At 46.5% G+C, this 136,694-nt stretch overlaps 1 protein-coding gene and 1 long non-coding RNA gene across 5 annotated transcripts; both read right to left on the reverse strand.

Annotated features, from left to right (window-relative positions):
- Positions 1–35,788: 35,788 nt before the first annotated feature.
- Positions 35,789–43,513, reverse strand: LOC115652789. The gene is made up of 3 exons (XR_004000742.1): positions 43,239–43,513; positions 38,210–38,369; positions 35,789–36,018 (listed from the first exon to the last, which is right to left on the reverse strand). It is a non-coding gene; the product is annotated as an uncharacterized LOC115652789 (long non-coding RNA).
- Positions 43,514–70,910: 27,397 nt separating this feature from the next.
- On the reverse strand, positions 70,911–102,433 carry BTC (betacellulin). Of its 4 annotated transcripts, none has more exons than XM_030565238.1 (7): positions 102,311–102,378; positions 99,609–99,614; positions 92,577–92,672; positions 81,626–81,743; positions 75,027–75,173; positions 73,485–73,592; positions 70,911–72,123 (listed from the first exon to the last, which is right to left on the reverse strand). In XM_030565238.1, exons 1-6 carry the CDS (start codon positions 102,357–102,359, stop codon positions 73,487–73,489), a joined length of 522 nt encoding a protein of 173 aa, XP_030421098.1. In that variant the 5' UTR covers positions 102,360–102,378; the 3' UTR covers positions 70,911–72,123; positions 73,485–73,486. The 4 variants fall into 4 exon arrangements, with proteins under 4 accessions (XP_030421098.1, XP_030421097.1, XP_030421099.1 ...); XM_030565237.1 differs by lacking the exon at positions 99,609–99,614 and adding an exon at positions 99,067–99,080 and having other exon boundaries at positions 102,313–102,372; XM_030565239.1 differs by lacking the exon at positions 99,609–99,614 and having other exon boundaries at positions 102,311–102,433.
- Between the last annotated feature and the right edge of the window lie 34,261 nt (positions 102,434–136,694).

Consider the following 136,694-nt stretch of genomic DNA (forward strand, 5'->3'; position numbering starts at 1 on the left):
CACCTCAAAAATGGTCAGAACCCAAGATCACAAACACTGACTTTTTTTAATATTAAGGCAAATATTTTTAGGCATATATTATATTTATACTCACTTTAAGAGCCCTTTACATGGCCAGAGAGGTATGCAGAGGCCACAGTGTAATTGCAAATTAGGCCCTTAGTATTCTTTCTCAATATTAATCTTATTTTTCTCTCAGTTTTTGAACAGGTGCCACAGCAAGCTGGAAACCCCCCATGCTGCTCATGTCACTTTCTTGGCAATGTTTCCTCTGCCAGCAGTGTGCTCCCAAGTGCCAAATGTAATTAAAACCTATTTGCAAATCCATTTTGCCGTGGTTTACACTAGGTGAACCTTTCAGAGAAAACTGGGCAGAGCTCAACTGATATGTTATGGAAAATCCATCTTCAGACTGAGCTGTCTAATAAATCAAAGAACAAGCCTGAGATGCTGCCTGAAGGGGAAATTTTCAAAAGCTCTTAAGTCCCATTTTTCAAAAAGAATTTAAGGAGTTAGGAGCGTAAATCTCATTGAAAGTCAGTGAGGCCTAAGCTCCTACAGGTCCAGATTTTTATAGCTATTTAGATGCCTAAAGATGTAGACAGACGTTTAATGGGATTTTCATAAACACCTTGGTGTCTAATGCCAATTGAAATCAATGGGAGATAGGCATCTAAATACCTTTGAGGATCCAGGTATTTAGGCACTTGTGAAGATTTTTTCCCCCAACACTTTTTCTCAGCAGTTTTGTTTGATAGTCTATACCCTTCTGCATAACAAGTCAGCATGCCAGCGACTTGGTGGCTACAGAGGGCTATTGGTCACACGCTTCAGTTGATATAAATGTAGACTATTGTGAAGCACTGTGACTGGTCTTTCTGGGATACTGTTCCTAGGCCCAAGTTCAGCAAAGTACTTAAACACATGCTTCACGTTAACCTCGTGAATAGCTCTGTTGATGTGACTGAGTCTACTTATATGCTTCAAGATAGGCAGCTGCCTCAATTCCTTGCTTCATCAGGCTTCTCATGCAATATGGGACTATCCCTGCAGGTCAGTGCATGATGGTCTAATTCTCCTTTGTGTCACACCACAGCCAACAGCAAGGAGTAACTCCAGAGGCACAGATTGTACATTTTAGAAGTTTGAATCATGAAGGTCAATGTTCCAACACTACATGATGATAAATTATCTTCTAATCCTCGGTCTTTGATGATAGCATCTCAAATGCATGCACAGCGGCTGGTTGTGACCACAGGCTGGGTTTCAGAGCTCACCGTGATGACTACAGCAAGGTGGCTATTAGCCGTGTGTAGTTTAAAAAGACCTCTGATACATCAGAATACTTCCGTGGTCACCTTTCATCCCCAGATCTTTGTGTGCTTTACAAACAATTAAACAAACCTCATGGCACTCCTGGGAATGCAACCAAATTAATCTCCCATAACAAGCAGTGAAACCTAGCTAACTTATGTGGCTTGGGAAATTAGACAGGCGGTTCAAGGTGTCATTCCCCCTCCCCTCCTCCAGCATAGTAACTGTTACAGATACTGTTGCCAGCTTTCTTGCTGAGGGACCTTCGTTTATATTTACAGGTTGGGGTGGGGCGTGTCACATCTAAAGTGAATACAGAGATAGAACCCTGTGCTTTGAAAGGAAAACCACCAGTGAAGGAAATGAAGAGCCCAAAAACATTCAGGTGGCATCTGCAGATCCCCTGGCCTCCCATTACACATGGATTTCAATGTCAAACTCTTTTCCCTATAGGCCATCAGGAATGGCTCTCTGGATCGCTAATGGTTCACAGGGCAGAGTGCGAGAGCTGATCAGGTAGCTGGTTTTCCTCATTCCCCTGTTTTCTAAAATATGCAACAAACGACACCTACTTCACCCGAGGCAGCCAATGATTAAACACTTTCTTAAACCTCAGACTGGGAATTTGTTACCCACATGAACTGAAGACATGCTCCAGCTCAACCACAAGGCATGAGTAGGATGCAATAAGTACTGTGTCTACAGGCCGTATTATGCAGTGAGTCAGACTAGATGATCATAATGGTCCCTTCTGGCTTTAACATCTGTGGATTATTTCCTACCATTCTTTACAGTGCAGCTAGAAGCATTAAATTGCAAAATAAATGGTCCCTCTTCAGTGCCTATTAAGGATCTGGCCTCTTGGGACCTGGTGAGAGAGTACAGCTGAGTCACCCTTCGGCCTCAGCCTCAGTGCTCTCCAGAAGGTGTTCCGCTGACCAAGGTGAAAGGATTTCCACCCTGGGTATGTGAGAGTTCAGATTTAAAATTATGCCAGTGCTAGCACCGGTGTGGTTCATATGAGATTCCATCCAAGGGTTACCCCCTGTATCCATGCTCTCCACCCCTGTTGAATCACCATGAAAGCAAACACCGACCTCAACATCAGGAATCCTTTGAAAAACCCACCTGTGCCAAGGGCGAGCCATGCTGACTGTCACATCAGACCACAGCAGCACCACTGAGTGCAGAGCACACCTGACCCCCACAGGATAATCTGGGGGAATTCAGGGTTGGGGGAGGGACCTCAGATCATAAAGGTAGGTATATGCAGAGACCAGTGGTGGATGCCTACAGATTCAGAGGGTCCCAGGGCAAGTTAATGATGACTGTCACACATCTTTAAAAAAGAGACACAAAGAGCTCCAACTCAAACCGTCTTGTGTTACATTTACCATATATCTATGCAGCCAAATCACTCACAAACATGCCTGGGTCTTAATTCATCCATTTGCTACCGTTATCCAACAGACAGTTCATTCGAGAAAGCAGATCTCACACTGTGGCTTGTGCACCTAACAGGGACTGAACCATTGTGGCTTCAAGCCCTGCTAGTACCTCGGTTTCCCCCTTTCTTCCTTAGTTAAGAAAACTTTGCCATGTAGGTGTTTCGTCAAACTCTGCCCTTTTGGGAGTCTAATGGACAGAGTCTAAACTAACACTCTAAACCTTCCAGCCATCTTTCCCAGGCTAAATTAGTTCTTTGCTGCTTATAATGACTCAGAGGTGTGTAAAGAAGCCATCATGAAAATGGGAATCAGGCCCTAGAGATCCCTTTACACACAGCAGAGATATTTTCAGTGTTTATCTGAATCCCATCTCTGCAACCTTTTGAAGTTCTCCCATCACTGTAGGGCTTGGTCTACCATGTCAGAAGAGTGCACGCACATGGAATTACTCCAGAATAGCTATTCTGATTTAAATTCACACCCTACCTTTCATACGTAGACAAGCCCTAAGTAAGCAGAGGTTCCATTCTGCCTGTTGCTTTACAATCAGTTTCCCACCTCAGCTTGTAGGTTCGTCATAGGAACTTCCGTTCCATGCTCTCTCTTTGTGCAGAAAAAATGTCCCGTGGCTGCAGGACATGATGTGTGCTCATTTCCTTGGCTGCTACCTGCTGGCACGTGATGCTACATGAGTCCAGAGAACAAATTCCTGCTGTGGGAGGAGGGGATGGAGATTTATGAGAATCGAAGATCACTGAAACAAGGGTGCTACATTGAGCATGCTGCTGCTCTTCTCAATATCCCACACCTAGGGACTGGGATGAAGGCAGCACTAGGTGTTGTTTTGTTTTTTAGCTTTCATGAACGACATCTATGCAGGGCAAAGGGCCTTTGTCAAAAGAAGCCACTCATATTGCTGGCATGTTGTAACAATGGAGGGGGGGAATTATAATGAGATTTAATTGACTCAACCCAGCCTTATTAACAGAAGACCTTAGGGAGATCCTCAGCTGGTTTAAATTTGAAATCACTGCAGCATCATTGACTTCAGCGGCGCTATGACAACTTATATACCAGCTGGGGATCCAGTGTGTGGTCTAATTATATTGCTGTAGCCTTTGCAGAAGTGTGGGGCATTGGGGTCTGTCCCATAAAGAACATCTTCAACTTTCTTCCTATGTGGGATGGATCTAGGATTTCTCTTAGCAAAAGAGAGATGGACTATGTGTATGTTTCTATTTTCTGATGATGACTGTGGCCTTTTGGGACCTTCCTTGGGTAGAACTATCTCCAAGCCTGTCCTCTGCTTCTGCTCAATGCCTTGGTCTTGCAAGTCATCTGTCCTCTCCCAGGATAGTGATACTGTTCCCCAGCACTTCAGAATGAGAGTTTCTTGGCTCCCCCAATGCTGAATGAATCCACCAATCTTGTAGCCAGATCTGTGTCTCTCGTCAACTGTTGTAGGACCCATGCTCAATACAGCTTTCAAACTACATCATGCCACAAGCCTAGGGAGAGTAATCATCAGTCTGGGAGTCCAAAAGGCACTACGGATGTGCGCTTTCGTTTTCTGAGCATATGTGAGCTCTTAAACTTGTGTTCCTAAAAGGAGGGGACATGTTCAGGTCTGGATTCTTCATTAAGCTCCTGTGTTCACAGTCAGGCACCTAAAAATGGCAGCCTGACTTTCAAAGGTGTTCAGTATCTGTAGCCTCCATTGCCTGGAATTGAACACTACCTCCTGAGCCCGTGAACGGGAGTCTAGTGTTAGAAACGCAGGTTTGGAAAGGTTGACCTTATTTTTAGATCTCAATCCTCAGTGAACAGAAAAGAAGCATAAACAACAAGCCAGTGTCGAACCTCTCTCCTTTAAGTGCTACAGCCCCTTCCAAAACCCAAGTTTTCCCCAGCTCTCCCTTAGCTGTTGCCTTGGAATTTAATAGCAACGTCTTCTGTGCATCAGCCAGCAAAAGATGTTTGCGGAACGAAGAGCTCTCATGCAACTCATTCTTCTGCCTTGCTCCCATCACTGACAAAGCGCCTCATGTGGTAACTAGCTTGAGCTGTTTATTCTTCATGCTTTGCAGGAGTGTGTCAAACCCATCTGTGCTGTTCTTAGCTTGGGGATGGAGGGGGAAAGAGAAGGGACTGGTAATATCATGAGGTAAGGGGAACGTGAGTCACTTTGACTCATTCACCCAGAAGCTTGTTTACAAACATCATTTCTGTCCTCAGAATTCCCACACTCGGGCAACAGAAAAATAGATCTTTCCTGTGGAAGACTACGTATCCGTTTCCAAGATGAGACTGCAGCCATGTGGTTCGCTCTGGATGAGATAACTAAAACAAAAACCCCTCCTGCAGATCATATGGTCAACAAGGAGTTTGTGCGTGAGTGTGAAACCAAGAGGTAGACACTACTAACAGACAAATATGGGGAAGGTAGAAACAGATCTGAATGCCAAGCACAAAGAACTGGCATCAGAGTTTCAAAAAAAAATAAAATACAACAACCTCTGAAACAGGAAACAATTCAGCTTATAGGTAGAGACAGCTGGGTTCTAACTCCTTTGGTACGTGACTCCACTACAGAGAGGCCCAGCGGGGTTTAGGCATGGAGGCTGATATCTCATGACTCCCACATAATAACCTCATGACCCCCTGAGGGGTCACGACCTCCGGTTTGAGAATCTGTAAGGTCTATAAAATCTAAAAAATATGACTGCTGTAGAGAAAGTGAATAAGAAAGTATTATTTACCCTGTCACATGACATGTGAACCCGGGGTCACCCAATGAAATTAACAGGCAGCCGGTTTAAAACAAACATAAAGAGTTATTTCTTCACACAATGCACAGTCAACCCATGGAACACATTGCCAGGGGATGTTGTGAAGGCCAATGGTATAACTGGATTAAAAAAAAGAATTAGATACATTCAGGGAGAATCAGTCCATCAATGGCTATTAGTGAACATGGTCAGGGACTGAACTCTATAATTGCCCTGTTCTGTTCATTCCCTATGAAGCATCTGGCACATACCACTATCAGAAGACAGAGTCCTGGGCTAGATGGACCATCAGTCTAACCTAGTATGGCCATTCTTATGGCCTAATCTCCGGCCTGGAGAACTCTATTTATCCCATTTTTTTTTTCAGGATGAGGAGGAAGGAGAACAGACATCAATGTCTTTATGTTTATTTATCTCCGCAGGGGGGTTGTCCACCCATTGTATACTCAGATTAACCTTCATTCTACACAAACCAGCTGCTTTTTCCCCTCTTTGTGCCCGTAAAGTTAATGGTGCCAGAAATCTAGAGTCATAAAACAGAAACAGAGTTAGGCATCACAGCGCTATCTCAAACTCTGCCCTCTTTATAGAAAATTTTAACTCTTTTTAAGGTCTTTGTGACACATTTTAAAGGCCATTGGCACAAACGTAGCCCTCAGCAAGTTAGGAGGAGAACGGTTGTTTCGGTTGATCGAGCCATATTAGCAGTTTACATTCCCTCTTCCTTTGTCTTTGTTTACGACACAGTGTGGATTGACTCAGGGGTAGCTACAGTCATGGTAAATTCCACCACAAAAATAGCTGTTACGTGATTTGATGCAGTTCAATAACGCAACAGAGAAGCACACAGGAAGTGAGAGGGAAGCATTATTTATGGAAAATGTCATTTTGGAGAAGTTAGGCCACTTAGTGAGGGTCTGTTAAAGAGCCACTTAGGCCATAGGGAAAATGTTACACATAAGCTGTGTGGAAGCTCTATCACTATTCCAGGGCAGGGGAATTTCACTGAGCTGGCATACTTTGAAATGTACATTTGTTTGAATGAAGCTAGAAAGGGACCCAAAGTGGAACATGAAATCTGAACAATCCAGGATTTCCAGGAGAGTTTGAGATTCACAATCCAAGCCCAGCCCTGACGTTTTGAGGCTTATTTAGACTGCAAAACAGACATGTCATGTTTTCAGGTTTCTGCCAGTTTGAGCCAAAATCTTACTAGATCCCCTCACAAAAAAAAAAAAAAATCACAGCACCAGAAAACCTGCAATAAGCCCTAACCCTGGGGTAGCTTGAATCTGACCAAGAAAGTCCAACCTAACCTCGATCCAGATCTGCATCTCAACCCTGCCTCCTCCACATACAGCTAACGAAAGTGGAGATTTATTTCTTAAATAGGTTCTGGGGCTTGTTCCCCATTAGAATTCACACATCTCAGTGAAGATGCCAGGTGGAAAAAAAGCTCCGAGAACAGGTGAACCCCAATGATCCTTTTATTAAAATGTAAATTGTTCCTAATTGTTCCATAAGGAAGGAAAATCTACCCACAGCCTGCATTCACCAACCCCAGCAGCTGACTCCCACTCTACTCCCACATGCTAAAAACCCTCCTGACCACACCACCTCTCTTGACTGTAGTGATCCTTCCAATTTCTCCTGCTCCACTTCATGCCCTGCCCACGCCCCATCACCACTGCCTCCCAGACACCAGAAATGGAAACTTCTCTCTGCCATGCGGTAATGGTAAAGAATCATAGAAAGAGCAAGGTTCCTCTAACCCTGAACAAGGAACTCTGTTAGAATCATGAAAACAGCATAATTCTAACTCTACCTTCGCTGTCTTTTTCCTTCGCTGTAGAGCTTCTGTCTTCTCAAGTCCCTCTTACTGACCATCTGGCTACTGATTTAAAGAGACAGCACACATATCTTTACAGACCATACTGATTCCCTCCCTGCAATCAAGATATCCCACTGAACTTCAGCCTCTCTCCCATTGCTCTCATTCATGTTACCAGAGGCCCTCCCAATGGGCCAGTTCTGCCCCTTCTCCCTCTTGGAGGAAATGGAAAACCTCAGATTCTCCTTTCCAGCCAAGTACACAGAGATGGACTATAGACTCAAACCAATATTTTCTGAACACAGAAGTCATGCACACATGTATTTGCATTTGGCTTTGGATTCCAACTCAGCAGCCTTCTACTGTGCAGAGCTGAGTATGAATCCAAACCCAAGTGCAAGTGTGCGTGCTTATTTTATATCCCATGGAGCATGTATGCCCTCTAGGGGAAAACACACACACATATATCTTATAGAGTAAAAATAATTCTACCAGTGGGATCCAGAAAGGGACATCCGAATGCTTGAAGTGTAGCAAAGGGGCAGATAATAGGGCTGTACCATGGTATTATTTCTTCCCTGCATCATCAAGTAAATGTGGAACTGTGACCGAGTGGAACTGTTCTTAATGTTTCCTCTGAATACTGTGTGGGTGCCTCAGTTTCCCCAATGCATTTCTTAAGTCTCCAGTGTGCATAAATGGTCGACACTTTGTATCCTGGCAACAAATGGCTGGGGCCCATCCCCCCTGCAAGGGGATGGCTAAAGGTGAAGAGAGAGGTCAGGTAACCTCCTGGCCTGGGAAAGAGACAAAGGCCAGAAAGGAGGGGCTGGAGGGAGTTTCAGTTTGGAGCTGGCTGGGGACAGGAAGTGAAGGCAGATGTGGGTGTCTGCCTCACTGGGCCCCAGAATGAACCAGTTCTCAGTACCTACAAGCTCTGTTTTAGACCGTGTTCCTGTCATCTAATAAACCTCTGTTTTACTGGCTGACTAAGAGTCACGTCTGACTACTAAGTGGGGGTTCAGGACCCTTTGGCTTCCCCAGGACCCCGCCTGGGTGGACTCGCTGTGAGAAGCGCACGGAGGGTTATATGCTGAATGCTCCAAGGAGAGACCCAGGAAGGTGAAGCCATGTGAGCTTCTTGCCCTGAAGACAGTCTGCTCCAAGGAGAGGAGGTTCCCCAAAGTCCAGACTGGCTTTGTGGGGAACAGTTCCAGAGCATCGCCCGGAGACTCCGTTACTGGAATATATGCAACAAACTGCAACTGCTTGCGTCTCTCCCCGCTTTCCATCCAACAGAAAAATCAGGCCTGTTCAAGAAGTGGTGATGATCTTCCCTTCAAATGCCTGTTGATACAGGGCCAAATCCTCAGCCGGCATGAATCAACAATGCTTAATTGCTGTTGCAGGAACTCTGCTGACTCACAGAAGCTGAGGATCTGGCCCACGTGCTACTAATAATACTAGTGACCAGTATGTGTGATGAAGTATTCATTGCAATTTTTTTTTTAAATACCTTGTTAAAAAATATGTCAATGCATCATTGACCCATTCACTCAGGCTAGTGTGAGAGGAATAGAAGGAGGAGCCACACCCAGCAACCTACAGTAAAGGAGGAAATGAGCATGCCATACACCAGTGACCCCACTCAGGGTCCTCCTTAATAGGCAGTTAACATCAAATAGATACTCTGGGAGTTAGAGGGTCTGTCTCAGGCTCTTTTGGGGAAGGACCATGTATGAGGAGAACAGGAGCATTGGTGGCACCTTAGAGACTAAAATTTATTTGAGCATAAGTTTTCATGGGCTACAGCCCACTTCTTCAGATACACAGAATGGAACATATAGTAAGAAGATATATCTACACACAAAGAACATGAAAAGATCAAAGTTGCCCTGCCAACTCTAGGAGGCTAATTAATTAAGATGAGCTATTATCATCAGCAGCAGAAAAAAAAACTTTTGTAGCGATAATCAAGAAGGCCCATTTCAGACAGTTGACAAGAAAGTGTGAGGATACTTAACATGGGGAAATATAGTTACAGATTAACATGGCTGCTACTCTGAAACATGGCTTAGGAGGATGTGTTGGCCTTAATGGAGCCCTACAGGGACTGGGAAAGCTTGAGTGAGCATCCCTCGTTGGCTCTGGCCAGCGTTCAAGCTGGCTTACTCTGTGTTTTTGTATGCTTTGCTAGAGCCAGGCAGCTTTGCTGCACACTATATCAATATGCAGTAGGGAGCTCTGAATGCGCACCAGCAGGGCTTACACATAACAGCTGGTGTGCCACACAGTGGTGCCCTTTAGAATTCACACCCTCTGCAGTGCACATTGCAGCGCGGACAAGCTCTTTGTGGCTTGAAGGTGTTGATGCAGAGATCAAATCCCGTTCAATGCCTGCTTGGACTCAGCCCTCTTCACGTGGGATTTTAGGGAACACACTTTGATTATTGCCATTCTGCAGAGGGGCCAAACTCCCGCTGCAAGCACAAGGCCTGTAGGAGGGCTCTTTTACCCAAGATCCTGTGAGCATCCCACATGTTCCAGGGGCAAGTGAACTCCGCAGCTTGCTTACCAGTTGATGTTACACCTCTTCCCCCACCGTGATCATGCTGGGGCAAAGTGTCTGACTCTTCAAATCAACATGGCCTCACCCCAATAATTCAACCATCCCTTAATGCAACCGAAGCCCTCCTACAGCAATGCATGCCTGACACCCCGACGGAGGCAGCAGTTGGCATCACTACAGAGGATACTGTAGTTTCATTTTTTATTGCTCCAACCAGCACGTGGAAGAGGGAAAACCAATCACAATATTAGCCACAACAGCCAATGCAGGGGCATCAGTAAGGGGATGTGGGTGGCTCTGTCTGATCTCTAGAAATGGTCTCGCCACATTTTGATTTTTTGGTAAATATTTTGTAGCGGTATGGACAAACTGTTTCACAAAAATATATGGGAAAAGTGTTCCCACTATTCAACCAGCTCTGCTGATTCCTAATGCAATCCAGTGAATGTGTATTGTATACACCATTCCTGTTCAATGGCAGGCATTTTAGGGGAGGCAGCAGCATCTGCGATCCCCTCAAGCCCCAAAAAATGAGTAGAGCCATCACACATTATTTTCATTGACATGCGTTAGCATCCAGACAGTCCTCTAAGGCACAAAGCCACTGAAGACACCCTGACTTATGATTCCAGAATAAACAACGAGGAGTACTTGTGGCACTATAGAAACTAACACATTTATTTGGACATAAGCTTTCGTGGGCTAGAACCCACTTCATCAGATGCATGGAGTGGAAAATACAGTAGGCAGAATATATATACACAGTACATGAAAAGATGGGAGTTGCTTTACCAAGTTGGGGTCAGTTCTAACTAGACAATTCAATTAAAGTGGAAGTGAGCTATTATCAACAAAAGGGAAAAAAAATCACTTTTGTAGTGGTAATCAGGGTGGCCCATTTCAAACGGTTGACAAGAAGTGAGTAACAGTAGGGGGAAATAAGCATGGGGAAATTGGTTTTTAGGTTTTGTAGTGACCCATCCCCTCCCAGTCTTTATTCAGGCCTAATTTGATGGTGTCCAGTTTGCAAATTAATTCCAGTTCCGCGGTTTCTCGTTGGAGTCTGGTTTTGAAGTCTTTTTATTGAAGAATGGCAACTTTTATATCTGTTATTGAGTGACACATAGGCTGGGCGGTACTGTGGAGTGATGGATGGCGAGGGGAAGTACTGGTTGGCTACAGAGAGGGACGTGAGGGAGACAGAACTACAGAAGAGTTACAGAGAGGGAGCCTCCAAAAGTTGAGACAAGCATCCCTACTTGTCCCTGGTTATCCCAACTCCTCACTGACTCAGACCAGGACCCTGGCAATCATGCTGGTTGTCCTCCCCTCCCTACCAGTGGGATCTAATAGACCCCGGTTTAAATCAAACACTGCACTGCCTTCTCAGTGATATGGCAAAGGACACTTCAAATAGGGCAACCCTGCAGAGCAAATATCTCACCAACAGTCGCCCTGTCCAGTGGAAAAAAACAAAGACTTTTTCTGGCTAAGATATGGCTATATCCGGTACTTTCCATTTAATTCAATTCCCTATTTTTATATATTTTTAGATGTGAGCTAGTAAAATAAGAAACTGGCACAAGGTCTAGAGCAGACAAATGCTGCACAATCTGCCCAGGTAACTCCATAAACGCACAGCTGAGCTGCCATAAGCCAAGGACTCCAGTGCAGGGTCTCTGACAAGCCCAGACTAGCAAATGTGCAGTGGCTTTGTAATGGAGATGAACAATTTCTAGCAATGACTCTATGCTACGACCAACAAGAGGCTAACAAGTCTCCAGGGGTGAACAGCTCGTACATTAGTCACACACTAGCCACCTAGTCCTAGAAAATACTGAGTCCTGTAGAATCTCAAGGGGTGAATTTCACCCCTCTGTAGAAAGTCAGCACAAAGCCTATATACCACTTAAGTCCTCAAGGTAGGGTTTGAGTGGCGACCGAGCCTCATGATGCTCTCTGGGCCCAAATGAATTCCACCCTAACTAATCTACAAACCAGAAAAAGGCAGAGCAAAGCGGAGCTGCTACTTTCCAAAAGCCTTAAAATTCTTCTTTCAAATGGATGCTAGCTGGGGTCTGAGAGACAACCGAGCCAAGGAATTTCAAAGATGTGAGGAAACAAAGTGACAAGCACAGTCTGCATGAGGATATGACTCTCTGCTCTGTCAGTGTAAGGCATCAGTGAATGCATTGACCTGCCTTTAGTCATTTATAAATGGGGTTGTGTCATTCCTTGGCCAATGACCTCTTCTCCTTTCAGCTTCCAGCTTGCTTAGGCCACCCTCTTCTCCCCCCCCCCCCCGCAACCCAGCTGGGCGGGGTTCCGGGGAGGAATGTAGCACAGCAGTTGCTTAAGAAATGTGGTGACACAATGCTGAACCACGGTGATGCCAGATCTGCCAAAAACTGACCTGCCTGCACCTAGTTCACTGGATTCAAACACACTGTTCTGCAACTTGTGGACTCTGCTCATCAGGCTGACTAATCACGAGGCTAACTGCTTCCCTTGCAGAGCTCCCCCAGCTGGTAAGAACACTCCATCCAGCAAAGAGAAAGCCTAGATCATGCTTCCATCCAGCAAAGAGAAAGCCTAGATCAAGCCTCCATCCAGCAAAGAGAAAGCCTGGATTGGACTGAACAATTGTTACAACAATCTGACTTGGCTTGAGTTTTTGCTTCCCTGCTTACAACGGGGCAGCCTGTGACAACTACAGCCCTCAGCCGGAGCAGACCTCCAAATACCCAGAGTAAGCAGAGATTCCAGCAAAGTCAACAAGGGTACATCAGTGTGAGCCCAGAGGATAAGATCAGAGATTTAGTCCCGATATGTGTACTCCCATCTCAATCTCCTCTTTGAAATGTGTACATGGAAGTGAAAACAGTTTTCTTCCAATTCTGAAATTATGATTTGCATTGTATTAATGTAATGCCAGCAGACCCTGGTTGTCAGCAGGCAGGATTGAACCGGGGGCCTCTGGAGCTACCGCATGAGCTAAAAGCCAATGGGCTGTTAGCTAAGGCTGTAGAGCAGGCTCATTTTTCTCTCTAAGTGGTCCAGGGGCCACTAGATGGTACAGGGTTACATTAGCACCTAAAGGACCCAACTGAAATTGGGGTCCCATTGTGCTAGGTGCTGTACAAACAGCTGGTAAGAAACAGGTTCTTCCCCTACTGCTTTTGGGCAGGGGACTTTAGGTCACACAGCAGGTCAGTGGCAGGGCTGGGGACAGAAACTACCTCCAGAGTCCCACTTTAGTGCCACTATTCACTGGAGGCTCCAGAGTCTACGAAGATCACTGAGTTATGGGATACCCTGACTGCAGTGAGTAGCAGTCATTTATGATTGGAATGGACATAGCCTTGGAGAACATAATGCTGAGACTTACCCTGCAGGGGGAAGGGATGCACAAGGTAACATAAGGGGTCTTTTCTGTTTGATTGCTATGATATTCCCTAGTTTTTCTCTGCAGTTATAAGGGATAATACATGTCCAGGGAGGTTCAAACTGTGTGCCACTGTCTCTCAGGGCACTAAAAGTACACAATTTCTTTTCTCTCTCTCTTTTCCTTAAGGGAAAAAAAAACCACTTTGAACAGGCATTTCAGCTCATTCCTACCAAAAGAGTTGACTGGATCACCCAATCCATGGCCTGGGCTACACTAGTGGGGGGTGGGTTCGAACTAAGATACGCAACTTCAGCTACGCTATTCACATAGCTGAAGTCGAAGTATCTTAGTTCAACTTACCTGGCCGTCCTCACAGTGGCAAGTAAACTGCCGCAGCTCCCCCGTCAACACCACTTACTCCTCCTACTGAGATGGAGTATGGGCATCGATTAGCGGATCAATTTATTGCATCTAGACAAGACGCGATAAATCGATCCCCAATACATCGAACACTACCCGCCGATCCGAAGGGTAGTATAGATGTACCCCAGTACTTTCTAAAAAAACCCACAGATTTATTGTATTCACATCATCGACCAGGGGATGACAGGACAGAACTGTGACTGTCATTAGCAAGCTTGAGGGCCTAAATCCAGATACCTAACTCCATAAGCAGGCACACAAACAGGGATCCCCAGTAGTTGCCATTGCAATAAGTGAAAATCAGGCAGTTTATTGAGACGTCTATACATGGATTATGGGGGCATATTCTCACTTACTTTGAAGCCCCTTCATGTTGTCAGAGAGGTGTACAGGGGCATGAGTGTAAACAAGAATCAGGAACGGGATGTCTGACTAGAGGCACTTGGGTTAGGAAATGTTGGCCCATGTTTAAGGTGACTGGGACCCCGATGCAATGGTCAAGTACAGTTGTTTCTATGTAATTTGCCCCCATTAAAGCAAAAGTAACTACTAGAACAGAAACCTACAATAACAATGATAATAACCAGCTAACACCAAACAGAGATGATAGCCTAGTGGTTGAAGCTTGGATTGTAAATATATAGGACCTAATCCATAGGGTCTCTTAGATTTTACCAGTTTTATTCAGTTTTCACTGAGGTAAACTCCTAATGAAGCTGATAAGAGTCTGCCTGAGTTACAACTTAGTGAGGCCCTCACTGTTTGGTACACAGAATCACAGGTTCAAATCCTCAAGGCCAGTTCAGTCCATCTGAAGCCGACTGATTCTACTTAATTTAGCGTGAGCAAATTGCAAAGGGAGAGTAGCTTTTGGATCAGACGTTCCAGACCAGACTTTCCAGACTTTCATTGCCTTACGAAAGTGCTCAAAGTGACTCTGGTTCTGTATGCATGCCGAACCTATATCTGTGCCAGCAGATGTGCAGCTTCATATTCAAGTAGCGCTATGCGCCTTTCAAACCAATCTGCACAGGCAGTTACTAATTTGTGCATGCAAGTTGAGCAGTTAGATGAGTAGCTACAAGATCTGCACGTTCAACTCTCAGCTCTCATGCACCGCACTGATGATCCTGTTTCCCTTAAACCAGTCCTAAGTTTGCAAGCACTGTCATTTGAGAAAAAAAAAATCTTGTTGTTGGTCATTATTCTCCTCAACCTACTTATGAACCTTTTACAAAATGGTGTCAGAAAAACAAACCTGGATGAATTATATGTATTTTTTTCTTACAGAGTAAAGTCTTAGGGTGAGATTTTCAAAAGCACTCAGCATTAGCCTAAATCTGCAAATTCCACCCAAATACAATGATAGATGGTGTGTGAAAAGGGATCTTTCAGACAAAGCAAAGGCATGGTCAGCACCCAGAGAGCTTTTGCTAGAAATATATTTCTATAGGGATAATACACCCCACAAGCCAACATTTGCCTTTGTTGAGTTTTAGGGTTGCCATCCAACGCACACAGCCTGTGGAACAGATTTTATGAGTTCTTTCACATGAACTGTACATGTCCGAGAAACGGGGGCAGATGTGTTTTAGCTGGGAATAAGAGAGAATATAGAAATCTGAGCCCCATGGGCAAAAAAAGTTAGAGAAAGTCACATCTCCTTTCTGCTCCTTCACCAAAAAGATATAAGCAGCTAGTTTGGAACGTGGGGCAGGACTTTGAGATGCCAGCTGGAGACATCATAAAAGGCCCAATTTTCAGAGTAGGGTGCTCAGCACTTTCTGAATGTCTTAAATTGAGAGCCCAAAAATTAATACACCCAAAATCACCCGTCACTTATGAAAATCTTGGCCCAGGGCTCAGGCTGAGGGTGAAGGAGTTTCATGAGGTTATATGTGGTTTTCCTGCCCCGCCCCATCAATGTCTACACAGAACAGCTGACAAACTGGAATATTAGCCTTCCAACATTCCAATCCTATCTTGCTTAGGGGGCCAGGTCAATGGTACATACCCCACCAAACCTGGGTGTCTAAGGTTAGAGGCCTGGCTCCATATTTAGGCATCTAAATGACTGGCTTGATTTTCAGAGGGGCTGAGCCCCCTGGCATAATATTTTATATTATTGGTACAATCAGCTCACTGTTGCTGTAGAGATGGAATTACCTTCTCACCCTTCCAAGTGTTTTAACATCAACAGGGAGGTATGTTGGCAGCTTGCTGTTTCCTTGTTCCAGAATAATCATGCCAGGCCATGAAGTTTGAGGACGAAATTGACAAATCTTACAGGGTCCTTGGTAAGGGCTTGATAGCTTTCTTCACCCTTACAGAGAAGCTTGCAGTGAGCAGAACTGGTCACAGTCCAATCAGAGAAGATTTTACATATTACCAGCCCACTGGCCCCCTGCCCCTTCTTCCCACATTCCTGCCATCATGGACAATCCAGCCCATAACACAACAGTCCTGTCTGGGAAGCACCACCCACCCACTCCCTGCCCAAGTCCTTCACGGAGAGAAACATTTGACTCTGTAACCAAGAGAAGACAGTTATCAGATTAGCCAAGCTGTCTCCTTCCAGAATCAGTTCTGCTGAAGGGCACTTCCTCACTGACTCTGTGGCAGAGGGAAAATACTTTCTTTCATTGCCATAACAGGCACAGCAGGGGTGGGGGGCATGGATTAGTGTTCATGTCGCACTCCCCCTCAGTGCGCAGCAAGCTAATGATCCAACCAGCCGACCAAATTCAGTGATGATGAATCCCGGTCACATGCCCCCTGAAGCACGTTGTACATATGCTAAGAAGAAGACAGCCACAGCAAACAACTTCCAAAAAAAATTCCTTATGTGGTGAGTAGGGCTGGTCAGTGTGTTCAAAATTTGCCATGTTGGTGAAAATTTTAGTCCGAATTTCAATTTAAGAAAGGGGCAATGCTCGCACAAAAGTTTTGTCTCGTATTTTGCCCCGTTCTAATCATGAGCGGTCAAGTTCAGAGCATGATTCTATTATTGGCACACTCTCAACTCCTTCCTTTTCCTTTTCTCTATTGGGGGCTCACATATCTACCAAGGTGATGTGTGAGGATGCCATGAGAGCATGGCATTTAAGAGCTGCCTTATGAATAACTAATGCCCCCTGCAGCATAGATCAGAGTAATTGACCTAAGGTGAACCAAACCCACTTATCTTTCTCAGGAGTAGGCAACTTCCACCTACTGGAAGGGTGGATGGTTTCCTGTCTGTGTGTAGTTTGTACCTGTTCCAGTGCTTGTGGTTTGCAGGGTGGTTTGCACCGTCTGTTATCACCTGGTGCACAGTTAATGATAGCATTGATTTCGCAATTGGAGAGATGACTCCTGCATTCATCAACTGGAAAAATAGGAAGCTGTCATTTTGGCAGCTAATTTTTTCTTTTCTTTTCCTCTTTGACTCTCATATTCAGCAAGTCAGGTCAAGCTGAACTTACACACTGAACAACACCTGTTAGTCTGCCTCTGAAGGTTTGTACATGCAAATCATTTGGGGATCTACTATGGAAATATAAAAAGGAAAAGCAACACAAAAGGAGATGGAACCACACCAGGAAAAAAAAAGGAGTATACTGTACAAAATCGACATGGATTCCTGGCTTCACTGGGGGATTATGCAAAGAGGTGCATTATCTCCAAGGGCTGTAAAAGCTCAGCCATACACAGGAATGAGATATCTTAAATCTTCCCAATAGCCATCTGAACCTGCCTGAGCCAGAATAAACTCCCCCATACTAAAAATGTATCCAGAGCAGATAGAACAAACCAAAACTTACCCCTTGCCACATGTGACCCAGCTGCCAGCCCCTGTGAGTAGACTGTAGCCAAGCAGAATCATTCTGAATCCATCCAGAGACACATTTAACGGCAAACAAACAAAACAAAAAACCCATCACACAAGACTAAAGGGGAACCTTTGCAAAATGATGACTTTGGTTGGCTGAAAATTTTTCACCTGAACTGTTTTATGACAGATGATTGGGTTTTTGACTAAATGCATTTTTTTTTGTGGAAAACATCTGTCTTTCCATAGAAAAATTTGACTGTTAATCAAAAAACTGAAAACCCCAAAACTGAAAGTTGAATTTTTCAGTGGGAAGTTTTAATCGAAACTCCCTCTCCCTCCCTGCCCCATTCTCTTCTGAACTTTCCAAGGAAAAATAAACCCTTTTCCAACCAGCTCTGTTGTTGACATTGTTAGAGACCTTATTCCTTCACTCTCACCCTTCCCTGGTCCTTCTCGCATGAACAGAGAGCAACAATACCTGAAGTCCGAAGGTGCAAACAATTCGATGTTTATTAGGGTGAACTTCCAGCAAGCTTAAATTCGAGTTCCTTTTCCTTATTTTCGAATCCCAACTTACTTCCTTGATTTATATAGTAATATTTTCAGCTATACCTTAACCAATCATTCTACTAAAATGTACCTAACCAATCCTAACGTATTGTAACATGATTAGCTAACTAATTATATCCCACCACCTTAATTAGTTTACCCCTAGCAAAATTAATTATACAGCAGACAGAAACAATCACAGAACCAGACAGACAGAGACCATGCAAATAAACATACAAAACAATACAGAAGTGAGGATTTCACAACTACATCTATACAGACATAAGGATTCTCTAGCTGTGTCTATTGATAAGTGAGTTCTTACCAGACAGAAAACTATCAAACTAAATTTCTAGGCTCTTCCCTTTCTCTGGAGGTGATAGAGCGAATCACCTTCCTAACAGCCCCAGATTGCCCTTATTTTAATATGACTAGTTTGGAATGTGAGGACATGACCATACATTTCCCAGTTTATGGCTGCTAAAGAACCAGGCCTCAGACCGTCAGAGTAAGAGAAGGCCTCTACACAGACAGTGATTTTTGATTCTCTCTTTTGTACCTCTATAACTAGCTAAGTGATAAGAATACACCTAAATTCTTAAAGTGTAGGCCTTTGCAGACAGGCTTGAATATCTATATCCTAACACTCCACTCCCTTTTTTTCCCCCCCTTTTGGGATCCTCCTGCCCAGATATCCTTGGAAAAGCATAAGACATATGGTGACACATTTCCCAATAGGGCTAGGCATCGATATTCCATTTGTCCCACTGCCCCTTTGTAGTACCGTGCCCTGCACCTTCTCTCGTACGGGCATACCACACCTAGTCCAATTAGTGTTCCACACTTTCCATTATAGTGGGCCCGAGAAGGTTGGGTCCGGGTTGTCTAGTGCACTGAGGGGGAGGGCTTACTACATTACGAATAGGTTATAATTAGTGGCCGTTTACTAGGGGGTTGTGCCCCCCTTAATTGTTTCCATATACAATGTAACATAAATACAGTTAACAATACACCAGCTGCTATGATAATCCACAGCAATGCAGAGTCCTGACCACAGCAGTATGGTCCAACATCCTGGCCACCACCAAAAACACTGCTTCTCCTCCTTTGATAGGGTTAAAATTTTCTCAGCACCATCCTGTACTGTGTATTGTAAGTGTGTCCAAGTGTTGGCCCTTGCAGCAAGTTGCTCTTGTAATCTCTGTGTACTTTTGTCCATATTGTGTGTCCACTGAATATCCACAGTGAAATTTGGTATTGTCCAAACCAGTTCAACTACTTGGTACGGCATGGGGTGGTAGGTGCTGGTTTGATTGTTTGCAACGATTAAGTCCACTGATCCATTGGTGCACCATAGTCCAGGTGGCAGTGTATAGAAGTTCATAATTTGATCATATACTAATAGGATTTTGCCTCGTAGTGTTATATTGCAGGATTGCATACATTCCCAACAGAATACATCACAGTCCATATACATTACTCCTAAATGCCCTCCCTTTCCAATAGGCCATTGATCCTGCTCCTCCATAGTCATAGGAGAGGGGCACATCCATAGTCCTCCTCTGGATATACAACTGCTTAATGTGATGACAGTCCAATTTACCCCATTCCACCCCCCCACCTATTTCCTAATGGCTCCCAACATGCTCCCCCTTCCCTAGTTACTCCCATAGGGTTCAAGGGCACCACCCTATTTGCATTTCCTTCCCATGGTATCATAGTGACAATTACACAAGAACTCTCCCCGCAGGTGGGGGATGTTATTTTCCAGGAAGATGGGTATGTTTTTGCAATTGTGGATAAATGTGGGCTAGCCTCACTATTCAATACAGAAGGCCACTGTTCCGACCAAGCATCTCTCATAATATCCATTAACATTATCAACTGAGCATTTTGAATACCCATACATGCTTCTCCGCATGTTAATCTTCTGACAGCATCCCCAACCCATGTCACCAGGTCCCCAGTCCAATGAGTTAACTGCAAGTTTACCTCTACTGCTGTCCTCCACCCTGTGGCAACTGCCGATAGTTGCTGTGCCATTAATTCGTTGTTGAAATTTTACATTTTGGCCTACTAATTGTTTGGTTACCCACTCGTACCCCAGATTCCATGTACCCAGCATAGTGTTCCCCGCTTCCCACAGTCCCCTTTTCGGACGACAATTCCAGGTGTGTCCCCTCACCCACCAATTAAATTGTTCTTTCAACCCTTTTATGTACATACTACAGTTAGGATGAATTTGGTCCACCCACCATTCCTTGGGGCGTACCATCCATGTAACAGAGTGAAAGGACACATTAAAAAGTGCTGGTTGCACCTGCTCCCACAATGGTTCCCATACATTTGCTCGTCCGGGAATATTTTCAGCTCCAGGCTGTGGCCACTTTAAATTTGGATTCTTCCAACTTGGCATCCATATCACCTGTAGGGTTACATTCTGTAAAACGGTTAACTCATCATACACCCAGCGTCCCAAAGGGGATTTTATGCCCAATGTAGTATGTACATAACAATCACATCTTTGGGATTATCTTCCATGGAAGTAACATTGTGGTTACATATGGTAACATCACACCCTAAACGTGGGGCCCTATTTTCCCCAGAGGGTTCATTTGCTCCAGGAGACCAGAGGGTTATATTCTTTGGACCTCGGTAACAAACCACATAGCTGGGTAACTGTGTTTCCCACTATCATTGATCATGGCAGCACCCAGGGAGTACCATGCAATATTCCCTGATAAATTTGATATTCTCCACTGGGTTGGAATTCCCCTATCTAATCCATAAACCATGTACCGACACTGCCAAATTCCTGTTGGAGTACTAGTGGCACATCTTTCTCTGGGGAGATTCTCATAGTCTTTCATTAGCTTTATTACCCCAGGTTGCATGTGTCACTGTCCATGTGTTTCCTCCTTTTGACACTTCACATCGCGGGATCTGAATAGAATTTGTAAATGTGACAATTGTGATTAGCACTAGTGATTGTTCCATCCAGGACCAGGGAATTTTCATCCTTTTTGAATTAACCTGTAACACACACACAGAATTTACAGATCCCCTTTTCCAATGCCCTGTTTATACCTTTTTATTTGCGTGCAGTGAACCCACTCCCGTCCTCCATTCTCTATACCCAATAATAGCAGACTGGGCCCTAGTTGGTCAAGGACAAGATAGGCACCCTTTCATGTAGGAGCTGGGAATGGATGGTGTTGACCTGGAATTTTGTACATCACAAGGTCTCCCACCATGGGTAAATTATGCTCCCCGGGCAGGTCATACCATGCTTTGACTTTTGCTGCTCCTTGCTCGTCTCGGCAGGCCACTGCCTGCTCTACCTGTTTTACACTGTCAATTACAGTTAAAATCCATTCTTGCATTAAGCCATGTGTAGTGACTTCCCCAGGTACTGGGGTATGTAGATTTTTCCACCGTTCCATGGGCCTTCCCATGAGAGCCTTGTATGGAGAAAATCCTGTGCCTTTTGATTCTCAGGCCCTTATTCTTATTAAGACAAAGGGCAGTAACTGTGACCAGTTTTTTCCTCCCATTTCCACTTCCTTTCTTAGCTCACTTTTAATGGTGCGATTCATGCTCTCCACCTGCCCCGCAGCCTGTGGGTGATAAACAATATGGAACAATTGTGTGATTCCAGTGTGGGCTGAGAGCTCCCCTAACAGATCTGACCTGAAAGCAGCTCCTTGGTCTGAGTCAATCACCTTTGGGACCCCTCAGAGAGTGAATACCTCATTTACCAGTATTGCAGCAGTTACCGGGCAGTTTGATACTTTGTGGGGAAAGCTTCCACCCACCTGCTGAAAGCATCCACTACCACCAACATGAACCAGTTTTTTCTGTGATCTGGTGGTAGAGATCCTGTGTAATCAATTTGTATCCTTTCCCAAGGGCTTGTCTCATTAATTTTCCCCTTAGCACCTTGTGAGGTGGTTGTGCCTGGCACAATCCAAACAACGTTCTAGATGTTATTTTAAATCAGCTGCCATTCCTGGCCACCAGCACAACCTTTTTAAAGTTCCTAGTGCTTCCTCAAACCCGGGGTGTCTCCCTGCCAAGCTTCCATGCACCCAGCTTAAGAAAGCCGTCCGGCTTCCCTGGGGGCACAGCATTACTGGTCCCTCAGCTGTCAAGACACACCGAATCCCTTCCATTAGTTCCAACTTTGGCATATGTCTGTCCCCAAGTTTTATGATGCCAGCCAGTCCTGGGTCAGATTCTTGCAACTCCCGAATTCGCCCTTCCCAATCTGTATCCACCCCACTTCTTGTTATCACTGCTACAGGCACACTCCCTTCTGGCTTCCAGGGCCATGGGTGTGCCTCTGTTGCAGCCCGGTTGGCCTCTGCATTGGCCAGATTATTCCCTTTGCTTAGGGGTCCTGTTTTCTTGTGTGCCTTTACCTTCACGACATTGATCCGTGTAAAACGGTGACTGAGCTCTTCCACTCGCTTCCACCAGTTAGCATGCTGGATTGTGGAGCCATCTGTTGCCCTGAAATGATTATCTGCCCATCATCTCAGCATTAATGTGGCCTCATGAAATACATAATCTGAATCTACCACCACCCAACATTCTGGCTCAAATTTGGGATCCACTTCATTTAAAGCTGTTAGCAAGGCTGCCAGTTCTGCCTCACCTTGCTTCCAGTGAGAAACCAATGGTACTGATTGTCTCATTTCCTCTGATTCCCACAACAGCTAAACCTGCAGTTTTTTGTCCCCCCCCGATACCTACAACATCCATCTAAAAACCATACCAGTGTCCCCTCCTTTACCTGATTGGGGTTAGCTGCCCGAAACACCTGATGTTGGGTTTTACCTGGGCTGGCTTCACATTGGTGTGGGGTGCCAGCCAGATGGAATCCGGCTACCCAGACTATGGGTTCCTTTAACACTTCTGCTTTAATGTTTTCTGTCTGTAGAGCCAGCCACCATTTGGCAATACGCTGCCCACTCACTTGTCCCTGTAAGATAGTATGCATGTTTAACAGCTGCAGGGGGTCATGATGAGATCGGACTATTAGTTTCTGCATCCCTGTGAGGTATTTGAATTTCCCTACCCCCCAGTAGGGGCACAACAGCACCTTTTCACACCATCCATACTTCAGTTCCACAGCACTCAAAAGTCGAGAGGCAAAGGCCACAGGTCAGTCCTTTGCTCCATACTCCTATGTTAATGCACAACCAATGGTATTGTCAGATACCAAAGGGTACAAATAAAAGAGTTTCTCCCCATCCGGGGAGGCCAGCACTCGAGCACTGGCCAGATTTTCCTTTAGTACTCTCACCGCCTCAGTTCCCTCTTCTGACCGTTCCCAAGTTGAGGCTCGGGTTAGGTCAAATAGAGGCTGGGCTATTTCTGCATAATTGGCCACAAAATCCCTGCAAAATCCAGTTAGACCCAGAAAACTCTGCAAGCTTTTAACATCCGTAGGCAGTGGGAGGGACTGGATCAGTTGCACCCATCTCTTATCGATTTCCCTTCCCATTTGGGACACTTCCACTTCTAAGTAGGTCACTCTTGTCTGTCCCATCTGAGCCTTTTCCCCCATTGACCTTTAACCCTGCTCTTGCCAAAGTTTGCAGGACCTGCTCAGTTAGTTCCCTGTCTTCCTCCTCTGTCTTTGAGATTAGCAACAGGTCATCTGCATATTGTATGCACCTTGCTGAATCCATCCCCTCCAGAATCTGTCTCATGCATCTGTGAAAAATTGCAGGGGATTCCCAATATCCCTGGAGTAGGACTGTCCAGCAGAATTGTCTGCCCTCCCATGTGAATGCAGTTTTATACTGACATGAGGTTGCTAGTGGCGGAGACCAAAACCCATTCGCTATGTCCAACACCGTGAAAATTCGGAATTGGGGTCCAATGCGGGCTAGCATTTCAGGGTACGCTGCCACTACTGAGGCTGGTGAATTGGCCAGAGTATTTAGTGCCCTGTAATCCACAGTGAGGCGCCAGGTGCCATTTGGCTTTCTCACTGGCCACACAGCAGCATTACGAGGGGATGCAACTGCTCTAATCAGTCCCCTCTGTTCCAATTCCCCAGTAGTTGCCCCCACCTCTGCCAATGCCTCCCAAGGAATAGGATATTGTTTCTGCGGGGGAGGGTCCCCTCCCTTTAGCAGTACCTCCATGCTGCCCCTACCACAATCCAGGTTATCCGTGGCCCACACAGGGATGTGTTCCCACCCAGCCGGAGGTGGTGGGAGGGCATGTGCTGTTTTCATGGTCATAGTGGCTATCCCCATAGGAATGGTATAGCCCTGACCGTCCTGCGTCTGCCCCAGTAAACACACCCAATTGGCTAAGTCCAGTACAAGTCCTAATTTGTGTAAATCTCCTGCCCCCAACAGATTTAGCACATCTCCCCTTCCCCCCCAGACTCCTTTGATCTGTCCCTACCTCAGGGTTAATTGTGTCTCCCCTCCCGTTGCCCCTACAATTGTCACAGTTCCTTCTGAGGGCCTCCCCTGCCCCCATGTGGTTAAGCTGATGGCTGCTCCAGTGTCTATCAAAAAATCCCTCATGGGACTCCCTTCAATCGCTCCCTGGAGCGTGGGGCAACCAGATGCATCCAGTCCTAAACTGAGAATATGGACAGGATGCCTCCCAGGGCACCCCTACATCACAGCACCCACCTCAGTCCCTCCCACTGGTTCACGGGGGGGCAGGGGTCCTGGCACTGAAGACATTCCTATCTCCAGTCAAAATTGTGTGTCTGGCATTTCAGGCAGTCCCAGTCCCCTGGCCTCCGGGGCCACATTCCCCCTGATCTGGTAAGATCCTGGGTAGTCAGTCTAGCCTGTAGTCTCTGGATCTGTTGCTCTATAGCTGCCCGCTCGTTCCTGATTACCCCCCTAAAGCCATGACCTGATCCTCTACCTCCTCCCCTCCAGGCTGACCCACCCCTTTCCACCTTGTACTGATCCCCTTCAGTAATAACATGGACCAGCTCTCCCCCCGATGCATCTCCCTCCACACATCTGCCTGTTCCAGAAACTGGGGTAGCTGATTGGGAGCAAGTTTGCAACCTTAAATGTCCCACAAACTGAGGATCGCTCAGCTCCAGCCATTTTTCCAGCAATTCCACACCCCTACCATGCTCCACACCCCCACCAGGCCCTGGTGCCCCTGTCTGGGGTATCACCCATGGACCACCTAGGGATCCACCCAGCACCGTGCCCATGCCTGTATGCGATTAAGTGCATCTCACTCTGTTTCCCCAGGGATTCGCTTCATCTTATTCATCCCCGCAGTACGAGAGTACACCCCAAACAACTGTTTTGCCACCTGTCCAGGGATTAGAAATGGGTGTGCCACTCCTGCCATATCAATTCCTAAGGTGCTCCGTCCCAAAAGACTACGCCATATGATCATCTGGTCTTCACGAGTTAGACCCTCCATCTCCCTGCCCACCTCCACTAGCCACAGCTCAAACTGATCCCAATCCTCCCGGGGTACCTTTCCCAAACAGCCCAGTACTGCCTTCTGGTCCTTCAGGGACAAGGGGCGGATTTCTGCCTGTTCTACTACTTGTGGGGCATGATCCCCTCATCCTGCAACTGGGGCCACTATTCCTCCCTCCTGTAGTTCCTCCCGGGTAGCCTCTCTCGCAGGGCCTGTAACAGTGGATAGCCGGCTTACAACGTCCACTGGCAGTGGTGGGTACAGTGTTTTTTCAAGATAGGATGGTGGAGGTGTCTCTTTCAGCCCCATTAGTGGGGCAGATGGTCTGGGTTCCCCAAGTCCATTGCCCCCCATGTTTACATTGATACAATTCCTGCTCTAAGTCTCCTACTCTCCTCAGCAGTTCATCCCTCTCTCTCCAGATTGCCTCACAAGACTCCTCTGTCCATGCAGCATCCCGTGCCTTCAAATCTGCCACCTCTACTGCTAGCACAGATTTTTCTGTTAAAATTCGCTGCTGTTTCCAATACCCTCCAAGTCCTTAATGTGTTGGAGGAGATAGGCTTCCCTTTTTACCCAGTATGCCATCCCAGCACACAAACCTTGTAATACCATTCCCTTTTTCCTACATTCCTTTCCCTTGGGGTCTCCCAAAACCTCCCCCATCTCCTTCTCAATCTCATCCCAGGTGGATCCCTGAACCTGGTATGGGCCCTGGTTCTTCCTTATCCATTTGTTCAAAAAAAAAATCTGTTACCCCAGCTTGCCAGAACCCGCAACTACCATCACGAGAGTTCGCCATACCCCCTCCAAGCAGCTGCGTGGACTGTTGGAGAGGGGGCTCATGGGCTGCCGCTCACCTATCCAATGCGATGCATCCGGGTCACAGGCACCAAGGTGTTAGAGAGCTTATTCCTTCACTCTCACCCTTCCCTGGTCCTTCTCGCATGAACAGAGAGCAACAATACCCGAAGTCCGAAGGTGCAAAAAAATTCAACGTTTATTGGGGTGAACTTCCAGCAAGCTTAAATTCCTTTTCCTTATTTTCGAATCCCAACTTACTTCCTGTTTGCCCCTAATTTATATAGTAATATTTTCAGCTATACTTTAACCAATCATTCTACTAAAATTTACCTAACCAATCCTAACGTATTGTAACATGATTAGCTAACTAATTATATCCCACCACCTTAATTAGTTTACACCTAGCAAAATTAATTATACAGCAGACAGAAACAATCACAGAACCAGACAGACCCCGTGCAAATAAACATACAAAACAATACAGAAGTGAGGATTTCACAGCTACATCTATATAGACATAAGGGTTTTACAGCTACATCTGTACAGACATAAGGGTTCTCCAGCTGTGTCTATTGATAAGTGAGCTCTTACCAGACAGAAAACTATCAAACTAAATTTCTAGGCTCTTCCCTTTCTCTGGAGATGATAGATCGAATCATCTTCCTAACAGCCCCAGATTGCCTTATTTCAATATGACTAGTTTGGAATGTGAGGACGTGACCATACATTTCCCAGTTTATGGCTGCTAAAGAACCAGGCCTCAGACTGTCACAGTAAGAGAAGGCCTCTACACAGACAGTGATTTTTGATTCTCTCTTTTGTACCTCTATAACTAGCTAAGTGATAAGAATACACCTAAATTCTTAAAGTATAGGCCTTTGCAGACAGGCCTGAATATCTATATCCTAACAGACATGACCCAGAACTATCTTCAATCAGCTGGAACCAAAATTTAGCCTGAACCACCCAATGCCACCTTTAATACATTCATTAATAAAACTGAGCCGGGATGTACTACTGCACCATCATATGGCTCTGATTATGTCTAGCTTGGTTAGACGTGATGCTATCCTATATGCTCTGGATCAAGCTAGAGCTAAAATTCTGTGCCAAGGTTCCTGGATTCTGTGGTACTCCCAGAAATTCTGTGGCAGCTTCATTTAAATTAAAAATGGAGGTGGTCTACTGAGGTAATGATTAATACTCTCAGGACAATTGTTCCTCTGATCTGTTGATGTTAAATCCATTTATTTTAAGCTGGCTCCACTTCTTCCACTTTTGAGGTGTCAAAGGCTTGTCTGTGGACAGCATGTCACTGCCCCCTAGACTGTCAGCAGGAAGTTTTAGCAGCTGTGTACATCTGTTTCAAACGGTCTACAGATGCAAGAAAGCAGCTGTCTGCATCAGGTACACTTGGTTCATGCTTGCAAGGGTTTCTTTATAAGCAGAAGGACTAGAAACATTTTTTTAAATGAAAGTTTAGCTTCATTATGTGGTATTGTGTGGATTCTGGGTCATGCTCAGTGGTCAGAAAGTCTTGGAGCACCAGGGGTCCTTCCTGAATATGATAGATCCTACAGAGTAACTCTCCACTGGCTTGTACCTTATGTAGTCACTTACACCTTGTTTGCCCATGTGCGAACAACTGCAGAGGGAGCAAGGGAAGGTTGCATCAGGTCTGATGCTCCTATGTAGAGGAAGAGATGATGAAATGTTCAAGCATGAGATGTTCACCTTGTCACACAGTAAGAGTCCGACCCAACACCCATTCAAGTCAATAGACAGGCTCCATTTGAACTTTGGTGGGAATTGGATTGGGTTCAGTAGGAACTGGACATGTTCAGTACCATACTGGGCCACGAGCAGGCAGCCCAACATTGCTAAAAATCAGTTTTTTAAAAAAGAGTGAATAGTTATTAAAGCTCTGGAAGTTCATAGACAAGGAAATCAAATCGGCGCCTTGCCCAAACTGTGGGATTTGCTTCGTTCCCTGGAACGTGCACTTTAGTGGTGCTTTTTGCATTCTAATTGTCACTAAGAGCCTTCCCTGTGTCAGCAAGCACACCACTGAGTCCCAGTCAGCAGGCTTCATGGAAAACTAACGGCCTCACTAACACTAGGATAAAAGTCACTTCTCAGCTCGGGGTCTCTGGAGCAACAGTTACATCTATAAAGGTGGTGGAGCCCAGGAAATGTTTCCACTTTGGAAGAAATGCCTCTTTGGCCCTTGATTCTGTACTTCCCAGGCAACATATGGCTGGTGTTCAGTTTGGTTACGAACATGAAACTCAACCCTCATATTTTTAGAAGCTTATAAGCCCTCCAATTAGGGTGACCAGATGGCCTGATTTTATAGGGACAGTCCTGATTTTGAGGGGACTTTGTCTTATATAGGTGCCTATTACCCCATCCCCATCCCAATTTTTCACACTTGCTGACTGGTCACCCTACCTCCAAGAGACCGTGGGCTTGTTTTTGAGAAAAATCTAGGTCAATTCATGTTTCCCATTGCTGCCAGGTGTAACTCAGTAATTTGGGCTGACAATGAGCTTCTGGGTTCATTCAACCCCCAGAGTCAAAGACTAATTCAGAGACTGCAACGCAAACCCTAAGGAAAGGATTCCATGGACTAAAGCCACCGCATTTCTTGGAACTCTGGAGTAGCTGTCTTTTCAGAGAAAGCAATTCCTGTAGGTTCTTAACACCTTGGAGAGGACAACTGCCATGATACGACAGACAAGGCAAATACCTCATACTCATCCTGCTCTATTCTTCTCATTGCACAGGAATTAATAGTGTTAGCAATTACAATCTAGAAGGCTTTGCTTTACAAAGAACAGATAATATATGATGGTGGTAAGTGCTTTGTACAGACCTAGAGAGACATCATCTCCATTTTATAGATGGGGCGGTTGGAGCACAGATGTTGCAGACCTAACTTCCTAGCGCTGAGCACTCCCAGTTCCAGCTGAAGTTGGTGAACTGAGGCACACAGCTCCCCTGCAGACTGGGCCTAAGTGGCTTTGCCCAAAGCCAGATAAAAAGTCAGAGGAAGAGCTGGCAGCTAGGAACAGAAGCTGGGTCTCCTGACTTCCAGTGCTGTCCCTGTGCACCAGACCACACTGCCCCCCTCAATTCTCCCATCCTATATATAAAATCTAGTCCAATGCAGAAAAATCTTAAACCCTAGCTTCATAACTCAAACAGTGATTTCATCTCAGGCATCCGATTGCCAGGATATTGCAATACGTTATGTTCTGTTTACCCAGGGCAAGGAGCTTTATTGTCCCACTTGGTCTGGAGCCAGCTACACCAAAGCTCTGTTTATAACGGCTGCTAATTGTTTCTGTTCGACATGTCTGTGTGCTGACTGGTGCCATATCTCCTGCAGGAAAATTGATTGTCTCTGGGCCAATGCCTTCTAATAATTAACTGTGTGATTGCTGCTGCTGCTGAGCATGCCAGACATTTCAGATTGCAGACGCCTGTGAAGGTGTGGTGGGACCTGCCAAGACACCTCTCTCACTGATCCTATGTACCTGCAACCCCCTTTACACATCTGAGGCTCTGTGGCTACTTCCCCCATTGAGTAGGGGAAGGCAGTAAGGAATCTAGTGTTTGAGGTCACTGATTCACACGGTACCCAGACAGAGCGATGGAGGGGGAGTCTGGGATGCTGCAGAGAGACACCTGCAGGTGGTGCACGGCTCTTGGAAGAGCAAGACCTCCAAAGATCACAGTCTTAAGGCTGCCACTGGAACCATTGTATTCTGCAAGAGACACCAGAGATGGAGAAGACCCACCAGATCATTGGGTCCATCTTCAGGTTATAGCGGCTGGAGGAAAATGCAGCAGCAAGCCGTAGTGGCTTGGGGTCACTCCTAGGCTAAGTCCCTTCTAAGACAGTGCCCCCAAAGTCATGGACCTCTTGGCTTGTATGGCGCCGTCTTAACAGCCAGTGCAGTAGTAGGGAATTGAAGGCCCATGGAAGACTTGACTCCTGAATCCTTTTCAAAATGTTCCATCAAAGATAGGCAGGAAAGGCAGGAGCCTCAGTCAGAGGTGACAAAAGCCACTAGAACAGCTCCATGGTGTGGACTCCACAGGAGAAGGGAAGCAGAGATGGTAAAAGGCCACCATTCCCAGAGAAGTACATGAGACAACTTCCTCAGTTTTAATGATAAAAGCAGATGCGGCCTAGGGATTCTGTCTTCTCTCACTCTGTCCCTTCTGCTGCGTCCCAAGGTCAGTGAGCGGTTTTCCAAACCAAAGTTCAGAAGTGATGCAATGAAAGGTTTATACCCCACGAAGCACTTAAGCCAAACTACCACGGGGCCTAGAGCAATCATCTTGCTACACTAGATGACAGCACGGGGCCCAGTGAGTGACCTTGGCTTAGACAATCATTTACCCTTCGCTTGCACGGGAATAGCACCACTTCCTCTATGTCTGAATAATGATTTTCACAGGTGATGCAACAGGCCAACGGCATATCTCATGGTTTATCTTTGAACCCTTTCATAAGCAACCTGGTGTCTGGCATATGTTTGTCATAAGACCATCTGCTTTAGGTGACATCACACATTTACAGCATAAACTGTGGATATAGCGTACTTGGTCTTTCCTTTGACACAGTCTCTCACCAAAGTAAGTTGTCATGAGATAAGAGGGAAGGACCTCTCATGGATCAGTAACTGGGAAAAGGGGTAAACAGTGAGATGCAAAGTTTGCACATGATACAATATTACTCGAGATATTTAAATCCAAAGTAGACTGCAAAGAGTCACAGAGGGATCTCATAAAACTGGTCAAAGGGGCAACAAAATGGTAGTTGAAGTTCAATGTTGATAAATGCAAAGTAATGCTCTTTGGAAAACCACCTCAACGAAACATACAAAATGATGGCCTCTAAATTAGCTGTTGCCACTCAAGAAAGAGATCTTAGAGTTCTCTGAAAACATCCACTTAATTTGCATCAGCAGTCAAAAAAGCTAAGAATGTTAGGAACTATGGGAAAAGGGATAGATAATAAGGCAATAAATATCATAATGCCACTATATAAATCCATGGCATGCCCATGCCTTGAAAAGTGCATGCAGTTCTGGTCACCCAATCTCAAAATATATATATATATATTAGAATGCAGAGAAGGGTAACAAAAAATGATTACAGCTATGGAACAGCTTCTATATGAGGAGAGATGAAAAAGACTGGGCCTGTTCAACTTGGAAAAGAGATGACTGAAAAGGGATATGATATCTATAAAAAAATCATGAATGGTGTGGAAAGTGCTATTTACCCGTTCACATAACACAAGAACCAGGGGTCACCCAACGAAATTAATAGGCAGCAGGTTTAAAAACAAACAAAAGGAAGTATTTCTTCTCACTACACACAGCCAACTTATGCAACTTGTTGCCAGGAGATGTTGTGAAGGCAAAAAGTATAACTGGGTTCAAAAAAGAATTAGCTAAGTTCATGGAGGCTAACTGGCTATTAGCCAAGATGGTCAGGGATGCAACCCCATGCTCTGGGTGTCCCTAAGCCTCTGGCTGCCGGATACTGGGACTGGACCACAGGAGATGGACCATTTGATAACTGCCTTGTTCATTCCCTCTGAAGCTGCTGGCTCTGGCCACAGTTGGCAGACAGGATGCTGGGCTAGATGGACCATTGCTCTGACCCAGTCTGGCCGTTCTTATCAGCCATATGGAATGTGACCAGTCATACAGCTGCAGGACCCAGCCAAGCCACTTCTATCAATGGTATAGCAATTCAAGGCCACCGCTCAACTCTAGCCTGATAATCCCAGAATCAGTGGCAGGATCCGTCAACACCACCCAGGCAGCCAGGGGAAGATTGAGGCAAGATCCTTTGAGCCAGGTAGAGCAATGAGTCAGTGATCAGCAGCTGGTGCGGCATGTACCTGATTGTTATTGGCCGGCCACCAGCTGCTGGTGCAGGACTTAGGGGAAAGAATAGCAGCATAGGCGAAGAATGGTTTCAAAGCAGTTACAGCAGCACACAATCAGAATCTTGCCAAGATGAATCAGGTCTTTTATAGCACATGAGTGGGGCTGAGTTACAACAGGCCTGATGGTCAGTAACCTCTAACTCCAGTGGCTACTGGTACCCCCGCCCACAGCTTGGACTGGTTGAGTACAGCGAGGCATGGTGGCCTGGCATCTCTCTCAATCTGCTATCTTTTTCTCCAACATCTCAGTTTCCCTTTAAAAAGGGACAATTTCCAAGTGTAACAGTTGTGGAGGAAAACCTGAAAAGCATGACCCGAGTGTGTGCAGAGAGCCAGGAGCAATAGCTCTGAAGGGTGAGAAATGCCCCATTTGTCTCAGTGAGGAGGTTCGCTCACATGCTCATGGATGTTCATTTAAATAGCAACATTGCTGGCTATTCGTCCCTCCTGTGAAAAAGGAGAGGGAGGGTCACAGATATGCATGCTAAATTGTGCAGGAGACATCGTTCTGTGACCCAAGTAGGAGGCAGTTAGGAGAGACCACTTATTCCCCACCCCCTCAAGACGGCGCTTAATGACACGTCAACATATAATGAATGTCAGCACAATCTACTGTGAGATGCATCTCATTTTGGTGACTCACATGGGTGGAGCCTATTTTGTGGGTGGAACTTGGAAGAGTATCACCACCTCCCTCTCCCCACTGCCTTTTTGACTCCTGTATCCGTGTAACTGAACGCTGACTCAGCAGCACGGTGGGTCCTGCTCTTTCCAGCCTCAGAGCACCTCCTGCTGGTTGGGGTCTCTCCCTTGGTTACTGGTCCTGTTGTCTCCACCACCTCTGGCCCCATGTATCTCCTGAACCCAGTGTCCCTTACCTTGGGATGCTGCTCCAAGGCAGTGCCCCCACACTCTGGGTCTCCCAGTTCTGGGGGAACCTCTCCCCCCTAGGCCCACCTTGCCTCAGTGGTGAATGCTAGTTGTCATCTATCCCCCTTTCCCTGGGGCAAACTGCAGTCTGTAATGGTCACTCATCATTGGCTAGGGGGTTGGAGCAGCTGCCTTTCCCTGCAGCCCCAGTACCTCCTTAGGCCTTCCTGCCAGGCCTGAGCTCCCCAGCCCCTCTCTTTCAAAGGTACCCTGTCTCTCCCAGGCAGCTAGATCCTTCTGACTTCAGCCCAGGAGTGAGACTCTCTTGGCTCCTTACTCACAGGCTCTTATCAGGGCCAGCTGTGGCCCGCTACTCCCTTGGCTTCTCTCACTCCTTTTATCCCAGGGGTGGGGTAACAGCCCCGCTATACCCCTTCATTGAAAACAACCAACCAACCGCCCATCTTTGGAATAGAACATGGCAGCCATTCTGTGGGAGGCTATTCACCTGCATGCACCCATGGTGGATGTTAGGAAGAGGTTAGACATTGTTGGGAACTGGAGTGGGTGGATTTAGGCAAGCCCAGAATGATTTGTTATCTTCCAGTTGCCCTGTCATCTCTCACAGATACTCTGGGAGGAGGCTGCCTGTCTTTGATCTGCCCACTGCTCAATAAAGTTCAGACATTCCTCTGTTCAATGCCAATCTCTCTGCCCTTTGTTACACCCGGTTCAAGGGATGCCATCCAGAACATGAGTGGGATAGCTGAGAAGGCCATTGCAGAGAATATAAGGCAATACTTTATGGCAGTGCTATGAATGCGATATAGTAGCATCTATTTTTTGACCTATCATCCTAAAGCTACAGATGTATAGTAAATGTTCTAAGTCAGTGACCATTGTTTATAAAACTAGTCTGGGGTTTTACTCTAGATGTAGATTTTTGGGTCAAACGTCAGTTGCTAGATTGCATGCACAAGAACCATGCGCAATTATCACAATTAGGAATTCTGTTCTTATCGAACTGTTGGTCTGAATCCCTCTGAAAGCGTGCAGTGACTCTGCATCTCAGAGGACTGTACACTCCTGCCAGGCCACACATACAATATATTAGGTCACAGATAAATGATTGATTGTTGCATCAAGCGTCTCCCCCATCTGCCACCAATTTATTTCCCTTCCTTTTCATATTAAAGGCTAAGAAGGAGAATTTTTAGCTGTGGTAGCAATGCCCAGCACTCCACCTCAATGCCATAGGATTTAGGAAAGGATTTGTGACTTAAGTTCCTTCTCTACCTTGGTAGGTCTTGCGCTTATTGGTAGATTTTCTCACCTCAGTGATCTTCCCCACAGCCTGGATCAACTCCTCCTGTGTCTGATCAGGAGCTGAGAGGTGGGGGTGGGGGTGGAACCCAGGCCCACCTTCTACTCCAGGTTCCAGCCCAGGACCCTGTGGATTGCAGCTGTCTATAGTACCTCCTGTAACAACTGCATGACAGCTACACCTCCCTGGGCTACTTCCCCATGGCCTCCTCCAAACACCTTCTTTATCCTCACCACAGGACCTTCCTCCTGGTGTCTGATAATGCTTGTACTTGTTAGTCCTCCAGCAGCACACCTTCTCCCTCTCAGCTCCTTGTGCCTCTTGCTCCCAGCTCCTCACACACACTTCCTCTCCTCTAACTCCTCCCTGCCTGACTGGAATGAGCTCCTTTTTAAACCCAGGTGCCCTGATTAGCCTGCCCTGATTAGCTGCAGGTGATCTAATCAGCCGGTCTGCCTTAATTGGTTCTAGCAGGTTCCTGCTTACTCTAGTGAAGCCCTTGCTCTGGTCACTCAGGGAACAGAAAACTACTCATCCAGTGACCAGTATATTTGCCCCCTACCAGACTCCTGTACCCCACTGGTCTGGGTCTGTCACAGATTATGCTGGCTGGAAATGGAGAAACAATGGGGCCTGAAAGATTTATGTCTCTTCATCTGATTCAGAGCTTGTCCATACCCATTCCTCACCTTAGGGCCCGGAAATCAAACCACATCCAGACCTTGGCGTGTTGGGACTTTGCTTTTATACGTTATGTAAATGAGTGTTCTGCTTCCTAGTATTGGCACATCAAGAGAATATTCCTTGACTCATTGGACTCACATGTGCCCTGGCTCCATCTGCACAGGATGCTGGGGCAGGTGCTTCCCTGCCCCCAGAAGCAGTGTCACAATTAGAGCTGGGTGAACTTTCCTTTGTCAAATGAAAAATGCATTTCTCTGTGCTCCAAGCTACTCATCAATTTGGGTCAAAGTCAATTAATAGTTTCAGCTGAGAATTTTTCAAAAATGTTAAAGTATTTCTGTGTTACTGGCAGATTACGTGTCAGCTCATGCCAAAGCCCCAGGCCAAGTCACTTACGTATTAATACAGATCAAAGTGATTGCTAAATGTATACAAGTGTATTTGGTGTTTAAACATCCTGAAAACTACTGGGATGTTACTGGCATTGTTTCATTTATCTTTACCCCGTTATAATGTAATAGCAAACATTTACATAGTGTGCACCCCTGTAACTAAATAACCCAATCAAGTGAGAAAGAAGCCTTGTGGAATGAAAATGAAGAACTTTACCAGAAAAGTGCTAATTTCAAAGCAAGTGGGCATTGTCTGTGATGATCAGAGGTCAAAGATGCTAAATGTACTCCTCACTCTCCATCATCACAGGGTAGTGATCCCGTCCGCTTGTTTTCTGAGAGAAGAAACTCAATATGGATTTAGGGAAATGTTCTTTCTTTCTGGACTGATTGGACTCTTGCAAGGTGAAACAACTGAAAAAGAAGACAAGAGATCCCCAGTGTTATTCTGGGTAACCCTGAGAGACTTTTGGGAAACTGGCAGATTACTACATCTCTGCTACCATTTGGAATTATGGATTGTGTCTCACCTGTACATATATTTTGCCTGTCAAGAACTCTCTTTTCCTTTTCTTGGCTAATAAACCTTTAGTTTACTATAGAACTGGGTTCTAGAATTACTCTTGGTGTAAAATCTAAGGTACCAGTCAATCTGGGGCGAGTCTCCTGGGACTGGAAGGAACATAAATATGATGTGATTTTTGGTGTAAATGACCTTTTATCACAAATTCTAGTTTGTTTGGGTGGCTAAAGAGTCTAAGGGGACTGTCTGTGACTGGTACAGTGATCCAGGAGTTCACATTTGTCACTGGTGTGGTGAAATCTAATTATAGATCACACCATCAGTTTCGGGTCTCTGCCCTGGTTTCTGGCAGTCTGCCCTGAAGGAGGCACCCGTGGTCGTGAGCCACTCCACACAGCGTGACAATTTCATTTTGAAACTTTTTTCCTCAAATTGTTTCAAAATGTTGTTTTGAATGCAAATATGGCCACTTTTTTTAAACACCATGAAAAGGGGAGGGGTTTAAAACACCCAAAAAGGACAAATGAAGACAAAAATCTTTTAAAAAACCAATAATTTTAGTTGAGTCAAAGCAACTTTCAGTTCATTTTGTTTTTTGATTCAATTATTTTAATTGGTTTCTGTTCATGCAAACAGGATTCCCCCCTCCCCCCCCAGATTCTGCAGTTTGGTCCCCAAACTGCAAACTTCATTATTCAGTCAGCTGTATTCAGTCAGCAGACAATATTGAAAGCCGATATCCAGTTGCCCACCTTTGCCAGGGATGCAGTCCTGATGAGCATAGAGATCACATCACCCTGGCCCCAACTCAACAGGGTTCTTAACCACATGAGCAGTCTTAAAGAAGACTGATGAGAGTGCCCATGGGCTTAAAGTTAGGCACCTCACTGAACCAGGGCTGCTAATGGCATGTGACATCCCAGATGAATACAACAGTCTGTACAGTGTGAAACAAAAGCCTAGACCCAAATGAATATCACAAACTGGGAGAAAATCAGGATCTGGAATGGATTTTTGTACCTCAGGCCTATCGCTACTTTGGATCCAAGATAGTCTAACAAAGCACAGTCAGAGCCGTCCGGGGGGGGCAAATGGGGCAATTTTCCCCAGGTCCCGAGCCCCTTAGGGGCTCCGCAAGCCCTAGCCCTGTGGCGGTCCGGGTCTTCGGCAGCATTTCAGTGGTGGGGTGCCCCTTCAGTGCTGCTGAAGAAGCGGAGCAACTGAAGGGCCCCCAGCCGCCGAAATGCCGTAGAAGACCTGGACCGTCACCAGGTGAGTACAAGGGCCGCAGCTCCCCCAATTTGCCCCAGGCCCCCTGAATCCTCTGGGCGGCCCTGAGCACAGTGACCCTTTATATCCATCTGGCAGGAAAGGAAGAATTTCAGTGAAGAACTCACGCTGAAATGTACCATTTGTAATTGAAGGAAGAGTCCATTCTGAGAGGGGAGAGGTGGTCATCTGCATTGAGGAACATATTGCAACAACAAGCCAGTTTTTCAGAATGCTGCATGAGCAAATGCATCATCAAATGCATGTGTTGTAGGCTGCCTAATTGACGTGCATTCACTGCAAACACACACGGGACCAGTACTGCAGATGTAATTTGTCTGTGCAGTTACAATGACTACACAGGTGGAGCAGACACAATTTGCTCTGGCAACACAAGCCAATATGTAAAACCCACAGGAAATGCTCCAGGTACATTTCTCATGTGGCTTTATAGTTCATAAAAGGAGCTACTTTCACAGACGGTGAGCGTGATCACCACAGAACAGGTTCAGCATGAATAGCTGTAAAACTTTTACATCAAGCCACGCTAATGTGTCTCACCCCAGTAGGGTAGGGTCAGAATTGAGTTCAATCCTTGGTGTCTCCTGAGACTACACAATCAAGGCACCATTAGTGCCAAAATGTGGCAGCTTATCTGCTGCGGCCACACATGCATGGGTATCCGGACAGGGACAATCTAGCTCATGATGACTCTCACATTTACTGGATGAGGCTTAAAAGATGCTTTGGCATTTCAAATCATTGAAAGGCCCGGTCAAGTTTGTCTTCAGCAAATGCCTGTTCCCCACCTACCACAGTGCAGAGCTGTCCTGATAGGTTCAGAGGGTACAATCGACATACGTCTCCCCTGGCACATGCAAAAGAGGAATTTAAAAGAGACACTCCCTCGTGAAAGCAGGTGGCTTTCTATGGGACCTTGCCATCGGTGCCAACAGGCTCGGGGCTGTAATTTCTGGAAGATAAAAAGACATCATGAAGGAGGTTGACACAATCTTACTTCACAGAAACGATATGAAAACATCAGTGATATTGTTCACTCCTCCAGTAGCTTTGATCTAATGATCTCCAAGTGTTTTACAAACGTCCGTAACTAAGCAGCACAACACCCCTCTCAGCTACGGAAGGAAGGAAGAGGCTGAAGTAAGACTCACTTAACTAACCACTATAATGCATCCATGAACATGTCAATTAGTAGTAAATTACACAAAGAAAGACACTGAGTCTACATATCTGTCCATCTTATAGTTCTGTACAGAGCCAGTGATGGTAGCATCTAAGTGTATCCTAAATGAAACTAAAGAACAATGACTATTGCCAGTAAAATACAGGTCTTAAAATTAGGTTAAAAACAAAAAGAGGACTATGTAAATGTGTTCTTTTACATCTAAAAAAGAGAAAGTCCATTGCACCGCTAACGGTGCAACATGGGAACCAGGATCGATAACGTAAGCCTATAGCTTGCCCTGGATAAACTTGTGATCTGCTAGGGTCATTCTGACATCCCTTTGTTTCTGTCCTCTTTCTAATTTTAGTAACGTGTCATCCTGTAGATCATTTCGGTAGCTGGTGCTTTAGGAGCTTTGTGTTTGCCGTTCTAGTTGCTAGCTACATAGCAGTTGAAGGATGGTGGAAAAAAAATCTTTGGGTCCTGGGACAGGTGGTACTCTGCGCTGGGCCTGGAGGGACTATCATAATACAAATACCAGTGCTGGCACTATTAGGAAGAGAAGCAGCACGTTCAGACAGAAGCCACAAATAGGATGTTGCAGCCCAACCCAGTACTGCTTGGGGGCACAGCGCATTCAGGCTAAAAAAAGGGGGCAAGATCTATCTCTGGAGATAAGACACACAAACAAGGAACTGGAGTTGTGGGGAAGACTATAACAAATGAGCTGTAACTTTGCTGTTTGTCAAAGAGGAATTTGTCTACCTATGTGTGTCGCTTCCTCTCACTTTGCAAATGGCACCAACACGCAGAGCATCTATTTAAGTTTCTAGGACTGTGGGAGCAAAAAATCAAATTTACAAGGCAGGGACAATGCTGAAGTGGAGTTTATATATCTCTAGTTTGGGATTAGCCTACAAGTGTCAAAGTGAAAAACTTTTACTCTTCCCCTGCATCAGCCACACTGCTTAGAGCTGGATAAAAACACTTGGGGGGAGAAATTTATTTGCTAAAAAAACAAAAAAAAATGCACTTGCTGTTGACCTGAAACAAGTCATGAATTTGACATACGTTCACAGAATAGTTTCCGACCCCAAAGTTCTCTTGGCCTAGATTCACAAGGGGACTTTAGCACCATTCACAAAGCTACAAGAGGTAAGGGTGTAGCAGTATCAGCTTCCCACTGTCAGGGCACTCATGTGCGAGATACGGGTTCAGTTCCTCCTTCTGTTGATACGGAGCAGGGATCTGAAATTGAGTCTTCTTCCCAGGAAGATGCCTTACCCAGTGGATTGCAGAGTCATTATTCTCACCTGCCATCCCCCTGCCTTTGTGACTATTCGGGTATTTTATACAAAAAGTGGAATCACTTCAGCAGGAGAGACTTGCCCCTGTAGTCAAATGGTTGAGGCATGGTCCTGGAAGAATTCAATGCTCATCTCCACATAAGGCACAGGAGGGAACTGAACTCAGCTCTTCCACATCCTGTGTGTGTCTTCATAATGTCTAACCTAGTGGTTAAGACAGAGCACATTATCCCCTCCCTCCCGATCCACAAAGAAATTAGCCCTTTCAAAGTGCCCAGGAACAAAGCATTTCTGATTAAATTAAACTTTGTTCTACCCAAAACAGACCTTGTCAATTCTGCAAAGGTTTCAGAGTTTTTTAGTTCAGTTTGACTTGAACTAATTTTTTCTCCAAATTCCCCCCACCCCTAGGCACTGCCCAAAACTAGGGAGAAAAAAGTCAGTTATTTGCCCATCGCTACTGCTTGTGCCCATTGACATGGCACTGAAATTGGGTGCAAGATACAAATGTCCATCATTTAATCAAGTGGCACAGTCAAGTGTGCGCCACCTTGCTGGACTGGGAACACCTAGGAACAATAGTGCCACTTAATGAATTCTTCTCAGGGAGTTGAGAGCGGGCATGTACTTCCTCACTGCTGGGTTCAGCGCACAGGCAAGCTTTCAAATCCGTGTATGGTAGATGAGTCCTGATTTGAGGTCAGATCCGATACGCCATTTTGAAAATGGCCCTCTCTGGTTATAGCCAGTGCAGCACTTGAAGGCTCTCACAATGACTGGAGATGAAGTACTCTGTCCGTCTGCAGAGTAGCTCTAACAACCTCCCCGGCAATAGGACTACAGCATGACCTTAGAGCAGGGGCGGGCAAACTTTTTGGCCTGAGGGCCGCATCGGGTTTTGTAAATTGTATTTAGGGGAGGGGGCCGTGGCCCGGCCCAGCCCTATCTGCCCCCCCAGGACTCCTGCCCCATCCAACACCCCCCCCCCACGTTCCCTGACAGTCCCTCTGAGGCCCCTGCTCCATCCATACACCCCTGCTTCCTGTCCCCTGACTGCCCCCAGACTCCTGCCACCCTATCCAACCCCTCCTCTCATTCCTGACTAGGGTGACCAGACAGCAAGTGTGAAAAATTGGGATGGGGGTGGGGGAGATAATAGAATCCTATATAAGAAAAAGACCCAAAAATTGGGACTGTCCCTATAAAATCAGGACATCTGGTCACCCTATTCCTGACATGCCCCCACCGGGACCCCTGTTGCCCCATCCAACCCCTCATCTCATTCCTGACGGCCCCCCTCACGACCCCTGCCCCATCCAACCACCCCTTCTCCCTGTCCCCTGACTGCCCTCCACTGCCCCATCCAACCCCCCTCCTTCCTGACTGCCCCCAGGATCCCTGCCCCCATTCAACCCTGTTTCTGCCCCAACCACCATCTACGCCCTCACCCCCTGACCACCACGCCAAACTCCCCTGTCCTGTGTCCAACCCCCCTGCTCCCTGTCCCCTTACCACGCTGCCTGGAGCACCGGTGGCTGGTGGTGCTCCAGACACACTGCCCAGCTGGAGCTGGGCCATGCCACCACCACTGCGCAAGCACAGACACTTGGTCAGGCCGGGCTTTGCAGCCCCGCTGCCCACAGCATTGTACTGGTGGTGGAGCCAGCGAGCTGAGACTGCAGGGGAGGGGGCACAGCAAGGGAGGGGCTGGGGATAGCCTCCCGGGCCAGGAGCTCAGGGGCCGGGCAGGATGGTCCTGCAGGCCGGATGTGGCTCGTAGTTTGTCCACCTCTGCCCTAGAGACAAGGTTACTTCATTCTCTGATAAGATAATATTGGCTTGCATTTAACCATGGGTAGGGCCCTACCAAATTCATGGTCCATTTTGGTCAATTTTATGGTCATAGGATTTTTAAAACTGTGAATTTCATTATTTCAACTATTTAAACCTGAAATTTCACAGTGTGGGGGGTTATAAGGTTATTGCGGGGGAGGGCAGGGGTTGCCTTACTGCTACCCTTACTTCTACACTGTTGCTGGGGGCAGCGCTGCCTTCAGAGCTGGGCACGAGGCCAACAGCTGCCACTCTCCAGCCACCCAGCTCTAAAGGCAGCACAGAAGGGTGACAATACCATGAACCCCCTAAAATAAACTTGTGGACCCCGCTCCGCAACTCCCTTTTGGGTCAGGATCCCCAATTTGAGAAAGGCTGGTCTCCTCATGAAGTCTGTACAGTATAAGGTAAAAGCACACACAAGACAAGATTTCAAGTGGGAGACTGGATTTCATGGTCCATGACACGTTTTTCCACGGCCACAAATTTGGTAGGCCCCTAATCAGGTGTCATTGACTACCAGACAGGAACCATTTTTGGCCAGTATCAACATGGGGCCAGCTACAGCAGCCCTTAGCAAAGACTCTCTGGAGTAAAGGAACCATGCCTGGAGGCTGCATGTGAGCTGGTGACCTAGAGATGACTCGGAATCTTATAATTAGGCCCAGGAGCTATTCAGTTCCTTCCGAAGGGAGGGAAGACAAGCACCTACATTGAGAAGAACCAAAGCTGAAGAACTCCAGTATTCTATAGTGTATGGTTTTGAGTTCTTTAAAGTTGGCCACAGGACTAGAAATACCTTCATCTCTGAGCACACCTCCCATACGGTGTTGAAAATGTAACCCGACGGAGCCACAATAGGAAGCTAGAAGTGCTGGTATTTCTACTGCATGCAAACAGCCTCAGTGAGTGGGGTTCTGACTCAGACCCCCATTCAAGCCCCAGTAGATATAGATTTGGCTTTGCAGTTGGTTGTTCTTAGTGACAACTGCTCACACTCACAAATTCCTGCTAAAAGTCGGTTGTATGTGCCCTGGCACGAATAGAGGAATGTGTCAGCTATCTGAAGCAGAGGTTGCTCAGATGGCAAGTCTCTTTACGTCAGTGTCTCAACCCTTAACTTTTCCATCCCTTGAAGTGTGCAGCTGGTAAGAAGAGTCCTGATAAGATCAGTTCCAGGCAGACTATGACAAAAGTGGAGTGTAGGTGTCTGGAAGATAACAGATATGTTCACACATCCATGGAGTTCTTAGAGCAGTGGGTGAAATCAACCTGCTGCCACATTCACTGCAGTATTTGCCCATGCAATCAGGGCTTGCTGGGACAAGTCTCGTTTCCTCTTGCAAAGAATGGGTAATTTGCTTGTACACGTTAATCTGCTGAAAGATACAGAGTCAAAATGTCTATTGAATTATTCACCTATTTGTGCAATTGCTTATGTGAGTATAATAAAGATCATCCCTACCGAGACTTGGGGCAGAGGGACAATATTTACTTGTACAAACAATTCTCTTACCACCACCGCTCCCTGCTTATCTCCTCCAAGTACAGCCGCAGCGCTCCTTCCTCTGGGCCAAAGTCTGCTGCCTCCTATTGCTGACAGCTCACAAAGCAACCGCCACTTCCCCTCTCAAGTGCTGACTCATCCCCCTTGGCTTCCACAGCAGCCCTTGGCAAATTCAGGAAGCGATGAGTCACCCGGGCAGAGACATGGAGCTGATCCAGGGGTGTAAGGAAAACATCAGACAGACACCGGGCAATAAGAGATGTGGGGGACCAGAAGAAGGTAGCTAGAGAAGAATACTTAACTCTTCCTTGACGCTTCTCATCCATAGCATCCTGATCCCCATCTTAAGGAAGACGAAAATAGGCAGAGTGGTGTAGTGACCCCAGGTCAGTGGCAGAACTGGAGCCAATCCAATCACTCATAAGGGTGAAGATAGTAGCTAGGCTCACTCGGGAGGTGTGTTCCTTCACCAACAGAAAAACTCCTGTCAGCATAGTGTGTGTCTATGCTATGGGTTTCTTTCACCATAGCGTATACATAGCCGAAGAGTAGAGCTGGGCCAATAAACTGATTTTTCAGTTCACTCACATTTACAAATAGAAAAAAAAATATTTGGGGTCAAATTAACCATTTCATTTGATCCGAAATAAAATGTTCCATTTTGGTTTTGAGCTATTGTTCTTTTAAACTTCTATTTTTTAAATAAATCGCAGGAAATTTCTAAATGAAATGGAAGGGTTTGTTTGTTTTAATTTTGATTGTTTTCAGTGTTTGGGGATTTTATTTTTGAACAAACAATTCAGGAAAGTCAACAGGAATTCGTGAAATGTTTCTGTGCACTGGAATTTGCATTTTTTTGCAGAGAAAAAGTTTCAGATGAAATTTTTTTTGCCCAGCTCTAATTAAGAGACCCTGGTCCTGCTCCGCTCTGCGAATTGCTTCTGTAGGGCTCTGGTGTGTGTCTAAGGCCTCTAGAAAGGCAAAGGATAAGATTACATCATGGAATCAAGGAGCAGTGAGTGACACTTGCCACCTAACCCAATAAGGTTCCTGCATCAACAGCGATGTGTGTTCCTCTTTTTACAAACAGGATTTTAAAAATCAAAGTTAAAAAAAAAAGTCACTCTCTTTTTGTTTTGGCACAAGAGACGAGATGCAGAGTCAATGTTAAAGATAGGTCTGGCAAAAAAAAAACCAGACCCTCAAACTTTTGGGATGTGCCTAAGATCTCTGTGGCTCAGACCTGCTTCCATAAGCTGGATTTTTATTGGGATGCCCAATCCAAATCTCTTTGGAAACATTCACATTCAGATCCCAACTTTGTGGTCTGAGTGCCACCATTAGTCAGCATAGCTGGGATCTTATTAACGGGAACCTCAAACATTCCCCTCTTGGGACCTCAGGGCAGTGTTCTACAATATTTCCCAGCTGTGGAGTGATTTATTAGTACATGCATTGCAGTAATACCAGGAGGCTTCAGCCAGGAGAAGTGCGCTAGGTGCTGTACAGAACCTAGTGAGACATACACCTCAGAAGCTTCCAATCTACATGCCAAGAAGGAGCCAGGGTGGGAGGTGAAGCAGAGAGTGGCAGTGACTTTCCTGGGGCCAAACAGCAGGTCAGTGGCAAATCCAGGGCTAGATCCCATGCCTTACCCACCTGACCCTACTCTTCCCCTTCCATAAAGGGATTTGTAAGCAGCCTTCCTTACTGTTTCGCTGGCCACCACCAGCTGCTTCCCTTTCCTCTGGAGCTTGCTAGTGCTACGCGTGTCTCCCTCCAACCCTGCCTTAAACCCAAAGGGGAGGTCCAATGTATGAGGCTCTTGGGGCCAGGAGAACCACATGGCAGAGTATGATCTGTTTAACCCAAATACACAAAGATTGCAGCACTTGCTCAATATGGAATTTGGTAAGAAACTAAACAGGATTCTATTTATTCGGGCTAAAGCCCAATGGACCTGCTAACCTGAGGTTGTAAGCAAATGGCCACTCACGTTACTGCCTGGGCATCTTGTGTTTACCAGAGGAATCAGCAAAAAGGTTGTACTTGTAGATTAGCAAGCATGGGAAAGGAAATCCAGGATGTTTGTGTGGACATACCAAATGCACTTTTAGCCCATGGCTTTGGAAATTAGCCCCAATAGCTGGATGAAAGCCTTGAGCCTACACTGGCTCAAAGAGAGGAAGCCAGCGCCAGCATCCTATCTAACAGTCCTTGTTCAAGGCTATCATGAAAGAAACATTTTTCTGACCCTAAACATGAAGGAGAGAATCCCATCCTTGCCTTTGCACCGACAGCCCTCAGCATGGGAACCAGGGCACCAGCTATAAAGTGATGCACAGCTTGCAGGGCACAGGTGCCGGTTGAGGGCATAGAGAAGCCAGAGGGTGAGGTAGTGGGCAGATGGATCTCCAGCCCTATGTGCTGAGGGCTCGACCTATTCTAGTGCCCTGTCAGCTGTAATGGTTTGGTCTAATGTTGTTGCTTGGGTTTAGCCTGTGGGAGCTGGGTGGAGTTGGTAGCCTGTGGCATGCAGGAGATCAGCCTAGATGATCTGGTGGTCCCTTCTGGCCTGAAACTCTAGGCTACGAGGACACATGTAGGGCTACAGACTCAGCAGTGCTTGCCATGCGTGGCTATGCAGCTTCTCAGCATGCCGGAGAGCAGTCTGACCTCTATGCACCCACCCAGCCCCACAACAGGCAGATCCATGTGTAGCATGAGAAGATGGACAGTCCATCCAGTGTGACCCACCATTAAGAACAGACTGAGATGCTTTCCCAGATCACCACTTCCAACAGGAGAGCAGGGAAAGCCTCAGTACCATGCAACACAGCCTGTCTGGCTATTCACATTCACTCCAAAAATGGCCAAAAGTTATGCTCGACTGAGGACCATCCAGCCTATGAGTTCATACGGGGCCAGCATCCATTGCAGCCACATCTTCCATGTGGGTTACTGTAGTGGTGTTTGCATAGGCTGGGTTTGAACTTGAATGGGACGAACCATACTTATTGTAGCTGGGTTACTGTCACTAGTCAGCCAAACGAAGCGTCTCACATTCCTTCTCCTGGGCTGACCAATGCATCATTGTGCTGGCGTTCAAGCAGGTCCATTAGTAGTTGAATAAAGAGGTCATAGAGCTGAATGAATAATGGATTTTTCAGCATAGCAGTCAAACAAAACATCTGGCAGAACAATTCTATTATTTTAACTGAAACTGAAGTTTTTCCCCTTGCCCCAGTAGAAAAATTGTTTCCAGTCGAACAAAACATGTTGTTCAACCCTAAATGAAACTTGCAGTTTTTCCATTTCATTTTGGAAGGGTTTCACTTTTTTTTTAATTGCTAAATTTCTTAATGAAATCCTGTTTTGAAATGAAAAGTCAGTGTTTCATTTCGAAACTGTCAAAGTGAAATGCTGACACCGATTTTTCTTCCAACTGAAACTATTTGCAGAATTTGATCCCACGTCACAAACAATTTTGATGGGCCCCAAAATGCATTTTTCAGCCTTCTCCAGAGAATAAATCTCTCAGCACTAGGACTGAGGTATGATGACTCAGCTAGCTCCTTAAAACAGGATAATCTCATGCTCATCTCAGGCAATTGAAAGTAAAGTTTACATTACAGTACCCTCTTGTGGTAGAATGACAGACCTACATGGCTGTAGCGTACATAGAAAATATCCCAGAAGTGATGCGCACCTCAGAGTACCCAGGTCTTTATTTCTCACCGAGGACAGAATTGTCCCCCTGGCTTGTCTAACTTCATAGAACAGGAAGCTCTCTGTAGTTAGAGATTACAACCAGGTTCTGGTACTAGCCCTAGTTTCAGATAAACCGTTTGTCCCACAAATCGACTGATGCAAGTGGTTTGGCTTGAAAATTGCTAGGTTTATTCTGACAGGTTTCAGGAGTAGCAGCCGTGTTAGTCTGCATCAGCAAAAAGAACAGGAGTCCTTGTGGCACCTTAGAGACTAAACACATTTATCTGAGCATAAGCTTTCGTGGGCTAAAACCCTCTTCATCGGATGCATGGAGTGGAAAATACAGTGGGAAGATATATATACACACACACAGAGAGAACACACAAAAAAATGTATTGCCATACCAACTCTAATGAGACTAATCAGTTAAGGTGGGCTATTCTCACCTATTACCTTAATTGATTAGTCTTGTTAGAGTTGGTATAGCAACACCCATTTTTTCATGTTCTCTGTGTGTGTATATATATCTTCCTACTGTATTTTCCACTCCATGCATGCGATGAAGTGGGTTTTAGACCACAAAAGCTTATGCCTAACAAATTTATTTAGTCTCTAAGGTGTTCTTTAGGCTTATTCTGCAAGTGCAGGAGAATTTTTCAGCTGTATTTGAAGAGAATTTGTCTTGTGTTTGAGTTACAGGTCACTTTAAAAAAAAAAATTAATCCCAATAGGAAACTGAATCTTCTCTGTCCTTCATTTCCTACTAGCCAGCTAACTTTCCATATTGTTTACATCTCCTGGAAAACTTCTCCACCAGCTGTATTTGCTTAATTATAATGAACTTTCTTCAAAGTTATTTATGCACCTACCTGTAGTGAGCAGAGATGTGCGTGAACAGTTTAACTGCTAGAGGGGGAACCTTAAAGAACATATGGATTTGTTAGCTCCGTGTCACTGCTGCAGAGGTTTGGCCTCAGCTCAAGGGGCAGAGATCTGAGGTTCGAGAACCAGCATACAAACCCTGGATTTCCACCCTTGTGTGGATTATTTAGTACCAGTGATTATTTGCAGAGGTGGATTTGTTGCAGAACGGTGCCCCATGGTATTTTTCCTGCAGAAGAGGCAGATAATTGGTGAAGCTCATCTTACATCACCCTGATTAAGTGGTGGAGCCAAGAAACTTCTGAACATGATTTGCTTCAGAGGAAGGCTCAGCAAACCTATTCAATAAATAGTTATGGGACAACCTGGCCCTAGAGAACATTCCTCCAACCCTCACAAGTTAGAGAGTGACTTATGCCTTGAAATAAGAGGGTTTAGATTTCCCTTCCAAACACTCATTTGGTTTCTTAGTATTTATTAAAACTCTGGCTATTATTCTCCATGTAAATGTCTAAGCCCTGTTTCAATCCTGCTAAGCCCCTGGTTGCTGTGATACCTAGTGGCAATGAGTTCCACAGGCTCATTGTGTGAAAGTTCAGTACAGCTCTTGGGGTTCACAAACATTTGATTACGCAGAAGTCATCTGAATACTCCAGTGTAATAAGACCTCATATGAAGCCTAGTGAACCAACCCCAGCATTCTGAGCTGCAAAAATATCTACACATCTGGTGTTTGTTTTGTTTTTTCACTGGAACCAGTGACACCGGTGTATCTTCCGGTCAGACAGTTCTACTATCACCTGTCTGAGCTGCTGCATCCAAAGTGAATCTAATTCTTAAATGCCTGGGGCCCATCCTGACAACCCATGGGAGTTGAGTTGTGGTCTTTACTCAGGCTTTTCTCCTTTGGCAGTGGGAGGGAGGAAAGTGATCAGAGAAGCAATGGACAGATGGTGATGAACTGGTCAGAGTGAACCATTGCAGATTCTGGTGATGTCACCTAATGAGGATGCTGAAGCTGGTGAGGAGAGGAAAGGGAGGAGGGCCTGTTAGACTGAGGAGTCTTGGTTTGATGCCTTTGTTAAGAAGCCTCAGGCTGCTAAAGGAGGGCATCTGAGGGGAGCTGGAGCTCAACCATTCATTTTTAATTGGTTGATGAATTAACCAGCCCTCCCACTACCTCAGACAGCAGCTGAATAGCCAGATTCTCTCAATGCCTGGGATGGGGCCAGCTGGCCACCCTGTAAAGCCATTAAGAGCAGGATGCTGGCTGCTGTGTACGCAGCAATACCTTCCATGATCACTTCACCATGAGGGACACTTTACAGGCCCTCAGTCAGCACCCCACAGAAATGAAAGGGGGTCAGGGATCTGTCAGGAGCAGGCTGGGAGGTGTAGCTGGGGGGAAAAGTTGTGACTTTCCAGGCTGAAGTTACACAGTTCACCCATTTCACAGGAGGGTGACAGCAAACCATGTACTGGCTGAGTTTAGGTTGAATCTCAGTGAAAGTCCAGGGGCACCAGCTTGAAAAAATACAAAAACAAACCAGGCTTATGCTATATCCACATTTCACAGGGCTCTTGTAATAACCAGCCTGGACCATTGCTCTTTTCGCTTCAGGTCATAGCTACTTTACAGGAATAAAGTGGCCATCTGTGGAGTCTGATTCTCCACTGGGTTTTAGTACAGTCTAAAAACAGGCAATATGCCCAATCAGCTGAACCTGTACAGCTAATAATGCAGGCACCCTGGAGCTTGGTCATTCCCATCACTATTGCAAAGGATCTGAAATATTGTGGTATTCTTCAGAATCGTTTCTTCTCATTCCTTCCTGCACACTTCCCCTCTCTGCTGCCTGAATGATCCCGGCCATGAACCACAAACAGCACCTGGGACAAATGTGAATACAACCAAACAGGGCCGTCCTTAGCCATAGGCAGAACAGGCAGCCGCCGAGGGCACCACTAGGTCTGGGGGCACCGCTCTGCTGGGAGCCCGGACAGACGAGAAGCAGTGGAGCACGTAAGAGCAGGGCTGCTGGGTCCTAGAGAGAGCTGAATGCAGCACAGTCTAAGGGAGGGGATTGGCTGCTGGGGTCTCTGGGAAGGGGGTGTGACTCCTTGCCGTGGCATGAGGTGAGGCAAAGTCAGTGGCTCTGGCAGTATCCTTTGTTGTCCCCCATAACATCCATTCTTCTCCCCCCTGCCCCATGGAGCACCTCCTCCTTTCTCCCTCCCCCCACAGAGCACCCCTCTCTCCCCCTCCCCTCCCTGGCTGCCTACTGAGGAATGAAGGTGAAAGTAACTCACTTCCTTGGCAGGCAGCCAGGATTGGAATGGTCACACAGGACTGGGCTGGGGATAGCCAGATAGCATGTGCAAAAAATCAGGACAGGGGGTTGGGGTAGGGTGAGCAGATGTTCCACTTTTATAGGGACAGTCCCAATTTTGGGGACTTTTTCTTCTATAGGCTCCTGGTGCCTATATAAGACAAAGCCTCAAATATCAGGACTGGCCCTATAAAATCAGGATCTCTCGATCTGGTCACCCTAGCTGGGGAGCGCATCTCTCCCCCAGGTGAAGCGGCACAGGGCAGGATGAGCTGTTGTGGCTCTATAGGTGCCCCATCCCTGAGATCAGATGCTGTGCTAACTTCACTATGGTCCGTTGGGCTGGCGGTGGTGCCCATTGGCGTGTGATCAGACCTGAGGCTTTGCTGCTGTTGCAGCCACTCTGCACCCCAAAAGGTGGATTTTGGGGTCCTGCAGTTTTCCACCTATCTCCTCTTCTACTGCAGCTGTTGGACCAGCAGGCTGGGGGTTGAGCCAAGCATGAAAGCAGTGCTGTGCTGCCATTTAGATTGTCATTTAACAAATTTGTTTGCCAAAAATGCTTGCTAACAATCCTGAATTCAATTTCAATTTTAAAAAAAATCAATATCTTAGCCAAAAACAGAAAATTAAGTTGTTGACAATTATTTGTGACAAGTTTGGTATAGGGAAGGGAGTGGGCCAGTTTTCATCAGAGAAATAAAACGTTGACTGACTTTCCTATAGCCCGGTTACTGCTAAATAGAGCCCTCCAGCAACTGTAATATGCTCATCTCCTTACTAGTGTACAGAGCAGGGGTTCCCAAACTTTAACAGCCCGCGAACCCCTTTCACTAAATTGTGACATGTCCTGAACCCCCTCCTAAAAATGAATATTTTCAGGGATTTACGTTTAAATTTCCTCAGTGTGATGGATGCCCCAACTGCCCGCCCCGTTCTTCCTGGGGCTCAGGCTGGGGTTCGGGCTGCCGGCTCCCCCGCTGATGGGGGCAGGGCTCAGACTGCCCAGCCCCACTCTTCCTGTTACTCAGGCTGCCAACCCCACACAGAACATTGGGGTTCAGGCTGCTGGCTCCCTTGCTGACCACCAGGACTTGGGCTGCCAGCCCCAACTGCCCAGCCCCACTCTCCTGGGGCTTGGGCTACCAGCCCTGCACGGAGTGCAGGGGTTTGGGCTGCAGGCTCCCACGCTGACCACCAGAACTCGGGCTGCTAGCCCAAACTGCCCAGCCCCGCTCTCCCTGGGGCTTGGGCTACCAACCCCGTGCGGAGCGCAGGGGTTTGGGCTGAAGGCTCCCACGCTGACCGCCAGAACTCGGGCTGCCAGCCCAAACTTCCCAGCCCTGCTCTCCCTGGGGCTTGGGGTGTCTGCCCTGCAACTGGGTCCCATGTGCTGTCTCCAATGCCCAGGGTCCTCTGGCCACCATTAGTGAAATTTTTCTGGCGAACCCCCTGTAATGTTCTGCAAACCCCCAGGGGTTCACGAACCTCAGTTTGGGAACCACCTGTATAGAGCAGGGGTCAGCAACCTATGGCACACGTGCCAAAGGTGGCATGCCAGCTGATTTTTGATGCTCTGGGATTCCGGCTGCTGCCCCATTGCCAGCTCAGGTCCCAGCCGCCGACCCCACTCAGCACCCGTTGCTGGCCTGGGGCCCCCACCCAAGGAACCCCAGGCTGGCAGCAGGCTAAGCAGGCCAGTGGCTGAGACCCCGGATGAGCCAGTCAACCCACTGTCGGCCTGGGGGTCCATTCACTCAGCTGGCAGCAGGCTGAGCGGGACTAAATTCAACGAAATAGGAAAACCAAGAGCAACTAATGACAAAGTGCAAGAACCTAGAGAGCCTTCTGAAGCATGGTGATAGTTTTGATTTAAATGGACTTGAACTATATGAAGAATTGAGTGCACTGTCATCAATGTTGTCACATGCAAAATCGATGATCGACATTGCACAGTTTATTCATACCAGCAATCTTCTTGATGTACACATATATATATCTGTGTATATTGCCACTCGTATTCTACTGACAATTTCTGTAACAGTAGCATCAGGAGAACAGAGTTTCTCAGAACTAAAGCTCATTAAAAACTATCTCTGCTCTACAATGAGTCAGGAATGCTTAACTGGTCTTGCTATTCTTGCAATCAAACAAGACATCACTTTGTCTTGGTCATACGATGACATTATTATTGATTTTGCAGCCAAAAAAGCCAGAAAAAGATTGCTTTTAATTAAAAACAAATCCTTGTTTCAATACCTCTTCATATAAATTTCCAATAAAATGGTGACAAATTTAAAAAATTATATTATTTGCATCATTCTGTCAAATCAGAATTTTTTCTATAGTGCTACTTCATCAGCATTACAGTGTGCTTCATTAAGTTAAACTGGTTTTAACAACATGCATGTGGCAAGTTTTCCAATACTGTAAGCTTATGTTTGTGTTGCTCAGAGCACGTCAGGCACAGGGGCACCAGTTTAATAATCCCACTAGGGCACCATAAATCCTAAGGATGGCCTTGCAACCAAATAAGGACATTTCTACAGGGAAGCGATGTCAGCTCCACATCTTCTGCTCAAGCTCTAATTTAAAGGCAGCTTATCTGCACTGATGGATTCTCCTAACTTGTGCAGAAAGAGGAGCTCATTCAGTCTGATCAATGCCCAAAAGCTCACTGCTTACCCCAGTGTATGGCAGGAAGGCAGACAGCCCAGTGGGGGTTGAATTTTAAAATGGAATCACTATGGCTTGAAACAAGCAACTGTAACCTCAGGAGTGGGGGGGGGGGGCAGCGGGCAGTCCTGTGCCTTTCCTCTCCCCGTGCTGAAGGGATGACACTGCTCAAAGAAAACTCCCCTATGGATTGGCTGATGGGGCTGCAGCTGGTTTTCCTACTTCTACTGTTCTGCTCAGCGTAGCCCATCCCAATCAACTCCTAGGGCTAGTCCCGTGGCACACTGGACACCAGGTACATATCAGCTGCCTGCTTTCAACTGCGTTTTGTGATTAACTTTCCCTCCTTTAAGTGAGGGTTAGTCTCCAGCTACACCCAGCGCCCCAGAGAATGACTGCACGTCACAACGACCTTCAAACGCACTTGCCCAGCACACGGTCGTGTTGCGATCACATTGTCCCAGCAACTTTTAAAAGGCTCATTGGACATCTTCTCTTCAAGCTGAAAAAGCAAACAGCCTTGTTTGCAAGCATCAAGTACAACAATGACCCCCTCATGTCAGAGCAGCTGGGAACTGCAGGAGATACCCAAGAAGACCTCTGTGTTATACAGAAGCTTCCTTCTTACTTTGACACTCTGCAAATTAATTTAAATTGGGGGAATAAGAACCTGATCCAAAAAATCAACAAGCATCTTGCCTTTAGCTTCAGATCTGTGTGGTTGATTTTCATGTCTTACCTAATAGCACCGTAGGTGCAGGCAGAAGTACGGTGACAAGAGACAAAGGCTTACGTTTTTAGTTGTAACCTGGACATGAAACAGAAGCCTTGGTCGGCACAACTGCAGGGCGCAACAAGAGGTACTGGAAAACACTGAGAGTTAAATGTTGTACAACTACTATTGACTGTCCTTGTAAAAATGCTCAGTCTCTCCATTTTTACAGCTCTGGTGAGTCAGCAGTAAAACGGTTAGGTCCTTCGGAGACTTGTTCAGTTCCTGAATGGCAGCAACCGTTAAGAGACAACGTTAGCCCACATTGCCTTATAGTGAGTAACTTTACTCCATGAGGTTGTTGTGCATTATAGCAGCTAGTGGCTCCGAGATTGGGGCCCCAGGGGCAGGCTAGGCAAAACAAAACAGATGAGAGGCAATTCACAGGATGAAACTAACAGCAGGGAGTGGCCTGTTTACAAGTAAAGACAAGGTATTGGTCTGGTCTATCTTGGAGTGCCGAGCGCCACACTGAATCCTACACCGAGGCGGCAAGCGGACAGCCCGCTTGTCTCATGAAAGGAGGATCACAGTCAGCCTGGCCATACTGCACTTCAAAGATATGGAGCTAATAATACTCTACAAGCCACTAGAGGAACTAGTTAATTAAGTCCTGACTCTAGAACGTGTGTTATGATTTAATATTATATGCAACCATTTGTTTCCAGCACTTCTACTTGAATCTCAGTTCTCTGAGAAATAACCTTATAGCTGATCTTACTATAAACATGTCTAAGTGCTGTGTGTCCAGCAGAGCAGTGATTGGAGGTGGAACTGGTAAGTTGGGGGGGTACTGTTTCTTTGGAAGCAGTAAACCTGTGAATACTGAGAGTCTCCAGTGAACCAGGGGCTGGACACTCCAGGGAGTTGGCCTGTAAACACAGTGGGGCCTGCAAGACCTAGAGGGGAGGGCTTGTGTTGATGGTGGTTTCCTTACACCCAGGGCACGTGGCAGCAAGGGGCCTCACAGTCTAGAGTACCCTGGGTAGCATTAGGGTTGGCAACGTTCTAATCGCACAAAACCAAAACACACTAGCCCCGCCCCTTTGTGAGGCCCTGCCTTGCTTCTTCACCAAGACCCCGCCCACCACTTACTACATTCCCTCTGCCTCAGTGGCTCACTCTACCCCACCCTCACTCATTTTCATTGAGGGAAGGGTTTGGGGTGGAGCCTGAAATGAGGGGTTCAGGGGGCAGGAGAAGGCTCCAGGCTGGGACAGGGAGTTGGGGTGTAGGAGGGGGCTACAGGCTGGGGGTGGGGCTGAGGGATTTGGAATGTGGGAGGGGTACGGTCTCTGGGCTGAGGGGCAGGGGATGATGGGTTTGGGAGGAGGCTCTGAGTTGGGACAGGGAATTGGAGTGTGGGAGGGGATGAGGGCTTGAGGCTCTGGGGTGGGGCCAAGGACGAGGGGCTCGGGGTGTAGGAGGGGACTCCAGGCCAGGGGGGTGAGGGATTCAGAGTGCAGAAGGGGGCTGCAGGTTGAGGCAGGGGGTTGGGGTGCAGGAGGGGGTCCATGTTTGGGGGGCTCAGGGCTGGGGCATGGGCTTACCTTGGACAGCTCCTGGTCAGCGCTCCTCTTGCCCCTTCCCCAGCTCCCACTGGCTGCGATTCCTGGCCGATGGCAGTGTGGAGCCAGTGCTCGGGGCAGCACGCTGAGCCGTTTGGCCCCACCCTCCTAGAAGCCAGACCTGCTGGCCGCTTCTGGGGCACAGCGTGTGCCAGGACAGGTAGGGACTAGCCTGCCTTAGCCCTGCAGCAGCACTAGCCGCACGTTTAAAGGCCCGATCGGCAGTGCTGACCAGAGCCGCCAGGGTCCCTTTTCGACCGGGTGTTCCAGTCAAAAACCAGACACCTGGTCACCCTACGTAGCATCACACTCACCCACACCAAACATGAGGGAGGGAAGCGCCAACGGGCGAGTTCTAAAGGCCTGCTCCAGCTAAGGTCAGCTGAAAGAGTCTTTACCATTGATTTTAATGGCGCCTGCCTCCATTTCCAAGGGTCTCTCTGCCCCACCAGTGATCATTGACTTCAGTGGGAGTCGTGGGTATTTGGAACCCCCAAAAATCAGGCTGCAGGGGTCTGCCTTCACTGTACTGTGAAGTCAGGCTCTTACTGGGGTATTGCCTAACCCCACATCCTGCCCACACAAAACCCTCTCACCTGAATGTGGTAGGGGCAAGTTAGAGCCCAGGTTCCCCTTTCACTTGGGGTAAAGTTTGCAGTGAGAAAGCAGGCTCACCCATTCAAGTGCCGACATGCCTCCAAAATTCTATCACATTCTGGGGTGCAATTCAGACCAGTGAGAGGTTGTGTTACCACCTGGCCTGCAACCATGGGTGCCTCCCAATGCTTTGCTGCTGCAGCTCCCAACCTGGGCCACTCACGAACAGCCTACCAGCATGCAGGTCACAGTCTGAGTGTCTGCATATAGCCACAACCTGCCAGCCACACATCAGCCACAGTCCAGCTACCAGCAGCCTTGCTTACCACCGCCAGGGTGACCCCAATCCATTCCCCACAAATGTGTTCTGCACTGTCCAGCCCTCTCCTGGAGAGTGCAGATATCAGAAGTCCAGTGCCCCTGTAAGGGGTCAATACACAACAGCTTGCTACTTTAATTGGAGTTACCAAACATTCAGTTTGCACACCACATTGGATTAGTTTTGATAAATGAACTTTTTGAATTTGTGTTAACTACAAAGAAGTGGGTCTTAAGTGTGTACAAGTATAAGGTATTTAAGTCAGCAACGGTTACAAGACACAAAGATAAAATGCTTTCTAGTAACTAAAACTTAAAACTGGACTTGGATCAAGGTAAAATCCTTCCCACATGTTCCCAGCAACAGATCTGACCAAATTCTCAGGTCAGGATGCCTCCCAAAGCCTGGGGCCTTTGTCTTCAGTGAAAGAGCAATACCTGGGGCATTTTTGCCTCTCACTTTTATAGTCCAGTCCCACTTTAATGTGGATACTTCTGAGGATTACTCCTCAAAGCAACGTTTATTCAGAAAAGAAAGCAACATGGAGTTGGGGGTTACCCTATGTTCTTTTTCTTCTCCCCTGTGTACACCTAAATGCAGATTTGCCTTGACTCCCTCTCGATATCTCAACAACCTTGTTTGCTACATACATGTAAGTTTGGGTAGACACACACACACGCACTCTTTTGTTTAAGATAGCCCTAGTTAGGCAGGAGGGGTTACGCAGGTCAACGTGGGTTTGAACCTGTGCTACCAATACCATACAGAGAGAATTTATAACATTACATATAATGTTGCTTTATACTTTTCATCAGGATGTTATTGGCCAGCGAGTTATTAGTTTTCAGATGGTTCCTCACAAGGCACAGTTTGCACAAAGATAATTACACTAGTGTGTAGGGTGTGACTATAGGGATGCATTCAGTCACACCCTCCCACCATCCCTACTGTGCACCTAGGAGGACAGACAAGTTCCCCCACAAGTCCTTGGGAAAGGCTCAGAGCAGCTCAGCTTACTGCAGCACAAAGCAGGCCCCCAGAGGCCCCAGCAGCACTCCTGGGAGAGTGCAGCACCAGTAACTCCAGTACGGCTGCTCTCAGATGGGTGCTGATCACCTGAGTTCGCTGTGCAGCGAAGATTCATCCTACACATCTAGCTCTGCAGCGCGCACACCCCGTAGGCAGCTCTTGTAAACCACAGCTAGTTGAGGAATGACTGTCACATGACCAGCCATAACAAAGAAGTTGCCACAATACACCAGACTAATGATCCAACTCACATACCCTGACTCTAGCAGTGACATGTACCAGATGTTTCAGAAAGTGCAGTAGGCAGTTAAGGGATAACCTGGGAAAGCTTCCTCCTAAACCCCCACTAGTTAGACGTTGGCAGGGACAGGGGAGGTTATATTACATCCCTTCCAGAACACCTAAGGAGAGCCAAGTTACAACAGTAGTTATTTACATAAACAGCCGATCCTTCTTTTGAAGCCTGCTAAGCTCTTGGCTCAATAATACCTTGGGACAGCAAGCTCCAAAAGTTAATTGTTCGTCATGTGAAAGGGTTTCTTCGTATCATCTCAAATCTGCCACCCTTCAGTTCCACTGAATGTCCCCTTCTTCTTCTGAGACAGGGTGACTAAGAGTCCCTCATCTACCTTCTCCCCACCCGTCATTATTCTGCATACCTCTCTAACACGTCCCCTCACCTCTAAAGTGAGCCCTGTCTTTTCACAAGTGTGCTTCCATTCCTCTAATCACTCATTACCCATATTTACATTTACCACAGTGCCGCCCAGAAGCCCTGAACACTCTGTTTCTGCATGGTTTTGCGATGGGTGCTGAAGATGAGTGATACTCCTGAGTGCCCCATCATGGCCTGGGATGGTCCTGCAGACACCCTGCCTCAATTTCCCAGACAGGTTTCTGGAAATGACCCACTCAGAGTCTTGACAATAATATTCTCCCGCTCTTGGGCATAATTTATTCAGCATAGGCTAGGTCTCGAAGTGAGCTCCCTTTCATCCCCCTCAGGTTCAGGCTTTCCACAGCCCTCCTTCCTAGGACTGTGTGGTTCAAATCCTGTCCTCCCCCACCTGCAAACCCTCCCCTAAGTTCAGGCTTTCCACAGCCCTCCTGCTGGGACTGTGTCTTTTAAGTATGGCCTCTCCGGCCTGGAAACTCACCCCTTTAGATGAGGGTTTCCACAACCTGCCTGCTGAGGACTGTATCCTGGCAGCATCTTCCTATCAGCCCACTCCTTCCACGGCATTCCCCACGGCTTGGGCTCAGAACCTCCTTTTGAATCAGCTTCCCAGCCAACCACACAACCAACCTCTTGATACACCCCGAGTCTAATAACCTCAAACACCTGTCTGTGCTGGCTGGGAGAGAGGGGAGCCTTGCCCCACCTACTCTACACAGTCCCAGGCATTTAGAGGAACAATGGTTGCTCGAACAGAAAGGTCCAGAGCCTCAGATGGTATTTAGGTGCTTAACTCCCATTGAAATCAAAGTTAGGAGCCTATATGTCTTTGAGGATCTGGGACTAACCATTCCCCAGGACCCTCTTCCTCTCTTCCAAACAGTTTCAATTATTTTTCCAGCCTTCACGTGTTTTCCCAGGACACTTGGAATAGGATAACTGGCCTCCAAAGCTTCCTCTTCTGACCTTAAAAGCAGTACCTGTTACTATATTCCATTTGAGTTACCTGTTTTTCAAATGAAGGCAGGCTATTCATTTGTATAATTTCTGTTCTCTTTATCCCATCCCATATACATTCAATAATTTGTTTGTTTGTTTTTGGACTGATGCTGCGCATTGAGGAAAGGTATTGGTGGAGCTGTCCCCAATCTCAGGTGGCTACAGTTAACTCAGAATCTAGCCTGGTGTAGGAGCAGCTCACAATTTCCTCCAACGTGCATTACTTTGCATTCACTACTTTGGTTAGGTCACTCTGAAATTGCTGAGTCTAACTAGGTCTCAACACAATTAGTTAGGTTCATGACCTGCATATTTCACCACTGCAACCATCACCCCCACTTCCAAATCATTAAATATATTAAAACAAAACGGAGTCCTAGCATAGACCCTCATGGCAACCACACTTGAACTTGGGCTAAGATACAAATTGACCCTTTATTGATTGGTTGAAGCAGAAAAGCTAGTTTCTGATCCAGGACAATATTTTGGCCTCGCACACTATGACTATTTAGGCTTGGTCTTCACTAACTCAAAAGGTGTTGGGGAATGGTGACAGAAATAGCACAAGGTTATCTCATTGTAAAATCCTAAATGGGGACACAGCATGTGTCGTTTTTGCCACAAGGCAGCTTGGCAACATCAGCACTAGAGAGTTAGTGATCCCATGGCAGAAACCTATATTTTTGCCAGTGAAGACATAGCTTTAGGTTTTTTTCCAGTAGCCTTTTTTTAAGGGACTCAGGCAGAGACCCTTTGGAAATCCTCATTAATTACGGCATCTGGTTCTCCATTATCCACTACTTTGACATAAGCAAAAAATTCTAAGAGAATCAACTGATTGTATATACTACTACTGTACTATAAACATGTATTGTGTAACGTCGCTTAAGAAAGCTGGTGCCACTCTGGTGATCAGTATCATTGTGAAATGTGCATATTAAACACTAAGTGAGGAATTATGGGTGCTCACTGATATTAAGGCTTTGAGGTCCGTGCCCAAACAAAAGGAGAAACAGGTTTTCTCCCAGACAGGAGGGAAGGTAGCTAGCTACCTGTCTTCAATGTAAATTAAGCACTATGGAATCATCAAAATGGAAACCCTATATACAGAATGATCAGCAGGGGGATGGAACATCACCAGGAAGGGAAGAACAGCAAGAAGTCATCCTGCCTCTTGGAGAGAGAGCCAATGAATTTTGGGGCATATAAAGACAAGCAAAAAGCCATTTGGGGCTCTGTCAATGAGGGGACAAAGAGGGTACAGCACCCTTCGAGCCTAGGGTCGTTGAGTCCTCTGGTCTGGAGGACAGCGGATGCTGAGAACTCAATGTAAGTAAGGAAACATGGAGACAAAGGTTGTAACTCGTTAGAATTACATTTTAGTCACTAGAAGTGTTTGGTTTGTAGCTTTTCCTCTCTCTGTCACTTACTGGTGATCACTTCAACGTCTGGTCCTGAGCGTAAACTTGGTCTTGTTTTATTACCAACCCACCTCAGTGCAGCATATGAAACTGAGGGGTGGGTCTTCAGCGAGGTTGGCGTGTGTGTTCTGTCACCCTAGAGGCGAGAGCCCAGCGAGGGCCTGACCACTGCAGAGGAGGAAGTTCTGGGGAGACTTGGGACTGGAAGGGCTGCTGGTGTCACCCCACAAGGAGTAAGCTGGCTGGTGGGAGCCGGCGTCAGGCCACTGTGCTGGGAGCAGGTTGCTGGAATTAGGGCTCTGAGCCAAAGCTGCCAATAATTCCATGAACTGGCTTCCTTAGCCTGACCTTTTGGGGAGAGGGACACTCTCTTACTGTGAGTCTGTACAGCACCTTGCACTTTAATCTCAGTTGGGGTCTTCAGGTGCTACTATGATACTAATAGGGGACATTTGTAATAACATCTTAGTATGTTAATCTGCCATTCCCAGCAGCCGTACCAGGAACCTGTTGGACTTTCCATTGCAGGAGGTGGCATATCGCCCACCCAGCAATGAAGCCTGATCATTCCAGAGCCTCTTATAATTTATGGTGAATCACAAGCTGCATTTAGAAATAGTAATAGCCTGATGCTGTCCCCACTTCCATCAACTAAGAATTTTAAGAGCCAAAGCCAAGCACCACAATGATATTTTCAACCTCCCTCCACTTCACTATCAACCTCAGCCTGAAAGGCATTAGTCCATTTCATTTAAGAAACAGGATCCAGCATTCCTCCACCCCCACCCCACCCCACCCCAGGAAATGTTTTATAAAAGTACCCTCAACATTTGGTTATTGTCTGAACTACGTAGTAGGAGAGAGTCAGGTCTAGCTCCAGGCTAGTTTTTCATTTCTGCAATATTATGTGGTCCATATATTATACTTCTACTAAACCATAGTTCTACGTGGCCCTTCACAGCCTGTGAGCTATACACACGCACAACATACTCCGAGCTTAGTATGAAAAGCAAAAATACATAGAACTAGAGAATATGATACTGTAGAATCTGCAGTTACTGGACTGATTACACTTCTGTATGCTCAAATAAATTTGTTAGTCTCTAAGGTGCCACAAGTATTCCTGTTCTTTTTGCAGACACAGACTAACAGGGCTGCTACTCTGAAACTTCTTTACCGTGCGTCTCAACGAGAGTGAATGCTCAGGGAATGCACTCAAAAAAATCCGTGTTTAGGCCTTGTCGACACTTTTGCTTTCTTGACAGTTTCCCACTTATGTGTAGCATGAGTGGGAGTGCTCATGGAAGCCGTTCCTGGTGTTTAGACCACTGCTATCCCCATCTGCGCTGAGCACGCTCGGACAACACAGGTTAAAATGCTGGCTGCCAATCTAAGCTACCCGTAAGGGGCTGCTTGGTGAAATCTTAAGTGCTAGCGTGAACAGTGGTAGGCCCTCTGCTGCAAAGTCTGAGAACTCTATTGCAGGCAGCAAGACCACTCATTTTCAAGAAGGTCAACATTTGCTGGATTAGCAAAAATCTATGAGGAGTCCTTGTGGCACCTTAGAGACGAACAAATTTATTGGGGCATAAACTTTCGTGGGATATAACCCACTTCATCAGATGCATAGAGTGAAAAATACAGTAAGCAGTGTATATATATACACACACCCCACATGAAAAGATGGGACTTGCCTTACCAAGTGGGGATCAGTGCTAACAAGGCCTATTCTCAACAGTCGACAAGAAGGAGTGAATATCAAGAGGGGGAAAATTACTTTTGTAGTGCTAACAAGGGCAATGCAATCAAGGTGGACCTCAGCCATTTCCAACAGTTGATAAGAAGGAGTGAGTATCAGCAGAGGGAAAATTACTTGCTGCAGTGACCCATCCGCTTCCAGTCTTTATTTAGGCCTAATAGGCTGGATTGAGGCCTTCTTCCACCCAAAGTATTAAACCAGCGTCTTATTACGAATGAACCACTAGATGGCATTTCAGGAGGACATGACTCCCTATCAGAACTCCAGGTGGCTACAAAAACTCATTGAAGGTAGGGTCAAATAATGAGGTTGATTCATGCCATATGATCAGACACAGCAATCCGAGACTTGCAGAAGTGTTGTAGAAACACTGTTAGTGATTTAGACAGCGACCACTGAATAATGAAACTGGAATCAAGCATTTGAGTCTCATTTTTTCAAAGAGGCACAATAGAAAATATTTGAAAAATAGGTTTTATTACTGGCCCTTAGGCTAGATTCTGCCATCCTTACTCCTGCTGCAGGACATCTTGCTACAGAATTAGTGCACAGTGTGAGGTGCTAATCTGGCCACTAGGTGGCCACTCTAACATCCTGCTCTAAGAAGAAACTTGGGTGTTTGCGATTCTCTTTTAAAGGGAAGCCCATGGCCCAGCTCTACTGCCCTTTTGGCAGCTGCAGCAGCCTGATGCATAAGGGTAGCTAGTGCCTCAAAGCATGCCAAATTCCCTGCACTTGGCAGTGGGATGACTTTCAGAGGGCGAGTGCTCATCATCTTCTGACAGTTTCAAGGTGGGCTCCCAAAGCCCTTCTCTCTTGCAAACTTAAGCCAGTAATTTGGAAGAACAGCCTTCCTAAAATGAGACTGATCATTTGAAGGGACCCTTTGGTTATTGGGAACATTACAAGCCACTTTTAGTCCAAACTGCTGACCGGCCCTCTAACCAGACACTGTGTTCTAAATATTATTTAAAGCAAATAAAGCCCTGGGGCCAGCATCTTAAACCTACTGTTTTTCCTTCATACCTTATTATAATGAATCACGAATTACACTCCGTGAACCATATAGAAGCAGAATCTTAATATAAAGGGTTAGCAAATTTTATCAGCATGTTACAGGCATGAACAGTGTCCATTATAGGTTATAATCAGTGATTGGTGTTCAGGTGGTTACAAGCAATTTATTCACATCTAACAACCTGCAGCAATCGATGCCCATTCAGGGTGGTCCAACCTTTTCAGTGCTGTGGGTCAAGTGCTAGGTTTGGGGCACCTCCCCAGGCCACATACAGAAATATAAATCCACATTCTAGAGTCAGATCTTGCTTTAGGATTTAGCCCTTACAGCATTAATGGGGTGAAGAACTACTGAAATGAAAGAGCAAGAGCTCCCCACTTCGTGAGAATCCGGAGGAAAAGGTTTTCCTTACAGTAGCACCCCAATGTCAATATTACTAAACTATTCACAGTGGCAAGCTGGAGCCAGGGGCTAAAGGTGACCTATCACGGCAATATCACATCCAGGCGTTTTTCAGATGGTACATTTGCCACACTCACTCCTGACTTAGTGAGAAGCCTCTGCAGCAGCCTCACTCATTAGTCTTGCCAACTGGCATAATCCTGGCTGCATTTTCCTTTGGTAAGACACAGATGGATACTACCATTCTTATTTTCCATTCTTGCTCCGTTAACCAAGTGCAATTAACATGCCCCAGGTAAAGAACGAGAAGCAACATTCTTTTTTATTCTATGCATCACTCAGCCATAACTTGTAATTACAACTTCGTGACAGCCTGGTGCTAGAGATTAGACACTTAGATTATGGACGATGCATCAAGTTCTCTAGAACTACAGGTCTTGGACCTGAGATTTGCCCAACTGATACCTGAGGTGCTGGTTACAAAGGCTCCTGCGTGCAGGGCTAGATTAAAGTCTCTCTTATTTTTCGGTATCATGTTACTCTAGGTAGCCTCATTTAAAGCAGTGGGCCCACGGGAGAAGTAAGGTAAGTAGTCAATAACACTGAAGTAACAAGAAGAGGAGTACTTGTGGCACCTTAGAAACTAACCAATTTATTTGAGCATAAGCTTTCATGGGCTACAGCTCACTTCATTGGATGCATGTAGTGGAAAAGAGAGAACGTGAAACAATGAGTGTTACCATACACACTATAAGGAGAGTGATCAGTTAAGGTGAGCTATTACCAGCAAGGGAGGAAAAGAACTGTTTGGTAATGAAAATGGCCCATTTGCAAAGTTGCTAAAGTAACAGCGTCCAGTCCTGAGGGAGGATGTTAAGACTCTGAAAGAAGTCACAGGCTAAAAGAAATTGTTCTCTGGCACCACACTACTACGAAGGGCTGTGGGAAGAGGCTAAGGAGACAGAACTAAAAGGCCTACATTACCTGAAGGCAACCTAGAAAACTGGTCCGAGCAAGGGCTGCAGACCTGCTTTGAATTCGTGAGAGAGCATCACCATTCCCAATCAGGGCAAAACAAGGTTTTCCTAAGAGTTAGCACACAGCAGTTCTCTCAGTCCGCCACTGCAAAGGCAGAGCTAAAGTCAGCAGTGGTGGTTCAGAATCCAGCCCCAAAACTGGGAGAGGCTCCAACATTTGGATATCAAGCCCACAGACAAGTCGTCATCACTGGAGTGACACGATATGGTCCTCACTTGTCAGGCTTTCCACCAAACCCTGAATTTACAGGAAGTTTCTACGGCTGTTAGAAAAGAGATTGAGGGTGTTTGAAGCAAAGGAAACACTAAGGGAAGTAAGAGGCATTACAGCAAACATTCTTCTGTCTGAAGAAATGAGACACTGTTTATTGCAAACCACTCAGGAGAATGGATTCAGCATAGGGCCCAAAGTAAGTTCTTTTAAGCAGCCTGGAACTGCTTACCTCAGAACATATACACACAATTTAAGCATGGGAAACTCTAGCAGCACAAACTCAACAGCTCCTTCCTGCAGATTTTTTTAAATGCATGGAGAAAAAAAACCACACCCAGGCTTGTATTACATGGAGTCTGCTCAGATAGAATCTCTCTGTGCTGGAACAGGCTGCATAACAGAATCATTTGTTGCAGTGTGAAACATGACAAAAATGACTATTTTTAAATATCCCACAGGGGAAAACAAACAAACTACTAAAGGTTACATAGAGAAGCACTCCAGAGAATCAGGAAATGGCAAATGTCATGTTGCCTGCCCTGTGCATGTATGGAGTACCACAAAGTATCTCTCACAGCACAACAGTTTTCCCCATAACCTTACCTTAAGTGCAGCATTTTGTACTTCTGTGCTCGATAGATCAGGAATGCCACACATTTCTATGAAAGTACTTTGCACAATAAACCAGATTAAGATGCAGCTATCCTCAGCAATAGGGATAAACTCACCATCCTAATTAATTAGCCTCAGAGTTGGTATGGCTACTTCCACTTTTTCATGTTCTCTCTATGCAGATATATCTTCTTACTATATGTTTCATTCTATGCATCCGATGAAGTGGGCTGTAGCCCACGAAAGCTTATCCTCAAATAAATTTGTTAGTCTCCAAGGTGCCACAAGTACTCCATATCCATCACTGCTATTGCCAGTGATGGAAAAACAATGGAAGATTTCCCTCAAATGAATAGCACAAATGGTGCAAGACTTGGCGGTTTCTTCTTCTTAGGTCCTCCAAATTTGGGCCTTGATCGCACCAATACAAAACCCCTACCTGTATATACCAGGTCAGCAATGGTTAGTGAACCATGCTCCAGCTGCAAGTGGAGATAAGCCAAGCGATGTGCAGCACCAATTCAGTCACCTGCATTGCCTACTGCAATTAATAACTGGAACAGCTGTGGGAGTAGCACATTAACTCTGCCTTGCAGAGAACTGTCCCATCTCCCTACTTTAATAAGAGACACCTGCTTAAACAGATCTTTGCTTGAGTTCCTCTTTGTCCTAACCATGCACCGTCGGATGCCGACCTATGCATAGTCCTGTATTGCTACTCTGAAATGGAATGTGATCAGTAGGCCATTCAGTGCGTTTCAGGCATATTTTGCAGCAATGAATCAGTTAAACCGCCAGGACTGGCTGAATCCCCTCCTGCTAAGTTCAATTCAATAAAGCTTTTATTTAAGCAATCTACCTCAGAGCATATGGAAGATGGTACACACATCTGCATTTAGCACTGATTGCATTGTGTGCATGCTTTGAACTTGCCAGCGCCGATATGAAGACAGTATTGTGGTGACACCTCTTCCACTGCCAAACAAACTTGGGGGGGGGGAGGCAGGGGGGGCGTGAAATCCGGGACAGAAGAAAAATAGCTTTACCTGACAGGCACAGGAGTACCTTTAAAAACCAACTCGGGTTTATAACGAGGCAGCTGCTTGCATACATCGCCCTTTCCGCAAAAATGGCCCCGTTAGATGTGGCTATTGAACAGAAAGCCAAAGTCTGCTTTAGAAGTGGGTGTTCAGGACGGATGCCTTACATGCATCTAGTTGAGATTAACCCCGTCTGCTTTCCGGAATCTTCCAAGTAGGGGCCAGCTCCTTCCATAAAGCTGATTGCCGCTCACCAGATGAGGCTGTCAAACTGATTTCAGACCCTAGATTGAGCAGGAGGGGTTCCTGGATCCATATGCCAATAACACTCATTTAGGCCTTATGCGATTGTGCTACAGACAAGTGGATTCAAACAGTTCCACAGCAGGACATACATTTAGAAAGTATTTTAAACATGAGGAGATTCCTGTCTTAGGAAAACACGAAAGGCAGAAAAGTTTAAAAACGAGCATACAGTCAGTCACTCTTCAAAGCCCCTTCACTAACAGGCACACTCAGTTCATTTACAGGGAACTGCCTGTAAGGGCCCTGCTTGTCCGCTACAAGCACGAATCACATAGCTCAAGCTTTTACAGAAGGTATTGAACAAAAAAACTGAATGTTTAAAGAATTGGGGAGAGGAATGCAGGTTCATTCCCCGCCCCCCACACACTTTAATACAAATCTTGCGTAAGAACAGGATACCAAAATGCTATTTAAATTAGCATACACTATTACGTACATCTTTGGTCTTCTACAGTGACTACATGACACTGACATTTAAAGCAGACTGCACATAGAGATAAACAATCTCAACTGCCCAATCGCTGATGGACTCCAGTATAATCTACCTGTTAAGATAAACTGTAATGCAGCACTTGCAGCTTCACTTTCCTAATATAGAGATTTGAAGAAGCCATCGCACACAGAAGAAGTTGTTCAGTTTCCACAGTTCTACCCTTCAAGGCAAGAATGCACTGAATAAAGTCTGTACCGCTTTGGGGTAAGTTATAACACACTATTTTTGCCTAACAGTACGTCCAACCAGCATGTTAACAGCTGGTAACGCTTTCAGTGCTAGCGCCAGGAAAGGTGTCGCTGCAGCAATGGCAGCGTTTTCCTTTGAAAACAGGATTCGGTGCAATTGCGCAGTGGACGCTTGACAAAGTGAAGGAGAGATTCCCAACTAGAAGCGATGCCTTGGGAGAATTCTAAAACTCAGCCACAAGTGTCACGCAGAACACTTCACAAAATGCTAGTTAAAATCCATCAGGCAGCAAAATACTAACAAGAGAAGGGTATTGCCTGTGATCCTACAGAGTTTAGTCAGTAAAGACTTCTATTCTTCTCGGAGTGGGGATCACAGAGCTCTATTAAATGCTATTGCTTCCCATTCTATTTCCATTACCCTCCAGGGCAGATCTATCAAGACACTCTCTGTCTGCACAGGTCTCAGTGGCTCACAAGATAATGAAAATAAAGGCAAACTTGAAAACACATGTTGCACTAGCATCACTACCTCCTAGGCATGGCTGCTGAAAGTTAAAGCCCATCTATGCTTTGGGATATTCCTCATGCTCCCAAGTCCAACAGCGCAGACGTCATCTACTGAACATGGATCAAAGGACCAAGATGCAAAGCTCCTGTTCAGCAAAGGACTTACGCCTGTGTTTAAAGCTGTATTAAAAGATACACAGTTACTCCAGAAATAAAAAGTTACTTTAGACGATGTACAGTTTTCCCTTGGCTTTAATAATACCTCTTATACAGCATTTTTCATCCATAGATCTTGAAGTGCTTTTCAAGGGAATTAAGCATTGTTATTCCCATTTTACTAATGGGGAAACTGAGGTGTAGGAAAGGGATTTGTTGGAGGTCACTCAGCAGGCCAGTGGCAGATCTGGGAACAGAACCCTTGTCTCTGGAGTCCCAGGCCAGGGTTCTAGCCACTCAGACATGCTGCCTCCCTTTATGAAAAAAAAGAGCCTGTTTTACTAGTCTGTTGCCTACTGCATTCAAAAGGCAGCTCCTGTTTTCATGGACCGGTACCTGGTGTCCTTGAGAGCTTTGCCCTACTATGTACTGTAGCTCCTGTGCGTGCGCGCGATGATCCTCACTGGTGACTAGCGAACTCTCAAAGCAGCACTGGAAGCTTTAAACGTGGCAGCAGCACCCACACCGCAGCCACCAACTTGTTCCCCTCAGAGGAGAGGGTCCCCACAGTTGCTCTGGATATGTTCACCGCAGGGTTCTTTAGGGCACCTATTTTTTAAGCATTTTGAAACCAAAACCTCTCTGTGAGACAGAAGCCATCCCGTATGGCACTCTGCCCTGGTGAGGGCGTCTTGATGTAGGTTAATCACACCATTCCCTAACAGACTCTGCTTTCAGTGCGAACGTACTCTCGAGTGACAGCAGGGAAATCCCCCTCCGGAAGATGAGTCACCACACAACGGACATGAGCCCAATGAGCGCCGTCCGACCTGCGAGAGCACCACGCGGTGAGAGCGTCTCCACAGAACGCCTTTTAAAAGCAATGGCACCAATTCATCCCCAGGGTAACTCGCTTCACTGGGATGGTGCCAGGGAGCAGCAGCCCTATGTGTTTACAGAGAGGCTGGTCTCCAATGTGCTGCACAGTAGGCCCTTCTCTAAGCCAGCGTGAACGTAGCTACAGCTCTACAACTGCATCAACTCACCCATGCTTCGAACACATTTTCTATGCTGAGAGTTTACAGTGCTGCAACGGACCACTATCCAGTAGCAGAATTCTCTTCCATTGATGAGCGACTTTCAGGTGCACCAATCAACGGCATTATTTTGGATATTTTCTAGGCAATATTCATAGATTCTAGGACTAGAAGGGACCTCGAGAGGTCATCGAGTCCAGTCCCCTGCCCTCATGGCAGGACCAAATACTGTCTAGACTATCCCTGATAGACATTTATCTAACCTACTCTTAAATATCTCGGGAGATTCCACAACCCCCCTAGGCAATTTATTCCAGTGTTTAACCACTCTGACAGTTAAGAACTTTTTCCTAATGTCCAACCTAAGCCGCAGTTTAAGCCCATTGCTTCTTGTTCTAGCCTTAGATGGGAAGATGAACAAGTTTTCTCCCTCCTGCTCATGACACCCTTTTAGATATCTGAAAACTGCTACCATGCGCCACCCCACCCCCCCGTCTTCTCTTTTTCAGATTAAACAAACCCAATTCTTTCAGCCTTCCTTCATAGGTCATGCTCTCAAGACCTTTAATCATTTGTGTTGCTCTTCTCCGGACGCTCTCCAATTTCTCCACATCTTTCTTGAAATGCAGTGCCCAGAACTGGACACAACACTCCAGTTGAGGCCTAACCAGTGCAGAGTAGAGCGGAAGAATAACTTCTCGTGCCTTGCTCACAACACACCTGTTAATGCATCCCAAAATCATGTTTGCTTTTTTTTGCAACAGCATCTCACAGTTGACTCATATTTAGTTTGTGGTCCACTATTACCTAGATCCCTTTCTGCCATACTCCTTCCTAGACAGTCTCTTCCCATTCTGTATGTGTGAAACTGATCATTCCTTCTTAAGTGGAACACTTTGCATTTGTCTTTATTAAATGTCATCCTGTTTACCTCAGACCATTTCTCCAATTTGTCCAGACCATTTTGAATTATGACCCTGTCCTCCAAAGCAGTCGCAATCCCTCCCAGTTTGGTATCATCTGCAAACTTAATAAGTGTACATTCTATGCCAATATCTAAGTTGATGATGAAGATATTGAACAGAGCCTATCCCAAAACATAACCCTGCAGAACCCCACTTGTTATACCTTTCCAGCAGGATTGGGAACTACTCTCTGAGTATGGTTATCCAGCCAGTATTCCCATGTGTTACTCAATATGCAGACAACCACTGATGTGTCAAAAGTTAAAATAAATTACAGGTAGACTTGGATCCTGGCCACCTATAGTCAAGCTTGGAAGGATGAGATTTTTTGCCGGTAACTGCGGGTAAATATGGATTACCTTGTCCATTTGAGCAGCGGGTGAATGCGTCCTTGGGGAAGGCTAGCCACCGGCCCCTCCCCTTCTGCCCCATCCCTTCTGCTCCGCCACCGGAGCACATCACACCACGTCCCTGGCCCGGCCCCAGCGTGGTTGCAGTACTGGGCAGGCAGGCAGGCTGCACTGCAGGAGTACCTCTGGCTCCAGCCTAGTCCCAGCGCCGGGAGGACAAGTTTTGCAGCTTGTCATGGCCTTGTGCACCACGACCCCCAGTCGGCCACAGAAAAGAACAGCAGGCAGAAGGGAGCCTGGTGGAGTGTGGGTGGGGCCATGCCAGGCTATCTGGGGAGGCACAGCCTCCCCCTGCCTACAATACCTGCCGCCCATGCTTGTACACACTCTAATGGTTGAAAATATATATATATATATATCCACTGATGATCATCTACATTTACAGATAGGCAAGAAAGAAAAACACTGCTTGAGAACTTAAGAGTTTAATGTTAGGATATTTACTTTGTATATTTTGGTATGTGATGTTGACAATGTGTTTTAATGGTTATAAAACTAGCTTTTTAAATCTCAGTGTCTACTGATTAAATATTTATTGTCTGGCCCTCCCATAATTTCCCACAACTGAAAAAGATAAAAATAGGGAAAAAAATATCTTAAAAATAAACTTAGTTATTATCTGTCAAAATCATAAGTCTAACACTGTCATACCTACCTATAGTTAAGGGTGCCTCCTACTTTCCATTATGCGATTGTTTTCAGTTGCTTGTAACTTTGTAAGACTGTTTGGTCTGAGACTTTCCATGATGGGTGTTTCTATTTTGGAAAGTTTCAGCTAAAATGGTTCAGCTGTTTCTGATGACAAGATTAGGAAAAATTTTGTTTTGCCCAAGTTAAAAAAATAAGTTCTTACAGCTGTTAAATTGACATGCTCCAGTGCCTCCGTGCTTAGGGACGGGACTACAGTTTTACAGCTGGGGATCCGAAGCAGAGAGATGAAGGTCATTATCAAGTGTCCACTAATTTTGGATGCCCAGTTTGAGAGGCCTACCGCCTGATTTTCTAGAAAATCTAGCATTATACAGCATTGGAGATGTTGAAAGCACAACTCCAGCAGCAGATCCGAGTGCTCAGCACATCTGCAACTCTGGTCTCAGGTATCTCAAACAGGGCACCCAGAAAATGAGGCACACAATTCATGGCCAACTGAGCATTTTGGTGTAAGAGACTTGCCCAGCATCACATAGGAACTCTGTGGCAAAGGAAGGGCTAGAATCCAATTCTCCAGGGCAGCATCCAACTGTCTTACCCAGGAGCCCATTCCCTCTCTCCCTGCAAGGCCTGCCTCATCCATTACACACCTTTCAGTTGCAACAAGTGAGGCAGGGGCCCGACAGACAACAGCCTCCTTCACTACATAACCGTGTTTCTCTCCTAGCGCACCGTCCATCCTGCGCACTGAATGAGGCAGGGTCCTGTGGAGCAATAGCATGTAATCAAACAGTAACATGGATTGGGAACCCCTGACACAAAACTCATTCCATATGCCAGAACCATAACGCATTAATTTGTTACAAAAAACCTATTGGTTATCCTGATAAACGTTAGCTACACTTGCTCAAAACGTATTAAGGCCAAGAGATTTAGAAGAAGACTTTCAATAGCACTTGTGGCCTCTGTTTTCACAAGACATAGCTACAAATAATGTAAAAACACCTGTTATCATTCATCTGCATTTATTATCCAGGCAATAGACCTTCTGTGTCCCTCTCCAATGGAGCAAGACATGGTGCTGTTTGGAACCTGCCTGCAGGTGCCTTCAGTAACCTGTAGAGGTTTTTAAAAAAAGAGAAAGAGAGAGAGATGTATTAACAGCAGCATGAAGACTTGGCTTGTTAGAATTGTGTTATTTCTGAGTTAAAAAACATCCAAAAGTTTCTGTGTGGGCAGGGGGAGGTCAACCTGCGTAGGGCCAAAACATGACACGTGAAATGAGCTGCTGTGAGGGGGAGGAATGTGCGACTAGCTGCTGGATTCTGCAGAGACTTTGGGAGAACCACCTCCCTATCGCAATGCGACTCTGCCACAGGGAAGCCCATAAGAAGGTAAAACATGCACTCAGAACTCGGTGCAAGAGCACTCAGGCTTTAAAGGAGGGGGAAGAGATGTCTTTTGTGTAGGATTTTTCAGATCACTCAGTGCTGGCCTAATGCTGCTTCCACTGGAGTGGGCGATGAAGCTTCCATGGGAGTGGGGTTAGGCTAACGCTGAGTGCTTGGTGACAGGAGTTCAGGCCTGCCCAGAAGGGGAAGGAGGCAAGACTGATGAAGCCAGGGAACCTTGGGAACCAGGGGAAACCCCCCCACAGCCTGCCTTACACTAGCAAAGGACTTCCCACAAGTCACTGCCAGCACTAACTGCCACAGGGATTTTCAGCGGACACCTTCCTGATCCCCAGCCCTGGCACTTCCCAAGCCTGCAGTGCCTCTCCACAGAGCCTGGGCCATTGCTCCCTTTCGTTCCCTATGTCAGGGGGCTTCCACACTCCTCTGTGTGTGTCAGTCAGTCACAGCCAGGGACACCATACTGGAACCCACTAACGACAGGCGTGTTTGAAGTGGGGCTCTGCTCTAATGAACAAGGATGCACCATTGGCACCCATGGTTCTTCTTCAGGTCGTGGGGGAAAGCGTCTCTGTTCAGTCATATTTCCTCACTCTACTGACAACACACGTCCCTCCTTTCACTCCCCTCTGCCCTGGCACAGCTGCAGGAGAGTACAGGGGATCCAGCCCTACTCACCCCTCTGCAGACCTTTCACTGTGTTTCAACCCTGCCCTCCCTCCTTCCTGTCCATCCCCAGCCCCTGAAATGGAGCTGCTGAGGGGAACCCAAGGGATGACTCTGGCCTGCAGAAGCCCCATGTGGGACAGGGCAGGAGCTGGAAAGAACACTGCTTGATTTTCACAGCCCAGCTCAGGTTGGCAGGGCTGGCTCTTAAAAAGGATCTAGTTTTTAATTTTAAACTGAGCAACTCTGGTACGGAATCACTGGGAGGCAAACAGAGAGATACTCCTAGGGTCATTTTTAACAGAGTCACCCCTAACCCAGCTGCTGCATGTGGAGTTTAAACTGGACATTGACAGGGCTTCATTTTCTGCATTCCCCGCAACCCTCAGCCTAACTCACCTTCATGCGATGTCCGTCTCCAGGATACCCTCCTGTTTGGTAGGCAAATCTTTCTCTAGCGTTTCCATTTCTTCTTCCTTGCTCCTCCGGCGGCGCTTCCGACAGTGACTTGTAGAGGGAAGTCAGCAATTAATCCAAGCTAGCTTGGTTAGTAGCAGAAATTCACTCTTTCAAATCAGACGTACTCCCCCTGCCCCCACCAATCCTTTAAAATAATATTTTAAGACCCATAGAGCACTTCCCAGAGCCCTGTATAAAACACGATCAACCTTCCCAGCACACCCAAAAGATCATTAACTAGTCTCCACAATTTACAGATAAACCAACTTGAGGTCGGCTCTCCTCCAACCTCCATTAAAAATCAATGCAGACTCCCATTGACTTCAGTGACAGTTGAAAAGGGTCCTGGGGCTCCAATTCAGCAAAACACTGAAGCCTCAGACCTTCCTAGAAACGGCTATAATTAAATTGGTACAAGAACGTTGCCTTCCAGTGGTCAAGTGAATTGTCCACAGCCACAGAGAGTGTCCAGGGAAGAGCTAGACTGGAGTTCTAACCCATGTACTCAGACCCACTGCCTCCACCTTCAATTCATTGGTCATTCGTGGGCCCCATTTCTCATTGCCACTTGCCTGTTTACCAAATCAAGGGATAACTTCTGTCCTGTTCAGTGCTTGTTCCAGGTATTAGCAGGCCCGGTATAGGGGCTACTCCTTTTGTCATCAGTCAGGAGGTTCTTGGTGGAGTAAGAGGGAGTCCACCATCCTCAAAAATAAACGTGTAAGATCTCTGGGGCAAGAACGGTCCTATTGTTTGCCTGCACAGCGTCCAGCAGAATGAGGTCCTGGACCACAACTGTGGCTCCTAGACACTACCAACGGCTACCCTACAGAAAAATCCAATGCTGGCAGGAACCCAACAATAGTTTTAATCTGTCAGGTTGGGTCTGCATCCCTTGAAATCAATGGCAAAGCTACTAGCCACTGCAGTGCTGTAGGATTGGGTGTTCAAAGGGGACAGAGCCAGTGTCGGCTGGCTTGGGCTTGAGATGTGGGGGCTAAAAAGAACAGTGAAATGTTCAGACTTGGGCTGGAGCCTGGACTCTGACATCTGCCCCGCTCACTGGATTTCGGAGCCTAGGAGCACCTACACTGCTATTTTTAGCCTCACAGCCCAAGCCCCAGGAGGCCAGGCCAGCTGGCCTGGGCTCTGCGACTCTGTGCCGCAGGTCTTTTATTGCTGTGTAGATGCACCCTGGGGTTATTAGGAGCAATGAGAAATCAATTGTATTGCAAAGCCACGATGAGAACCATCATGAGCACATCCCTTGATGTATTCCTCAAAAGGCTACTGGTTCTGCCACGAGGGCAGGGGACTGGACTCCATGACCTCTCGAGGTCCCTTCCAGTCCTAGCATCTATGAACCCCTGATGTTTCCTTTCCAGGCCAAAGCCCTCTGTTGCAGAACCGATGGAGGAGTTCTTTAGACAGACCTCGCTAGTGTTCACAACAAAGAGATGTAAAATACACAGGCATACTTACTGACTGCATATGCATATGCATATTATCAGGCCAACCAGCACCACCATTGCAACGATCAAGCAAATCACTACAACGGGGCCTTGGTCTCCTCTCAGGTAGAATATGTCCACTCGCTCGCATCTTGCGCCAGTGTAGCCTTTCTCGCAGCTGCAAGAGGGAGGGAAAGCAGGACAACAAAGACTTGACACTGCGACGAGAACACCCAATGGTCACAGGAATGGGAATCAAAGGCCAGTCCTTCAAACGCGCACACGGACACAATCGTCGAGGGCTGCATGGTAACTCCGCCGGCTGCCCTGTGCAAGGGGCAGCCCATAGTCATGCTGCCCCAGGAGCAGAGCACAGCATGAAGTGTGGCTCCCACGCCGTCCCTCCCCCTTGCTCTGGGGAATCACTATGTTACTTCACTTCCTTTCCTATGGCAACCAGGGTTCCACCACCTGCTGGGGGTATCAGGCGGAGCAGGGACCACACACCTGGAGCCACAGACTGAGAAAGGGCTGTGACAATCCAGCCCTATATGAGTAAGGCTTTGCAGGATCGGGGTATTGTATCACTTACTATCCGCTGTATCAAAACCCGGGGCCCAAAGGAGCCTTTGGGTGAACCCTGCCACCAGGCTGCTGCAGCTGTGATCAGGGATGGGTTAAAGCCAAGCACAACCTTTTTTTCAGCTTCAAGCTTGCTCATACATACTTGGTGGGGCAGGTACTACCCGAAGTGTTAATACGCCACCCCTGAGCACAGGGTGCCCCTTGGACCCTGGAACTCCTCAGTGTGAGGGACCCGGGCCGGTGATCAGAGACGAGTGGTTTGATTTTTCCTGCAGGGTCTTGGGCTTTGGCTCTCCAAGCAGAGCCACACTGAGAACACTTGCTGCCAGCATCACTCACAGCAGGCAGAGAGAGAGCAAACCTGCCTGGAGACCACCCATGCACTAATGTGAATCGATACCAACCGGAGACAACCTCCTATTACAACAACAGGGTACTCAGTTTATTCTGGGGAACAGACTGGCTAGTAAAGGCTCATTATCTTGGGCAGATTTCACTGCATTTTCAAATTTCTCAAGGTTAACTGCAGCATTCGCAAGGGTGCTGCGTTACGCTCGGCTTGGAACATGGGGAGTCACTGTCCACTGCTGCCAAAAATCACCCTGGGCCTTGAAAATCTTTTTGCTGCAGAAACCGATGGCTGGGTAACCTCATTAGCTGACTTGTGAGCCAGCCACGACAAGCCAAGTCCCAGTCCCCCTGATGAAGTGCTATCAAAGAGAGGACTGAATGTGAACACCCCTCCGGCTGTCTGGTGAAGCCGATTCCATACCTTCTGTTCAGAGGGGCAAATGAAATCCACAGTATATAAGGTACAGAAGTGAAGAGAGCACATACAGCACATGGAGAGGGATTCAGGGCAAAACTCTTCATCCTGAATCTCTCTGCTTTCCTCCCTTAGGTACTGTGGGGTCAATCCACTGTAACGTCTCTCCATCAACAGCAGCGCCCCACACACACACCTGACCACAGGAAGGCAAGCATCAGTGGGAGGTTGATCTGAAAGGGCCTGTCTATCCTGGGGGGATGGCACTAGACTAGTGGCAGCGCTGGGTATAAGTGGCCTGCATACAGCAAATCTACCACCTCGGTTTGAACCAGTGCCGCAGCAAATGGTGTAGCTACATTGGGGCAATACGAAAACCATCCCTGCTCACACTGGGTCTTCCTCCCACCTCTATCCGCCTTTCCTATTGAAAACGGTCAGGCAGGGAAAGCCCCATGCAGTGTGAGCATGCTAGACAGGGCCCAGCAGCAAAAAGAAACAAAAAAAAGCCATGATCGCGATCTTCGGCACTACCGCGGCCGCTTCAGAATTCGGCGGCAATTCGGCAGCTGGTCCTTCGCTCCAAGAGGGACTGAGGGACTCGCCGCCGAAGAGCCGGATGAGTTGCCCCTTTCCGTGGGCCGCCCCAAGCACCTGCTTGCTGGGCTGGTGCCTGGAACTGGCCCTGATGCTAGAAATGCTGCACCTTTCGTCCAGCTGCCGCATATTTGCAGTTCCCATCAGCACACTAAGTCACCTCTATCTTTCCCAGTGAGCCCCATCTTATCACCGTGTTACCTAGATGTGTTCAAACAGGGTTAGCTGACTCTAGCGGTATAAACACCTGTGGCTCATCTACACTCGCTCTCCCACAGTTTGTACTGGTGGGACTGCTACAGCAACAGCATGAAAAGTCAGCCGCAAACAGACTGCAGGCGCTTCTGACTGTATAGTCCCTGGGGCACCCTACACAGGGCAGAGCAAACAGCGAACACTGAACAAACGCACAGTCACCCAAGCAGGCCACAAACCGTCAGAGGAATGTTAGTGTGGATATGGTAATTAGCATTATCTGAAGCTCACTAATCCCCCAAACCACAAGCACCGAGGCACCAACATGAAGCGTGCATCTGTCATTCTAACAGCCATTCCAGTACAAAGCCCAGCCAGTTCGCCAAAGGTCAGCAGGCAAGGGGCTGGGGGAACGTTTCAGGGGCCAAAACCTGAGACTCATACATATCTTGGCCCCTCATTCATGAACGGAGGGTAAAAGGTTGTTCAAACCTTGCATCCCACCTTCACCATGTACCTGTGCAGCTGTCTTCTTGGAACACTTGGGGGGGAGGGCTTGCAAGGGGGAAGAACAGTGACCTTTGTTCCTACCCCCGAAATCTTCATGGGGCAGCCACTGACTTTCTGCCACCAGGTGAGCGAGGCCATGTCTACACTACCACTGCCGCCACCATCGCATCGTTTGCGCACGTACATTTTGCTCCTTGTGTCAGAGGTGTGCGTCCTCACCAGAAGCACTTGCCTCGATTGTACTGTCAGCGTGGTACGACTCCTGAACGCCATTAACAGTTGACAGAAACAACACAGCGTCTACACAGACACTGCGGTGACCTAACTACATTGACCTTGACTCCACACCGCTCATGGAGGTGGAGTTAAGTCAGCATAGTGGGGCAGTTACATCGGCAGGAGCGAAATTTAAGCATAGTTCGGTGGATGTAAGCTGCCTTGAGTCAATCTAGCTCTGTTGTGCAGACCAGGCCTCAGTGTGCACACAAGAGTGAGGGAAGCAGGATCTCTAGCCCTCACTTCAGCCAGGTTCTTATGCTCTCACTTTAAGCACAAGTTGCTCCACTAAGGCTACATCTAGACTACCCGCCGTATGGGCGGGTTAAAATCGATTGCTCGGGGATCAATATATCGCATCTCATCTAGACACGATATATCGATCCCTGAGCGCGCTTATATCGATTCTGGAACTCCACCAACCCCAACGGAGTTGCAGAATCGACAGGGGGAGCCGCAGACATCGATCCCGTGCGGTGAGGACGGGTGAGTAATCCGATCTTAGATATTCGACTTCAGCTACGTTATTCACGTAGCTGAAGTTGCGTATCTAAGATCGATTTCCCCCCCGTAGTGTAGACCAGCCAATAGTCACGTCCTTAAGGCTAACCATGTGTTCTCTTGTTGAGCTGGGGCCTTGGTGAGGAAGTCCTGAATAGGAACGGCTTGGTTTGGACAATGGAAAACCTTTCCCCTACTTTTCAAAATTACCAGGGTAAATGCACAGTGATCAGCTTCCACAGACTAGGACCTGAGAGACCTTGGGTTCAGGTCCCTGCATCACACAGACTCCTGCGGGCCTTGAAGATACGTGCAGCGCTCATACTACAGCAATGAGGCCAGATAAGTACCTAAGACATCAGTTTTGAAAGCTACTTTTATTTCTGTGCAAGATGAAAGTTTAGATTATATAGTCCAAGGGTCGGCAACCTTTCAGAAGTAGTGTGCCGAGTCTTCATCATTCACTCTAATTTAAGGTTTTGCATGCCAGTAATACATTTTAACATTTTTAGAAGGTCTCTTTCTATAAGTCTATAATATATAACTAAACTATTGTTGTATGTAAAGTAAATAAGGTTTTTAAAATGTTTAAGAAGCTTCATTTAAAAATTAAATAAAATGCAGAGCCCCCTGGACTGGTGGCCAGGATCCAGGCACTGTGAGTGCCACTGAAAACCAGCTTGCATGCCTCCTTCGGCACCCGTGCCATATGTTGCCTACCCCTGATATAGTCAGTCACCAGCTTCTCCTGGATATCATTATTGCTCCTTACGGCACTCTCAGTGCAATGGAACTGTATGTTGCAAGACTTTAACCCAGCAAGGAAGAGTAATCATGTGCAGGAGACCTAACCAGTAAAACTGGAGTGTTATGGGCCACGTTTTCCCAGCAGGAAGTGGATATAAAATGAGGACACATTTTGAAGAGTGCAATGCCCAATATTTTCACCTTTCCCATCCAATTCTTAAAGTGCAAAAAAAAACTAAACAGAAAAACCCACCAACAGTTTAAGATATTTCAAAAAAAACCAACCAAACAAAAAAAAAAACACGAGGATTTTCACTCCATGCACCTAAAGAAGTGAGGATTTTTACCCACGAGAGCTTGTGCCCTAATAAATAGGTTAGTTTTAAAAGGTGCCATCGGACTCCTCGTCGTAAGATAATTTTGTTCAACTTGGACAATTCACTCCAGGTAATTACAGCAAATGGAGAAATATATTGCACTGTGTGAGAACACTGAATGAAGGACAAAAATGTGGTTAGAAAAACAAGCAAGATACCTGTGTCACATCATAACAATATTACTATGAAGAATATGGGTATTATATCAATCTGGCATAACTAAGCTATGTTTTATGCAAGATAGGTCCTGTGAGGTATCATTGGAAAGGTTACACTCTACTGAATGTGTTTATCCAATCTGTGTACATGTATCATTTCTGCCTCTGAAGTTAGGAATATTGACTATGTAACCATTACAACTGTGTGTGTATTTGGGGGAATGCCCACCAGACAATCGGCAATCAGCCTGGACGAGCCATTAAGCAGAACAATAAGACTTTGAAGATACTAATCTCCCACCTTGCTGAGGTGTTGCTTTGACATGGCAGGGTCATGTGATGAAGTCACCTGGCATGGAGTACCACCTTGGACACTGCTGGTATTTTTCCACTGAAAACAAAGGATTCCTGCCTTTTGTAAATTCTATTTAAGTCTGGGCAGTAAGTCAACCACGGCTCTTCTCCATTGCTTCCCCGCCCAGGAAGGAAGACTGCTAAAAACACCTGGAGAAAGGCAGGGCTGAGTCTAGCCTTTCAGGAGACATAACTGGAACTCTGAGCTGCAAACACCCTGCAGCCTGCTTAAAACCACATTTAGGGTGAGAAATTACTATTTGTAACCTGTTTCTTTGGTGTATTAAGCTTAGTTTATGTGTTTTGTTTTATTTGCTCAGTAATCGCCTTTGTTCTGTTTGCTGTCCCTTATCACTTAAACAAAAATAAGTTTATCTACAAAAGGTAAATTTTATTTCAAAACCCAGTTTGTTCAATTTATATCTTGGGGAGGGGGGCAAAAAGCTGTGCCTATCTCCTTCCACATTCAGGGAGGGGGCCATTTTTAGGAGCTTGCGCTGTGCAGATCTTTCTGTACAGCGCAAGACAATATTATTTGGGTTTACACTCCAGAGCGTGTGCACACAGGAGTGCTGCCCATTCCCCTAGCTGAGTCCTCCCATGGAGAGCTGATCGCAGACTCTGTGTGATTCTACCGTTGGGCATGTCCCTACTTGTGTGTGGGCTGAAAAGAGCCTTGACAGACGGTCGTAGCAACACAGAATGAGGGAAGCCCAGGCTGATGCGACAGGCGGGCTCAGTGGGACCCCAGCACATCAGGTGGCACCCCAAAAAGGTAGGGGTCCAACCCATCACAACCTGGACACATCTTTGACCATTCCAATTCAGAGCAAGCTGATCCAGTGTCCCTTCCCGGCAAAGATCAGAAGGGCAGCTTTACTGGGAAATTGCTGGGAAGCAGCAGGCTGACAATATTTTAATGAAATTGAACAGCAGCTTAGCTAGGATTGCAGGGGAAAGATCAAACCCTTTGGGCTGCTACTTCATGCAATCTTAGCCCTTCTCCAAACTGCTTTAGGAAACGTATCCTGCTGCTGCTGGAGACAGAGAGAGCTTTGCCATTAACTGCAATATGAGCAAGATCAGGCCTTTTATGAATATTTTTGATCTCTAGTTAAAAAATTGTTTACCTCTGACTTGTACTCAAAGTACCTAGGAGGACAACTAGCCAAGCTTTCTATTTACATTTCCAATGAGAAGAAAGGTTTCAAAAAAGGCTCCTTCCCACTATCACCACCTGTGTGTGTCTGTGTTACTGGAAAACCTAAATACTATTTGACACAGAAGGTTTTGCTTGTGTCCTTTCAGCCAGCCTGGGAAAGGTTCCAACCTTGAACCAGATTCAAGACTTTCATGCTCTCACGTTTCAGTAGAAGCGTCTGCGTCACCCTTTCAAAAAGCTCCTGACACTTTGGAACAGCCCCCTAGTGCCGAGAAGCAAGTGGGGGCTACACGGACCAAGTTAGTTAGGAGTCGGTCTGCCGATAGTGAAATATTTCCACCGCGTCAAGCCCCGGCTAGTGCAATTTTATGTCCTTCCCCTTGGTCTGGAAGTTTTACTTACACGCAAGCTGGTGTCTCTTCTGCCATTACATAGCGACATCGCCCTTTCACACAGTAATGCTTGTATTCCTCGGGGCACTTAGAAAAGTGCCCTCTCCGACGCAACTGCGTGATATTATCTGCAAAAACAAGAGCGAGTTTTCAAGAGGACACAAAACCAGGTTTAAGCTACGGACGATCAACTTCACTGCCAAGCTCCTCACAAAACATTTCCATCCTGTATGTTATATAGGTGGATAAAACACTGGCCCGAACCCCAAAGGTAAAATTCCAGAGGAGCTATAAGGTGTCAGATGAAGGAGTTAATTCAAAATAAGCACACTGTCAAACCCCCACCACCACCTGGAGAAGCATCCACACCACTGCAAGAAAATTCAAAGCAAAAATCAGCGAGCTAGAAGACTTGGCAACTGAAGAGGGTCTTGATCCAGCAGACATCCTAGGAACATGATCAGATGGCAAGAGTCAATGGGATCCAATACCTGGCGATGGGACAGATTAGCTCCGAGGTAGGGGCGTAGTGACGTAGCTAAAGGAGTCCATAGAATCTACAGGGGAAAATTCTGATTGCACAGGACCATGCAGTTGAGAAGAACGTGTATGGATACAAATCCCAAGTTATAGGAATACACATTATGTGAGTAGATCTCCAGATCAGGAAAGACTGTTACAGTGGGTGGCTTCAACTTCTCAAATAAACTGCTCCAATGTCATACCAGGGCAAAGCTTCCTGAAGCTACTTCTCAACACTGGTAACAACAGCTAGTTCTCGAGCGTGCAAAAGGAGAGGCTATTATCTACGGAGCCCTAAGTAACCCAGGACTTGGGTCAATACGTAACTACAGTTGGGTCATTAAGTTACAGTGAAAGCCATATAACTAAGTTCCAGATCTTTAAGGGGGGAATCCTGCAAACTAAGTAGCTCAGTGACACTAAATGGTAGAAAGTGATCCAAAGAGCCAGTCAGAAACCCCAAAGTCAAAAGGGAAAAAGGAAATTAAAATCTTAGGATAGAGACTACTTACATGGCCATGAAAGAATCACAGCAGATATTCACAGCCCGAAAGAAACACATCCAGCTATGGCAAAGGAAACAACTAAAATTATGATGGCTAAGAGGGAATCTGAAGAGCACTTCTGGGACACAGCTTGGTCTCTACATGGCTGAAAACAGTGTCTCCAGTGTTGTAATATTGGGCCAAACAACTGCTGGCCTTTCCTTGTCTATCCCCGCGCTACTTACCATCTCATATACTATCAAAATGCTGACTCCCACTCCTGCTCGCCAAGGATGCCAGTTTCCACTGCCCACTCGTTCAAACAAATCCTTCAGTGCATTCACCCAAGCTGCCCCTTATGCTTGAGAGGCACTCCTAACAAACATCTGCAGGGCCACCTCACTGTCCTTCCTCCCGATCCCTCCTTCAAACGCTCCTTTGCTGTGATCGCTACAAAAAACTTGGCAATAGCTAGGCAGCTGATGTGCCGAAAACACGGCTGTCTGACCGTTTCCTTGTCATTCCCAGTCTGTAACCACTTGGTCTATTGTCTTATGGGAAGCAGTTTAAGGAAGGGATCCAATTTTTGTTCTGGGTTTATGCAGCACCCAACGCAGTGGGGCTCCGATCCGCAACTAGGGTTTCTAGGCACTGCAAATAACTACTACCGTGCCAGAGGCAGACCTTCAAAGCATGGAAACTTCAAAAGGCTAGTACAGTGAGAGGTGCCAGACACTACAGGCACAGAGAATACCCAGAGACTTGTGCTGCGATAAATGTTACGTGTATTTGTGTGAGCAAGAGATTGTATTCTAGCTGGGGAGAAGGTTACGGTTTTCTCCAGGAACTAAAATCAGCCAGGGCAATTACTACAAGTTTTCACACAGGTAACTGGCTCCACTGAAGTACGGCTCCTAGGCAGAACTGCATATACTGGTTCAGACTGGGTTCAAGCAAAGAATGGGCTGTTGGTATAAAGGAGCAGTGTGAACTGACTCAGGGCCTCCCCCGATCCTCTAACAGAGAGAGCAAAACCCTATTGAAGGGTTGGAAGGACTGGAACTCGTCAGCCTCTCCAAGAGAAAGATGGAGGACACGTGGTAAGCTTAGCATGTGTCTTGACTGTTTACTGTTGTGTGACATTTTCTCTAGTTGTTTCCATCCGAAGTAAACAGACTGTGCTCTGTAAACGCGGGCAGGTTGCTGGTAACGCTGTCGCCCACGTGGGAGAGAGCAGAATTGCATGTGCTGGATTGAGGTCAGGCCTGCTGGGGGGAAAGCACAGTGAATGGCAGGGAGATGCAACCCTAAAACCACCATCTGGAGGGAGAGGGATGTGGATTCCGGACACGCTAGTAAAGCAGGTGCCAACTCTTACCAAGCCTGTAGGTGTCAGCTGAGCACTGAAATTCATAGCTGGAAACCAGTCCAGCTCACCTATATGTTAATATCGTTCAAGACAGGTGTTAGACTTGTAAGGATGTGTTTATACTCTAGAAAATGCTTGTAAGTTGCTGCATTACTCTTACTTGTAACATCTATATTCCATGTTACAGAGTACAATAAAAAAGTGTATTATAATTGTAAAAATGCCTGCCCTGAACTTGTGACTACAGATGGGAAGAGTAGCTTCCCCTGCCCATCCAGGAGGACTATTAAAGTGGGCCATTGTAGGGCAAAAGCTTTTTTGATGCCCCATCCACCCATGGAGAAGAACATGCAGAAGGATTCGTCCCATTGGTTGGAAGGTAGGAAGAGGGAACACAGACAGACACGAAGATTGTTCATCTCTTTGCTGTTTGAACTCTTACAAGGGCGAGAGTTAAGCAACAAAATGCAGAGATCCCCAGGGTCAACCGGGTTAGCCCTGAAAAGACATTCAATTCAATGTCACCTTTTGGAACCATAGACTGAACTCAGTTGTGCATATAGGATACCTGCATTAACCGATAAATAACTCATTTCCTTTTCCTAGTTAATAAATCATTCATTAGTTTCCTATAGGATTGGCTACCAATGTTGTATTTGGTGCGAGATTTAAGGTACAAACTAACCTGGCATAAGTGACTGGTCTCTTGGAACTGGGAGAAACCTGAATATTTTGTGATTTTTGGTGCAAGTGACCATTTATCACAAAGTCCAGCTTTTGCCTGGGTGACAAGATAGACCAGAGAGCCCACTGGGACTGTCCGTGACTCCATGGCACGACTGTCACAGAGATCCAGGAGTTCACATTTGTTACTGAGTTGGTGAAATCTAGGTATAGAACATACCACCAGGTTGGTGTGTGTGCCCTGTGGTTGGCACACTCAGTTGTGAACCACTCCAGACAGCATGACGATCTCCACCCATAGGTGGCTGGAGACTTGAGACCCATAGGGGTACCCTGGAGGGGGCGCAGTTAACCCGGGAATTCATTTAACCTGGTTAACCCTACTAACCATGTTACAACAGGGTCCCTGGACATGGTTGTCACTGGAACCCGGGGCGGGTACTTGCGGGCAGTGGGTTGGGTAAGTGTGCTCTTCTGGCCCGGATCTGAGCACAGCTCTATACACCGATTAGGGTATTGGAGAGGCAGGCACAGGGATGTATTCCCACTCACAGCCATATGCTGTGTGAGCCAAGGAGCTGTCACACACATGAACAGATGTTCCCCTTGGCTCTGGCATGGCTCCTCTGAACCAGGAGGGTAGGGTCCCATAGCATCACCCAGCACAAAGTGAATAATATAAATTACTTGCAAAAAAAGAAAAAAAAGTAAGTGTTCGGTTGTGACAGGGCATTAACAATCATGACCCTCAGGTCAAGAAATCCCAGCTGTCCAAGTTACTCCCACAGACAACACTCGCAGCGTTAATATTCTAAAAGTTACGCGTAAAAACCAGGAGCAGACATCATCACATAGGCACAACGTGACTTTATGGACCCCATATTAGGAGTGGGATTTCCTGACTCTGGAGGGCCTGATAAAGCAGCTTTTGTTCCGTGTTAAAGAGATTTCCCTGGCATTTCACTGAAAGGAGGAAGAGGAAAATAATCTTAGCTACCTGCCTTGGGAGGTTACCAGCTTTTCCAGCAGAACCTGCCAGGCTCCCCAGACTAGCAGCTCTTCCCTAGGCAGAGTTCTCAAGTGCTGTAAGCTCCCGGCCACCGCAGTTCTAGCAGAGCCAACTTCAATTCTGGCCTCTTTAACTGCTCCTAAGTGTCCTGGTGGGAAGCTACTCAGCCTGAGGAGCTTACAGGTTTAGTCTGGTAAAGGTTACACTGACTGATCTCAAAAAGCACCTACACCATAAGAGAAGGCACACGCATACCTTTTTCCAGTCACTACTGCATAAAAGACAACAACATTATTCAGTCTTCTAATGTTCCTGCTGGTCAATGGCCATAATTCTTACCAAACATAATGAGTCTCCTCTCAACAGCCAAGCGAGTGGCTGCATAAATCCTCTGCCGACCAGCATGAACCATTCTGTGCTTCTACCCATGTCAAAGAACAGCCACCTTCTGCTCTACCATGAAAGCCAGACTTGGTCAGGGCAAGATGGACACCACACTCTTCTCCGCTCTTTTGCCGTACCATCCACCCGTCCATGCCCACAGCAAGTGTCACTAACCGCGGTGCACTACTGCTGCAATCCAATGGACCCAGAACATCTACTCCGCTTCAGGGACTCTTCTGAGTGCTTGAAATTAACCCTCCACGCTTCAGTAATTCACTGTACGACGGGTGTGATCCAGGAAAATGGCCTCTCTCAATGAGTCCCCGTTTTGGATACCTGCAGAGTTCCTCCAAGAGTTCAGTCAACTGGCACTGAACCGCTAATCTTCCCACACTCTTCAGGAGTGGAAGTCATTACCAGAGACATTTCAGGGAAGGTCCCAGCAGCACAAAAGTGCTACCACACTGCAGGGCAGGGGGAAGAAGCTAGAGGAACAGAAGTTAACATGGGAAGAAGGAAGGAGCAAAGGACATGCATGATGGAAAGGGAAGATGCGGATTAGGGAGACAAAGGCACAGCAATAACCAACAATTTCTGTAGGACATGTCTGAACATTTTTGCTTCCATGAATATTCAAATGCCTGAACCTCACTATTGCAAGTACTCCTGGAAAAGGTATTATTTGAGTATTTATTACTCAATACCTATTTCTTAATTGTACCTTAGGTTATGAGAGTCCCAGGGTGCACCCATTCATGAAATGAGTCACCCAATCAGGGACAAGAAATATCACCAAGGAATTGAAAGAACCATCATAGCTCAGAACACCATGAATACAGACAACCTGCACAGACTGTGAATTATTCTTTGAAGAGATTCAGGAAGAATTTCAGACAGACATTCAAAAATTTGATAACCTGCAGCAGGACAACATGCCAATGGGGGCAGTGGGGCGGAACTCCACAAACAGGTTGTATGCTATTCAGTGTGAATTATTTGGCTAGTTTAAGTTTAGAGCGCTTTTCTTCCCCCCCCCCCCCCCCCCCCCGTTTTTGGTGTAATTCTTAATATTTAACAAGCTTAGAGTTTTAGGAAGGTCCTACCTGGCTCTGACTATCTGAGCTCACCAGCTGTTAACCTGTGTTGAGTATGCATGAAATGCCAAGCTCTCATATTCTCCTATTCACTAAAGCAAACTTACCTGCAAATTGAACTGTGAACACCTGAATTCCCTAGCCAAGAGCAGGGGGCAAATGATGTAGCAGAGAAACGAAGCTCTCCTCCCTCCCAGAAGTAATCATCACAAGGGTTAAAAGTTAATTCTAGTACAAAAGAATAATTAGTCTGGAGTGTAGCCTTACCATGCTGGTGCTAAGCAATACTCTTAAGAACACAACACCAGCACCCCATGGGATTATGTTCTCACTGGCCAGGATATCTAAACCTAATTGCTCTCTTCCTTGTTTGCAAGAGAGGGATGGTAGCCCAAGAGACTGTTTCACAGGGGGATAGCATGGCAGTCACTCGGGTCAGCCTTGCTTTTTGTGGGTTCGGTGTCCCAAGATCATACATTTTAAGAAACTGCCTGATGACACTAGCACTGCTGAGCATTTTGATATATTGACATGTCATCTCACTCTCACCACCCCATAATCAGCAAAAATTTGCATGATGTGGGGCATACAAAAATCAAGGTAGAAGACTTCTAACACCTGAAATGCATGTATTTAACATTTGCAATATCAATCACTAACCATATATGTGAATAACAGGGGTACATGAGGAGGGGATTTGAGGGTTACAGCACAGATCTCAATCTTCATTTGATGTGAAAAATATTCTTTTTAATGTGAAAAATATTCAACAAATATTATTACACATACACCAAGTTATAATTCTAATAATAATTTTAACCAAATGCTTCATTTGGAATCATAAATGACGACTAGTTTTCTCTCTCATTCAAACTACAGTTGAGTGTCCTGATGTAGAATCATAGGACTGGAAGAGACCTCGTCTAATCCAGTCCCCTGGTCCCCTGCACTCATGGCAGGACTAAGTATTATCTAGACCATCCCTGCCAGGTGTTTGTCTAACCTGCTCTTAAAAATCTCCGACGATGGAGATTCTACAACCTCCCTAGGCAATTTATTCCAATACAGGTCACTACTTGTCAATCGACATTCTCATCTGCAAATGCTAACACTGATTTTGTCAGGTCATTGCAACACACACACACACACACACACTACTCTTCACCTCCATGTCCTGCACAGAATATGGTACAAGGCCATTTGGCATTGTTATATCCACATTTCACAGATTTACATGGTACCACACTCCCACAAGAGCACTTGATAAACTTCAGAATATCTGGAGGAGCAAGTGAGACATTGTCTGGTACAATTTTTGGAAACAGATTTGGAAAGGTCATCACATATCCACCCATGCTGAAGTGGATCGAGTACTGATGCAAGAGGAGCCAAAACATTTTCCCACACACATATGAAGATGTGCTTGTTTGACGTTTTCCTATAAATGCTTCACAGCTGGTGATAAGGAACTGAGAGCTTTGCTGTTTACACGGTACCTTTGCCAATTTATGCGGCCGATGATTTCTACCGTGCTTCAGACACAGTGGCACAATTTCATGACTGTATGCTACAGACACTCAATTTGGCTGCCCAGCAGAGAAGGAAACATGTGACTGCCCAGCAGAGAAGGAAACTACAGTTCCTTTGACAAGGCCAAAATAGGATGCTCCTGTACCATAGTCTAAGAGTGCATGCGCAGCTAGGAGTCCTGGTACAATGTTCCGGTGTTGCCCAGCAGTAGCACAGCTGTCCATTACAGCTCTCTCAGACTGGGCACTCTGTGATCACTACAAACATTACGCACTCTTCAAGCTAATAGTGCAAGAATAGGGCAAGTACATCAGCATCACCTGATAACACCGACATTTCCAGTGGCTGCTCTTTTGCAACCCGCACCGTTTGTTGTGCAAGGATGCTGTTGTCTATTTCATCCAAGCTGGCCGTAGATCTTTGCTGTTGATCACCACGCCTGCCTGGTTTATTTCAACTGGGAGGATGTTGTGTCTGCCTGCAATAACCAGCTAGTGCATCGCTGGTGAAACTTCTTGTCTTGAACGAGTTCTGCACAAAATGATGTCAATCAACTGTTTCTTATTTTCAGTTACTGTCAAGACAATTTTCAGTGGAGGCAGATGTGTACTTGTACTCAACTGACGCACTCTGCTTGCTTCTGTAGCTCGGTTAAATCCTCTTTGTGCTGAAGTCTTTGCCCCTGTCAAAGACAAGTCATACATCATTTGCTGAGAAGGTGACTTCTTCTGAAATATGTCTAGTTGACACCTCTGTCAGCAGCTGCTTCTTTAGGTTAGATTTAGCCTGGCAATCCTCATGTCACCAGAGTCAGTGAATGTTGACACTGATACAGGAGTGAATGCCTGTGATAAAATATTCTTGAAGTTAACCCTTCGTGAACTTGCTTTTAGGCCTATCACTCTTGAATAGATAAGGTTTATGCCAAATACCTTTGTTGAACCAACCTGTACATGCTTTTTTGTCACCAGCAGCATCTCGTCTATCCTCGGTATTGTGTCACAGAACCCGGCAGGCCAGCTACGTTCAAATTCTTGTATTTGGCAAATTCCAGTTGTAAGTACATCATTGGCATTGACTGGTGCCACACTACTATTGTCTCTGTGTGCTTCGATGGGCTTAAGGGACTGATGCATACCCCCAGTTTCTTACCAATGACTTCTCTGTTCATTGCATCTGCAACAATCCTAGGCTTCATTTCTTCTTTGGGGATCTCTTGTATTGTATTTGATGTGTGCTTGGTTTATAATATGTTAGCGTCTCTTACTGTTCAAGACTGGAAAAATAATTCTCACGAGTGACTGTGTAAGAATTTGTTAAGTCAGCGCACTCTGAGTACAAAAATATGCCTTCTGCCCGAGTTCGAGTGGGGAGGACAGGGCTGTATTATCAAAAGTATAGTGACACAGACATCACATGTGTACCTCCTAGCTAATTATATTCCAGAAACAAAATATTACTGGCGTTTTCATTAAAAATAATCGAAATTCAGTGAAAGTGGTTTCACTGTCATCTGGCTTCTAAAGCAGGAGAAAGTAGTAATAAATACTCAGATTTCAAAATGCTCAACAGTGACATGGTGTCATCAGGCAGTTTCTTTCAATTTAAGGTCTTGAAATTGAGAAGTCACAACACACTCACACGCACACACAGCGCTTGCATTTGGCTACTGGACTCGAATGTGTCACCACTAGATCACAGATCCCAATTACATCAGGAATGGTCTAAGTGGGTATTTTAAACTGTTGGGTGTATCATAAAGAAATGAGTTTGTTTGCCTTGCAAAAAGAGCTGACGGACACTGCTCTCATTTAAGTTGTAATACCAGCCTACAAAACAGCAGCCCGAACTGCAGCCACACATCTCTGTCTCCCTGAAAGAGAGGACATTACCCCAGCAGCAGCCAGATCTTGCTATGAGTGCAGGATTGGAGGAGGAAGAACAGGTGTCCGAAGTGGAAATCCCATGCTGCCAGGGGAAAACATTCTAGTGTGGGCATGGCAAACTGGCTGAAAATCAGTTCCTAAGATCATTCCATTCCAGTCAATGCACTGCGTTTCCCCAGCTCGTTAAGGCTCCCATTATCAATGCATTCCGTACTGTCAGAGTTTCCTGGCACCGCAATTCACCGGTTATAAGGCTGAAATGAATCTAAGTTGCCTCTCTAACATACTGCTTCTCTCGGTTCCCAGTATTTCTCTAAAGGCCTTTCTAAATTCTTCCTACACATTACCAATAAAAATAAGCGTGGCCCATTGACAAAGTCTCAAGTGTGCACGCTGCTTTAGTTTCTCTTTCTTCAAATTGTAACGAGACAACTGTAGGAGGGATTTTCACATCTCCTTGGCCTAACTCGGCTCTCACTGAAATCAAAGGTCAGACTCCCACTGACTTTGATGACAGCTGAGTAAGGCCCATGCTGAGTGCTTTAGAAAAACCCACCTTTATAGTGTTATTTTTTTAAATACAAATAAAGAATAAAACATTTTAAATCCTAAAGTCTCTTTTCAGTAGATAGCAAATTTTTGCTGCATTGATCCTTTTTGTGCGAGTGGCTGATACTTTGTCACCTTGTTGCCAGACAGGTGTTGCCTGCAAGCGTCTCATTTCCTCCCATCGGCCAGGATGATAGTCAGTGACACCCCTCCTAAGCCCCTGTTTCCACACCAGGTAGAGCCAAGTTAACAAGATCTTCAAGCAGCACCACTGCTGCACTGGGGAGATCTTGGTTAATTTCATTTGGGGGCTTTGTTCCAAATAGGTGGGGAGCAAGGGCACAAAACTGAACCTAAAGAAAAGAACTGGTACATTATACCAAGATGTACCCGTCTTACCTGATCCCAGCAGAAAGTAGCCTTCTGCTATTTTACTGGGTGGCAGGAAGTCACCACAATTCAATTAATTCCTATGTCTGATTTTGCCCATATTATATAAAGTCTAAGGGAATCAGACTATGAGTTGGGGAGCAGTGACAATTCCCTAAGGGATTTTCCCTCAAGTCTCCTGCGTTTTTAAGAGCATGATGCTATACCCACATTGCTATGATACATGCTCACAAGAGATGGGCACGCGCATGTCAGGAAAGCAATAGACCCACATTAGGTCAATAGCAGTTCTGATGCTTCTTTAAGACCATCCCGGGTCTGATGTATAAATTACACTGGAGACAATGGGGTCCAGGTGTGCATATCCGAAGGCTGAAAAACATCTGGGATGAAGGACACGCAGAAAGCATAAGAAAATTTCTCTGGCACACTGCAGTCCTGGCAACCAGATCGGAGGGGAAGGGGGGAGATTTCCCTTTCTGGATAACATCAACGTGAGTGGAGTCTAAATGCAGCTGAGAAGGTCTGAAACACCAGCAGCACATTCCAGAAACACTGCCCAATGACAGCTCGGAGTAAGGGCTTTTGAACTCTCCCTCTGATGATGCAGCAACAAACAGCATGATCATAAGGAAGTCTAGTGGCACCATGGCCAGCGTTAACCTTGTCAATGTGCAGCAGGAACATGACAATTAGCTCTTCGATGGGGCCTGGGAGAAATGGTTTGCAAAACTGAATCCAGAACAGTTTGCAGCGTAAAGAGCTTAATTTCAGGAGTTGTACACAGTGCGGCCACATCCCCAAGGCAGACAGCTAGGGGCTTGCTAACATTATCTTTCATTTTCAGGCTGCAAAGACACAGTTATTAAAACACTGTTGCAGAATCAGTTTGCACCTTGCAGGCTTGTCTACTCCAGGATGGACACTGGAGCATTGAAAATGCCTTGGCTGTTTGCAGCACCAGGCCAGAAAGCACCATTGAGACCTATACTGACTGTACCATTTCAACTCACTGGTTTGCTTTTAACCTGAATCAGTATCTTGTCATAATGCAGTTACCTGCGCAGTCCTCCAGAGAGCTGCATACGGGCCTCTTCACTCCGTAGTCAGCAGTCACGTTCCAGCCGTCACCCACACAGTTGGAAACTGCTAGGCCTTCAATTAAAATAAAAAAAGGTTACTCTAGGGTCTTCAAAGGACTCCATTTGCTCTGGCTTGGCGTGGGGCAGACGCCACCAACGATAGCTAGCTGGGAATTAGAAAGGCCTGAGCTTAATTTACAAATCTGGTGCACATTCCCGGCCACACACCTGTGCGTTGCCTCTGCTCACCTCTGGAGTGGAACTGAGCTCCACGCAACGTCACAGCACGTTTCATTGGGGACCTAACCTCACCAACGTCTCCTACTTTTATCACTTTGAACTGTGGGACAAGAGCAACGATATGTCAACAAGTGAAGGGAAAGTAACGTCTGGGTTAGAGGGAAGATCACTACTCTAAGACTCATGCAGTCTGATGGATTCCTTGGCCACGTAATTCCTGTTAGGCTCAAACTCTAGCAATCAACGCAAACGTGCTGAGTGACGCAGGGTGATCTTGGAACCGCACAACACGGCCTCTCTGCTCTGCACGCCAGACCCCTGCACAAACAAGAGAAAGTGTGCCTGGCTCACTCCAGCAAATACCTCGTCATTAACATTTAAGCCTCACCACGCCCAGCCCTGCAGTGATCGGGCAGTGTCCCGCCCTATCACACAGCAAAGCCATGGTGGGAGAGACCTGGGCACACCTGCCCCCTCAGCTGGCAGGAAGACGGCACGAGGTGGCAGGCTCCCAGAAAGGCCAGCAAGAGGCAAAGGCATAGGCAGCTAATGTTTCAAGCTCAGGATAGGCGAGAGGGGCCTGAGCTCAGAAAGCAGAGGGTCAGGCTCTCTCTGTGGGGCAGGCTGAACTGCCCCGTAAGGGAGGGGGCTGGGACCTGCGATTGCCACTGTGGCCCAACGTTTTCTCATTGGAGCCCGTGGGAAAGGCAGGAAATTACAGGACTGGTGCTCAGTACAGGTCTGTGCTGCTTCCAGCACCGCACAGGACAGAAACAGCCAAAGGGCAAATGCACAGCACCTGTGAGTACCACTGCTGCCGCCTCTGCCAACTCTGCCCTATCCTCCATCCTAGTGTCTCCCCATCTCTCATCCCTCTTCCAGCTACTGGCCCCCTGGCGGTCCTCACCAGCACATCCTCTGCTGCTCTGCTCAGAGCTGACAGAGGGAGAGCAGCATGCAGCAGCAGACACTCATTCGCCCTGCTCCTCACAATGCTGATTGGGGCAGGGAAGCAGGCAGAAGGCTGGGAAGAAGCAGCATTTTACTACTGGAACCAGAGCCCCTAGCACCTCTAGGCAGAGCCTTGACAGAGGCTTTTCTTTCTCACCTCCTCTCCTGAGCAGGCAAGCCCAGCTGCCTTTCCCTTCTCCCTCAACTCACCCTTCGCCGCTGTGGGGAAACCCACAAGAGGCTCCTTTCTCACCCTACCTGCGTTGGGGGCAATATCAGGGACCGAAAGTCAGGGAAAGAGAAGACAGCATCACAGAGCTCCACTACTTATTACCATGGTCCTGCTAACTTCACGGCCCATTTTTGTAAATTTCACATTTTAGAAGTCTTGAATTTCAGGGTTTCTGAAATTTCACAGTGTTGTAACAAACAAACTACAGGGATATGTATTTAAAAATGGAAAATAAGCATAGAGCATAAGAACAGCCATACTGGGTCAGACCAAAGGTTCATCTAGCCCAGTATCCTGTCTTCTGACAGTGGGCAACGCCAGGTGCCCCAAATCAGAGTTTCTCAAACTAGGGGTCCCACCCAAAACGGGGTCAGATCCCTCATAAGCAGCTGAGTCAGAACTAGGATTGCTACATGACTGCTCGAGGCTTTTCAAACAGAGCAATTGCCTTTGGTTGTGCATCAAGCTTTATCCTTAGAGATGCTTGATGACCTGCTGTGTCAGTGGACCTAATTGCTTCATTTGAACATCTTGTAAAATTAAGGACAAGACTGAAACAACCTTCTCTCCTCTCCACAGAGGAACAGATGGGGGAGTGAAGTGCCACAGATCCTTAAGAAAGTCATGAGGCGGGACTGTATATGGGGGGCTTTTTGCAAGTGACCAGTGATTTTGGTACCTCAATTCAATATTCCTGAAGGAGCCTGATCTTCAGAAAATGGGGAGCACCAACCCTCTGACAATGACACCATTTCAAAGCATCTCAAAAGTTGGATTCCTAAAAACGGAGACATCCAAAAGTCACTAGTCACTTTTAAAATCCTACCCTTACGTGTATTTCTAACTCTGCTCCTATTGATGTCAATGGAAATTTTACCAGAGATAGATCACCAGTGAGTGCCTTTGAAGAATCCAACCCCCGAGCTCCTTGCCCATAGTAAGTTATCCTTATGCATAGTTTGATACCACTGTTTAAAAGTAAGTCAAGACAATCATAGATCTGTTTTCCATTTTACTTAGCATGGGTGTCACACCTAGATCACCACAGTTAGAAACAGAAGCGATCAGACCAACCGCATGACCCTGGAAATATAGAATACAGTACCCAGATAGTTAACATATCACATATTTCACATACATGCCTTGCTGAGTTTTCTGCCAGGCTTGCTATTCTCAGTCACTGATCTAGGATAATTGCAAGGGAAGGGCAAGAGAAACAATTCTTTTCCTTATTTTAATCCTGCCATAATAGAGTCCAGGGGCAGTCGAGGGGAAATAGGTGAGAAGCGGCAAGTTACACCTGTTATGAGAAGAGAGCTCCCTCCTCTTCCTCAGCACTGTGTCCACAGAACAAAGTCTTGACAGCGTATAAATGTTCTGGTGGGATATTCTGCCAACCAGCTTGTTGCACAGAGGGCAGAGTTACTGCTTTGCAGGTGGTTCTGTGTGTATTTCAGTCTCCCTGGGAACAGGCCGCACCCTCTCCAGGCATGCCTCTCATGAATGAATGCAGTCGAGTGGGGAGAGAAGCGGCGGGTCATAGAAGCAGGAGGCTGCAAAGCAGCACCTGCTCCGAGCACATGCATCTACTCCACAACACCACACCCACAGCCAGAGTAACACAGACCGCACCCAAGGCAGCGGCACACACCTGCTTTTGAGGGACATGGGTGGGGAGAGAATCACCCCTCTCAACCGGCAGAGCTGCTTCTCAGCCCGTGGGAAGACTGCAGTAGCTTCTGCATCCCCACACCTGCTCCACCCGGGCAGGAGTGGGGGGGAAGAGGTAGATACCTTCTGGTTCCTCACAGCCCCGCCTGCTTCCAGCTTCACAAAGCTAAGCTTCATGGAGGCAATGCAAATTGCTGGCACAGCTCCCCATCTCACAGACAATGGAACCGCTCAAACCACAGGGGCAGGATTACCCCAACTGTTTTTTGTTGTTGTTTTTAAAAGAGCAAGAGCTACACAAATATTTTCCACTCAATCACCAATAACAAACACTAAAACAAGGTCACTGGGAGAATGAAAGAGACCGAATGTAAAATCTTGGCATCCAACGTTTGCTCACACACTCACCCCCAGATCATTCAGTCTCACAGCTGGACAGTTCATCCACACAGCAGCTAAAGCCTCAATCCCCTGATGTTTGCCCACCTGTTGAATGCAAGCACAGGAGCAGTTCCATTGACATCAGTCAGATTACTTATGGGTGAAGTTCAGCATAAGTCTAAGCGACAGCAGGATCAGGGCCTAAATCATTATCTTAGATGCACTTGCAGCGCTACAAGGCCAACTAAGTACAGATCTGGGGTGCCTACTTTCAGACACCTTAACGCGACCTGATTTTCAAACAGTGAGCACTTAGCATTTTCTGAAAATCAGGCCCCTTTCAGCTTAGGTCTCTAAAACTGGAGCCAGCCAAAACTGTTAGTTGCTTATGAAAATCTTGGCTTAAATGTCTAATATGACTCAAATTCAGGAACTGTAGAATAGCAAAATAGAGTCACTGCAAAACCAGTGTAATTGTAGCTGGGCAGAACTCCCTTCTCTCCTGAATTGTTAATATAGCAGCAATCAAGCGCTATCACATTCCAGCAGATGGGACAAGGATCTATCCCACGTGTTAAATACAGAGCCAGTACCATGTCAGGAAGCCTTTCCCAACAAGTATTTCTCACCCAATCTATACTAGGGCACTGCTGTTTTAAAGCTTTCGGTTTAACTAACTTCATTTTTAGTTCTGTGCTTAGGGCCCAATCCTATCCCCCTGCCCCCCAAGTCACCTGGCTAGGGTGACAAAAGTCCCTTGCTCTCCCAGTGGTTGACAGAGATAAGGACCCGGATGACAGTTGGCTGGATTAAATTCAGTCTGCGTGAGAGAGGGGTGATGCTGACTTTCTCCCACTGACCTGCTGTGACACCTTGGGCAAGACATTTCCCAAAGCCAGTGGGAGGGCTGTTCAGAGTAAAAGTGAAGAGAAAGGGGCTCTAAAAGGCTGATTACAGGGGTTCATGGTTTCAGATTTCATAGGACTGTTGTCCAATCACAAGTTACTGGACTCTGTGGCATTCACCTACTTAGAAGAAAAGAATAATTCCTCCTGCCACACAAATTATTAGGTTATCCAGGAGATCAGACTAGATCAGGGGTCGGCAACCTTTCAGAAGAAGTGTGCAGAGTCTTCATTTATTCACTCTGATTACAATTTCACGTGCCAGTAATACATTTTAACGTTTTTAGAAGGCCTCTTTCTATAAACCTATAATGTAGAACTAAACTATTGTTGTATGTAAAGTAAATAAGGTTTTTAAAATGTTTGAGAAGCTTCATTTAAAATTAAATTAAAATGCAGAACCTCCCAGACCGGTGGCCAGGACCCGGGCAGCGTGAGTGCCACTGAAAATCAGCTCGCGTGCCGCCTTTGGCACCCCGCCATAGGTTGCCTACCCCTGGACTAGATGATTAAACATAGTGGTCTCTTCTGGCCTTAACATCTATGAGTGGAGCCCAGGACAGGTAGTGCCCCACAAACTTTAGCTGGAGGTTGTGGGTTCCCCAAAGCAACTGAGTTTGTCGTCAACTCTTTTGAGCCTTCCAGCAACAATAAAAAAAATGTTCCTGCCAAACCCCCTAAGAACTCCCTTAGCTTGCCAGTCAATAACAAAACAATATTGTATATTATGCATAATTTCTTAATGACAGTGTCTGCGCACACACTAATTTTATTGAAACAAGAGTACTCAGAGCTTGCCAGTCCAAAAATCCCCATGCTGCAGGTCAGTTACAGCCCAGAGGAGAGAAAATTCTATTCAATTACACTACGCTGGGAAGTAAGAAATCGCTGAATGTGCAGAAACCCATAGGAACACATCTTGTACCCCAGCTGGCGTGTTAAAGGTCCAAGTGGATGCCACTAAAGCACAGAAATCCCGTAGCCCCACCTCACCCATGCAGCCCAAACCCCACGGACCAATAATGAAAAGGCACGTATGGAGTGAAGCAGGTTGATGCTGGGAAGGCAGTACTCCCCTCTGCCATGTATTTCCCACAGACCCAGATCTGCCAGGCCCATGTCCCTTCCATTTAGGGTGACTAGATGTCCTGATTTTATAGGGACAGTCCCGATTTTTGAGACTTCCACTCAAAGGTAGATGGAATAACGCATGCCTCCTCTCTGTACAAACAATGGACTTTCAACTTACAAGTCTTATTTAAAATGGGTGAGCTGAAATCTAGCATATCAGGGTAGGGATGAAAGCAGCCCGAAGCCAGCAAAATATTAAAATATTTGTTGCACTGATTTCACTAAAAAAAAACCCTGCAACACCAAAAGAGAATGCCCTGCTTATCACCAGGCATTAGCTTCTATGGATTTTAAGGCTACTGAAATGCTTAGGACTCAGATCCAAATTCAAGGTTTTCATGGCAATCTTGGCAGATTGTCACTGCAGGAATACCTGGAAATAATCATTTCTGACCCCCTGCCCAGAACAGGGGCAGTGTGTGTTCAGACAGAAATCAGAGCCAGCTACAGACAACACTGCACACACTATGTCAAAACAGAGTAACCAGATAGCAAGTGCAAAAAAATCGGGACAGGGAATGGGGGGTAATAGGAGCCTATATAAGAAAAAGCCCCCAAGATCGTGACTGTCCCTATAAAGTCGGGACATCTGGTCACCCTATGTCAAAAGCAAGTAAGTTACCACTTGTATATAGGACTTGGAAAAGTTACTCAGAGTCTACTAGCCCCCGGACTAAGCATAATCATCAGGCAGAGACACACTGGTACCCCAGATACACAATCCCAAATCCCCCAAGGGCTACACACACACACACACCCATCCCAACTCATGCCTTATCCTGCTCAGTGTCTGGGCACCGCCACTGCTTTGGCTCCAAAGACCTGGCTCTTTCACCAGCTGAATGCTGCCCCCCATCCATGCCCCATCCTTGCCAATAAATCTGTATGCACTGGGGTGACAGCAGTTTCAGCTCATAGGGTCCCCTACACAGAGCTGATGTGCCCCCCCCCATGAACCAGCAGTAGCAGCCCCACTCCCCAGCATCCTATTGTAAACAGTGGGGAACAGCTCTGTTCCCCCACCCCAATAGAAGCCCCCGCATCAGGTAGAGCAGCAGTCTCTCTGCCGGCTCAGGCAGACATGGCTGCATCGGTTTGCAGCATATTTGTATCTGAAAGTTCTTTTGGCAACCCCAAGGACTGGAGAGGTATGGCCAGAAAGAGCTCCGCTGACATTAAGGCACCTATATGCGGTGGATGGATCTGGCAGCTGCTAGGAGTGAAGTCCTTTTGAAAATCCAACCATGAATTCCCATCCCCACCCTCCCAAGCCTTCCCACAATGAAACCTTTGCCATCAGCAGGATCTCTCTCTGGCTAAGTGGATTTGTCAGGCCCTGCTGATGTACATATAAAATGCCATAGTTGTTTATTTAAATGCAGTTACTAAGAAGGGATTAGGAACAGTGTCCTGTTCTGCTGTTGGTTTTCAGACTCCTGTAAAAAGCCCAGAATTCTGGATAGGGAACTGTGCTGTGTGGCATAAAACCGGCAGGAACCCAGCACTTCTCTGAAGATTGGTAAAACATTTTATATGGCAACTTTCATCTGGGTTGTTTACTTCTAAAAAGGGGTGTTTTTTTTAAATAAAACAAAACAGGACCTTTAACGCTTACTTCACCACCACCACCACCCCCCCAAGATGGCGAGAAAATTTCAATCCAGCCTTAGGTAAAGCAAAGCCTTTAAAATGGAGTCCCTGCCATGAAAACACAGGTGAGATAGGTCTATTTTTCCACCCGCATGCTCCATTCCCATTGATACTGATTGTTATAGACATGCACTGCGAGGAAACAGCACAGGCATTCTCAAAACAACCAACGGGGATCATGTGAAGTCTTGGGGCTGGATCCTGCGAATGGGAGCCCTCAGAAGATTGGAAAGGGAGGATTAATTCCATCCCGAGGGCCCACAGAAATACATATCTAACACAACACGTGGAGTACAGCCTCATGATGATGCAGGGGAGCTTCCCCTCATATTACTACATGCACTCAGAGAACAGACCTTCAGCCTGATGGAAAAGATGAACATTGAAAGCCTCACACCTCTCACTAATGCTGGACAGAATGGCAGGTTTAAAGCCCCACAAGCATCAAATTGAAAACTGTACCTCTGCAGACAGTGAGGACAACCCAACCCACCGAAGAGAACATGCACAGGGGAGATATTATGAATTTGTGCCCTTTCTAGCTTCTTTATCATGTACAAGATAGCTTGAAGGGCTTGCTGTTGGAAACTGATTTCCTCTCCCTCTTAAGGTCCCAATGCCCCTGGAAGACAGTGTCATGACCGGACAAGCAGTGAAACGACAGCACAAAGGCAAAGTGGAGCAATTGTGAAGGAAAGTGATTGTTAGCCAGTTGTAACTCCAAAAACTCTGCAACACATTAGGAAAGAGCTGGGCTTGTTACAAGATTTGGCAAAGGGGGGCGCAACACACATCACCAGGCCTCCACCAGCTCTGCCATCGAAAGCAAGACTTGACACTCCTACCCATGTCGATGGCCTTGTCTACACTAGACAATGTTGCTGCTCTAACCAGACCAGTATAGTTAAGGCAGCAAAGAAAAATCTAGTGTGACAGAGTGACACCAGTGTAAGAGTGCTTTTAAGCTTAGACAAAGCCTAAGGCTGAAAAACAAAAGACTCTTGGACCCTTTTTATACATCTTAAAGGACTAAAATAGGAGATAAGTCTAAGTCTTGTAAAAATCCTTTACAGTTCATCTTTAGGGCTGATATTATACCGAGGCAGAGTGGGGGAGCCATGAAACCATCACTTTTGCTAACAACTCAGTAAATCTATCTATCCCTCAAATACTTGCAAGCAAAGTCAGCGGCTCAGAATTACCATAGAGCCCATTCTGACAGGTTTAATTTCAAAGTTACCAGGCTTCTTCCATCTTATTTTAGGTTGAGTTTTCTCTTCCCCTTTCATGAGATTTTTCTTGGTGTTTTTTTAAAACAATCATTTAAATGACTCCTTTGAAAGATGGAAGAAGGACCACTCAGAGGAGCCTGGAAGAGCTGTGATGTTTCAGGCATGCATTTTAGGTTAATAAGCAGCAATTCAACCATTAACTGATAAACATGTATTTTGCTTACCAACTTCCATGCTAGCCAAAAACCCCTTTACTATTTATTCTCAGATGTTAAGAGCGATCAAACATCTAAAGAGGGTTGTTTGTTTTTTTTGTTTTCTGAAAGCTTTAAACAGAGCATGTTTTGAGCACAGAAGATTTGAGGGCCACACTTTATGAAGAATATCTTCAATATAAATGGCTAATAAGGATTAAGAGATACTATACACGTGTTACCAACACCAGTACTGCATTCTACATGGTTATAAGTGTATCAGTCAAAGCTGTTCTTGATTGTTATAACCCAGGTGTTGACTATAATGACTGATTAACCAGTTGCAAGACAGCCATTAATCACTCATTAACCTTTCACGTGCCATTTATAAACGCACCTTAATCTACAGGGTGACTGATTCTTCATTTACTTCGGTCAAGGAGCCCAATACTCTATTGGTGTCTCCTGCTTGGACCACTAACAGCTCTGACCACATCCTTCCAGCAGCCATCCCACCCACACCCCCTATCACACCGCTACCACCTGATGAGGTTTTTAACTGAAAATATCTCAAAGGGTCTATGCAGAAAACTGCAGCTTTTAAACAGGACACATCAGGCGTTTCGTAGCCAGATACACTCAGTGCTCTAACCCTGACCCCGGACCGCACAGCGCCGGTGTGCAAGAAATAACCCAGTTTGGAGTTACAAGGGCATGGCAGGGAGGAGGGTAGACAAAGCCCCTAGCTACGCCATGCAGCGCTGGTTTTCTTTTACTAACATTTCAACGCACGAAGAACTTGAATCCTCAAGTGCCTTAAAATACAATGTTTGTTCTACAGCTAAAAATAGCCCCTCCGCCCCCCGCTCCGGGCAGATTTCGAAGGCGGAAAGACTCAGAAACCCCTGGAAACAGGATGAGGGCCAGCGAGGTGACCATGCAAACAGCCAGGCTGACAAGCCCCCGCTGGGCAGCCCGGGAAGGGCCGCATCAATCCATCTGCCACGTTTGAATTGGGGGCGACTCCCCTCTCCCAGCAGCGCCGCTGGAGCCACCCTCCTCCTATTGCAGCAGCAGGTGGGGGCTGCCCTTTGCTCCTTCCCCCCAGCCCGTCCCCGCCTTACCCAGCAGCAGCAGCAGCCCGGGGCCGCTGCCCAGGAGCACCGCGTCCATCGGAGCCCCGGGGGTGGGGGAGAAGCCGCCTGCCCGCAGCAGCGCTCCAGCTCCAGCTCCAGCAGCACCCGGGCAGCGCGCGCCCCGCAGCGCACATAAACCCGGCCACAGCAGGGATTGGGCCAGCGCAGCCCGCCCCCTGCCGGCAGCCCGGGGCGCGGAGCGCGCGCCGCTTCCCCTGGGCTCCGGGGCGGGCCGGGTGTTGCGAGCCCCGGGGCCTCGTGGCAACTCTTCGCGCCCCGAGCGCTGCGCCGCAGGCAACAGGGGGCGCTCAAGGGGCTGCGCTAGGCAGCGGGTGCAAGGAGGGGTGGTGGGCCCAGAGCCTGGAGGGTGAACGCGCAGCTTGCAAGCTAAGCTGATGGGAGACCCAGCTTGTGTCCATCCCCGCGCTGGGGTGTGAGGGGGGAAACAGAACTGGCGTAAAATCACACCTGTTCGTGAAACGGCTGCACTTGGCGGGGTGGGGGAGGGTACACAATCAAATCTGTGTAACATGCACCCTGCAAGCTAAGCTGATGAAAGACTCTGGTCTCCATCCGCGCACTGGAGGTGTGTGTGTGTGTGTGTAAACAGAACTGGTGTAAAATCACACCTGTTCGTGAAATGGCTGCACTTGGCAGTGTGGGGGAGGGTACACAATCAAATCTGTGTAACATGCACCCTGCAAGCTAAGCTGATGAAAGACTCTGGTGTCCATCCGCGCACTGGAGGTGTGTGTGTGTGTGTGTGTGTGTGTAAACAGAACTGGTGTAAAATCACACCTGTTCGTGAAACGGCTGCACTTGGCAGGGTGGGGGAGGGTACACAATCAGATCTGTGTAACATGCACCCTGCAAGCTAAGCTGATGAAAGACTCTTGTCTCCATCCGCGTGCTGGAGGTGTGTGTGTGTGTGTAAACAGAACTGGTGTAAAATCACACCTGTTCGTGAAACGGCTGCACTTGGCGGGATGGCGGGGGGCACAAAATCACATGCACCATGCAAGCTAAGCTGATGAAAGACTCTTGTGTCCATCCGTGCACTGGAGGTGTGTGTGTGTGTGTGTAAACAGAACTGGTGTAAAATCACACCTGTTCGTGAAACGGCTGCACTTGGCGGGATGGGGGGGCACAAAATCACATGCACCATGCAAGCTAAGCTGATGAAAGACACTGATAAGAGTGTGGACACAGGGTGTGGGTGTGTGCGTGTAAAAGAGAACTGGTTTGAAATCACACCTTTAGCTAAACTGGGGCACGTCCATGTGCAGATATGTCTTTATACCTTGGAGTCCCCTACAGAGGGGGGTTGGATTGCGTACACACCCGAAGGAGATTAGTAATCAGGACGTCATCATCCTTCTATTTAATTCTGCTTCTCTTTTGCCAGCCGTCATGATTTTACCTCATGGTTTGCAGGATTTGGTGTTTTGTTTTGTTTTTTAAGTCCCAGCTGCTGAAGCCAAGAGAAGAGATAGCATGAGAATCTCAGCTAAATCAGTACACTTCTAGCACTCCTGGTTGCAGAGAAGTGTTTAAAACATAAAACAAGTGAACTCTGAAGGCTAAAAACCAGAAGTCAAAAAAAAATTGGGAGGAATTAAGTCATGTGTTTAAACCATTTTTCTGAGTTGTGGGGGGATGACTCTGGACTTTTCGCTATTTGGGGTTGCTATTTGGGGTTCGCTATCTGGGTTTGCTGTGTTGATCAACGAATTACTCCCTAATACAATCTCTATTATGTCAATAGGATGCAGTAAAATAAACGTGTCAATGGTTTGGCATTGATCCAGAGCAGGGAGTGAATTTGCAGTAGGCCCATTTGTATAGCGAATGCCAACCTGATAACTGGAAAGAGAAGTCACCTCCAAACAGAGAAAAAAGGATTAGGGAGGAGGGGATGTATCTGACGCTCTGAAGTTCAGCCCAGTCAGAGGTTTTGTTACTGCCTGCCCTGTAACTCTGGCTGAGAGCAGCTGATGCCAGCAGGGTGCGCACAGCACAGTGGCCTGGTTACACCACGCAGGGTGCCACTAACACCCTTCCAGGCTCGAGTTCTCCCCAAAACCATCTTGCTCTGCAGTGCTCAGCTCCTCAGACTGTGGCACCCACAAACCCAGCTCAAGTTTGCTGCTCCTTTACAGGGACAGCACAGAAGCTGACTAACGGGACTTGACAAACCCGCCACTTCCATCAAAGCACTGTGTTGGCTTATGGCAAAGGGAAAACCAGGACATAGGTTTAAGGGATACCACACATGAGGAATAAGGACAGAAATGGTTACAAACAAAAAAAGTAAAAATATGCTTCTGAGACTAAAGCACATCTTAAGAGTCCAAAGACGTTTTTGCCACCACAGTCATTCTTGCAGCATGGCTGGCCCATTCTTTAGCCAGGACCCAACATACAGAGCTCAAAGCACTTGGTTTCCTTGACTTCTCGGGAGAAGGATGTGTTGGGTCTAAACTTTTGGTGAACTTTGGAGCCAAAAAACACCCAGACTGGCCGTCTCTGCATAATCCTTTCTGAACCTTTTTTGAACAAAGCACTGACCTGCAAACTACTCATGACACCCCCTTCCTCAAGTAGCCATTAGCCTTTTATCTCTATGCATTTACTTCTTAAACTTGCTCTTCCTGTAAAATCTTGATTGATTATGCATGACCATTATCTTTTGTTAATCACTTTGTTTACTTCTGTGTATAAATATTGATGCCCACCCCTAATAAAGGGGCCACACTTATTCTAAAGCTTTTGGGGTAGTGTGTGCCCGTTGATCAACGCATTTGTGTCTGGTCTCTGACAGAATTGTGGGCCCATATTCCAACTCCGCACAACCTCGGGTGTTGGAGAGGTGAGTGAGGACTTGCTTTATTACCTAACAATTTGGGGGCTCGTCCGGGATTCCTTCTGGTGCGGTACCTCTGTCCAGTGGTCAGACCACTCATATATGAATTGGCAAGGCGCCACAGGAGATTTCTCCTAGCCAATTCAATATTGAGGGGTCGTGTATTGGACAGCAGGGTAAACGCCAGTTGGAGGGCTCCTGTCAGACACCATGGGTCAAGGGACTAGCGTGCCTCTTGAGAGTCCGTTGGGGATTGTAAATAAGTTATGGAATGAAGGGAAACTCCCAGTACAGACAGGAATGTCTAGGAAGAAGTTGTACACACTATGTGTAAGGAATTGGACTGGGTATACCGCGGTATTGGCCGACTCGGAGATGAGGTGGCCTTCGTATGGCTCTTTCGAGCAGGCTGCCTTAAGAGGAGTAAAGAGCCAGATCGAAAAAGACCATCCGGGACAGTTATGTTACTGGTTTTGTTGGGACACAGCAGCAGAGCTGTGGAAATCTTTAAAAATTATGGCAGTCAGGTACTCTCCCGAGAGTGAACCCCCTCCAGGTTATTTCGATGAAGGGTGTAGACCACGGCGTGTTTTGACTCGTCAGCTGGTCCCCTCTGCACCTGCCCCTATTCCTCCGCAGGGGAACTCTCTCCTTGTAGCAGAGGGGAATCTGCAGGATCCCAGATTGGAATTTGTGCAGAAGGATGAGGAGGAATTGGAGGGGCCAACCTTGGGAGGAGTAGTTACTAGGCTTAGGTCCAAGCAGGTACAGCAGGGTGCATGCCCCCCCCCCTGAGGATAGCCTAGAGGATGTCTCTGTCAAATCTCTTGCGAATAATAAAAGTATGGTTATAGAGATGCCTTTACAGGTGCACGATCAACCTTATATGAGCAATGATGGACGATTGCAACATGCTAGTATTGTGGAATATAAAGGATGGCTAGAATGGGATTTGAAAGAGTGGGGACAGTTGTCAGGGTCTTTTGGGGAAAATCCCCGAAAGATCATAGAACTTCTAGAAAGATTGTTTTTAAGTTATAATCCTACTTATACGGATGTGGATCAGTTGTTAAGTAGAGTTTTGACTGGAGAAGAACGTAGTAGATTGTGGATGGCAGAAAGGACATGGGGAGATAGCAATGCAGCTAATGTTACTTGGATGGATAGGCGGGATCTGGCCGCTGGCTGGAATCCCCTAGACTGGACTCAGCTAAGGCTGACTCAGCTGCGAACAGATAGAGAGCGATTGTTAGAGAGACTCAAGGAAATGGCTCGCCGCTCGCCTAATCAGGCTAAGTTCATGCAGATTCGGCAGGAATCTGATGAGCCGCCCAGAAAGTTCTGGTCGAGGCTATTGGAGGGGGCCCGAATGTTCACTCAGATGGATCCTGAGAGAGAAGCAGACCACCCTACTCTTATTTCATTTTTGTGAATCAGTCGGTGCCCCCTGTAAGGGATTACTTCTTAAAGTTTCGCCCTGGTTGGGGAGGTGAGTCAGTCACTTCAGTGTTGGAAGTAGCTGATTTTGCCTGGGAGAAAGAAAGGGAAAGTAGTAAAAAGAAAGAGAAAAAGGAAGAATATAAGCTGATGGCTTTAGCTTTTCACGGTGGTGTTCGAGGCAAAGGCCGTGGCCGTGGCAGGGGATTCCAGGGTGCCTGGGGAAGAGGGTCCTGGCGACCCCAGCCATCAGGAAATTGTTTTCAGTGCGGACAGCCTGGTCACTTTAAACGTGAATGCCCCTGGGGACGCCCAGAAGGTCTGGCTGCATCCGCAGATGCTTACACAAGTGAGGAATACACCCCTGCACCACCAGCTCAGCCCATCCCCCAGGCCTGGATCAACTATGGAAAACAGCAGCAGCCGCAGCAAACTCAGCCTCCTCAATGACGGTACCCCGGGGGCGAAGGCAAACAATGTGATGGTCTTATTTCCTTAATGTCTTTAGCCGGCTCCTTTCTCACTTTCTCTCCTCCCAGCGAAGAGCCTCGTTTAACCCTTTCAGTCCAGGGACTGCCTGTCTCTTTCCTCATTGATACTGGGGCTACTTTCTCTCTTTTAAATCATGCCCCCTCTCCCTGGCTATCCTCTGAGGTTAAAACTGCGACTGGGGTGGAGGGCAACCCACAGTCTCTGGGACTCACTTTGCCTTTGAATGTTATTTATGCTGATAAATGTTTTTCTCACCGTTTTCTTTTTTCCCCAGCTTGTCCGATCCCTTTGATGGGCCGGGATTTACTCTGTAAGCTTGAGGCTACTTTAACCTGCACTCCTGAAGGGGTAGGATTATTGATGACAGTGTTAGGAGATTCGGCCCCTACTCAGGGTAATTGGGAAACACCCCCCTCTCTCTCCCCTGACCTCACTGACTTGCCTTCAACCCTCTGGGGAATTTCTGACACTGATGTTGGCCTGCTCCTTTCGGCAGAGCCCGTAAGGATTCAGGTAAAGCCTTCCTTAACCCCCCCGTCAGTCCCTCAATACCCCCTGTCGCTGGAAGCCCGGGAGGGCATCCGCCCCATTATTGAGGGATTCATTGCACAAAAGCTAGTCCGCCCTCAGCGCACTCCCTGTAACACCCCTATACTGCCTGTCAAAAAGCCTCCTAAAAAGGACGGAGACCCTGTTCGTTGGCGCTTTGTACAGGATCTACGAGTTGTTAATCAGTATGTGGTCCCTCTTCATGCAGTAGTTCCTGACCCAGCTACTATCATCAGCCAAATCCCCTGGGATGCTGAGTGGTTCACTGTTATTGACTTAAAATCAGCTTTTTTCAGCATTCCTGTGCACCCAGACTCTCAGTATCTCTTTGGTTTCACCTGGGAGGGACAAAGTTATGTCTGGCAACGACTTCCTCAAGGCTACAGAGACAGCCCCACGATTTTCAGCCAGTGCCTCCGCCACGACTTGGAAGGTTTCACCAGTCCGCAGGGATCCACATTGGTCCTATACGTAGATGACATCCTATTAGGTAATCGCGAAGAAGCTGCCCTCCGCATCGATGGTAAGGCACTTTTATTATACCTACACACCAGAGGCCACAAGGTAGACCCTAAAAAGATTCAGTGGGTCTCACAGAAGGTCCGATATCTGGGCTTCCTGTTAACCCCAGAAGGAAGACAGATGGACCCAGCCCGCATAAAGACTATTCAAAACTGCCCTCTACCGAAGACCAAGAAACAACTTCGAGGTTTCTTAGGATTAATTGGCTTCTGTCGCCCCTGGTTGCCGTCCTGCGGGGAGTTAAGCAAACCGCTCCACCGACTCACTGCTAACCTTGCTCCTGACCCTTTGCAGTGGTCCCCGGATACTATTCAAGCCTTTCAGTTACTCAAGGACAGTGTGGCCTCCTCCATGTCTCTCCGCCCCCCCAATTACAGCAAACCCTTTCACCTTTTTGTCCACGAGAGGGGCGGAATTGCTAGTGGTGTCCTTACCCAGCTGAGCGGGCCCCACCATTTCCCGCTTGCTTTTTACTCTCAGCAAATCGACCCTGTCGCTCAGGGAACCCCATCCTGCACCCGGACTCTGGCAGCAGCTGCCCTGCTGATCACAAAGGCAAAGAGCCTAACCCTGGGTCATTTTACCACGGTTTGGACCTCTCATGCCTTGTCAGCCCTTCTGCGTAGGGGCACAACCCAAGTCTTTTCGGCCCATCGTCAGCAACAGCTAGAGGCCGAACTCTTAGAAGACACTAACCTAATTTTTGAAAGGTGTGGACCCCTTAATCCAGCTACCTTGCTTCCTGACCTGCCAGTCCCCCAGGACCAGCACGACTGTGTGGAAGTAGTTTCCAGCATCTTACAGATAAGAGACAACCTGTTTGACGTGCCACTGGACAACCCCGATTGCATCCTCTTCTCGGACGGAAGCTCCTTCTATGTTGATGGCAAGCGTTTCACTGGTTATGCTGTCACCTCTGAATGGGACATTCAAGAGGCCGCCTCACTGCCAGGCAACTGGGGAGCCCAAGCCGCTGAACTCTATGCCCTGGCCCGAGCTTGCCAGTTGGCCGCTGGTAAGACCGTTACCATTTTTACTGATAGCAAATATGCTTTTGGAGTTGTGCATTGTCATATCCACCTCTGGAAGTTTCGAGGTTTCCAGACAGCTGCCGGTAAACCCATTCAGCACCTCCCCCTCATCCACAAGCTTTTGGACGCCCTCCAAAAACCCTCCGTCCTGGCTGTAGTTCACTGCCGGGCCCATACTAAAGATAGCAGCCCCGTTACCCGTGGGAATGCCCTGGCTGACGCCTCCGCCAAGAAGGCTGCCACCTTACCTTTAGCCATGCCCACATTGGCTATTGCAACCTCCTCCTTTACTCCACCGCACCCCGTACCAGTACCCGCTGCTGAACTAAAATCATGGGAAAGCCTCGGGGCCACTCTGGTCAAAGGGACCTGGCTTATGCCAGATGGCCGAGCCTGCCTCCCTCGCTCCACATACCCTGTGGCAGTTCGCTGGCACCATGATAAAGGGGGTCACTACGGCACGCACGCCCTCGTGGACACTATCGCTCGCTTTTGGTATGCTCCAGGCATTCAACCCTATTGCCTATCAATAGTGAAAGCATGCAGCACATGTCAGCGTAATGGACCTGCTCCACCTCTTAACAAAATTAAGGGTGGAAGACCTCCGCCTGCTGCTCCATTTCAACATCTTCAAATTGATTTTGCAGATATGCCAAAGGCTTTTGGAAAAAAGCACCTCCTTGTTTTGGTTTGCCCTCTGACTTCCTGGGTCGAAGCTTTTCCTACTGCTAATTGTACTGCTGCCACAGTGGCGAAGATTCTCCTTAGAGATATTGTACCCCGTTTTGGCATCCCTCTTGTGCTCGACTCAGATCGCGGACCTCACTTTACTGGTCATGTCCTTGGCCATTTAGAACAAGGACTGGGCATTTCACACTCCTTTCATACACCCTACCACCCCCAGTCTAGCGGGAAAGTTGAGCGTATGAATAGGGAACTTAAGTTTACATTGGCTAAATACTGTCAGGAAACAGGATTAAAGTGGCCTCAGGTACTTCCCTTGGTCCTGTTTCACCTTCGTACTCGCCCAACCCGCGCATTGGGATTATCCCCCTTTGAACTGCTCTATGGACACCCCCCTTTCAAAGGTGGGGCGCTACCACGTGCTGATGTTTCACTATTGGGAGGGGATCATATGACTGCGTGTCAGTTTCTCTCCCTACAGGCTCGCCTCCGTACCCTTTGGAAAGCCTCGCAGTTTTCCCAGACCGTGCCGCTGGAGGAACAAATCCACCCGTTCCAACCAGGGGACTTCGTCTGGGCCAAAAAGTTCGTTCGTGACGACACCCTCCAGCCAAGGTTTACTGGACCCCACCAGGTTCTTTTGACAACCCAGACTGCAGTGTTCCTGGAAGGACGCAAATCTTGGATCCACCACTCCCACGTCAAGCCAGCCGTAGTGGACCACAGTGACGGACCAGCAGCTCTTGTCACCACTGAGGACACTGCCTTCGACCAGTGGACCAGCTTACCTCTCTCAGACATTAGACTTAAATTAACTCGAAAAAAATGAGAGGACCCTTTATTCTGACAACTGTATGTTTTTTATGCTTTTTCAGTTTATTTTCTGCTTATGAAGATAATGCTTTTATTAGATATTCCCATGAGGTTAAAACTCGTATTTTAGGAAATAGAAGTGATTGCTGGGTATGTACTCAATTTCCAGTAAATGCAGCACAGGGACTCCCCTTCACACCCATTCCCCTAACCACTGCTAATATGACTTGGATGCCACCGACTAGAATAAAAGATCCAGTCCAACCCAATCTTACATGGGACAAAACAGAAGTGCCAATTAACAAATATCTCAGGGTAACCAATCAAACAGGATCACTGTGTTTTGTTAAAGAAAAAGGGTCAACTTTTGTGGGAACAAGTAAATGCAACATATATTTTAATGGCACCGCCTTTAGTAAAAATCTTGGCTTCAAGCCTTGCGCATCCCACTTATCCCATATGTGGATCCCTCACCCCGATCCAACCTTTTCAACTTTTTCATGGAGGGGCAGGTTTTCAGAGTCAGTTTTTAAAAAGCCCTGCTCAGAGCTCGAGGGTGTCCAACTAATTGTTAAAGGATACACAATTGCCTTCTACAACTGCTCAAGCAGTACTACACTGCCCTTTGAGGACAACACTACCAAATTGTGCCTCTGCAGTTCACACAACGACCCCTCTGCGTTACCAGGGGAACAGTGGTACAACGGGCGGTGGGTTACCTCCTACTTTGAGAAATGGAATACCCAAAACGCATTATATGGAACATACTGGGTGTGCGGGCCCAAGGCTTATTATTTCCTCTCCCCTGATTGGGCAGGGTCATGTTATTTGGCATGGCTAGCACCGCCTTCTCGGATCTCCCTCACCCCCCCTCATTTTCCCCACGTTCGTAACATCCGTGAAACTGACAGAGATATTAATCTCCGTGATGGTTTGTCCTGGCAGCGGTGGGCTGGTCACACTAGCTTGAAGGGTGCTATCATCCGTCTACAGGGACTATTAGAATCTTTGACCAATGAAACTGCAACCCTATTTGAGAACCAGGCCGGGGAAATTTCCCAGCTGCGCCAGTTGGCTTTGCAAAACAGAATGGCTTTAGATATGATGTTAGCAGCCCAGGGAGGAACTTGCGCCCTCATAAATGAAGAATGCTGTGTTTTTGTAAATGACACCTACTCTGACACTTTTCAACGTACCAAACACCTAAGGGAAATGGCTAAAAACTACTCCTCTGGCCAGCCACCTTATGATTGGTGGGGAGCCTTATGGAATTGGCTGCCCGGATTTGGGTGGGTTAAAAACCTCTTGGTGGGTGCTGTTGGGGCCATGGTAGTCCTTATAATACTGTGTTGCTGTATTCAGTGTGTCCCCTCCCTCATAAACTCATGTAAGTCAGTTTATTCTTTTCCCACTTCAGCTAAAAGCCTTACTCTCTTCGAATTGGCCCAGGCTGAAATTGCCAAGCGGCCCTTGAGATCTTGAAATAGGGTGTAGCTTTTTGATTAATAGTTATCTCAAAGCTACAAATGGAGGAATGTTGGGTCTAAACTTTTGGTGAACTTTGGAGCCAAAAAACACCCAGACTGGCCGTCTCTGCATAATCCTTTCTGAACCTTTTTTGAACAAAGCACTGACCTGCAAACTACTCATGACACCCCCTTCCTCAAGTAGCCATTAGCCTTTTATCTCTATGCATTTACTTCTTAAACTTGCTCTTCCTGTAAAATCTTGATTGATTATGCATGACCATTATCTTTTGTTAATCACTTTGTTTACTTCTGTGTATAAATATTGATGCCCACCCCTAATAAAGGGGCCACACTTATTCTAAAGCTTTTGGGGTAGTGTGTGCCCGTTGATCAACGCATTTGTGTCTGGTCTCTGACAGAATTGTGGGCCCATATTCCAACTCCGCACAACCTCGGGTGTTGGAGAGGTGAGTGAGGACTTGCTTTATTACCTAACAGATGCCTGTGATTGGGATCCCAGTGGAGCCAGCTGAGATCACTCAATTAGGGTGAACTGCAAAGAATGGGGCAGACAATCCCCAAAGCTTGTGGATATTTCAATACTTAGATTTACCAAGCCGGCAGTTTCTTTATTACCTCATTGGTTGCCCAGAAGCCAACAACACAGTTCCCAGCCTTAGGTCTCCACCCGGATACCCAAGTCAAGAATGATGAAAGTTACGGAAACTCTTTTTCATCATATAAAAGAAAAGGTTCTTCCAATCCCAAAGGATCGGACACATCACCTCCCACATTAATGAATATTCGAGATCTTACCCAAATACATGCTGACAGCCAATTCTTATTAACTAAACGAAAATGTATTTAAAAAAGAAAAGAGAGAGAGTATGGTTAAAAGATCAGTATCAGGTATCATGCAAGGGATCAGAAGCAAACTGGTAACCTGCTGCTCATTAATATTATTGTGTGGTATATGCAGAGCTGATATATGAAAAATTATAAATATATGATGGAAATATGGCCTTAGCATGTGTTTGGCAAGTAAGGTGGAAGTCACCCTGCCCTAGACAAAGGAATGTGGTCCTGCCTGCTTGAATGTGTCCAGTGTAAATTAAGCAGGGAGAGACAATGCAAGTATGTTTACATAAAAGGTCAACAAAGCCATCAAACTAGCTAGTGGGGGAGATAGTTAAGAAGCAATCTTGACCAGGGGAGGAGACTGCACAAATTAACATGTCATCAGCTTGCTGGTGGACCTCGCAGAAGGGCTTCTTGCCTTTGAAAACAAAGATAAAACTTGGAGGCTATAAACAAAGAGAAAAGCCACTTTGGCATTGTGATGTTGTCTAATTAAAATGTAAACGTGCAAATCCTTATGGCTACCACTGTTATATAATTGCAATGAATCTTATACTAAGAATAATACATGGCCAGAAAGGGTTAAACAGCTTGCAGGATGAATGACCCAAAGCCAACCATTAAAGTCATGTTAGAATGGTAATGAGGGCCATTCAATGCTAGATAGGCCAGAACTTTGAAATGCAAACCTATGTTGTTAGAAGTTAGAAGTAATACTAATTGTCTGTGTGTACTCATAAACCTTAGCCATGTAAACAGACAGTTCCTGTCTGTCACTATAACTATTAATTCAAGGATCAAAAGGAAATATTAACGTTTAGATCAGTGGTTCCCAAATTTGGTTTGTGGCTTGTTCAGGGTAAGCCCCCTGTGGGCCGTGAGACGCTTTGCCTGGGCTTCCACAGGTACAGCTGCTTACAGCTCCCAGTGGCTGCAGTTCGCCATTCCCAGTCAATGGGAGCTGTGGGAAGCAGCGCAGACGTATCCCTTGCATGAACAGACCTGAGTTCAACTCTTGAGGTTCAGATCCCTAGCCAAGTTGGTGAGCATTAGACATACCCAGAGCCCATCGTTTCTTTCTGTTTTCCGCCACTGAGCTGGTAGCCAGTTTAATTATTTGTTAGGCACTTTGAGGATGAAGTGTGCAAAGTCCACAGGAAATTGCCTCTTGACTTCAAAGGGAGCAGAGTCAGGCCAAGCCTGAGTGCTTTTGAAATCCCACCTCTAAAAATGGTTTAGGAAGTGCCAAGTACTGGTAACAAAGATTAGTGCCAGAAACAAGAGTTGGCTTCTTTAAAAACCAACAACAAAAACCCCTGTTCCTGTTCTCCTTCAAGTCCCCCATCCTGGAAGTGACTCTGCGGATTGACCGCTGTGCTTTGCAGAGCCCCGTTGACTTCAGAGGGGCCCTGAGCAGGGGCAGGGGTCTGTCCACACTGAGCAGTTTGCAGGACTGGTCTTAACAGAGCACCACATCTGTCCTCAATCCCCTCACAGATAGTCCTTAGAGCAGCCACACAAACGTTCTAGCTGGGAATGTGCAGCGGCTGGGACAGAACACTTGGAGTCAAAAGAGCCTCATGCCTGGCTCAATTCCACCCTCTGTGGGAGTTTGGGCAAGTCACTTAATTTTTCAGTGCCTCAGTTCCCCATCTGTACAATGGGGACACTACTACTTTCCTTGTTCCTGGGCCAGTCTGAGGCTAAAATCCCTTAATGATTGTGAGGTTCTCAACTACTATGGTGCTAGGTGCCATTCAAGACCCTGGAGAAAGAACTGGGAAAGCATTTTCATTATAAAACACTGGGTTTTTTGGCACAAACCAGGGAGGAAATTGAGGATGTTGATTTCTACCCACTGAGGATAACATAACAGGGTTGGGGACTGTTCCCTTCACCACTGTAAGTCCATCCTACACCGGTGTGGGGCTTGGAAAAATGAACTATTAGAGGCATTTACTATTTGGCTTCGAACAAAACATATCAATTCCTTTTGTGGTCACATCCTTGCCAGAATGTGATGCTCAGATGTGGGGAGTGAGCTCCGTAAATTCGCCAGCCTCCAGAGCCGTGTGTGAGCTTCATTAATGTCAGTGGAGATTTGTAATGCATGGCGGGCGGGGGGAATAAGGTAGCAAAAAAAAAAGAATAAAATCCAAACTGTATAATTTCTTAATTACAATTTGGACTTTCTCTCTAATGAGATTTTTCCCCTCCCTAAATGAATCAGCATCTGCTCTGTGGCCGTGTGCTCCAGAAGATCAATCAGCAGCAGTAGCGTACCCGCATTTATTGAGAAATGGAAAACAGACGTGGAACACAAGTACATTTTCCAAGGAGAGTTACTGCCATCTGTTGGGCAGGGATAAAGCAGCGAACTGACGATACTTCTACCCCTGCGCCAGGCATTTCTGCCAGGCTGCCACTCCCTCAACCGCCTGCGAATTACTGTCAGATTGGGTCACAAGGGGGAATCCTGGGAGTAGATCATTTTGACTGTAATTAAAGTGACCAGTGCCGAACCACACCTCCCCAAAAGCCATTTCTCCTGCACCAGAGCATTCGACAGTGGGTGATTTATTCATGGCAAACTGCTAATTAAAACCCTATGAATGTTTCGAGAACAACAGCAGCAAAGGTAGTTTGTTCATTTTACCAATTACAACCAGAGGAAATTTGTCTTTAAAAATGTGTATCTGAAATTTGAAGGTAGTCTTTTAAATTATTTGTATTACAGTCATGTCTAGAAACCACAATTAGAGAACTGGGCCCCAATGTGCAGGGCACCATACATACATACATACAAACTACAATAAGACAACCCCCTCCTCCAGTTGAGTTTTATCTGTTAGCTTTCTCATTTGGGGGCTAATTAAACAGTCACATAATAATAATATCCAGCTCTTATATCGCACTTTTCATGAATCAATCACAAAGCACTTTGCAAAGCAGGCCAGTATCATCATCCCCATGTCACAGATGGGGAAACTGAGGCACAGGGACCCCCCCCACACCCCGCTCGCCCCACTAGACACTGTAGTCTGCTCATTTGGGCTGATCTTCATTAGGGTATGGAGGGCTATCCTAAAAGCCTCTGCACCACAGCAGGGATCAATATGAGATATAGGAATGCCCCAGAAAGCTATTCAGGGGGTAAGGTGACCAGATAGCAAGTATGAAAAATTGGGATTGGGGTGGGGATTAATAGGCACCTATATCTGACAAATCCCCGAATATTGGGACTGTCCCATAAAACCAGGTCATCTAGTCACCCTAGGAGGGAATCATTCTTGAGACTATTCCAGTTCCAGGGGCTGGGGGCGAGGAACAGCAACAATATACAGGCCGGGTTGCAGCTTTTGAGGCTTTTCCCAGGGTTTATGGGGGATGGCTGGCAAACAGGGGACTTTTAATGTTTTGTTTCTCCCTATCCCAGCTTCATCGGATTTACCGACCACGTCTGCCCTTCCCCACACGCTGGCTGCTAACACCCAGGACACGGGGAAAGCTTTGCAGTTGTAACAGCCACCTTTCACAACATTGCAAGGGTGCCAGCTCACACCCAGGCCTCATCCCAGGGTGACTAATGGAAGCCACAGTGATGCCGGAAGCCGCAGCACATAGGTGGACCGGCATTGCTGCGACTTCATCAAGGCAGGAGGGTAACCTGTCCGACAGGTCACAGCCCGTACATGCTCTCCTCACTTCTCCTCCCTCCTCTTGATAGGCCTTTCCTGCAATTTAGTATCAAACACAGGCCATGCTGCAGGGATTGCATTACTGAATTTCGGGGGCCATGCAGTCAAATCCTGTGTGCACTACTACCGATGAAGCAGTCACAACATTTCAAGTCTGCTGCAGCCAGGGCCGGCTTTAGGCCAATTCAACCAATTCCCCTGAATTGGGCCCTGCCTCTAAGAGGGCTGCGCACCCAAGCCCCAGTATGGCATACCGACAAGAGCCGGTGCGCTGTACCGGGGTGGCCTGGCTTCCCAGGGGGCAATTTAAAAGGTCTGGGGCTCCCAGCAGGGGGTGGAGCCCCATGCCCTTTAAATTGCCACCACAGCCCCACTGCTGGAGCGCTGGGGTAGGGCTGCAGGGCTCTGGGGGCTATTTAAAGGGCCGGAACTCCAGCTGCTTCTGCCGCCCCGGTCCTTTAAATAGCCACTGAAGCCCCACCACTTCCTTAGGGCTCCCTCGGCTATTTAAAGGGACAGGGTGATAGAAGCAGGGAAGCCTTGGGCCCTTTAAGTAGCCACCGAGCTCTGGGCTGCTGCTGCTACCCCGGTGGGGGAGGGAGCAGGGGGCACTCACCATACAGGGTGGGCTGTACCTCCTATACCCACACCCCCTACCCTGTCTCCAGCCAGCCCCTGTCACGCCCCCCTGCCCTGCCTGCACCAGCCCTGCACACCCTGCCCTGCCCGCCCTGCCCACACCCAGCTCCGCACCCCCTGCCCTGTCTCCAGCCAACCCCCCCCTGCTGCACCTCCCCTGCCTGAAGCCAGCCAGTCCCACACTCCTCTGTCTCCAGCCCTGCCAACCCCTGCCGCATCCCCCTGCGGCCCTGCCTGAAGCCAGCCAGCCCACCCCACACCCCCCCTTGTCTCCAGCCAGCCCTGCACCCCTTGCCCTGCCTGCAGCCAGATCCTACCTCCAGTCAGCCCACGCCCTTCCTCCAGCCAGCCCCATGTCCACTGGTGCCCTGCAGTTCCTGGGGCAGTAACCCTGCATACCTGCTTCCATGAGGGGGGCAGGGAGCAGCTGGGACCCACACATGTGCACATCCTAGGGTGACCAGACAGCAAGTGTGAAAAATCAGGACAGGGGGTGGGGGTAATAGGATCCTATATAAGAAAAAGACACCAACATTGGGACTGTCCCTATAAAATCAGGACATCTGGTCACCCTAGCACACCCCCAGGGAGTGGCGGGGACCCACACATGTGAAACGGAGCTCATTTCTAGTTCAGACCCATCTTTTTAAAAGAGAACTTTAGGTAGGGTTAACATAACATCTGTATTTTCCCAGACATGTCAGGCTTTTTGGTTCTTAAATTGCCATCTGGGAGGAAATTTTAAAATTTAATAATTCCTCCTGGAAAAGTACGTACATATAGTAACCCTATTGGTACAAAAAATGCATACTGTGGCACATCCCTTAAATCAGAACTTTTTATAGGGAACTGGTTGCTAAGAAATGAAAGGTTTCTTTTTACTTGGTTTTTTTTTTTAGTCATCCCTGCCAGGGCCCCACCGAAAATGTTCGAATTTGAGCCCCGCACTTCCTAAAGCCGGCCCTGGCTGCAGCTCCCAGAGGTTCCTGCAGCAGCATTGAGGTCTAGCTTGCTGCTGAGTGCTCAGAGACATGCCGGTAAGCAGCTCTGCTCCCAGGAGGTTTTCTGGACAGTACAGCTAACATTTTGCTCTGCAGTCATTTTCCAGCTGCTTTCATTAAATTCTTGTCCTCTCACAGAGCTTGATCTAGGGTAAGCAGATGTCCCAGTTTTATAGGGACAGTCCTGATTTTGGGGTCTTTTTCTTATATAGGCTCCAATTACCCCCACGCCCACCCCCTGTCCCGATTTTTCACATGTGCTGTCTGGTCACCCTAGTTTGATCCAATCGAGGTACTTAGGTACATGCTTAACTGTAAGGGTGGGAGTAGCAGTGATGCCATCCCAGTTCAGATATTTCGGGGTGGGGGGGAGGGGAGACCTGTTCCCCATGCCACTCTCTGAACAGAGGGGCAGCCGTATCATATTTGAGTGGCATCGCAAAGCTGCAGCCGGACCACTCCAACAGCCGCCAAACTGATTTATAACAGGACCACTGCTTACAAGTGGTCAGGCCATGCTCCCCACCCACATTCCACAGCCTAGGGAACTTTGATCAAGTCTCCCGAATGGGGGCCTGTGGTGAGTAGCCCCTCGACTTCAGTGGGACTCACTTGCTCAAAGTTCGGCACATGCTTAAATAGTGTGCCGAATCCCAACTGTAGTCTGGGTTCTCAAACGCTGCTCCCTAATCTGGCACCTCCCTTTCACACCTGTACACACTTCTCCATTTGATTGTTTTGGGGACTGGATTACACCCCGTGACCCAGATCCACAAAGGTATTTAGGTTCCCATTTCCATTGAAATCAAGAGAAATTAGGAGCCAAAATACCTTTGTGGATCTGAGCCTGACACACTGAATCAGACCAGTGGGCCAGCTAGTCACCTACCAGATGCTTCAGAGGAAGCAACCCTACAGTAGGCGGTTTTGGGGTAACCTATTCCTAGGGAAAATTACTTCCTAACCCCAATAGTTAGAGACTGGTTTGTGCCCTGAATAAGGAGGGGCTGCATCACCTCTAAAGTGCTTGTTTATTTAATACTTAGTGTTCCAATTCTGAATACATTCATCATATAAAGTTCTACTCTAAATTATTCTTGCAAGCTCTTGGCCTATACCTTGTGGCAGTGAGTTCCACAGATGAACTGTGCACTACAGAAGGACGATGCATTTTTGAAGAAAAAAAAATTCTCTCACTAAAATCTTCTGCAGTGTGAACTTGGGCCATTTATCCGAGTTCATATGGGCTTGCATTCCATCTAAGCATGGCAAAACAAGGGTCCTTCCTGCCTGAACTTTCATTTCCTTCCTGGGTTAAAGTGCAAATTACTGAGGCGGCAGGTTGGGAATCTTCCTATCCATAACCTGTATGTGGAGGAGACCCCGGCATGATGATCTCTCACTGCCTATCCTGAATGGGATGTCAGTCACTACCAAGGCATCATCTGCTCCTTTCCAGGAACCCATAGAAGCCCTCTATATGGTCAGAATTTGCAGGAACGAATGTGACTTAGGAAGGGCCCTGCATTGCCTGGGTTTGGGCCTAACTACATTAGAATCTGAAAACATCCAGTACAGAGAAGGACAATTCTGCTTGCTGTTACAAGGCGCTTGTATCATCACTCCACTGAATGTGGAGCAGTTACTCCAGATTCGCAGCAGAACAAATACGATCAGAATTTGCACCCAATTGTGTCACCTTAACTTGTTTTTTGGTGGCGGGAGAGGGAGTGAAGCAGAAGGTCTGATGATTTCTATTTGTAGAACATCAAACACTGGCGGTGACAATCTGTTGCATGTTTTCTCTCATTCTTGTGTTGCTGTGTTATAGGCTTGGTAACAAGCTGGGGAAATTTGGAGAAGCATCTGAACGTCTGGATCTTTATCAGCTAAAACACACTCCAAGGGTGTGGATTTTCACTGTGTTCAGGGCTGGTTTCTTACAGACTGATCTATGCATTTCTGCATCCAAAAACACAGCCCCCACAAAGCAAAGATACATTCTTGCTTACACTAGGGGTTGTTTTACCTATATGCACCTGTGTGTGTTTGCTGCTCTCGGGGCTGGTGTATACTGGTAACTTTATATATTAGGGTGAGTTTTTCAAATGCCTCATCACTGCTCCAACAGCAGTTCACTGAAGTCAATGGTAAAACTCTCCTTGGCTTCATTGGGAGCAGAGTGAAGCTAATGTTTGGTGCTTTTGAAAATCCCATCGGTAATATATCTGTATACCATTCATAATTGTTGTGCCGGAGGCTGGTATGTTCCATGCTCTTATACGGTATGTTGATTAGTCATCTTGAGCCTGGGTTTGCATAGTGTCTATTCGATTCCCCTGCTGGAAACAGGGCAGGAGTTATTTCAAAAAGGGAAGCAAATGATTTCATCTATGATTATCTCATAAGCGTGCTTGGAACTTAGAAAATACATACTTTCCCTTCCCCATAGGATCCAAAACCACGGTGGTTTGTTCTTGCTATAAACAAAACACAAGGGGCCAGATCCTCCGCTGATGTAAATTGTCAACCCCACTGAAGCGATGCAGATATATACCAAGGGAGGATCTGGCCCAGTGACTGAGCCACACACAGTTACTGCCTGAACCCTTCTCTAGTGTATCCAGACGCCCATTCTAGGGTCTGAATTAATAAAGGAGAGCCCCTTGCTTGTGATAGAATTTGCCCAATGTATCCATTTTGATGCAGTTTCTTATATGCCTCCTCCATCACCACCTTATCTGAGAAACCCTCTCTGCATGCTGCTAATTTTATCCCTGCCAACAAAGATTTATTTTTTGCTCATGAAGTCAATGCACATTTTTACTTTTGATCTGCACCACCGGATAAATGTTTACAAATAATATTCCCATGGTAAAACACCCCTGGACTCCTCTAAAAAGATTTCAATCCCCCCTCCTGCAAATCTGATCACAGGAGTGGAGGTGAAGAAGGGACGTGGAGAGGAGTGGAAGAACATAGGGAACAGTAACATAACATGAAGATGAGAACTATTAATACAGCCACTGGCAGAGCCCCAAGGAATGCAATTTGGCCTTTGGCCAAAACTGCATGAGTTCTACTGCTAGACACGATGCATGACCGTAAAGAAATGCCGGCTCTGGTTCCAAAGTGATTGGACAGTTGCAGAACGATGCCAAGTTAAACACGATCAAATCTGGAAATTATGTACCTGCTGCGCTAATGAATCCTTCAGAAGACTGACACTACCCAGACAGTGAAGGTGCAAACATGGAACAGCAAACAGTGAAATCCTTTGCAAACATGAAGCACAGCCCTGGTCCGATTGCCACTGTCGCTTCCACTTCTACTCCAGTCAATGTTTTCCAGCTGCAGATGAAGCAGCAGCAGCTCTCAGACTCAGAGGGCCGGTTCCTGGCCTCTGCTCCACATACTCAGCAAAAGCCAGCTTACCAGGTATTAGGGAGCCAGCGTACAGGGATTCCCACACGACGCTCATCACCAGAGGATCTGAGATATCTGAGCGCCTTCCAGTAGTGCATTAATCAGCATGACTACACGTGTCACATGTGGTTTGGTTTCTCATCACAGGGCTGCCCAGAGGATTCAGGGTGCCTGGGGCAAAGCAATTTTGGGGGCCCCTTCCATAAAAAAAAAGTTGCAAAACTATATATTCTTGTGGGGACCCCTGTGGGGCCCATGGCCTGGGGCAAATTGCCCCACTTGCCCCCCCCCCCGGGCAGCCCTGTCTCATCATGCCCCCAGAAAGAGAAGTGAGTGCAGTGGAGTGTCTTGTTTTGGTAGAGGGGAGGGATTAAAAGGGGGGCGGTTGGGGAGCAGAGGGAAGCTGATTTTGTTTTTCTAAGTTTGGGGGTTTTTTAATAAACATTTTGCTCTGTATTTATGTTAGAGAAGGCAAGGTCCTGCACTGGAAACCAAAGGTGGGCAGGTTTGTGATGGCTCTTTGTTCCTGTGGGAGTTCATTCCACAGTCTCAGACCAGTCCCCGAGGAAGTTCTTTCTCTTGCCCAGATTGGCTTTACCTTCATTGTAGAGAGAGCAATTGTGCCAGAGGAGCAGCGTGGTCCACCCTGAATTCTTCATCAGAGCTTTAGGAAATATTGTAGACATCTTAGGCCCAGGTCATGGAGCGTTTTGAAGATAAGGACTGAGACTTTGGCCTGGATTTGAAATTCTGTGGGACGCCAGTGTACCGAGCGAGACCGCACATGAGCATGGGGCTATCCTGCAGCATGTTCACTGCTGGCATGCATTGACTAAAACCACAGAGTAGTGCTCATGTTGAAACAGAAATGCTGGCAATCTGTTTAAGAGGCATGCAGATTTAGTAATTAGCTTTCTGCGCAGCAATCGATCAAGGCAGGAAGATCACAAACCACTGGAAGAAATATTACAAAAACCGTTGCATAAAGCACAGTCTGGGCTTCCAACCAGGACCATGGAACTGCAACAGTACTCATTAAAATGCAAGCTTGGTTAGCCAGTTTCTTATAGCCAACATGCTTTCAAGAGCACCTATAAATAGCAAAAGCAAAAAGCCGCTGAAAGAGGAATTTGAAGTAAATATGACCCTTGTCTGACCCATTTCTGAAATGACATGACAACCTCAGAAATGCAAATTAAACCAACCTTATAACAGATGGAGAGAGTGATCCTAAATGGACAGTCAACAGAAAAAGCCCAGGTCCTTCCATGCTTAACAGGATCAGAGACTGAATTGCCACATATGATGGGGTTTTATACAAAGAACGTCATGCCACAGTACCTGTGATGAAGTAGGAATGTTCTTAATGTTTTCTCTGAATACTGTGTGGGTGCCTCAGTTTCCCCTATGCCTTTCTTAAGTATGTAGGTGGTGGGATAAGTGCGTGTGATTGTTGCAGAGCCTTACAGGGCCAGTGTGATGCTTTCTGCACAGAGAATGACTGACACCCTGTCTCCTGGCAACTGATGGCCTGGGCCCCTCCCCTGAAAAGTGCCAACTGAAGGTGCTGGAGAACAAAGAGATCAGGTGACCTCCTGGCCCAGGAAAGACAAAAAGGCCAGAGGAGGGACTGGAGGGGGTTTCAGTTTGGAGCTGGCTGGGGAAACAGAGGGAGGCCCAGACCTGGGGCCCGGCCTCCCTGCCCCCAAGAAGGACCGCCTAGAGGTGGGGCAAGTAGGGCAATTTGCCCCAGGCCCCGCAGGGGCCCCCACGCGAGTTTTCAGGGGCCTCCACAAGAGTTTTCAGGGGCCCCCATGAGATTTTTCGGCAGGTCCTTCAGTGCCACCGAACACACCCGGAGCAAGTGACGGACCCACTGCCAAAGACCAAGAGCTTCTTCCACTCCAGGTCTTCGGCAGCAATTCAGCGGTGAGGGCTCCTTCCACTCCGGGTCTTCGGTGGCAGTTCGGCGGTGGGTCATTCACTCACTCCGGGACCCGCTGCCGAAGTGCCCCGAAGACCCAGAGTGGAAGGACCCCTGCCACTGAAGACCCCAAGTCCCTTGAATGTGGATGTGATATACCTAGACTTTAGTAAGGCATTTGATACGGTCTCGCATGATATTCTAATAGATAAACTAGGAAAGTACAATTTAGATAGGGCTACTATAAGGCGGGTGCATAACTGGCTGGATAACCGTACTCAGAGAGTAGTTGTTAATGGCTCCCAATCCTGCTGGAAAGGTATAACAAGTGGGGTTCCGCAGGGGTCTGTTTTGGGACCGGTTCTGTTCAATATCTTCATCAACGATTTAGATGTTGGCATAGAAAGTACGCTTATTAAGTTTGCGGACGATACCAAACTGGGAGGGATTGCAACTGCTTTGGAGGACAGGGTCAAAATTCAAAATGATCTGGACAAATTGGAGAAATGGTCTGAGGTAAACAGGATGAAGTTCAATAAAGATAAATGCAAAGTGCTCCACTTAGGAAGGAACAATCAGTTTCACACATACAGAATGGGAAGAGACTGTCTAGGAAGGAGTATGGCAGAAAGAGATCTAGGGGTCATAGTGGACCGCAAGCTTAATATGAGTCAACAGTGTGATACTGTTGCAAAAAAAGCAAACATGATTCTGGGATGCATTAACAGGTGTGTTGTAAACAAGACACGAGAAGTCATTCTTCCGCTTTACTCTGCGCTGGTTAGGCCTCAGCTGGAGTATTGTGTCCAGTTCTGGGCACCGCATTTCAAGAAAGATGTGGAGAAATTGGAGAGGGTCCAGAGAAGAGCAACAAGAATGATTAAAGGTCTTGAGAACATGACCTATGAAGGAAGGCTGAAGGAATTGGGTTTGTTTAGTTTGGAAAAGAGAAGACTGAGAGGGGACATGATAGCAGTTGTCAGGTATCTAAAAGGGTGTCATAAGGAGGAGGGAGAAAACTTATTCACCTTAGCCTCCAATGATAGAACAAGAAGCAATGGGCTTAAACTGCAGCAAGGGAGATTTAGGTTGGACATTAGGAAAAAGTTCCTAACTGTCAGGGTAGTTAAACACTGGAATAGTTTGCCTAGGGAAGTTGTGGAATCTCCATCTCTGGAGATATTTAAGAGTAGGTTAGATAAATGTCTATTAGGGATGGTCTAGACAGTATTTGGTCCTGCCATGAGGGCAGGGGACTGGACTCGATGACCTCTCGAGGTCCCTTCCAGTCCTAGAGTCTATGAGTCTATGAATCCTCTGGGCGGCCCTGCCTCAAGCTGGACCTGACTTAGGGGTCCTGTTTCCTGTATCTACAAGCTCTGTTTTGGACTGTGTTCCTGTCGTTTAATAAACTTTCTGTTTTACTGGCTGGCTGAGAGTCACATCTGACTGTAGAGTTTGGGTGCTGGGCTCTCTGGCTTCCCCAGGAGCCCCACTTGTGTGGACTCGCTGTGGGAAGCCTACGGTGTGGAAGGGGATGGTGAATGCTCCGAGGTCAGACCCAGGAAGGTCAAAGCTGTGTAAGCTTCTTGCCCTGGAGACAGTCTGCTCAGAGAGAGGAGGCTCCCCCAGAGTCCTGACCGGCTTTGTATGGAGTAGTTCCAGAGCATCGCCTGATGACGCTGTGACAATACCACATGGCATGAGGTTAGAAATGTTAAGCATTATCCTCAGTGCCCATCTGGGTAAGAGAAGGGAAGGCAGATAGCTTGAGATGCCTTTCCTGGCCACGCGTTAGTGCTGTTATGGAGTATAAGGGATAACATTTCAAAAGTCCCCAAATAATTTAAGATCCATTGACGTTCCAAGTGTAAATACAAGCAGTAAATACAAGCAGCAGTATATAAGAACAGCTGCAAAGATGTGAGATTTGTGAGCACCTTGGATCAACATTGACTGGTGTTTTTGAATTAAAAAAGGAAAGATAAGATTACCTCTCTATTAGTGGATTACTGCTCATGTGTTTTGGAACTTGACTATCGCACGACACCTTGAATCACAAAGTAACAACGTGATTTGCTGCTTAGTCACGATGGGTTTCCAGTGAGTTAACAGATAGTGCTCACAATTCATGAGCCAGTTCAGCAATTTTGGTGCACTGGTTCAGTCACATAATGTCAAGCCCTTGCAATGCACAGTCAGCGAGAAAGAGAGGAGACAGGGCAAAAAGAAGTCTATATTTTACATTGCCCTTATAGATCCAATGGATCCATCTTTAGCATTATTTGAAATTCATAATACACCTTTCAAGGCTTCACTAGGATCACCAGTTCAGAGATTTATGGCAGAACAAAAAACTTCAGTGACAACGTAAGAACAGCCATACTGGGTCAGACCAAAGGTCCATTCGGCCCAGTATCCTGTCTGCTGATAGTGGCCAATGCCAGGTGCCCCAGAGGGAGTGAACCTAACAGGTAATGATCAAGTGATCTCTCTCCTGCCATCCACCCCCACCCTCTGACAAACAGAGGCTAGGGACACCATTCCGTACCCATCCTGGCTAATAGCTATTAATGGACTTAACCTCCATGAATTTATCTAGCGCTCTTTTAAACCCCATTATAGTCCTAGCCTTCACAACTCCTCAGGCAAGGAGTTCCACAGGCTGACTGTGCGCTGTGTGAAGAAGAACTTCCTTTTATTTATTTTAAACCTGCTGCCCATTAATTTCATTTGGTGTCCCCTAGTTCTTATATTATGGGAACAAGTAAATAACTTTTCCTTATTCATTTCTCCACATCACTCATGATTTTATATACCTCTATCATATCCCCCCTTAGTCTCCTCTTTTCCAAGCTGAAGAGGCCTAGCCTCTTTAATCTTTCCTCATATGGGACCCTCTCCAAACCCCTAATCATTTTAGTTGCCCTTCTCTGAACTTTTTCTAGTGCCAGTATATCTTTTTTGAGATGAGGAGACCACATCTGCACGCAGTATTCAAGATGTGGGCATACCACAGATTTATATAAGGGCAATAAGATATTCTCTAACGTCCTGATTCCTAACATCCTGTTTGCTTTTTTAACAAGCATATTGCACCAAAGACAATTAAGCTTGAAGTAGTTTTAAAAACCCCTATTTGCCAGGAAGCTAGATTAGAAACAAATATGACAACACGCTAGTTAAACAGTTATCTCCTTTGCATGAGGGAGATAACGGCAGGCTGCCAGCCATTTTCTATTTAAAATCTAACAAAGTAACAGCTGTATTAATTGCAGCAAGATCTACAGCATCAGGCCAGCCTTCCAGAAGGCATCTAAATAAAACTGATGGATGACACCAGCTCTCTTTCCTGAGAGCAGTAAATGACATCCAACCAGCTACTGACAATGACAGCAAATGAGCTCCAAGTGGTGGCTCCACCCCAGGCCATGGCAGAGAAGACTGTTTTGAGAACCAGAGGTGGCCGGGTGCTAAGAAAACCATTGAGATTCAGAGTGAGTAGTAACAGACTGATGTCCAGAAGCAGAAAATGCACAAGGTGTTTACACTGTTCATGACTGCTGTCTTGAGCTGAGCGGGCTCCATGCTTGCTGTGGTATGGTGTCTGCACAGTTCACCCAGGAAAAAAGGTGCGGAACGGTTGTCTGCCATTGCTTTCACGGAGGGAGAGATGAGGCTGTATCCAGAACCACCAGCGACAATGTTTTTTGCCCCATCAATCATTGGGATCTCAACCCAGAATTCCAATGGGCAGGGGAGACTGTGGGAACTATGGGATAGCTACCCACAGTGCAACGCTCCAGAAATCGATGCTAGCCTTGGTACATGGACACATACCACCGTATTAATGTGCTTAGTGTGGCCGCATGCACTCGACTTTATACAATCTGTTTCCAAAAACCAGTTTCTGTAAAATCAGAATAATCCCGTAGTGTAGACATACCCTTAGTAGCCTACCCTAGCCTCCATTCTAGACTCCACTGCTGTGTTTTATTAACTGGCTGCCTTAATTTGTGGTGGAGGTTTTCTATTAAGTTTCATTTGTATTGGAGAAGCAACAACCACCCCTGGAGGGAGTGGACAAGGCCCCCTGCCATGTGATAGGGATTTATTTACCTTTGAGATTTGCTGATCAAAGGGAGGTGAACATACTAAAGTGAACTGTCTCTTTCTTCTCTGACAGGTGCCATTTTCCAAACGGAATTGTACTGGAGAACAACGCATTTCAATAACACCATGTTCTACCAGGGCTATTGCTGAGAATGCATTGTATCCTATTTTCAGATTTTATTTTTTACCGTAGTTGGCTCTGTGGCATCCATGCCCTTGATTTGAACATATCTTTCAGGGCATCCTCTGCGTCAAACATTAATTTCAACTGCACTCAAGCAGCTGCATCATCGTCTCTAAAGCACCTAGCCACTGAGCAGCTCTTTGTTAAGTTCTTGGAGGGGGAAAAAAAAGCCCCAAGCAGCATAGTCGTTTGTCACTCCTGGTTTTCATCACTGTTTCCAGGGTACAAGTTTCACTTTAGAAGGAGAAAGATGCCCATGTTTCTACAGGCTTGTCTACACGGAGTAATAATGTACCCTTCAGGATGGGATTTCTAAAGCACCCTCTCACCTTGTCCACTAACTGACCCAGGAAACAGAGGGGTAGCTGGGTTAGTCTGCATCAGCAAAAACAACCAGGAGTCCTTGTGGCACATTAGAGACTAACACATTTATTTGGGCAAAAGCTTTCGTGGGCTACAGCCCACTTCACCAGGAAGACGCTGCTGGTGCAGACTAAACGCTCCCCAACAGCACTACGGCTAGTGCACACTTGGGAACCTCTACTTCACATCAGCCGGGTTTCCCCAGGCCAGTTCACGTGTAGCACATCGGTGCACTTTAGAAATCATGCTGCTTTCGCACCCATTGCTGCTCTGTGCGGATAAGTCCTTAAAGGAAACTGTGAACAGAAATTTGGGCCAAGATTTTCAGGAAAGGGAGCCTGAAGTTATTCGGAAGCCCAATTTCAATAGTGTTGATCACCCCGCTGCTCTCGCTGAGGAGAAAATCAAGCAACTTAGGGCCAGATTGTGAACGGTCATGAGCCCCATCGACTATACTTAGTACCAGGATCACTGAGTAATGAGTTAAACGTGGGCCAGGTTGTGGGTTCCTTATCCAGGGAGAAAGAGAGAGTGTTACTTGCAGGAGTGATCAATGGGGAGGTGCGGAGAACCTGGCCAAGCTCTAACGTATTTAGTGCCATCACACTGAAAGGAGATACGACGCTTGCAAAGCCTTTACCTCCTCTGCCACCCACCCTTCCGAAGGCGTCATGCGAGTGTTTGAGGGTTCCGCTGGAGTGAAAGGCAGAAGGAGCCTCGTGGTTTCTGTAGGCCTGTGACTGTCCAATGATGGCTCTCTCAGGACTGGCTTTTTACCCCTCCTGCTGGCGAGAGAGTCTCAGCTCCACATCTGTGTGCCAGCAAGTTGGGCTCTGAGGCCCAGGACACCGGTCGCTGAGAGCCTGAATCATGGATCATTGAAGTTAATAGAAAGATTCTTATTGACTTCAATGGAGGCTGAGTTAGGCCCTCAGGATATGTCTACATTGCAAAGAAAAACCAACAGGGCACAACTCAGAGCCTGGTTCAACTGACTTGGGCTCATGGGGCTTGGGATCTGTAGCCATTCGGGCTCAGAATGAAACCCCAGCTCTGAGACCCGGCAAGATGAAGTAACACACTGGCATTTTCTGAAAATCCTAGCCAAGCTGTAAACTCGTAGCAACTGTATAGAATAGTTAATGCAGTATGGAGATTGAGTGTTTAAATGCAGAAGAATCAGGAAAGTGACCATTATTAAAATACATGGAAGGTCCACTGCATGTCTAGAGAGTACTTTTTTAAACAAGGTTAGTAGGTTACACTTTCCCTGAGGTGCCTTCATTACAGTTCCCTGGTGGTGTACCTGAGGAAAACAGAGGAAAAAAATACCAGTAAAGAGTTGAGGAGGAAGGGGTTGGTTTGTTTGCAAAACTAGATCCCCAATTTTGCCCTAACAATATTTTTCCATCGATGTTTTTTCATTCTCGAACAGTTAAAAAAGGATGCGAGGTCATTAAGGCTCCCCCAAACAGTGATCCTAAACGTGGCTTTTCTTTTTTTCTTGTGCTGTCTCCATTCCATAATGCTACATGCTGCGAAGTGGTGAACCTGGGCATGAACCCTGGCCTGAGTGGCTTGCTTCCTCCAAGCCATGGGCCAAGGCATCCAAGCAGAACACACTTCAGCCCTTGTAGCTGCAGAAAAGTTCTGGTTATGTAAGGGCTGTATGCAGAGAGGGGAGAATTTACTCTGGAGGATAAATAAGAATTTAAATTTAGGGCTGGCACCTGTCCCAAAGTTCACGTTATTGCCCTAACTTTGATGGGTAGTGTGGTACATTGAAAACCGTATGGAAATTATAAGCGGTCACTTTAAATGCTGTGGGGGTTTTCCTGGTCCTGCTTGAAGGCTTGTGTGCCATCTGAACCTAGCAGCAGTCGGTTCTGTAGACAGGCAGCTTAAAGTAAAATAGGGCAGTTTGTGCTTCTCTGTTTTAAGGATCAGCCTGCTTTGACTGTTTCTGGTTGTGGATTCCTGCGTGTTATCTTGCTGAATTCTAAAAAAATAAAGCAGTAGAACATTGCAACCTTTCCGCGAAAATGTTCATCTAACTTCTCTGGGTGTACGGTGTGAACGTTACAGGTAGGTACTCCAAAGAAATAAAGAATCGTGTTTATTTGGTGGCAGTACTCAGCCTTCATGTCGTGAGGTTACTGGATCAGCTAGTGACGTGTCAACATGCAGTAATACAACACACTCCGACTGAGTGCGAAGGAGTCAAGCGGAGTAGGTCCCTTGGGGACAACAGCTAAGATAGGAACCCCAAGCTTGCGTAATTCCGAGAACATGTCATTGTTCCCCAGGAAATAATGTATAGTGGAGGTGAGGCAATGCACAAGCAAGCTAAAACAAATGCTACACGGCTTATAAAAGCCTCAGAAATAGAGCTGATTTTAATTGTGTCGGTCTTTTGGGATTCCTCTGCCCTGCCTCTTGTCCCCATGGGTTTTTTCAGATAATTGTTTCTCATGAAAAAAATGGACTTTCTATTGATCTTAAATGTGTCGTAACAGACAAAGCTATGCGAGCACATTACAGGCAAGATTTTCCATGAGGAATTGCACCATGAACCCTTTATCCATGGTGCCACTCGGTGGCGAAAGAGGATGCCCATGCTGCAGATAAAAGTGGTGCCCATGCTGCAGATAAAAGATCCTCAGTAAAAAAAAGAAAAGAAATAAAAAGAAAAATTTTGCTCTGTGACAGCAGATAACACTAAGAAATCTGTTGTGTGTGCCCCAGACATTCTAGCTTAAGTTCTCAGCACTGGTTGCACTAGGAGACTATTTGAAACTCATTGGCACACGTAATTTGTATGCTATCTATATGGCAAGGACTGGAGTGGATAATACATATTGAAACATGGGTATTTACTGCAATTGGGTAGTTAAGATCCTGTCCCTAAGGGCATAGAAATGTATCAAATTATGTATAAGCTTTGCACAGACTAGCACTCATTTGGAAGTTTGACATTGGAGTCCACCCTCAGCCCTCCACTTTTCTTTGTAATTTCAGTATTTCCAGTGTGGAGGGGAAAAAATTGAAAGTTTTGAAGGGAAAAAATGGAGAGAGGGGAATCTTGAAGATAAGGGATGAGATTTCAAAGAACATTTAGTGCTGTACTAACTTTGTTCCCATTGACGTCAAAGTCAATGGGAGCAAAGTTTTGAAAGTCAACCTTTAATTGTATGTTAGTCTCTTGGACAGCATCTCTTAAAATATAGCATTTCAATAAAGCCCAACGGTCTTGTGTGGAATACAATGTCTAGCAGAAAGTACAGTCTTCTTCTCTTGTGTCTGTGATTTTTTTCACTTAGAAAATATTGTAATAAAACAAAACCACCCTGTAACTATTCATTTAACACATGGGGGCATGAAAAAGTTTATCTCTTTAGCAGATGTGTGACTGTACATAGTAGCGATGCTCTGGAATAGCAGTAGGCAACTAGTTTGGACCCATCCAGCTGTGGGTACAACCAACAACTGAATTAGCACCACTGACTTAATGACACCCCTAACTCATAAGGATAAACATACAAAAATAACCCACTTTTACTGTTGCTGTTAGATGAATGTTCAATGTTGCATGTTTCACAGAGATTGCTGCCATCCTGTAACATGCTAGATGTTTAGCCCTGCCATCCTGCAGCACAATGCAGGGAAACCTACAATCTTTATGCAAGTTAAATGTTCATAGAGGATAAAAACCAGTGGGGCTTTGCAAAGGGATTAGTTTTAGTTGGGCTGAACTGTATTGACCAGCAGATGGCAGCCTATTATCAAATATGCATAAGGTGCATGCAGAAGAACCACAGCTACATTTGACTCAACTGTCCTGTAGTTTCTAGGCTTGCTAACAGGGAGTTAACTGTTGCTGAAAGTTTTCCTGACTCTCACATTTCCCCCTGCAAAATCTTTTAGCTAAAGATCCACATTCCCTACACAGTCCACACTTCACACACGGAGACATTTCCATGACAGCTCAGGAAAGGGCAGCTCCAAACTGAACAATGAAGCATCTGCCTTAAGTTTCAATTCCACTTGTATGTGAGCGCGTTCTGCCTTTTTAACATTAGAGATTGCTTTATATGAACCGAATCTTCAGGTATTTTGCCAGAGCAACCCCCCACGGTTAATATTTCTTTGGCTTCCAGTACAAAATAACCATTATCCTAAAAAGAACTTACAGCAGAACTGAAGCTAGACAAATTCAGGCTGGAAATAGGGTGGCATTGTTTAAAAAGTGAGGGTAATTAACCACTGGAAAAATTTACAAGGGTGTGATGGATTCTCCATCATTGGCAATTTTTAAAGCAAGACTGGATTTTTAAAAAAAAACAGTCTAATTCAAACAGGAATTAATTCATGGCCTGTGTTATACAGGGGGTCAGACTGATCGCAGCGATCCCTTCCGGCCTGGGAATCTATGAAAGGCACATTGCAAAATTCTGTAAGCAGTGCCTGGAAATAGGCCAGCATAATCAGGTAACTAAAGCATTCCACCAGCTGCAAAGACCACTAATAAAGCCATCTTTGCAATGCACCAATTTGTTGCACACACAATAAAAAATTCCAGCCATTCCATGCCAGAAAAAAATGCTACTCGGTACCTAGTGTGTCAGGTTCCTCCCAGGGTGCCACCTAGAACTGGGTTACCACTGAGCCCCCTGGCCCACCAGCCAGGGCTCCCTCTCACACTGTACTGCTGGTGGGTTTTGCTCATAAGCTGAGGGTCTAACTGATTGCTGCAAAGCCCTCCAGCCTGGACTTTCACCAGCACACCTACAGGTAAGGACACACTCAGCTGCAGTTACATGCAGGCTTTCCACAGACCCCCTCTGGAGTATAAACCCCAACCCCGCTTTGCCTCCAGCATTTTTAATGGTGTGTTAAATATATGCAAAAGTGTTTTTAATCCATAAGGGGGGTTGCACTCAGAGGCTTGCTTTGTGAACGAGGTCACCAGTAAAAAAGATTCAGAACCCCTATTCTAGTTTCTCAGGTAACTTCCTCTTTCTTTCCTGTTCCTAATCAACAGAGCACAAGCATATGCAAATAGAGTGACACCTACCTTGGCAAGATCAATCATCATAATGATAAATAACATTGGGCTTGTCATAAACAGATAGTTAAGGGTTAATGCCTCTTTTACCTGTAAAGGGTTAAGAAGTTCACCTAGCCTAGCTGACACCTGACCAGAGGAACCAATGGGGGAACAAGATGTTTCAAAAGGAAGGAGGGAAGTTTTCCTTTGTTGAGAGTTTCAGTTCAGCCAGAGTGAAAAAGATCAAGGAACCAGCCTCTTATCAGAGTAGTAAGTTTTAGAAAGGGATAAATAGGTTTATGTTTATTTTCTTTGTAACTTGTCTTGGTACCATTAAGGGAATTATCAAAATTGGGTATTTGGGTATTTTTTTGTGTAACTAAATTTGTGCCCAGGGGAACATACTCTGTGTTTTGAATCTGTTGTCTGTGAGAGTAGCTGGTATGCTAATCTCTCCCAGAAGGTTTTCTTTTACTTTTCTTTAATTAAAAGCCTTCTTTTTAAATACCTGATTGATTTTTTCCTTATTTTAAGATCCAATGGAGTTGGATCTGGATCCACCAGCAGTTGGTGGGAAAAAGGAGGGTGGATGGTTAATTTCTCCTTGTTTTAAGATCCAAGGGGTTTGGATCTGTGTTCACCAAGAAATTGGTGAGGTCTCTCAAGGCTGCACAGGGAAAAAAGGTAGTGCTTGGGGGTGGTGGCAGCGATACCAGATCTAAGTCGGTAATTAAGCTTAGAAGTGTCCATGCAGGTCCCCACATCCGTACCCTAAAGTTCAGAATGGGGAAGGAACTTTGACAGGGCTGATAACACTTCCCTATGGGGTGCCATTTTAGTATTATGTATAGTCAAGATAACTTTCCAAACTCAGACCTGCATAGTGCTTTTACTCAAAAATTCTCTAAGCCAGCCATACAGTCTTCTCCTTATCCCTAGTGCAATATGCCTTCCCTCCGGAGCATGTCGTATGCCTTTTCAATATCTAGACAGGCAACTCACATCAAACACTTGTGCTTCAGACTTATTTTGTATTTCATTTTCTAATTTAGCAATCTTATCAATGGGGCACTTTCCTCTCCTAAAACCACTCTGTCCCTTGTCTATAAAGTCATTGTTTTCCAAACAGACAACGAATCGTTCATACACCATTATTTCCCTAATTTAACCCTGAACGTACCTACCACTTTACAGCAATCCACTTTTGTGGATAGTTTCCTGGGTTGCATACTGGGATTACTACTGCATGTTTCCATCCTACCGGGATCACTCATTTTTCCCATGTAGCATTAACTAATTCAAAGATAACCTTCAAACTGCTTTCGGAAGAGATATTTAAACATTATGTTACATATCTTATCTTTACCTGGGGATGTATTCGTGATGATATGAATAGCTTTCTCAAGTTCTTGCACACAAAACCATTCATTCAGTATAGTATCTTCATGTTTACTCCAACTACATATTAGATCATGATTCTCTTCAATTAATTATCTTTTAATCTGGTGAAAAACTTCACTTTGGTTTACTCACCCCTCGGAAAGTGTCTGACAAAAGTCTGCTTTCTCATGATCAGGGGGAGCAGTGGGGACAAAAAATCTAACTTGTTTCAAGATTGAGCTTCATAAGTTTATGGAGGGGATGGTATGACGAGACTACCTACAATAGCACGATGTAGCCAATCTGAGACTGCTAGCAGCAAATGTCTCCACATCTGATGATGGGACACTAGAGAGGGAGGACTCTGAGTTAGTACAGATAATTCTTTCCTAGGTATCTAGCTGGTAGGTTTTGCTCACATGCTGAGGGTCTAACTGAGTGCTAGATTTGAGGTCAGGAAAGAATTTTCCCTTGGGTCAGATTGGAAGAGACCTTGGGGTGGGGGTGGGGTTGGCTTCCTCTGCAGCATGGAGCACATGTCACTTTTCAGGTTTAAACTGGTGTAAATGGTGGATTCTCTGTAACTTGAAATCTTTAACTCATGATTTGAGGACTTCAGTAACTCAGCCAGAGGTTAGGGGTCTATTTCAGGAGTCAGTGGGTGAGGTTCCGGGGCCTGCATTGTGCAGGAGGTCAGCAGATGATCATGATGGTCCCTTCTGGCCTTAAAGTCTATCAGCTTCTAACTACACCTCTACCCCAATATAATACTGTCCTCGGGAGCCAAAAAAATCGTACCACATTATAGGTGAAACCGCGTTGTAGCGAACTTGCTTTGATCCACCCAAGTGTGCAGCCCCCTCCAGAGTGCTGCTTTACCGTGTTATATCCTAATTCATGTTATATCAGGTCGCGTTAAATCGAGGTAGAGGTGTATGTTGTCAGTCCCAATCAGACCTGGGATTTGGCGACTCTTAGTCGGAATTCCAATAGTTCTTTTAACTTGCCTGTATATTTCTGATGTTTTGGTATCTTTGTTTATCCATCCTCAGTACTTCCTCTAAATCTTTTGTTTTCCCTTGATCTTTTTATAATTCTTTGTGCTATTGCATTACTTCTTTTATACTTCATTACAGCTTCACTATTCATCATATCTTTCTCTTTTTTATAGGGGGATGCAAGTTTTTAGTCTGAGGATATTTCTATATCCTAGGTGTGGCTACAGTAGCTGCTGCCCGTAATCTCCTTATTACATTATCATTGAAATTCTCTTCTGTTATCACTTACACAACGATTATTCACAAATTCAGTTCATTGGCTTGTAAATAGCTTCCTGTCAGCTTTCTTAAAATTCCAGGTGGATTATTTTCCACTATCTTCAAACTTACCCTAGAAAAATAGTAAGTATAGAGCAATGATCACTCCCTATTCCTTCTTCCTTATCTGTTTCACAGTTGCATGTACTTGCAATATCTGTACTTGTTATAATTACACGTACTTGTAATAATTCCCAGGTCTAAACAGGAAAAACTGCCATCTACTGCATTAACTCTAATTGGGGTGCCATTGTTTAAAGTCACTAGATTGTTTTCATTGATGAACTTTTCTAAGCTTGTGCCATTTTTAACATTTATCTTGCTTCCCCACAATTTATTAGGACTCTTTAGGGCACATATAATATATTGACTTTTAGCATTCTTCACTATTTCTTGTAGCACCAGTCTTTCTAATTTCTCACATAGGTTATAAATCCTTAAAGAAATATTATTCTTCTGCATGGGGCTCACAACAGCCTTATATTCTTGGCTTATATCTGCATTCTCTCTTGCTATGTAGTTTAATCTTTCCCTTATGAAAGTACAAATGCCTCCTCCCCTTC

This window comes from Gopherus evgoodei, chromosome 5 (assembly GCF_007399415.2).
Source record: "Gopherus evgoodei ecotype Sinaloan lineage chromosome 5, rGopEvg1_v1.p, whole genome shotgun sequence".
Classification (NCBI taxonomy): Eukaryota; Metazoa; Chordata; order Testudines; family Testudinidae; genus Gopherus; species Gopherus evgoodei.

Excerpts from the sequence above, each read along its gene's own strand:
- BTC (XM_030565237.1), bottom strand. The coding sequence starts at position 102,359 with ATGGACGCGGTGCTCCTGGGCAGCGGCCCCGGGCTGCTGCTGCTGCT. Across the intron at positions 81,744-92,576 it reads CTCTCTGGAGGACTGCGCAG|ATAATATCACGCAGTTGCGT; the intron begins GTAACTGCATTA and ends TTGTTTTTGCAG. Across the intron at positions 73,593-75,026 it reads TGCATATGCATATGCAGTCA|TCACTGTCGGAAGCGCCGCC; the intron begins GTAAGTATGCCT and ends TCCCTCTACAAG.